Here is a 102668-nt window from a genome sequence, read left to right as displayed (position 1 = left end):
ATGTGTCCTCCACAAGGTTGGCAGCGTACCTGAACTTCACAACATTCACGTTTGAAAACTAATTCTCCCAGTTCTATTGGGTTATTGAGTGTAGATCAGAAGGTAAGCCTATGTTCTTTTTTAAGAGGACGGACCTCATATACAGTATGGTCTTATTAAGCATGATCCTGTTCAACATCAATAATAGCAATTAGAGACAAACAATCTTTGACCTTCATTAGAACGGAAATTGTACCAATTCCATGAAGACAGAAGCTCTATATGCTCTCATAATTAAACTCTAGACCCAATTTACCACTTTTCTTGACTTTTCTTTATCACATTCAAATCTTAGAACGTGTTCCTTGTTTCATTCACTCGACCAACTATTCATTGGATGAACTTATTCTTTGGACATAATTATATGCAGTCTTATTTAACTTATCACTTTAGGATCGATGATAAAAATATGATGACAACTAAACCTTTTGATCAATTTGATTTTTTTTTTCTCTAACAATCGGATATGATTTAGGACACAAACGCATAGGTTTTATTATGTGAATAGGACCCATTTTTACAAGGATCCCCTGGCTGGACTCTCAGTAGGCTATGTTTACGTGAACCCATGTGACACGATAAGATTCAAGAAAAGATTGTGAATGATATCCAAACTAAACTGACAGACATCTCATTAAATTGTCAGCTTCTTTATCAAAATACTTAAACCCAAACTAGAAACCTCCCAAGAATTGCCTATATTATGATATCTAGCCTATCACAATTCTTTATTATATTCAAATGAAAATTTTGGTATTTCTATATTTCTGGCAATAGTCATACGTATTCACATATAATTATCATCGATTACTTATTATACTGTACTCTCGCAAGAAAAATCTGTTTGCAATTTTCAAACGCTGCACGTACAATAGAAGAGAGTACACGGATGTGTTGATGGACAGGATAATTACTGTAAAATCATAAAAATTTTGAACGTTTCTACGTCTGAGGAGTCGAGAGGAGAAAGTTGCGAGGAACACGGCAATCCCAACATTTTAGATAGAGGATCGACTTCAGGTGGTAAGAGTTTATATTTTCAATACTTTTTGTTTGAGGGGTCCCCATACTGTGTGATGAGGTCACATGAACGATAGTCCACGAATAATGTTAGGAGAAACGGTAACATCAAAAAGAGGTTCCATTAAACCGCCTTCATAACACTTTCTCCTGAGTTATTTTTATGAAAGATTGCATAGAACATAGAGGTAAATGGAATAAACTAATCTAGTTTCCAAAGAGTGCAAGCAAACATATCTTTGATGAGGCCTATTTTTGGTATTTTGAAAGCTAGCAAGGAATATTACTTTCAAAAAATAAAATGTTCGGGTCGTTACTGCATTCCAGATCGGCTGTGATTGGTGATCAGACTTAATTTCCCTAGCAGATAAGAATACGTTAAAATAATGTTCGAAAACATAATCATGTGACAGAGCGTAGCAAAGCTACTGAACTTTCCACGAAGGCGATTTTTGTTTATTCTATAGCATGGTGCATACATTAGAGGGGGCTTTTTCGTACACATTTCTAATCAAAACGAAGAGTTTGCAATATTTTGGGGCCGCTGCGTATATTACAAGCATTATGTCAGAGGCTTGGGTGTATTTTAATGTCAAATTATTTGCCCAACTTTTAATACCAGATGACATCTTTGTGTCCACCAATTATATTCATATTATGCTCGTCAATATACACTGTACACACATTAACGCCTTCCTTCATCGAATATGTCTGGAGACAAATCACATCTGTTTTAGAAATTGAATAATTGCTACCTATTTTTCATTCAATTATGTAATTATCACTCATTATGTGAACAAGTTAGGCCTGTTTCCTCACCTTCCGACACAATACATGCTTCAAAGTATGGTCAGTAGTGTCAGACGTACAGTGACTCATCTTAAAATAATTTTGACACTTCTGCTTTTATTGACACCTTTTGGAAGCTCCAACAAATTGTCAAGAAAACAATATTTCATAAAAAAGGGATAAATATTCTAATTTCTTTGCATATTTGTTTAAATTAAATGGCAATCCTAATGTTGAATTTGAAAACAGTATCTGGATGGTTGATATTCATTTTAGGCTGTATGATATAATAGGACTCTGTACTCTTCTCTACAGTGGAAATATTTTTCATATAAACACTTCCAAATTCAAACATGAGACATGCACATTCCATCTGTATATATCGAAAGTCTTTTCACTGTTTCATTTGAATGGTTAGGGGTAGTAGTAGTAGTAGGAGGAGGAGGAGGAGGGGTAGGAATGAAGGGATTGATGTTGTTTTGTTATTTTCATAATCATTTATCATTAGCTTTTCTCAATTAATTCGCAACAATGTTTCCACAAAGAAATCAATGTTTGAACGGCATTCAAAAGCGTTGTCATCAAGGGCGGAAATCTCTCCCCAAAGGTAGGGGGACCAGGGACTGGAAAATTTGACAAGCAAAAAAAAGGGTGGGTATCACCCCAAATGTAAGGTCATTTAGACCAAAACGAATTTGACAAGCAAAAAAAAGAAGAAAAAAAGGTTATCACCCCAAATGTAAGATCATTTCGATCAAAATAAATTTGAAAGGAAAAAAAAAAAGAAGAAAAGGTTATCATCCAAAAAGTAAGGTAATCTCGTCCAAAATACATGTTTTATTTCGATTTTGAATGGTGTATTTCTTTCCATCATAATAGACCAAAAATAGTAGGGGGCATTTGATATTGTGCCCCCCCTACTATTTTGGGTAGGGGGACGCGTCCCCCTGTCCCCCTGGGATTTTCGCCCATGGTTGTCATTGGAAACGGAGGCTTCTAATCATAATTGGGGAAGTGATGATCAAAACTTTCTCTCAACATCAAAGATTAAACTGTTCAATATAATGCTGGTGACATTTATTTAGCACTGTAGAACCCCTTTGGAATACAAAACGTCATATATTTTGGTTGGATCAAAATACTGATTGGATAAGGAACAACGTAATATCTTAATTCTTTTCTGGATATTGAAGTTATATGATTAATATGTCTTGAAAAAAAATGATCGTAAATTATCCCTGGATCAGCATTTTCCTTTCTGATATGGCTAACATCATTTACTGATTGATTTGGCGAATTGTATTAATTGTTTACGACATTCAGTTCATGGCGAACTTCCAGAGGGCCCCTTGTGTACAATAATTGTATTCAGGAATTGATGAGTGAAGGTTGTATGTAGTTTACGACACAGAAGTACGAGCTGTTGAAAGGTATTGTAAGCAATTGTGACGCATGTTAATTAAGTAAAAAGGACAAAACGGGGAGCAGCATTCTAACATGGGAACATGGGCTGGACAGGGAGACAATGTCCCCAGAAATTCTCAAACCCCTCTTTCCCCTTTTGTCTTTATTGTCGATGAACACATTTTCTAAAACTCCACAAAAGTATGATATGCACATGATGGTAGTCTTATTCTGAAGTGAAGATAACAAACCTAGTTGCTCCTTCCCTTCACTCCCGTTCTTCATATTCACTCAAAATAGGGAATTTTCTCAACGAGACACAGAACACTTTAAAAAACACAGAAAATGTATTGTCAAATGTCCTTCACGACAATGAGCAATCAAGAAGTCTTTGTCAAAAATTGGTGAATGAAAAGAGCAGCTTTATCCTGTACTCCGAACAAACGACATATTTGCAATTTTTGTCAGCTCTGAAACTTAGGACGAACTGCTGTTTCGGTTCACCAATTTTCGACAAAGACCTCGGAGTTGTTCACTGTCATTGGACGGGCATTTTCAATACATTTGTTGCGTTCTATAGTTTTTTTTTGCGTGGCGGTGCAAAAACTTGTTTACATGGAATGTTTTACCTATCACAGAGTTGAAAAAGTCCAATAGGGCTGACGAGCTTAATGGAAGAGCCTGGCAATTTGGCACTTTTGTAATCTTCAAGTGTCCTTCTGCTGAACCCTCTAAACTCCGTAACACATTGAAAGGAATTTATATCCTTAGGAGGAGGTCAATAATTCGTTAACACCCCCAACATGCCTTTTCCAATCTTCCCTGTCAAAATCATTTATCGCTCATCAAATCTCTCTCTCTCCATGTCAGATCTCGAGGAAGCAAAGATAAAATAGATGTCTTATATTCCAAAGGAAAACCACCCCTCCCACTGCCACATACATTCAGCACACAAAGAGACATGCATACTTGAGTCATAATAGGTCAACATATCATCATTCAATCTGATTCAATTCAATTCGTTTATTCATTAAACTTTAAATAGGTTTAAAAACAGCATATCAACATTAAACTGAAAACTTTTTTCCCACATTTCCTTTAAACACAAAAATAATTTACAGCATAATGCATATAAAATCAGAATAAATAAAATATACATGTATATACAAAGGAATAAGTAAGGTACAAAAATGGCATTGTATGCAAGTGTTATGCAAAAAAAGATAATATAAAATGAAAAGAAATAAAAGAATTACCCTATTCTAGATAGCAAATTAAGGGAAGAGAAAATAAAATCTCTATGTACATGTATATGTACAATGCAAAAATTCGGAATGCATAAGATAATATACAAAATAATATCATATTATAAATTAAGAAAGCATTGCCTAGATTAGATATTATCATTGAATTAAAGAGAAATAAAAAAATGCCTTGTGAGAATAAGTTCTCAAAAGAAATTATAATATGTATTACACATGCATGTCTCTGTCATCAAAGTAACACATAATAAGACACATCAAAATAATGATAAAAGAATAGAAAGAAAAAGAAAAGAGGAAACGGGTGTTCTTTTTGTGTATATGATTACAAAATTATGTTTCATGAAATTGAAGTTGACACAGATATAAGAATTGAAGTAAATATGTAACCTTAAAATGAAAATACTGTGTACATGAATGTAGAGCAACGTATCTGAAAGTGTGACCCGACACAATTCAACGTGCGCGACTTCACAACTCTCAGAAGGGAGCGAGCGATTGGCTGTAACAGAAAAAGTTTTTGGCGCGAATTCACGGAGTGCAGTGAGACTAAAAACAAGAGGAAATATCCGTCTGATCGTCTGTACTAATCGAAGTGAAATAGTTTACTATTTCTAGGTACGTGCCTCGTCTACTCTTAATTAGTAACCAATCGAAGTTGACGGTCGATTGGCGAAGATCTTTATCATCGTTTTGAAATCATTTGGCCATGTTGCGTCTCAGGAGCTCGTGTGTGCGGATTTATGTATCGTTTGGAAATGTTCTGAAGTAACAATAACATCATTTTCCGGAAAGAAAAGAAAGAGGAAGAAAGAAGAAGAATCTCTTGAATGAAATAAATGTTTCTGATAAATAATCTTATTCCGGTGGATCATAAGCGACCAGTGAGTATTACCTCTTGATCCTTTTATGATTTTTTCGTAGGGGTGTTATTTTATATTCCCCAGGTTGAACTTCCACAATGTGTTGACGATGCAACAATAATATATATAATATATCATCGTTATTCAAATTTCGTTAGGAGATAAAAGAACATGCACTACCAATGCAAGTTTTTGGTACTTCTTTCAATTCAATCCTTATCAAAACAGCTAAATTTAAAATTTAAAATGTATAGCCTTCGTATTTGACTTCAATATTCATTACAATTTTTCACTACAGAAGACAGAATTAAGAATTAACAGAATTGATCATCTCGATGAATAAAAGCAATCTAATGTTGGAAGAAATATATGGTATTTCAACTTGGCTCATTTTAAAGACTTTGAAGCTAAACAAATATTTTGGTACATCTGAAATCTAAATGATTTTCCTGCAAACTCGCCCTTTGATTAAGAATCAAAAGGTTTAAAGAAGTTTAATTTAGATGACATACCTTGAAATGATCTGCTTGTGGGCTTGGACGTCTTTAAGTTTAAAAACGGCAAAGGAGTATTTACTGTTTTACTTAGCCAGAGGAAGAGAGTGCAGCACCCCCCCCCCCCCCCCCCCCCGTTGACCGGCGAGCACAAAAAAAAGCAACAACAAATCGAAAGTTAAATAATTGTAAAGTTTCACTGGGGAAACGTACAAAGTACAAACGACATTCCATTATTGCAGTGCCCTAGTCTATTTCTGTATATTTGATGTTCCAATATACTTAGTTTTACAGGGGGAAAACATATTTTCTTCCTCGCTTGCTACGCTCCCTCGCACATACAATCGTCTCGTCACAAGTTGCTGCAGCATGCTTCCCTAACCTTAATGTCACATTCAGTGTGCAGGAAATAAACTCCTCAAAAAAAGTTTGGAAATCTGAGTTTGGCCTTTAATTTTTCCAAAACTTCAAATTTTACACAATGCATATTTGATGATCATTTAATTCTCTTTAAGATTACACCCTACATGATATGATTATGGTTTACATGGAGGTGCAGTGCCTTGAAATGTGGGGCAAGGTCAAAATTCAAAAGTTGCAAAATTACACAATATTGAAAGTCACTTTTCTTTTTTCCGTGGTGATGAGTGAGTTTCTCAGCGGTTTCTTTTATTTTCATGCACCTTAACATCGACATTAACATGGAATCAAACACACCTCTGCACAAGCAAACAGAACAAACAAACAAACATGCATTCAAACCACGACTCAAACCATCTCACAGATCTCCATGTTAATGTTGATGTTAAGATGCATGAAAACAAACGAAACCGCTGAGAAACTCACTCGTCACCAAGAAAAAAAGAACAGTGACTTTCAATATTGTGTGATTTTGCAACTTTTGAATTTTGACCTTGCCCCACATTTCAAGGCACTGCACCTCCATAATAATCATATCATGTAGGGTATCATTTTAAAGAGAATTAAATGATCTATTCATTCGCATCAATCACACATAGATATTCACTAAAACCGACGAGGGATTATCGATCAAAGTCAGATTTCCAAACTTTTTTTTGAGGGGTTAACTATTTTACATGAATGTTGATCGTTTTACGCTTCGCTTTCTCACCTCTTGCATCCACCTCTCCTCTCTGTTAACAATTTCTGGCAACGCCGTGGATTCTCAATTTGTTTAAATCTCAGGTTCCCCGCTTGCAGTGGCTCAATAGGCAAAATATCTTGAGGGGGCCAGACATTTTTCTGTGATAGATTTTGATGTAATATTCCGAAAATAATTTATATCTCACCATTTTTGTTCCGTTTCTGTCTTTTTTTCTTGTTTCTTTCCTGGTCGTGAGAATTCTTTGGGGATTTCATGGCCGCAAGCCCCCCCCCCCAAATGTACTGTAATGCCTGCTTGCCTACTCTGTTTCCATTTTTTTCCCCGTTTTCTATTTCTATTTATTGATAAGATTGCTCTTTATGATTTAGCATTTCTTCTCATACTGCTTTCACAAACACGTCATTGGAATTAGTATTTTTTTTCCTTAAATTTGGCCTTTATAAACAGGCTTTTCATTTCATTGGGGGTCATTAGTTATGTAATTGGCTTTCACAACTTATTTAGGTACGTAATTCGAGGAAGGGCATTTGAACTTTGCTTTCATTATTTTATTCGAAATGTCTTGAATGACATGTAAAGTGTTGTGTCGAGGACGTGTTCTAACTCTTTCCTCTCAATATATATGACGTGTCGCCATCTCAAGCCTCAGAGTATTTGTCATTGACATAATGTCTTCAAATCAAATCATGGTGTTCAGTAAAGTCACTTCCTCTCTCTCTTGCCATTCAAGATGATTACGTTTGGGATTTTACATGGTCACATCAACCTGACTTCATCCAATGTTGATATCAGTGTATACCCCCCCCCCCCCTCTAGATGACTTCGTTAGCACCAATCTTTTAATTTCCTCTTCAAGATATTTTGACTGAGTGTGACAGGGTGATAATGTTGTTTCTTATTATGGTATACACGACATCGACAGTATTACAAGAAGATAACAATAGACTTCAAATGTTTATCATCAATATAGTTTTAATGCACAAATATTTGCATCTAATTTATTAATCTTACACTTGTTGAATTTTGGCTAGTTCTTCTTCCATATGTTTCTTGATTTTCTTGTTGTTATACACTTTGAGTATTTGAAATTTTGATGTCTGAATATCTAATGTGATAAGTAGATGAGGGCTTTGTTCAAGGACGGACAAACATATTATAGTCCCAATGATAACTGTTAGCCCCATATGAGCCTTATTGTCCGTTAATTTCTTTGGTTCGATTATCGTTATTTATCTCACAAGATATTACAATAACTTGATGAGTCGAATCAAGATTTGATAAATTCAGCGTTTAAAACTGAAAATAAGATTTATTGTTTTTTAATTATTGTACAGAGGGTGAATAATACACCATCATGTAATAGATGGAAAATATATCCCAGCTGTCGACTTAAATATTTCAGAACTTTGAAAAATGAAAAATCTGAAGCCAGTGTCCTCTGGTTTTTAGCTTTGTTTAAGGTATTTAGAGTGAACTTCAACAAGCTGTCATGATTGTCTTTAAACAGTGAATGAATATATAATGGAATAGACCGAATGACACTCTTTGAACCATACAGAATTGGGTCAAGATGAACGCCATTACGTCTCGGAAACTTGAAAAGCGATACTTCCAGTATAGCTGAGTGATGTACCCTAAAAATGATTCTTCTTTTTCAACATGATATCATAGTTTGTATTGGTAAACCTCTAAATTGTTGAGTTACATTTTAGCACTTTTATCCTCAAAGAAGCTACTTGAAGATGCTTCAAGTATTTGTCCTATTTAGGGAAAACAATAAGCACAATACAGCCTTTACCTCTGGCTCGTTTCGGTTTTTTTTTTTCGAACACATGCTGCTGTATGCCCAATTCATTTACTTCTTTTTAAACAGCAATCAATTTTTTTTTCAAAATATTTACGATTCATTTAAGTATTGTTTTACAATATGGCTTCCCTGCTACATATTCTTATCTTTTTTACCAACACACGTTATTTGAATTCTTGAATGTCTGTTTTATTTTGGGAAATGTATTACTCATATCAGTTTTTACGAAACTGTAATCCAAGGAGCGTATAATAATTAGTTTCGAATGATTAAAATTAAAGGACCAATGGATTCAAATGAATATCCTTAGCTCATTGATTAAGAATATGCTCCCATTTTGTAATCAAATACAGTTTTTGTATGAGCATATTGTCCATAAGATGCATGGATTCGCTCGCCGGAGATTTATTTGGTGTTGACTATGAACTTCGAAATTTCCAGGGAAGTCGCCTAAAAGCTATTTTCACCTCCTTGTCAAATGCTACCTCCCTTTAACCCTTCGATTATCTCATTTTGACGATTATTGCATCGCAGTGAAACTTATATAGTGAGGTATAAGGGGCATTGAACCTATTTAAACAAAAAATTGCTTGTTGACATTTGATAGGCCTAAGTCTTGCTCAATAGCACTGATGACAAGCTCAAAAACTTCTATCATTCTTAAATAGTTAGAGGGTATAATAATCTCAGTTACAACATATTTTAAAGTTATCAGCCATACAGAGTATGATTCAGCCATGATAATCTGATTTTTCAGGAAACGTTTCCGCTGTCTGATCCTTTAAAACCAATAACATAAAATGAGAATCAATTTGACTCTGTCTACATCACGTAATGCTTGCACGAAATTGTGTCAATAATTATAATTGAAGAATCAATGGTCAGTGAGACAGCCCCCCCCCCTTTTTTTTTTTTTTTACCGAGGTCTCGATGTTACAGAATAAAACCAAAATGAAACGATGCAGCACAAACGATATATGGAATGTATTTTTTTATTCGATCGTTGAGGTTGCATGATTCGATTAACTTGGTATTAGAGAAATGAATCTTAACATACATCATTAATTGTCTTCTCATCTAACTCAACAAGTTGCTTATGTTTGTAAAAGTATATACTAAGAATAAGAAGACTTCTAGAACCTTTAATGTATCTTCTGAACTCATACCAGATTAGTTTGCAGAAAAAAAGTTGCTTAGAGAGCAAAAGGATGCACTTGTCACATCAGATATGGTGATAAATTTGTGACACACGTCATGCTAGGTGATGCCTTAAAGGTCTTAAGTTTTTGTCCAATAATATAGATTTGCCGTGCATGCCCGGGGAATATTCATCCTATATAAACAAGTTGGTAACTGCATCATGATCAGTTAAGTGATTGCACAATTTTGAGGGAAAAAATGGCAAAGTTCATATATAATTGTTGATTGGTGCCGAAGAAAAAACGTTGTTTTAGCTATTAAGATATTTACGAAGCGATTCTAAAGATTATTCACTCTCAGAATATGAATAAAAATCATTTTCATAATTTCAAACTAAAAAAATAGGGTTAAACTTTTCAAATTAATAGATTTTTTACTGCATGATCATATTGACCCCAGTAAATAATATTTTGGTCATATTTGTTTAATACTCAGATTGTGCGGAATTTGAATCGCAGACATTTACAAAATGATATGGAATTTGAAGAAATTAATTGGTACTTAAATATCTTTGAGAAAGGCTTGTGATGACTCGTTCCTACCCAAGGAGGGTTTGATGAGGCTCATTAAAAAGAGGAATTGGGCCACACTGACGTACAGATGGGGGGCTTGTGGGACCACGACCCCCAAACAAAAAGTTCTACGACCACAGGAAAAAAAAAGGAGAAAAGGAAATGAAAAGAAACGATAAGGTTCTGTGTCGTTTTCTTAATGTCATGTCAAAATCTATCACATAATTTGATCTTCATTTTTAAAAGTTAAACAAAAAATATGCTCGCTTGCTTCACTCGCTTGGAACATGAGACCCCTTGATTTGTTTAGCCTCAATACCCTTATACGTCCACTCTCATGTACCCTCATCGCTATATATACGCATATATAAAATTAATATAGCCTATATTACCTCCCTGCGGTTTCGATCTGGGGTCGTATACCCGGTAGACCTATGCTTCGACCTTCCCAATGTGCATTTGTAACGTTATAATGTGACATTCGCCAGTAAAAAAAATGAGGAGGATATCAAACTTATTGCAGGATCTGGAAGCAATGTGACTTTAAGCAGCTGGCCACCAAATGTCATCTTTAGGTTAAAATCAGATCAGAACGAAAGAAGTGGAAATATTGACCCGTGCATCTTCCACTTTTCTCCTGGGAGGATACGGAAATGGGCCGATTATCTAGGAAGTTCACGGCAAATCTTCTCTTCTCTGTGTGAACTGAATACAATAAAAATGGCATTTCATGCATGTCATACAAAGAAAAAATAAAGGAATATAATAACAAAGCTATGAAATTCAGCTGCCCCTGAAAATGTAATAGGTTAGTCACAAATCAGATGTATTTCATACTTAAAATTTCATTTTTATTATTCTTTATTTCATATCTCTTCTGTATAATGGATTATTAATCGGTATAATTGCCATAGTAGTGTAAAATATTTCTGTAAAATATACACAATTTTTCACAAAGCTTTCTATAAAAGTCGATTAATTCTCGAAATATTAATTAGACATATTCCATGTAAATTGTTATTTGTGAATCATTACGGTATGATTTACAAATAACAATTTTGGATATGTTAGAAGGTTATAAGGACTGGTGTACAGACGGGAGGTGCTTGCATGGGACCATGGACCCAAAAACTTTCAATACTATAGGGAAAAGAAGGAGAAAGGAAAGGACGAAAATTGGAAAATGTTTTTCTGAACAATGTAAAAATCTGACACAATATTAGATTTTTTTATATTAAAAAGGTCCAAGTTTTTGCTCGCTCTTAAGAAATTTGGCCCTATACGCCATGTCTGGCCCTCTTTTTTTTTGGGGGGGGGGGGCTTATTGCGCTAATGAATATATAAGGTAACCTTATTCTTCCTTTTTCAATCCCTTTTCATTCATCATTTTGCCCCTAATTTATCAACTTTATTGACTTTATTTATCTGAGATTCATTTGACATTTCAAGGTGTGCCAAAGTCTTTTGCTGTAAATGTTTAAAAATAAATCCGATCTCTTTCACGCAATAAAAAAAAACAACTAGTAGACAAAAGAGATGATGGATAAGCAAATCTAATCTGAGCATTATCTGATAAAATCTTTGTGTGTCGATTTGCCAGGAGACAATGCAAATTTGCTTTACCTGTAGAAAATAATAATGCCTTTCACCATTCTTACATTAATAGATGAAATTTGTCATCAAGCACAAGAAATTTCTCCTCACCAATAACTTCGTCTTTTCCCAGACACGTAAAAAGTTCATCGGACATCTAAAAGATGGGAATTTCGATATAATTCAAGTCTTTGACGTCATTTTGTCGTTACATTTCAGACAGGTCCAGGGTCTATGTTAATGTTCCGATTATTAACCCTTTATATTCGCGCGTACCAAATGGGTTTGGGCTTGGGGGACTACCCCCCCCCCCCCCACAAAAAATAGATGATTAAAAATTCAGGCAAAGACTTACAAAATTCTGCATAAATATTATGTTAAAATCTGTCACAAAATTAAATTGTCATTATTACAAATATCAAATTCATTTTTCTCTCTCGAGTATACAAATATTGTCCCTCGTTCGCCATTTTCTGCCCCTGATTTTTTGTTTACTATTTACACCACTGGCTGTATCCCGTTATATGATATTGTCTCATAGATCTGCAAGATTGGAATCAGTCTACTCCAGAGAGGTGTCTCTTAGGAGAATGTTAAGGGATCGTTAACTTTGTCACATTACCTAAATATAACATACGAGTATCTAAAGGACATGTATATCTCTTCATTAATCTTCTTTTTAAGAAAAAAAATGATTTCGTTGCTGATTTTAAAAACATGTTGGTCCATGTGCGTGGTTATCATACTTTCAATGATTAACTTGAAATAGCTCTTTGGGCATACAAACTAACAGCTTTTCTGAACACGGGAAGATCAACTTTATATTTGTTTATGATGATATATAATTTTTCTCGTTTCTTTCCTTATCAAAGAGAGTAAAATAAAACAAATTATAAATAATATTCCATTCTTTCAAGTATATATATTTGACCAGGTAAGCTGTTTAAATAAATACATATAAACATCTTATCTGGTCAATAATAAGTAATGAAACTTGTCATCATGCTATGTACAAAGAATATTACCAAGGAGTGTTCATCACTTTTTATCAATCTAAAAAAAAACGACTGAATGTGAGCAGACGGATATTAAAAGGAACCTGTTTTCGTGCTGTACACAAACATAAATATATGTCCTGGTAACTCTTTTATGTGAAATTAACGTTTTCTGACCGTAAATCAACATTCTTTGAAAGAAAAGACTCGTTTTGAAACCGAATGCTAACAAGGCCATTGTTTATTGTCAACGGCGTATATACCAATATCAGTTGTGTCATTTCAATTTTATTTTCTGACAGAATTTGTATCTTATGTCACGTACTTTGTGATATTGAAGTAGGTTTGTGGTTCCTAACTATGATCTTTATTAGTTTTCAAAATGATTGATGTGGATAACTCTGGCGATCTTGATACGCCTGGATTAATGTTGAGGGAGATTTTTTTTTCAACAATTCAACAAGATTGTACTCTCGAAAATACCAATGTTTCTTGATTATGTGATCTCACAAATGTTCAATAGGAGGAAACAGAGAATGAGACGAGACATATTTCTATCACATTTTTGTCAATGAATCATTCATCGTCGTCGGTTCAGACATTCCACTTTTTTTCAATATACCTTTATTACCATCCCTCTAACTCTTCCACTTGCCACTCCCCACTCCATCCCCACACCCATCACCTCTCAAACCACCTCCCCTATCCCACTCTCACTCCCCACTCCATCCCAACACCCATCATCCCTCAAACCACCTCCCCCTATCCCACTTTCATTCCATCCCCACACCCATCACCCCTAAACCACCTCCCGTATATCCCACTCTCACTACCCACTCCATCCCCACACCCATCATCCCTCAAACCACCTCCCCCTATCCCACTCTCACTCCATCCCCACACCCATCTCCCCTCAAACCACCTCCCCTATCCCACTCTCACTCCCCACTCCATCCCCACACCCATCACCCCTCAAACCACCTCCCCCTATCCCACTCTCACTCCATCCCCACACCCATCACCCCTCAAACCACCTCCCCTATATCCCACTCTCACTCCATCCCCACACCCATCACCCCTCAAACCACCTCCCCTATCCCACTCTCACTCCCCACTCCATCCCCACACCCATCATCCCTCAAACCACCTCCCCCTATCCCACTCTCACTCCATCCCCACACCCATCACCCCTCAAACCACCTCCCCTATATCCCACTCTCACTCCATCCCCACACCCATCACCCCTCAAACCACCTCCCCCTATCCCACTCTCACTCCATCCCCACACCCATCACCCCTCAAACCACCTCCCCTATATCCCACTATCACTCCATCCCCACACCCATCACCCCTCAAACCACCTCCCCCTATCCCACTCTCACTCCATCCCCACACCCATCACCCCTCAAACCACCTCCCCTATCCCACTCTCACTCCCCACTCCATCCCCACACCCATCATCCCTCAAACCACCTCCCCCTATCCCACTCTCACTCCATCCCCACACCCATCACCCCTCAAACCACCTCCCCTATATCCCACTCTCACTCCATCCCCACACCCATCACCCCTCAAACCACCTCCCCCTATCCCACTCTCACTCCATCCCCACACCCATCACCCCTCAAACCACCTCCCCTATATCCCACTCTCACTCCATCCCCACACCCATCACCCCTCAAACCACCTCCCCCTATCCCACTCTCACTCCCCACTCCACCCCCACACCCATCACCCCTCAAACCACCTCCCCCTATCCCACTCTCACTCCCCCTCCATCCCCACACCCCTCAAACCACCTCCCCTATCCCACTCTCACTACCCACTCCATCCCCACACCCATCACCCCTCAAACCACCTCCCCCTATCCCACTCTCCATCGATCGCTTGTGTTAAGGAATCACATATACAAAATCAGATTTAGCTTATTCACATTTTATGTCTGAAAAATAGATGTGTTGTTCTATTTATGAACTATTGAACTTTCTATCCAATATAACCCATTAACCCATTCGGTTTTCTACAAGCATATTTGAAGAGCTCAGTTGCAAAAGGGGTTAGGTCCACAAAGATTTTTTGTGTAAAGAACATTTAAAAAGGTATGAAGACAGGTAGATTTCTTTTATACCCAATTTTATGTTTACATGGTAGGGTATCATGAAAATTAAATTTCGCACAAGAATATTGCAATATGGGAGAATTAAAGGACAAGTCCACCCCAACAAAAAGTTTATTTAAATAAAAAGAGAATAATTCAACAAGCATAACACTGAAAATTTCATCAAAATCGGATGTAAAATAAGAAAGTTATGACATTTTTAAATTTCGCTTAATTTCACAAAACAGTTGTATGCACATCCTGGTCAGTATGCAAATGAGGGAACTGATGACGTCACTCACTCACTATTTCTTTTGTATTTTATTATCTGAAATATGAAATATTCTAATTTTCTCCTCATTGTCCTGTGAAGAAAAGTTTTATTCCTCCCTGAATATGTGAAATTATCATTGTTTAATACTATATGATTCAGTCAAGTCGGTCCCTATGGTCAAATCTGTAAAAATTGAAATATTGTATAATTCAAACAATAAAAAACAAAAGAAATAGGGAGTGAGGAACATCATCGACTCTCACATTTGCATATCACTGAGCTGTGTATATAACCGTTTTGTGAAAAATAAGCGAAACTTTAAAATGTCATAACTTTCTTATTTTACATCCGATTTTGATGAAATTTTCAGCGTTATGTTTGTTTGATTTTTCTTTATTGATTCTAATTAACATTTTTCTGGGGTGGACTTGGCCTTAAAAAAAATGATTTTCTTGGAGTGGACCTAACCCCTTTTGCAACCAAACGCTTCTGAAGAGCTCATTTGTCATTTTCTGTCTCAAAACCTATAAATTTTTAGTCGCTCTGATAATACCAAACAAAATTTTAAATTCACATTAAAACGTGAAAAAATGGCAAAGAAAATCACTTTTTTTATCTAAAAGATATTGGATTCATTTCAGTTTGCTTGCAAAAGGGTTTAATTCCACAATGATAATTTTTGAAAAAATGTATAGAAAAAATGAAGACAGGTAGATTTCTTTTATACCCAATTTCATGTTCACATCATGACAAAATTAGTTTCTCATAAGAATATTGCAATAAGTGAGGATAAAACACACGATTTTTCTCGAAATGGTCCAAAGTGGACCTAACCCCTCTTGCAACCAAACTCTTCATTTCACAATGTGAATATGTTCGCTCTACCTTCGTCGCCTATTCCATCAGTGATTCATATATGCCACAGACAATGATATCAATTGCCTGTAAAACAATGATTAATTTTGATCAGAAAATACCTGTATTCAGGAACACGGGGGATTATTGAAGGGATGTGGTCAGACGAAGTTCAGCCCACCGAATCATCACGCTATGAGTCGAAAAACATCAAAAGTTTCATTCAAAATGATTCCTGAGACTTTTAAATTCTCATATAGAGCGTGAATTTTGTCCTGTTTTGAATACCTGTAGTCGTTTACAGATGTCCTCCCAGTGGTGTATTTTGTTTTAAAACGCTTTTACTCTTTTGCGGAAACATTGACCGAGACATTATGTATGAAACATACCTGGGGGTTTTCTATGGGATAAATAAATTATAATGATTTTACTCTGGTGACTTTCGTGATAAGTAAAGTGTCACCTTAAAACTGTTGACTTTGACAGCCAAAAAGGGTGTAACAAGGCTTCATACATCATACAGAATCGACATTTGTTAATAAATTTCTATATTTTTGGGAAAGTATCATCATCACAAGTATGCACAATTACTGATGTTTACATGTATGCCTAAGTGATGATAAAGATTCAACCGAATGGTGACTATTAATATTTGTTAATGATTATGCAATATAAATAATGACGAACGGTATATAATTTTATATATGCCTAATTGCTCATTTTGCAAACGTCTTTCTTATCGTAATCAGAGGGAGGTACTCCAGCACCTCCCAAATTAAATTTATAGAGATCCGTGTGTTATTGGGTTGCAATAGATTTAAATTGAACTCAAATTATTTGTTGCAGTTTATGTGAAAATATACCATAAGAATAGGTTTTTACTTTGAAAAAGTAAAACTTTTCGCTCGTTTGCGATTTAAAAGAAATGTTCCTATTCAAACGCATTTTGTTCTTCTCAGAATGTTTGGCTCATTTCGTCACTGCTCTGAAAAACACAAACTTAGATTAATCACAATTATATAGTGTAATTTGAATCTTTCGCAACTCTTTGTAGGAAGGGACCCAGTACATTAATTTCAATGTGTTAAAACTATAAGTCTATCAATATTAATATGATTGTGTATTTTCTTTTCAGGTATCCGATCATGGACCCGACAAGATGGAGGATGTGTTGGCTGCGTCATATCGTTATATTCTCAATCACGTGTCTTGTAACCGCAAGTAAAAATTATAATTTGGCACCATTCTTTGTTTATCTGCTGAAATTGCAGAGTTTCGAAATTGAATTCATTTTTTTTGTTGGGGGGGGGGGGTATATCAGGCATTATCCAAGGCGAGATGAATTACTATTGCGCAACATCTTCATTTGTGCGGCAACGCCAATTATTTTGTTTGAAATGAGTTTGCCAACACTCATCTTAAAGACATGAAGGTGATGATTATCCAGTGATATGAACGTGATATGTTTACCTCTATACATATTTGTCATTGCACACAGTAGACCTACATGACAAATGTAATTATGGAAATGAAGATGGCTTGCATGCATTTTAATTTTTAGACAAGCAAAGCACATGCCTTACCACTCGCAAAGAAAGGGAAAACGGAGAAAACTGAAAGAAGTTTTGAGCCTTCATAAATCGTTATCTATTGTCATGGTCTTCAATTGTTTTCATGAGATGTTGCGGCCTTGACAGCCTCATGAAATCTTTGTAATATAGAGTTTGACTTATCGACAAAGCTTTATAAGTTTGATCCCATTTTAAGCATTCTAGGTCTATCCTGACATCTGCTGTTTGCTTACAATCTTTCTTCAGGATATTCCTATTGACACTGTTATTCTGAAAACAGTTTTTGTCAACATGTCTGCCATATCTCAAGGATCATATCTTTATCCCCCTCCATTTTAGAGTTGATCCGTGCATAATCGTAGCAACCAGATAAACACCTTTTAGAGTGCAATCGTAAATTAAGTCGAAAAAAGGCGATGCCACCGATATGAAGTAAAATGTTTGAAATAGAAAGTGCATGTAATATGTCAAGAGTGACAGCATAAACTCGAAAAGAAAATACAATAAAACAGGATTATAGCTTTTTTAACTATTTTTCAAATACTATTCCAAGAACGGGGGAAGGCTAAGAGATAAAAAATTCTGGTAGCGGACTATCCTGCGTATACTGACACTGGTAATACTGTTTTCGCCTTTAATAATCAATTTAAAAATTGATTGTTTTGGAAACATTTTGAATAAAAGGGTCATTAGATTATTAAGTTAAGTAGTTAGCTTATTTAAGGTATATCGCTTCGAGAAATTCTAATATAGGCGCTATATATGAATATTGACTTTTTTTCTCAAAAATCCGAAATGCAGAAATTACTATAAAAGAGGTGTGCTATATGATGTCAGAATGATGATTTTGTTAAAGGATGCTCGATGAATTGAATGAAGACGAAGACCACCATACCTGAACTCGTGCAGGCCCAATTTGAAGGGTATTTAGACCCATGCTGCTTTCAATTGACATAGGTTAATCGTATTTGCCAGGTGTGAAGATCAAATCACATCCTCTAGTCGTCTTCTGAGATGTGATTTTTTTTTCTTAGGTAGCTCCTACTGGCACGATGAAAAATGACTTGACACCCATAAAAAATGACTTGTCTTTAAGTAGATTGTGAGGAAAAATAGGCTTCATAGAAAATTCGAGCTATGTACCTTGTGGCTCAATCAGGTGCCTTATCTACGTCTAAGCCTAACCAAAATGAATACATTTTGAGTGGTTAGTATCTCCTTTTTATAAAGGTTGAATCATCGACAAAAAAAAAAGATTTTCGAACATTCAATATCAATATGGAATGGCAGTGAAAAGGATAAGGATAAGATAATCTCAGTCCATTGATATAGGGCCGTCTTAATAAAGCAATTTACAATTTAAAAAAAAAAAGAAACCCCAGATTTAAACTGTTGAAATCAAGCACAGGAACATTCCTGTCTGTAGGTAAAGACTACAATTAATCTGACATCCAGATAGAGGATCATCCCCTTTGTGACCTGATATAACGCCCTCTGTGATAGCTCCTGACTGAAACCATGGACATACTACTATAGTAGTTCCATGCTGAAACCCTCTTCACGTATCACCCATAAAAATCATTATAAAAAAAATGGGCCAAATTTGGTATATCACAATCAAAATTCAAAATATAAAAAGCACCTGCTACTTTTCAAAGCATTTCTGCTGTTTTTCATATTTAGTCGATTATATTTTGACTGATCAATGGCATCTTAACCAAAATTAAAATTAAGCATGTGAAAAAGATTGGATTTAAAAAGAGTCAATGAACATGATGAAGACATTTCATAAATAAAAATACCGGTATAATGAGGAAGGAAATTAAACGAACACCGATTAAAGGAAATCGATATATACTTTGAAAATAAATTGTGAGAAATTGGGGGCGTGTCTCTTCACTTCCCCTGTTGTTTCAACACTTTTGATTTTCACTTCGTAAAATAGGTCAATCCATATACATTTTATATACTTGCATCTAAAAGAAAACATAAATAAGTCACTCCTTAGAGGCACATTTCAACCCCACTTTCACAACCTAAAATGATATTTTTAAAACTCGATACAAGTGGTGATGCATGGATTGCATGTTAAGGATACTAGCTGGGTATTTAACCTGTCAATGAAATAAAATATTGAATCTTTAGGGACTGTTTCGCCCCTCTAAGAAAATAACAAAATTCGATACAACGTTCCCATCTGGTGATCTCTGCATTTTGCATTTTGGACGGATTTGTTTAAATGCTGTAGGTAACACAATTCGAAGTGTTATCGACAAAATTGTAACATGAATGTTCGGATGGATGTTGATATATTACACTTTGATGTTAAAAAAATGATTTATGGGGGTCACTCGTTTAGCTTGGTTGTGATTTTCAGGATTTTTATCGCGCGCGTTTCGTTTTATCCCCCTCTAAAATGTTTACCTCTTATGCAACCGGGACAACCGGACCATAGAATATTCATTTCAAGGTTTTCAAAAATCATTCAGCTTGAACGTAATTCCTATCGAATACAAAAAAGGACAGATTGAGATCAGGGGTAAACAGTTTGCAAAATAATGAAGAATATAAATAATGTATTGTTTTACTTTGTTTCTGTTCCCAATTACATATTCTCTTCTTTCCAACTACTTTAATACTACTAATATACTATTCAACGATACTTCTTCCTCTGATGCTATTACTAGCCTACTATAGGCAGATAGGGCCTACGACTAAGTACTACTCCTACTACTACTACTACTACTACTACTACTACTACTACTACTACTACTACTACCACCACCACCACTACTACTATTACTAATACTACTACTATAATCAGGGGCGGATCCAGCCTTCCCCAATAAGGGGGGGGGCGAAATTTTTTTCAGCCACATTTTCCCGATCGGCCGCTCAAAGTTGATTTTTGTTTGTTACTTTTAAGGGGTAGTCCTTATAATCACTTCTAAGCTTTATTGTTATCAGTCAACATAAATACATGTATATCATAATCTCAAAAGCCTTATTTAGATAGTGCGAGCACGAAGCACGAGCTATTTTCTTTTTATTTCAAGTATTTTTTCCTAAAATTCCAACATTCTTAGCAATGTTTGTGATCCTAAACCAGATGTGTATCCAACTAAATAATTACTGCGCGAGCAGAAATTTTTAATATACGTTTTGATCTGATCAAAAAGGGATCTGTTAACGGCTGCTTGCAGTTAGCCATGAATACCTTACATATTTCAACAATCATATAAAATTTTGAAATTTCTACCTGAAGAATAGAAATTCTAAGCAATTTTTGTAATCGCGATAAGGATACGCATATAACTATTAAAACAATTGGTGCGAGCGCGAAGCGCGAGCGGAAAAATTCGAGATTTACAACTAAAAATGGGACACTCTATTCATGTTTTGTAAATCATGAAAATGATGAGTAATTGGAGATCTTTCTACATTAATAATGCGAGCGCAAAGCGCGAGCAGAAAACTTTTGATGTATTGGATAATGATTAAAATAGAGAACAAGCTGCGTATCTGAATAAAACATGCGCGATCTAGAATCTAGGTATTCTAAATATTCATTTTTATTATGAAAATCAATAAAGCGGGCGCGAAGCGCGACCTTAAAATATTTGATGTTCTGATCTGAAAAGGGGTCAATTTAAGCTCTGTATTTCAAGCACTTTGTAGGAAAATTGTGAGGTGGATATGGATCACAGTTAAAAAAAGAGCTTATATGTTTCAATATTATTACTTAGAGTTTTGACATAGGACAGGGACATTCTAAGAACATTATGTCATCATATGAAAATGATGACTATCTTCCTATTTCTCTTTCTAAGCGCAAGATGGAACTTGTCGATATTCCATTCTGAAAAAAGGGACAGTTTGATGATTAAATTAATATCTTATTTATTAATCTAATAAGCCTAATAAGAGCGTAAAATTTATTAATATTATTGCTTGAAAACTGGACATTTAAAGCACTATTGCAATGAATAAGATGCATGAGTTAATGTTCAACAATCAATGCAAGCCGTAATTTTTGATAAACTGTCATGAAATGGGGATTTTAAGTTGTTAATTATAGAATCAATATTGAGATATACATGTAACTCACCAATGAAAATGCGAGCTTGCAGTACTAGCTGATACATTTTGGCAATCAAACCTGAATAGGGATATTTTGAGAACTTTATCATCACAGGAAAAATAGGTACCTGACAAATCAAATTTTGCATGCGCGCAGCGCGAGCAGAAAATTTTAATATTCAGACCATAAAACAGAATTTTTAAAAATCACTTTGTAAGTGAAACAAAATAATGAAAGTTCGATTTCCGAGCTGTAATATGTTTTGTTTATTGACTTCAAAATTTGATATTTAAGCTCCATATTGAGCAAGATATGTGAATCACCTAATAGGCAATGCGAGCGCGAAGCGCGAGCGAAAATTTTATATAGTGACATGACAGATTTTTAAAATGATTTTCCAAGTCTTTCCCTCATCTTATTTTATTCAATCGTCTTCCTCCTTTAACGTTTCCCCTTCTTTTTCTCCTCTCCTTTTCCCTTCTTTTTTTTTTATTTCCTTTTTTTTTTTCTTTTTTGCTCCGCCAACTATACTACTACTACTACTACTACTACTACTACTACTACTACTACTACTACTACTACTACTACTACTACTACTACTTCTACTACTACTACTACTACTACTACTACTACTACTACCACTACTACCACTACTACCACTACTACTACTACTACTGCTTCTGACTAACTACTACTACTACTACTACTACTACTACTGCTACTACTACCACTACTACCACTGCTACTACCACTACTGCTACTACTACTATTGCTATTGATATATACGACAACAACGCATACCACCAACACAATGCATCTTCACCCATACACACTAAGAAATTTGGGGCATGGGGGGGGCACGTGCCCCCCCCCCCCCAATCGGCTGGCCAAAAAAAAAAAAAAAAAACGGGGAAGAGGAGAAAAAGAGGGAGAAAGGAAGAGAAACGTAGTGGGAATGAAGAAATTATTGTTCATTATAATGTTATATTATAATTATGTTATGTTATAATACATAAGAAACATTTTTTCATAACTTCATTTTGCTCAGGCCTAGATGTCTTCATTGTTCCCGGTACTCGCATTCGCTGTTTAACGTTTTTAAGTCAATATACACCAAATATATTTCCTCGCACTTCGACTTATTATTGTTTTATGTAGTGACATATGGTTCTTTTCATGACTACTTAAAGTGATTGCCCCATTTTAAGGTGTTAATATAAAACATTTCCTGTCCGTGCTTATGTTCGCGCTAGTAGATTGGTGAGATATGTCTGCTCTTCATGAATTCCTAAACATCAGTCCTTAAATGTCTCTTTTTCTGATCTGAATATCAAAAAATTTCAGCTCGCGCTTTGCACTCGCATTAGATGACTATGGTGAGATATGTATACTCTTATTGGATTCCTAAAATATAGTCCTTGTTTGGGGGTCAATATTTACAAAAATTTCAGCTCGCGCTTCGCGCTCGCATTGTTTGTTTAGGGAGACAGGTATGTATCATGATTACAAAAATTTGCTTATAATGTCCTTTTTTGGTCTGCATATCAAAAATTTTCAGCTCGCGCTTCGCGCTCGCATTATTTGAGCAGTGAGATACATATCCGTTTAATGGCACTGTCCTTAAAATGTCCCTATTAGGTCAGTATACCTGGCAACTGAGCGCGCTTCGCGCGCTCACTAAGTGACTCAAAAATTTTGTTGGTGCCCCCCCCCATGCCGTGACTCACGGTACGCCACTGAACAGGGGTGTACAGTGTGCACCCCTATTTGGGGTGACCATCTGCAGCTTAAGGTGTACACGTCTACCCCTTAGGGTGCATATGTACCTCCACCTAAAATAACGAAAAGATTGTCTAGATTTCCGGTCCATTAACTTTTTTGGTAACCTTAGTTGGGATTCGAACTCACCTCGTTTTATCTGGAGTCGAGATTCTTCCCACTATGCCAGCAAGAAAAGCTGAAAACCTGATGAGGTCTTTAGCGATATGATCCGATACTTTTTTGACTTGTGCTGATAGTTGTGATTCAAGAAGCTCTATTTACTGTTTCTCCAAAAGTATACGTAATCAAATGTGTTTTGAAACAATTATCATCACATAAATATTAAATATTTTAAAAATTATTTCACTTAGGTAAAGTGTGGCGTAAGTGCATTGCTATTTCGGGTATACCTCGATCACAAATCAACTTTATCTATACCATACGTCTATCAGCGAGACTGGTGGGGTGCACGAAAAGAGTACAGGGGTGTACAACAGACACGGACTCTCGCATAATAGCTAACTTGCACCTCGATGGTATTAAGGGGTGTACGTACGTATCGTACACCCCATTTGCACCGGGATTTCTTAGTGTGTATGGTGGAAGCATTTGCAGAATTAGAACAGGCCTAAAGAGGCTATGTTCTAGTTAGACCATAATTGGATCCATGTTATGTTGATTCTATAGTTGCTATGTCAAGGATGTTTTTCATCATATTTCACTGTCAGGCAAATCCATCTCCATTAATTTCCGCCAAGCGAGAAACATTTACAAGAAGATTGTCGACATGCAGTCGAAGAACCGAATAGATTATAAGGGTAATTTGAGTCTAATCATAGACACTTGATCAGATGGACCTGAATCGTCGCATGAGAAAATATACCATTAAGGATATCATCATAGGTTTATATATTATTTCTTAAAGCAAGGAAATATGTTTGTATTAGATTTCAAAATGTTTTTTCTACACAAATGACAAATGATAATCAAATTATAAATCACAGTTTGAAAAAAAATCTCTATCGTACAGACAAAAATGCACGTTTCTTCTTAATTGAATTCACCCCCATTTTAATTCCAAATTCTAAATTCCATATTCAAAATCTTCTTCGAAAACATTGTATGCTACCTTAAATACAATATTTGTTTTATTTCCTGACAGTTCTTGCAAAATCACAGGTTGAACAAGAAATCCAGTCCTCATCTACCCAAGTGCCTTTGATGTTATCAGGGACGTTTGTTATTAGTAAGGTCAGTCTTTCATGCAAACTCTGTTGATATACTATGTAAGGAAATCAGAACCATCTTTCGAAATTATTTTTTCTCACATTTCAATTCTTTTGATATCACAATCATAATTAAATATGTTTAATTGTATGTGTTTCTCTATTCATAATATACATGTGCGTGAAAAATATAGACAGTCCTAACGCATATTCATGAATTGAGCTAAATAGATTTTGCACGAGTAAAATAGCAGAGCTACAATATTTTCCTATTTATTTACATCCTTATACCAAATTGTTTAGTATTTGCTCTTTATTTGCTTTCATCCAACAGGACTTGCAGTCTTACAACCAAACAACGGTTTTTATTGCAGCCTTCGGGCAAGATTTTGTATTGGACATTCAAAAATCAAGGTATGAAAAACATTGGATTATACCCATTATTATCATTAATATTATTATCAACATTATTATTATTAATTATTATCATCATTATTATTATTATTATTGTTATTATTATTATTATCATCATTATTATTATAATTATTATTATCATTATCATTATTATTATTATTATTATTATTATTATTATAATTACTATTATCATTATTATCATTATCATCATCATCATCATTACTACCATTCTTATCATCATCATCACCATCATCATCATCATCATCACCATTATTATTATTATTATTGAAACTACACAGAATTCTATTTTTCCTATATTAAACAGAAAAAAAAATTATCTGTCTTAAAAAATCTTATTCAGTGTTGAATGATTGTCTAAAATGAAAACCAGTAGGCCCTAATACAAACAGCAACCTAGATCTATTAATCAACTTTCATTCTTAGATCCTAATCATAGATTAAAAATACATTGTATCTTGTTTCAGAACTTATTCTGTTTTGCAGTCCACAGTAGAAACTATATACAGAGCTCTTGATAAACCATTAAGGCGTCGAACTACGGTGTCTGTAAGTATTGGTACATATGTTGTTGTTTGTTGGATATTAATGGCGACCAGTCATATTTGACTATTACCGCCAACTCGTTAGGCCTACTATTATTTTCTTTCTTTTCTTCGACGTGTCCTTTAAAATCGTTCCTCTCCTTCTTTCTTTTTTTTCTTCTTAAATTTCAATTTCATTTTATTTGTATTTTGTTTTTAATAATCATTATTATATTATTATAAAGACTATCGTATCTTACAGGTTACTGCATGATCCCGTCCCTTCTTACGACACCGTCCAGACATCGTCCTGTCTCTCCGGTGTAGACAGCTAGGGGGCTCCCTTTGGGATACTCTATATAGTCTTGAAACTCGGAAAAGAAGTAGAGAAATAAACTGTTAAAGAATCTTTTCCCGTGAAAAAAGATCTCGCATGTACCATTCAAATACATGTATGTCCGTTTCGTTTTGTAAAGAAAAAATATAAAATTTGATATGGGGAGATTCGGATGATTCGAAATTTATGGGGGCATCCAAAATGAGGGCTTTAATAAATGAAATGGTGCATTGTTAAATCAAGGTTGTAAGTTAGATGCACATGGAGATGGTACGTGTTAGTAAACAAGATATATATATATATATATACACACACATATATACACACATGCATATACTTATCTTTTTTTTCCTTTGTTCCATTTCTTCATCTTTATTCTTTTTCCTTTCATTTCTTCTCCTCCTTCCTTTCCTTTTCCTTTCTTTTCCCTTTCTTTTTCTATTTTTTTTCCAAAATGGATAATAAGCTCTACTAAATACAAGGAATATAACCTAGAGAGAAGAGAGATATATCTTATTCTAAAACAGACAGAACAATTACAATCGTCTTATGTGGTCATCATACTCATATAAATGACATATACACAAATACACACATATGTATCTATATGAACAAATAAGTAATTAGATAATAATCAAATAGATATTTTTCTCTTTCCTTCACGGATAAAAAAAAATAAAAAAATAAACTCTTTCCTGCTATCGAATTATTCTTTTTGAAAGCGTTTCGTTCTCTGAACGAAACGAGACAATGCATTTTGGACACCAGGGTCCCGCGAATTCAGGAGCCTAAGGATTTCCTCAGGATCGGCGATGTCTGCCTCGACAAGAAGCATCGACCTTTCAATTATATACTTAGGGCATTTTACCATGTAGTGTTCAACTGTTTCTTTCTCCGTACATGAGTTGCAACGTCCCGTGGGATGTATTTTCATTCGCCAGAGATCTTCATTTAGTCCTATATGACCTATAATCGGAGTCGACGGAATATCTTTTGATTTTGATTCTTTAATATTCTCCTAATCCCCTCCCCCCCCCCCCACCGGTACGGTACATGTGCCAATTATAATGCACATGCGCAGAATCTTGCAGCTGATTTCTCAAAAGTTTGCTAAGTTTAAATTATAGTCAAAGGCAAAGCACTGTGGCATTTATTTACCGAGGAGGTCACCTGAGTAAAATGTGAGAATATTTGAGGTTTTCATTCAATGTTATTTATACTTTATATATTCTTCTACTTAGCCATCTAGAGTATATATTATTTAGGTGTTATAATTTCCGATATTTTTTTTAAATAGAAATTTGCGTGTTTGACTGTCATATTTTATAAAATTCTTCAGTCCCATGTGTTGCTTATTTTGTCGGCTTGCTATAATCTTTTGCAGGACGGGTGCTTTTTTCATGGAAATGTTCGTGGAAGGACAAAATCTGTCGTGTTTCTAGATGCTTGTTCGGAAAAGATATGGTAAGATTTTCCCTCTTCTAGGATAAGTGAGAAATAGATCTAGAGGTAGATCTGGAGTCTGGACGAAATGTTCTGTCGATCTTTGAAATATCTCCACTCCACTCTCCAGCGCTAGCCAGGTTAGGTTAGACAGCTGGCAGCCGTCTGTTTCGAAGAGTTTCTTAACATTTGTATTTTTTTTTTTTTCTCCTCGTACACAGACGGCTCGCGATCATGCAGCCGCCATTAAAGGGTTAACAATGCAAAATCCCCCGACGGGGCTCATTGATTTTTGTCTTTATTCCATAAAAAGAACTGGCCTGAAAATTGTGAAATGCACCAAAATTTGCCTGTCCAAAACGGGAAAAAATCAACTTAATAGGGAAAAAACAGTGACTTTCTTCAGCTGTTGCGCAATTCCCACTTCCCTGGTTTATCCAAACTTAATACATAAACATATGGCCATTGAGTCCCTGTACAGATCGAGTTAGAACTTCGGTTTCTGTAATTGGTGAGTGCATAGAGCCAATGGAGTTCAGCAGAACAACCAATATTACAGTCTACAGAGACCGAAGCTTTTCAGTCTAGCCTAGGGTAGGTAGGACAAAAAAAAAAAAGGAAACGGTATTTTTACTGAAAAGCATTACGTTAATATGTTCTTTATTAGCATTTTTATCACAGACATTGCTCAAAACTTACCACAAAATTTCCTAAATAGTGAAAAATAAGGCTTAAATACTCCATAAAATGTGCCTGGAAATGCATATTGGTCCACCCCTATAGGCTATATGGTGTGGGCAAGTGGTTAAAAATAGGCATTTTAAAGTCTTTATGCTGACCCACTCATTCAATGAACAAGGTTATATACTGACCTAGACTGTTTGAGCCTTTGTGAGGAGCAGTGGAAACATGTCACATTGATAGATAACTTGGCTGCCAGAAAATGTGAAGATGTCGCTACATTCATGAGGCAATTCCGTCATTGGAAAAGGCAAACCCCGATTACGAACCATGGAAAAACTCAATCACCCCAGGCCAAGTTATTTAAGTATCTAAACATGTGTTTCTTGACCTCGATGGGTCCGGAAAAAAAAAAAATGCAATTACATAGGCAGTGCACCGATTCAAGCAAACTCGCTCGCTATCGCATGCAGTCATTTTTATTCTCTTTAATAGTTTCCTTAATTTGGGGCCAATTATCTTCGTTCGAAACTGAAAACAGAATAACATTGGATTTCAAAATACAATATGCCTTTGAAAACTTGATTAAATATCAAATGAAATCATTTAATTCCGAAAGGCCTACTACAGGCAGAGCTGCTCTTACGTAATATCAGCTGTTGTTTATGGTCTACCCTCAGCTTGCCTGATAAGATGGATTATCGGTGATAGAGGGTTGATCGCGCTTGGAAATGAAATATGGATCCTCTTTCTGTTTTTCTCCCTATCTCCTTTTACGTTTCTGTGTTTCCTCTTACTTTTCCTTCTTTACTTTTATATTTGTTTCTTTAAATGTTAATCTTTCTTTCTTCTTTCCTTCATCGGCTCCTATTTTACTTCCTTCCTTCGGCTTCTATCTTTCTTTAATTCTTTCTCTTTCTTCCTTCCTTTCTTTATTGCTTATGCAGCATGACGATTCAATCAAACTCTGCGGCCCACCAGCACATGCAATCATTTTTGTCTCACCTGCATAGCAGAGTGAGACTATAGGCGCCGCTTTTCCGACGGCGACGGCGGCGTCAACACCAAATCTTAACCTGAGGTTATAGTTTTTGAAATGACAGCATAACTTAGAAAGTATATGGACCTAGTTCATGAAACTTGGCCATAAGGTTAATCAAGTATTACTGAACATCCTGCCTGAGTTTCATGTCACATGACCAAGGTCAAAGGTCATTTAGGGTCAATGAACTTAGACCATGTTGGGGGAATCAACATCAAAATCTAAACCTAAGGTTAAGTTTTTGAAATGTCATCATAACTTAGAAAATATATGGACCTAGTTCATGAAACTTATACATAAGGTTAATCAAGTATCACTGAACATCCTGCATGAGTTTCACATCACATGACCAAGGTCAAAGGTCATTTAGGGTCAATGAACTTTGGCCGAATTGGGGGTATCTGTTGAATTACCATCATAACTTTGAAAGTTTATGGATCTGATTCATGAAACTTGGACATAATAGTAATCAAGTATTAATGAACATCCCGTGCAAGTTTCAGGTCACATGATCAAGGTCAAAGGTCATTTAGGGTCAATGAACTTTGGCCAAATTGGGGTATTTGTTGAATTACAGCCATAAATTTGAAAGTGTGTTGGTCTAGTTCATAAAACTTGGACATAATAGTAATCAAGTATGACTGAACATCCTGTGCGAGTTTCAGGTCACATGATCAAGGTCAAAGGTCATGTAAGGTCAAAGAACTTTGGCCACGTTGGGGGTATTTGTTGAATTGCCATCATATCTCTATAAGTGTATTGGTCTAGTTCATAAAACGTGGAAATAAGAGTAACCAAGTATCACTGAACATCTTGTGCGAGTTATAGTAGTTTTCAAAATCAGCACTGCTGCTATATTGAATCGCGTGATGCAGGTGAGACGGCCAGAGGCATTCCACTTGTTGTTCTATTTATCAGTTTCCTTTTTTCGGGGCCGATTTTCTTCGTTCGAAATTGAAAACAAATTAACATTGAATTTCAAAATACAATATGCCTTTGAAAACTTGATTAAATATCAAATACAATAATTTAATTCCGAAAGTGCTACTTTAGGCAGAGCTGCTCTTATGTAATATCACAGCTGTTGTTTATGGTCTAACCCTTGGGCTTGGGCTTGCGCCTGCGGAGGAGAAACATTACATAAGAGGGATTATTGGGCGATTCAGGGTTGATAGCGCTTGGGAATGAAATATCTTGGTTCCTCCAACGAGGATTTTGTTATTGGGGTATAGGACCGTAGCAAAGTCATGAGATGGTGCGGTGAATCTGCAACGAGGGTTTGACGTATTTTGTAACTACTACATGCACTTAAAATACAGAAAGAAAATTTGAGGCCAACTCACCTATTGACTTTTTGGACACATGTCTACAGCACAAATCTAGTGCCATTGCCTACCCTAGCCAGGGACAGAGGGATTTCAAATTGCAAGCCAAGGCAAGGGCAAGATTTAAATGTAAAAACGATAAGAATTAAAAATATGATAACACAAATAGATCTATAAGGGATCTAGAGGTCTACTGTCCCTGTATCATTATAGTGATACAGGGACAGTAGACCTTCCTGGATAAGATCTTTTTGTGTCATTTAGATACTGGGCCAAATGTGTTATTGTGCCCAGCCTCCATTAAATCTGCCAGACCAGTTGAATAGGCCTAGATCCCTATTCATTATTATTATTATTATTTTTTGGTTGTTAAAATTCACTGTGTCAGGTCTAATTTGAAGGGAATAAACATTAATTTTATCAATTTTTTCAGCTATAAGTATTACAAAAGTGCAGTATAGAATATTTACTCTGACCCTTTACCCTACAAGTGTAGACCCGAGCAATTGACAGTATATTTTTTATTGTTCTAAGGCTTTGTACCTCCACTGTTAGCTGTTTATGGCAATAATACGCAAGTGTGAGTTATTCTAGATTCATGGAGATGATCATAGTTTTCTTTAAATCAACAGTGGCACAATTTATGATGGAAATAACACTTATCTCATCACTGGAGCAACAACACGAAGTCATGTATTACATCAATTCACACGACTGACATCTGTTGAAAGACCTCGTCATGAAAAAAGTGAGTTGGAAAACATATCAGTTTTTATATAAAAGCTAGTTGTATGTTTAATGACCTTTTTCTTAAGATATGTAACCATGAAATATATGATTTCCATTTGACATTTAAATAAAACTGATGAAGATTCTTGAGCAAAGGCTACTTGGGAGTATTTTACTAAAGAAAGGTACTAAAATAAATTCTTAATTGCAATCAAAACAAAAGCAAAAGGAAACAAAAAAAGAGAAAAAAATAAGGGAAAAAAAATAAAAAAAATAAAAAAGATACAGAAAAGAAACAGAGAGAAGAGAGAAGAAAAAAGTAAGAAAAGATCAAGAAAAGAAAAAAAAGCATGAAAAAATAAAAGAAAACAGAGAAAGAAAAGGGAAAAAAAAGAAAAGAGGCGGGTAGAAAAAAGAAGAAAAAGAAACGAAAAAAGACAAAGAAAAAAGAAAGATTAACAGAAAAGAAAATAAAAGGAGAAAAAAATGAGAAGGAAAAAAAGAAAGTAAAAGAGAAAAAAAAAGGATGACGGGAAAGAAGCTTTTCATCCTCTCAAAGAAGGCTCCAAATTAAAGCAGTGGCAAAAATAGTCATCTTTTTACTGGCTGCCAACACACCACAAGACAGAGAAGGAAAAGACTGATTATATGTAATTGACCCTTGTTTTCTGATGTTTTTTATATATTTTGATTTCAGATGATTTATCAGCATATATGAGGGAAAAAATCTTAAAGTCTGTTTTGATTTACTCTTGTGGGTTCAAATACCTATAATGACTGAAAATAAATTGATCATATATATATTGATCATTTTTGGTACAGTCAAGAAAAAATGCAATCAATTGAATTATGATGGAACTACTAGTAGATATAGAAATTGAAAAAGACTGACTTTTTTCAGGGCAGGATCCCCCAGGGAAGTTGTGGCATCGATTGAGAAGACAGGTCAGGCAAGTCGCCCTACCATCTGCTATTCACCTCGAACGCAAATATCTGGAGTTGTACATTGTACATGACCATCAACAGGTATTGAATTTGGTTGTCTTTGTATGAAAACAAGTATATGTTTTTAGAAATTCCTTAAACATTTACCTATTGAGGAAATGTGCAATAAGATCATCAGTCTTTGATGTTTCTGAAATTAATGCAAAATTTCAAATATTTATTTTTGCGAGAATTCTGATTAACACCATGTTAGATAAAGCATTTTTGCAATTTTAGTTTACAACACTGTTCAACAAAAGAAGTACAAACCAAAATCAGTTTTGTGTCTTAAAGTCACAAATGAAGGCATGGGAGAGAAATTTTACATAGAAGATTTATTGATTAGAATGTTTAAGATTAATCCTTTCTATATTGTACAATATATTTGAAAAAGTGAAATATACATATTTTGTTTTACATAATTCTTTACTTTTTTCTTTAGTTTATCAACAGTGAGAGGAATGTGGATATTTTGAGGAATAAGTCAAGCACACTAGCTCACCTACTGGGAAAGGTAATATTTCTATAGATTTAATCCTAGTAAAACTATAAATAGACAATTATGATATCCCAGAGAGTGTTTCAAATTTAAGGTGCTACACAAATCAAGCAAATGTTCCTTTAAATGTAAATGGAAAGCTCACTATAATTATTGTGGGCAACGGTACAGCTGATGGTACAGCAAGAGCTCATATACAGTGGAACTTGCAGCTGGTATCTGCTGCTGTTTAGGAGATTATAGGCTTCATTTGTTATATGAGCCTTGAGCGCCCAGCTGAGGCGGATACCGGCGCTATACAAGAACCCAACATCATCATCAAGACATTGTCCTGATCGGAAGATTTCCGTTTTTTTCTTTTCATTTTCTTCATATGTTATGATTATTTTATGATGATTCTTTGCAGGTGTTTGAAGATGTCAACATTACGGTATCACTTGTCGGTAGTGAGGTATGGAATGAAGGTGATGAAATAACAGTAAGCACTGACGTATACACCACTCTAGATAATTTCTTGACCTGGAGGGAAGAAGTACTTTTACCTCAACAATCACATGATTTTGCTCTTCTCATATCGTAAGTACTTGAATTCATCTAATAAATATTACACATTTTACTTTATTCTAGTAGTTTTACTTGAAGCAATGTTTTTGATAAGATACTGATAAGAGCCAATAGGTAAAAGTTTGTAAAAGGAAAACAAAATCCAACAAGGATGTTGGAAGCAGGAATTACTGGAACCGATGTTGAGGAGCTTTGAAAACGTGACAAGAAGTAAAGAGAATGGAAAATGTAATGTTTGCCTGTCATTGAAATTCTGCTTGCATTTGTATTTTGAAAAGCTCCTGAATGTTTTACACATGACTTTATATTGAACCCTTGCTTTCCCACTCGTGCTGTCAATCCTGAAGAACTTGTTTTGTCCTTTTGAAGGAAGTAACATATACATGGATGTCTTACTTTTTCACTTGAAAAGGAATCTTTTTAATGCAATACAATTCAACAATCTTTATCAATCTTTGTCATATTTGTTGTGAGGCTTTGCAAATTAATGAGCGTTTAACTCCTATGCACATTTGCATTATTCACTCTTCATGCTCGTAGATAATTTTCCTTTGAAATCCACTAAACACCAAGACTACATACACCTTGTAATTTATTTTAAAAATATTTTAGGTTCCATCAGGTTGACGTGACTGCAATTATGTCATAGCCAGAAGTTATTTGTTGTAGTACTTCAGGCATGTTTCCACCTTTCCAACATGAAATTAATACCAGATGTGTATCCTGAGAAGTTCGTTCTCCCAAAGGAGGAGTTGTCCCTTTTAATCTGACAGTTAGCCGGAGATTTCAGGAATCTCCCATGCCAAATTGATAACTAGCACCTACTCTTCAGAGATCATTGAACTCCATCTGGGAGCCAGGTTTAGCCTGGAATGGATTCTGTGAACAAATAAACACATCCATAGACAAATTCATAAATCTGTCACTTGTTCTTCCTATAGGAAATTTGAAAGGTCTATGCTTTAGACTTTATCAAATAATCTGTTTACTGGTAGTCGAAATTCTCATACTAGTACATGTGAATATCAGGGTTTAAGCCTTAAATGTAGTACATGTATGTGTAGTGAGTGGCCTAATGTCCAATGATCGGGTATGATGCTGTATTAAGTCTGCATATGGGTTATTGCAATCCTCGATAGACGTACTTCAATGAGAGGGGAGTAATTAACTGAGATGATACATCTACATTACTAATTATATAATCAAACAAAGATTCTTGCCATCTGATTGGTTGAAAGGTGTTCAATATTTGGTCCATTCTTTACTGCATACATTTTTAAATTTTCCTTTGCACGGTGACCGTGCATTTGTTATTTTTCCATTGCACAGTACGCTAGCGCTCCCTCAGTATGTACCACTAATCATGTGTGTGTCTACTTCCCTTATTGTGTGTGTGTTTGCTCGCATGAAGTTAGCGCAGATCAAATTAGACTGACTGTGCGCACTCGACTCAGATCCATGAATCAATGCGCATCACAAAAGAATTATAGCAAAGGGCTGATGAGCTGTCAATACATGGGGGAATCCGCCATAGGCCGACTAGTAATAATCAGAGAAAAAGAGTTGTTGGAAATAGGCCTACATAATCTTAATTTTATCTATTTCATTCCTTCTTTATGTGTTTTAAAAACTTTGTAACTTACTGAGTTATATAAAACAAATGAAAAAAAAATATATATAAATATTTGTGCATGGAAAGACTATTTACATTCCATGAAATTCCATGAAAATGTTCCATTCAACTCGGCTAATGCCTCGTTGAATGGAACTTTTCATCTCATGAAAATAGACATGCATTTGGCATTCGAATGAGAAGATTGAAAAATTGATATTTCACTCTGAAGAAGCCAAATTACTGCATATAGTGATGTGAGGGATATAAATGAGTACATGAGTACAATAAGTCATGGCCTATATATTACCTTGTATCACTTTTAGCATATTTCATGTTTATAAAAGTTTTGTCAGATTATAGTTCAAGTAATGTAATAAATATATATGATTTGTAATCCTCCAAATCCACTTTGCAGAGCGCTCAATGGCTGCGTTTACGCGACCTCAAGCCAGAATCATGATTTGAATCATAATTCAAAACACAAACATGAATCACAATACCACAGAATCAGGGTTTAGACAATTTTCATTCCAATGCTGTTTTTCCTCGGATTCGGATCTATCCAACTTGAAGTTGAAGCCATGACAAAAAATAACCAGAATGAAAAACAGTGGACGATGCGATGACCAACACAGAACTTGAATTGAATAGCGCTAGCCTTGAACTTGGCAAAAGTGAAACCGGAAGTAGCACGACACAGTGACATCATAGAATCATGATTCAAATCAAGATTACGTTTATACCTTTTTCGTTTGTGATTCTACAGAAACGTCTTTCAAAACGCCCCTTTTTCCGTGTTTTATGTTTGTGATTTGAAAGACATTTATTTTCACTTTTGACTAAACAAAATTGTGATACTGCACAATCATGATTTGAATCATTCAGGTCATGATTCTAGGGTAAGAAAGTGGCACTTAAATGCACCCAATGCATATACAAAAGAAATAAAGAGACAAGACTCAAGTACAAATAAAATAGAAAAAATAAGCGAGTCTTCAGGTAACGTTTGAATATGTTAACAAAAGTGCAGTTTCGTAAGTTTTGTTAATAGTGTTATTATATTTATTAGACAAATGCTACTTTTGTATTCTAGATGTCTTTTTGTGCCACATCCTATTCTCTTGATGCCTTGGCCCAGTCTGTTTAATATTATCTACTCAGTTAGGGTGTGTTTATGCTTCCATTGCGAGGACAGAATCAGCGTTTTCAAACGTCGATTCAAACGCCGATCGTAAACGTGGTTCTGGGAGTGCTATTTATGCTTAACTTTTCAGAGGCGAAATCACGATCTCCAGCTGGCTTCGCATCGTAATTTTCGTTGAGCAGGAAAGCGAGGTCAAATTGGGCGCGCCCTTTTTCGAAAGTTTTTTTTTCCGAGTGTTGTTATGGGGAAGGTACGTCGACTGTTATATAAACATCGAACAATTTCCGATATTTTAGTCATTGCATGGAGCTTATTGATATAGCCATATAATTTCTACCATGGTGAGGATAATAGTAAGAAAAAAATAAAGTATATTAAGTATACAAAATAATAAAATATATATTTGTTTATGCTACTGGGGCATCTGGCGATGTCTCCTCATAACTCATGTTCCAGTTTTTTTTTTGTGTAAATCCCTCAACGTTCATCGTGATGACAAATTGGAAGAGTATACTAGTAATAGTACTACACATGCAAAACAAGGGAGATGAGAGGTAATTCCGTGGAGGTATAACATGCGACCATGGAGCAATGCGACTGTATTTGCCCGCGGATTTTCATCTCACCGGAAGCATGTACCAAATGACGTCATTTAAACACGTTTACGATCGTGGTTCTGTTTATACTTCCCCAGAAAGCCTGATTCTGGTCAAACAACGTTTACAAACGCCCCTTTTTGTGAGTTTACGATCGGCGTTTTGAAACAGCGTTTAAATGAAAGTAAGCATGGACGCAACCGTGTTTTGGACTAATCACGTTTGGAAACGCTGATTCTGGCCTGAAAAGTGGAAGCATAAACACGGCCTAAGTCAGTCAGGCCAAGGGAAATCTGTTATAAAGGTGTTTTTTTTCCTCTTTCATAACTGACATACTGACAGACTGACAATTACCATGTTTTGAATTATTTGCAGGTCACAAAGGGATTATGTGGTCAAGTTTGTGGGGTTTATTTATCGTTGACATCTGGTAATTTAGGATCAGTTGTCAACCTTAGACATTTCCTTTATTTGGCCAAGGAAATCTAAATACCATGATTCCTACTTAGTGTAGGTGTAAGGCATTATTACAAAAAGCAGGATGTATTGGAAAAGTTGAAATAAAAGTACATATGCACTTGTTAAAAATTGTTTAAAAGTATAAATGGCCTTGAACATTTATTTTATTTGTGTGCAACTTGTTTTTATAAAATCAGGGTAATAACACACTATCCTGGCTCATTGCCACTTTGTTATATTTTTAGCAGTACATATGACAAGCTTACCAATTAAGGTTTTACAAAATAAGACAACGTATGTATGCAAGTATACTTAAAGATATTTTGTCTATATTCTTGAAATAATTATTATGAATGGACGTCATGGGTGCACGTTGCCAGAAAGCATCAGGTATGCTAGCCGTTATATTTTGGACGTATATATAGATCGAAACTAGAAATTTCACAAGTGGTTCCAGAATATTGTCTCAAGTTTCCAGAACCTGACTAAATTTCTATTGAGTTCACTTAGTTTTTCTAGGTAGAAATGTTCATAGAAATCAAATCATTTTATTTTATAGAGGAACAACATTCATGCATCATATGAAGGCTCATACATACCATGGAGAGATGTGTTCACGATCACATTCTGCTGTAATACTTGAAGTAAGTTTCGCCATTACTTACAGATTAATATTCAACTATCTGTTGGTTCTGTTAATGAGATTTATTACATGGTTTCAAATATTGCATTGTGTGGTTATTAATCATAACACAAACAGGGATATTTTTAAGAATAAATACATTGTTTATATTCCATTATCTTTTTTAAAGAAATATTTGAGAGATGTCATTTGTTGTTAAAATTGGGTTTGCAAGAACATTACAGGTATCCAATATAAATTTTTCTCTTGTAAGCAGATATTAATTTCTTTATCTGGAAATAGTTTCAAAGGTTTGACCTAAAAATATGTCCTTATTTATTTTTTACTAATGACTACCTCTAAGGCTCTATTGAAATATTTCATTTTAATTGTGATAAACTAAGTAGGAAACATGAATGCTCTCCACTAAAAATTGATTTTTGTCTCGCCTGCATAGCAGAGAGAGACTAGAGGCATCGCTTTTCCAACGGTGGCGTCAACATCAAATCTTAACCTAAGGTTAAGTTTTTGAAGTGTAATCATAACTTAGAAAGTATATGGACCTAGTTCATGAAACTTAGACATACATGTAAGGGTAATGAAGTATGGCTAAACATCCTGCTCGAGTTTCAGGTCACATGACCAAGGTCAAAGGTCATTTAAGGTCAATGAACTTCAGCCATGTTGGGAGTATTTGTTGAATTACCATCATAACTTTTAAAGTTTAAGGATCTAGGTCATAAAACTTGGACATAAGAGTAATCAAGTACATCCCTTGCGAGTTTCAAGTCACGCGACCAAGGTCATTTAAGGTCAATGAACTTTGGCCATGTTGGGGGTAATCATTGAATTGCCGTCATAACTTTGAAAGTTTATGGATATAGTTCATGTAATGTGAACATAGGGGTAATCAAATACAAGTCTTATGTCACATGATCAAGGTCAGATGTCATTTAGGGTCAATGAACGTAGTATGTTATTAGATTAATTGTGTTTTTTGTGAATAATTATTTGATAATACTAAATAGGTTCATTATTGCGGATTGAAATAATCGCTAGAGGGTATTCATTTGTCTCGCAATCTACTATGGTCAACAAGGAAATTCGTGATCACTCTCGCAAAAAGTGTTCACTGGCTTTCTAGGAAATTCGTGATCACTCTCGCAAAAAGTGTTCACTAGCTTACAAGTTCACGAGCTTTCGAGTGCCGCTGCAACTCTTTATCAAGTGACGAAAATTATCTGATAACGTACTCTATTTATACTAATCTCCAGGACCGTACGCACGAACGCGAGAACAATAGGTGGGCATTGATCCGTTGCGTCGGTATGCGGTGCGGCCGGTAATCCGTATATGCAAATAAGCCGGGGGTATATGCAAATACGCCGTGGGTCGGCGAGATGCAAATTAGACAAAATTGGCGGGCTCGCTAGTTTCCCGTGGGCGGGGGCTGACTAGCTGAGCGGTCCCTCGTTCAGGGCCGGGAACGATCGGGTCGGCGTGCACTGCCAGGCAAGGGGGTATTGTGCTGTCTGATGGTTCGCATCCAGAAGTCGGGGATGTCGATCCCGCTGTCTCTGTTGAAGTTGTTAGGACAAAGACGTATACTAATAGCCTCCTTAATCCTGCGTGTATACCAATGTCTCTCTTTGGCAATGCAATGTACACCCTCCCAATCTAGGTGGTGTTGTTTCTCCCAAGCATGTTCTGCCACCGCGGATGTGTCGGTTCGCTGTAACCGAACATCGCGCTTGTGTTCAGAAATGCGTTCAACTATCGGTCGGGCTGTTTCTCCGATGTAAGACCCGTCACATCCCTGGCAAGGAATGTTGTATACTACGCCATCACGTCTGTGATCAGGGATAGGGTCTTTGGGGTGTACAAGCTGTTTGTGTAAGGTGGTGTCCGAGCGGAAAACCGTTCGGATACCGTGACCTTCTAATCGGCGTTTAAGTTGTTGTGAGAGGCCATCTATGTATGGCAAGACTGTGCAAGTCTTGAAAACCTTCTGATCCCTTGGTGGTAGTTTTTTCTTGAAAGTGTTCTTGATAAAACGGCGTGGGTAGCCGTTGCTGTACAAGGCGCCACGTATGTGTGCTCTTTCTTTCGGGAGTTCAGGTGGGTGAGTTATGATACGTGCTGCTCTGTCGAACAGGCATTTAACAAGACCCTTCTTGACCGATTTGTCGTGATGAGAATCATATGGTATGTATTGGTCTGTATGAGTGGGCTTGCGGTAGACAGAGGTGGAGAGTTTCCCGCCCTCGTGTCTTTGGACTAGCGTGTCAAGGAATGCTAATTTCCCTCCTTGCTCAGTCTCCAGAGTGAACTGGATGGACGGTTGCTGGCTATTCATGTATGAGAGTAGGCTGTCTGTTTCGGATCTATTTACGATTATGAAAGTGTCATCGACGTATCTCTTCCACACCCGAGGGTGGCATGTGGAAGGACACTTGGGCAAAGCGTTCTGTTCAAAACCTTCCATATATAGGTTAGCCACAACCGCTGAGACTGGGCTACCCATTGCTGCTCCTTCTGTTTGCTCATAGAAAGAGCCTCTGTACAGAAAATATGTGGATCTGAGGACGAACTCCAGGAGTTCGGCTATTTGTTCGGGCATAAGTGTGGTACGTTCTGATAATGTGGGATCGGATTGCATGCGTTGCAGGGCCGTACTGCATGCGCCCTCTATCGGTACGTTAGTGAAGAGGGAGACTACATCAAAAGAGATCATGGATTCCTGTTCGTTGACTGTCTGCTCCGATGTGAATTCAGCGAATTCACTGGAGTTGAAAACCGTGTGTTCTGAGCAGTTAGTGAGAGGGGATAGTTGTCAAAGTCAGCACTGCTGCTATATTGGATTGCGTAATGCAGGCAAGACTGCCAGAAGCGCTCCACTTGTTACATTCAAGAATACAAGAATTACAGCTAATGTCACTTCAAATAATTGATAATAAAAAAACACACGTGGGTTTCCAGAGCCCAGTAATTGTAAATTGGTCAACTGTATGAATTCCTTTACTCTTCCACCCCTTTTGATTGTAGACTAGAAAATATCAATAAATAAACTGCCAATGGATTCAAATAGATAAATGGATAGTCTTATGACTTTAACTCACTAAACCACAACTCCCAGAAGATAGTTGATATGAGTGTCTGAATAAGTTTTATCATCAGGTGTTCTTTTATATTGATTATTGACAGGATTACACTGATGATATAGTTCAGATTGCTAGTGATGCAGCTCATAGTATTGGTCATAACATAGGTTTGATGCATGATACACCAGACTGTACATGTCAGGATGATACTGGATATTGTGTCATGGATGTTGTCAAAAGGTATGAGGTAGATAGAAATTGATTTGTTTTACCCAAAATTTTCTAAAACATTGAATAAAGATTTTTGAATTATGATGAATTGAAAATATCAAATATATTCCTCTCATTTCATTTCTTTACATTCTTTGTAAGTTGAAGTATCAAGGATTTTAAAACCGGGGGGGGGGGGGGGGGGTTTCAAACTATTGAAATGCCAACACGTACATGATATGAAATGTGCAATTTTATTGATCAGTATGCAGTTGTGCGCGTCCTCCAACTGGCATGATCTGACCAATGTGGTCATGCCTTTTATAACACATGCAACTAGGCCTTTAAGTGTGGCTCTAGGTCATACCTAATCTTTGTGAAACACCCCCCAGATCTTCAAATATGATTGATAGAGTCATTCTTTCTTATCCTTTTCATGAATTTCATTTTTGTTATATAAAATCAAGCATTATTTGTGCTTCTTTCACCTGGTAATAGATTGTTTGTCTTGATTGTAATAAGGTGCAAGATTGATATAAAATAAGCTGATTAGAAATTAGTCATAAAGATAGCATTTTCATTTTTCATTTTCTTAGAAAGCAGCCTCCAACCAAGTTCTCTGAGTGTTCAAAACGTCTGATATCAAACCATGTGAGAGTAGGTCGTCTGGATTGTCTCAATGATCTACCAGCCATCCCAAGGGGGCCTCTGTGTGGTAATGGATTGGTAGAAGATGGAGAGGAATGTGACTGTGGCAAACCACAGGTAATTACAAAGAGAAGTGGTTGATTAAAGCTCTTTGCTGTCAAATCACTTTGTGTTTCTTTTTTTTTTAATTCAGCCGTCAGGTACTTTCTTCATTCATTTTTAAGACAGTATGCAACTTATACTTGATTTTTATGAATCGTAATATTTAGAATCTTAATATTTACTACTTGGTATCCTGATTGAATATGTTTGCCTTTTATATTTGGAGGTGTCTAATTTTAATTTGAATGAAACATGACATGTCATCTATACTTCATCTGAATTGATAAGTTAATGATTAATATAAAATATACATCAACAACAAGGCTCTTGTATTTTACTTGTAATATGATATATTCTTTAAACAAGAAAAACTTATCATAAAATTTGAAAATTAATATTTTGTCTTCCTTATTCTATAAAAGGAATGTGATGATGTATGCTGCCTATCCCGTGAATGTGTGAGGATAGCAGACTGCTCTAGGAGATCCAGTCAGATCCTAGCAGCTGCTGAGGTAGTTACAGCTCCTCTTGATCCACCCAGAACAGGTGAAAAGGAGACTTCTCTTAACGCTGGTCTCAACTACCCTTTGGATCACCAAATCATTGATACCAGAGATCCTTTGGTAGATGAAACTGTGGAAGAACAGTTCAACACTATCAATGCTGATGGAGTAGTTGCAGCTGATGTTCATCAGCCAAGTCCTACAGAGCCTACCAAACCTACCACTCCACAGATAGTTAATATTGAAGCAACTGAAGAGACTATGGAGATTGACAATCTAGAAGAAGAATTGGACAATGGTGTGATTGCTACTAGAGAAGCTCTGACAGATGCTGCTGTTAGACGGAACATTACAGGAGATGAAGAGGAGGTAAAGGAGGATACCGTTGCTGTAGAGATGGAAGCAACAAGGGACTTAGACATTAATTACAACTCTACTATGAGAGAAACATCAAAACCTGATAATATATTTTCAGAAATTGCAGCAACATGTGGTGTGGGTCTGAATTCTGATGGAACTCAGGAAATCCTTGGAGGTCATGCCAGTGTAGAACAGATCATGGAAGAATTAGGACAGTCGGAGCTCCAAGAATCACCAGCTTTCATCCTAGAGCCAGAACCAGAGATCTATATAGTACGTGCAAGAAATCTACATCTAAATTGTGAAGCATCTGGAACATCTGTCAATGGGTAATTTTTAAATATTTATAGTTTAGAGTTAATTTATTCTCAATTTCATTGTGAACAATTCTAAACATGTGACACATATATTTTAATTCAAAGGTGATATAAGTATTAAGTATTCCATTGAATGTTTTTGTTATTCATGATATGATAGACACTGAATTTTCTGTTATGGGAATAAATTTTTTTTCAGTAGGAAAGTAATAAAAAATGAATGAAAGGATACTAGTAGATTGGGGGATGGGGTGTCTGGGCACTTAAAGATTTGAAGCCTTCTATTTGGCTTTGGATTAAACAAAAAAATATGAATTCAGTAGTTGTAATCTTCTTCAGTTTTGATCTCTATAATATTGATTATCAGTTTATACTAAAATTTGATGTACCTTTCCTTACAAAATTTGTTAAATGGCTGTTTAAAATCAATTGTCCGGACACACAACAAATGGGTATATTTTTACTGAACCTATGAAGAAATAGATGTATGTTAGTTCATTTCAGAGTAATTGATTACTTGTGGTTTACAATGATATGATTCGTTTGTCTTCTTTTTTAGCTATACTTGGTTGAAGGATGGTGAAGAGATTGATATTCAGAGTGACCCTAGAATGATTCTTAACCATGGTAACCTCACAATCCAGTTCCCAGACTCTGGTGATATTGGTATTTACCGCTGCTTGGTCTCTAATATCTATACCACTATTGTATCATCTGAGAGCTCTGTTAGGCGTGCTTGTAAGAATTCCTTTTCATCTCATTTCCAAAGATAAGCCAGTTTATGTTTGTTAAAATTTAGTTTTGATAATTGCAAATATATGACATGTATTACGAATCTTACTGATCATGGCTGGCATTTACTAAGTATATTTCTGCATTATGTACCTGGTCTTTCCTAAAATCGTTTGAGATTACTCTAAATTTTTACACAAATTTTGACTCGGGTCATTTTTAAAACTTTGTCAGCTACAGAGTTATATAAGTAAAATTTTGTTTCTTCCTCTTGAAAAATATATCGAGAGGAATAGAGTTTTGATTGTGCTTAGTAATACTTTGTAAATTAGTCACCTGTTTAAACAGAAATCCTTTTGGTCAACAAATTGTTCATATTGCTTAAGTAATACTAAAGTTGAGAAATGTGTAGTTATAGTTTACCTAATAAAATCGGTGATTTATCATCACATAAAGAAAGCAACTTAGGCAGTGTGGTCCCTAGAGATCTGACATAGGCAGAATGACCTGAAGTCTTAAATGAAGATGATCACATAATTCACTTGGCACTATTTTTATTTCCATCTCTAGACATGGGTAGCTTCTCTCCCGGTTCTGGTACGATCCATGAAGTAATAGTGGGTACATCAGTGATCCTTGTCTGCAACCCTCCTACCAGTGTACCAACACCTCTTGTCATGTGGGCTATTAACAGCTCAGCTGAACCCATACACTATAGCAGACGAGTATCCCAGGATCCTAAGGGTAACCTTGTTATAGCATCCATTGAGGAGCAGGATACAGGACTATATTATTGTATTGTTGTCAATGAAATCATGGAGAAGAGGATTGAATCACCAAGAACAAACCTCATCGTCAGAAGTAAGTCTTATTGTATACTAGATATAGTTTGATCTTGTATCAGTATTCCTTCTTCTTTAGCAGATTTTGAAGACGTTGGCAGGCCATTACATTGTATGTTTTCTTTTGACAAGTTCTATTCTGCTAATTTGTATTTAAATATCATGATAAAACTGGAATTGGTATTACTACCAGGGTTCTAGCTATGCCAAGCGGTGCTGGGCAGAGCAAGGCAAATTACACAATGCAAATTCTGCATGCATTATTTTTCTAATTGCACTCACCATCAATCTCAAGCAAAATTATTTTGTTTCAAAGCTCTGCATCGCCTCTTCATATTTTACCCAACTCTAGATTGGTTCTAGCTAGAGCCCTGATTACTTGTAGTACAGTTTTAAAAAAAGTTGGGGTGTTTCACAAAGATTTAAGTGTGACTTAAGAGTCAAACTTAAATTCCCAGTTCGGTGCAATTTAAAGGACATCACCGGATTGGTCAAATTGTGCTAAAAAGAGGATGCATGATTCTTTGTATTAATCAATAAGATTGTGCGTGACAAATCATGTTTACATCGGCACAAATATCAATATAACAAATACATTTTGTCTATTTTTCTTGTTCTTTTTGTAGAACCTGTTCAGCCCCCTGAGATGGTGTACTTTCCCAAGGCTAATGAGATAGGATTGGAAGGGGAACAACTTAGTCTCAAGTGCCTTGCTGTTGGAAGGTATGAAAGCCATTATTACTGTAGTACATGTATGTTATTTGCTGTATCATTATCTCCTCAATTTATGTCCCTCAGACCAAATGAATAATAACATCTTTGACTATATTCATTCCTCACTCTTCTTTACTCTATTTCTTTTGTTATTTCTCTTGCGTCTATATTGTCTTATTTGTTTTGCTGTGTAGGGATGATACAATATTTAATTTGAAGTTTAAATCATACCATTGATAAAGATTGTGGTATATCTGCTTCTATTATAGATCCAGAATTATGTAACATTTGTTTTTGTATTTGTTCTGGTGCAAAAGGTGATAATGATAAGATGTATTGAAAAAATATTGTCGATATGAATACCATTTAGAAGATGTTTCAATAAAAATAATATGTCAAAATTCAGCCCTGTTCCACAGATATGGTGGGAGAGAGATGATGCTGAACTGCCCCATAATCGATCTTCTCATACAAGCTTTGGTCAAGAGCTGATTATATCATCATTAAAGCTTGAAGATGCTGGTGTGTACCATTGTATTGCTGATAATGGTGCTGGAAACAGAGCAGAATCATTGGTAACTTTATCTGTCAAAGGTGTGCATTAAATTAAATATTCATATTTTCTCTACTTGCTGTTCTTCATTCAAAACTAATGTTTGTACTGAAATCAAAAGCAATTTACTGGACTCTTTTGCAATTTAACAAAGGCTATATTTTTTATATGTTGGGGCTGAATCACCATCAGTCCTATGTTTCTTTTTGCTGGTATGCGTAGATGGGAACTGAGAAATTCATATCTTATTCATTAGTAGATTCAAGAGTAGTATTATAATGATAATGCTTTATTCATGACTTAAATTATTATCAGAAAGATATATCATTTGAAGAATACATAAGGCTCGGTCATAGAATTGGACCATGGGTCCATTTCATAAAGACTTACAACTATTGTGAATTTGCTATTATTATAACTACCATAAAGACCTTGTTATAATTTGATGCTGAGCCATGTTACCATGGTAGTTGCTATAACAACAAAGTAACAATAGTTAGAACTCTTAATGAAAAGGGGACCTGGTTTGTACCTTGTTCCATGGTAATGAACTTAGCCATACACCACCTCTACTTGATTAAAGAACTGGTTTTGATTCTACTGATTTAATTTTCATTCAATTTGATGTAAAATAGATAGTAAAAAGATCCTATGATATATGTGATATATATTCTGAATGAATTTCTTGTATTGTTCAATGTAATAAACAAAGTAAGCATGTATTTGTTATCTATACAATGTAGCTGCCCCATATTGGGAGTTAGAGCCGATGAGCCTGACTGTACCCGTTGGTTCACCCGTCTCATTCACCTGTACTGCAAGAGGAGATCCTATTCCATCAATCACATGGTTAATTAATAATCAACTTGCTGAAGAAGTCAGTAAGTGACTTATACACACTTTATTTGAACTGTATTTGATGCAATATTTTTTAAAGGTACTTCAAAAATTAAAACAAAGGATAAACAATCCAACATTATCAAAGGCTTGGTAGTATTATGATGATCTCCTTTGAATCATGTTTTACATTTTTTTTTTTTTTTAGTTTTACAACCTTCTCCATAGAAATTCAGATTAAGGAATCTCCTGGGGCCCGTCATAAAAAGAACTGCATTTAAATACAGCTAAAGAAATCAAGCACAAGTTCCTAATATGTGCATTTAATTGGTTCAAAATTGAGTTGCGTTTGATTTTGGGACTTTTGTTTGATTGCAACTCTTACCGCAATGGCCCCCTTATCTTATATGTCGACTTAAAGATTATGCACTTTTGGGGGCCTTGTTTTACACAATTGACTAAAAATGGTATTAGTAAATGTTGCTTTGAGCTGTTAGTCCATTGTACTTCTTAATAGTATATTAATTTTGGGAAAACATGATACAAGTTGAAACCTTTCTTTTCTATTTCTTTGCACGTGATAGGTGATGCATTAAAACTTGACTTGGTTGCAGAGCCAGGACATGGTATGTTGAGAGTGAATAAAACCACAGATGTTGATAGTTCATCAGCAGTACAATGTATAGCAAGTAATACATATGGTACCATTATTAGCAATGCACATCTTACAGTACTAGGTAAGTCTATAATCTCTCTTATGTAAAAACGTCATGATCTTGACCTTCAAATTTGCTCTGGCATGTAATCTAGTTATACGGGCTTGGGATAAGTCGACAGTTTTTTATAGAATTGTCCATTCTGCATGATTATTCTGTATTACTTTGAAGTGGAAGATTTAATATAACTACTTGTGTGATGTATTGAAAAAATTTATAGAATAGAGATGGGAGTACATTCAATAATTTGTTCATTTATTGAGTGATATTCAGGATGTTTGCTCAAAACCAAATTAGTAACCTAATGATTCACGAATGAAAAGCATGAATATATGGCAAATTTACTTATAAACAAAGTTGGGGTGAGATTGTGTTTTATCAGGTGAAAAGCTTTTGCTTTAAGTCCCAAATCTCTAAAAGTTCGTAAAATTACTCTCATGATGACTATGAAGAAATAGGTCTTAAAATCTATGGCGGAATGTGTAATTTGCAATAAATCAATAACCAATTTAATTGAGCCTTGCTATTGCATTTGAAACCACATTTGTTGTTCAACTTCACATTTTGATTATCAAATTTAATCCATATTGAATGATTCAGTCACTAAACACACTCTTCAAAGTTATGTGAATGTTGTGGTATAAATGTATTATTGATCCAGTGATATTGATAGCAAAGAGGTGCATTAACAATGTAAGAAGCACTAGTCACCTGCTTTTTTTAACATGAATGTTAATATATGTAATGTTAGAATCTCCTATGATGTACATGCATGGTGATTGCATTACTCTGTGTGTTTGTATGTTTTCTTAGCCTTAGCACCAGTGTTCCAAGAGACTGTTTCCCCTGAGTTGGTTGTTTTAGAAGGTGATACAGTAACCTTGTCATGTAATGGTTTTGGGGCTCCTAGCCCTACAATCACGTGGTGGAATGGATTGGGTCATAAGGTAAATGATGTACAGTAGTACCAGTACATAGTTCTTTATTTCACCTGAAAATTGTGTTTTAATTTCACCTTTTCAGAGGCTAAAATTATTTTAGAATTATTTATGAATGTAAATCAACAAGTGTGATTTAATTTCAGCCTTAAAGTTAGATACTTCATGAATTTAAAAATGCAATTAAAAATTTATATTCAAATACAATTGTTTCAGAGTTACCTCTTAATGAAGACTTTTAAATGAAATTTTAAGCTACATTATTTTCTATAACAGGTCTTGTATTAGAATCATGCTTTAAAGTTAATGAATCTAAAATTGGACAGTGGTCATTATTTGCAATTTCCCAAAATATGATGACCCAAAATGCAAGCTTGCATGCACGGAGCTATGAAGATATTGTTTTTCCAGTATTCAGTATTTGCATCATGTACACCTTACAAGTGCACACTGAGCCATCCCTATCTTTAACACACACATTGAAATATATGTTACAATCTTAGCAGTGAAGGAGGCAGATTATTCCTACAGAGAATAAGAAGTTATCATGCTTTCATCTGAAGATAAAGCCATGGTGAAGAATAGTGTATCAGTTTTACTGTACTCTCAATTTCCACAAAATTATAAAGATGTCATTCTTGTTTGTGTGTGTTTTAAAAAATAGGAGAAGGTATATAGTTTCTGACCACCATACTCTCTCATTTATTCCTTTCTAGGTTGTTAGTGAAGACAGATTACAGATTAAATATGATGGATCTTTAGTGATATGCGACATTCAAACAACAGATGAACGAAATTACAAATGTCAGATAGAAAACCAGTTTGGATATGAGACAAGCAAGACAGAGCTAGTCATAAGAAGTAAGTCAATATCCATGATCTGTCTAGTAGCTCCATACATGATTTGAGTTTTAAAGAAACTACATATGATATTGCAAGAATAAATGCAGTAGAATTATTATCCAATTGTGGATTATATTTTTACTAAAATCACCTTTAAATGACTAGCATGAGCTAGCAAATCAAATAAATGATATGTATTCAGATATCTTATTGTCCACTCGCATATATTTTTGTTTGAAAAAAAATAGAAATATGAAACTTAAAGAGGAATAAGACAATATTTAGACTCGGAGAGCATTACAGAAATCAAATTTCACTTGCAACTGCTTTTAGCTCCTGAAATCTTTGCATATGATTTGCAGAGAGCAGTTCCAGTGAAAATCTATAACAAGACATTCAGCGAAAAGTCCTTCTGATATCATTCATGGATTTTTTCAAACATATATTGATTTTTGTCTCGCCTGCATAGCAGAGTGAGACTATAGTCGCTGCTTTTCCGACGGCGGCGGCGTGAACATCAAATCTTAACCTAAGGTTAAGTTTTTGAAATGACATCATAACTTAGAAGGTATATGGACCTAGTTCATGAAACTTGGACATAAGGTTAATCAAGTATTACTGAACATCCTGCCTGAGTTTTAGGTCACATGATCAAGGTCAAAGGTCATTTAGGGTCAATGAACTTAGACCATGTTGAGAGAATTATTTTCAAAATCTTAACCGAAGGTTAAGTTTTTGAAATGACATCATAACTTAGAAAGTATATGGACCTAGTTCATGAAACTTGGGCATAAGGTTAATCAAGTCAGTCAGACGGCAGGTCCCAAAAAAGTGGCTTCTTTCATCCAAGTGATATTCATGACTTGAGATGTTTTGCATATTTAATGAGCTTGATGCGGACCAAAACACCTCTTTTCATTCGGTCATTGCTGCTCTAATTGTGCACTGAATTTCATGAATTTGGTATCATTGTAAAGAAGAAGAATCATTCTTTCAGGTCATGCGTTTGGATTTATTCAAAGATTTTGTAATATAGGTTACAATTTTGATCTAAAATATGCTACAAGATAATTATTTTCACCTGACAAAAGCTGCTATTTTCACTTTATTTTTGTTTGAGCCCAAATGATTTTTAAATCATGATAAAGCTGAATATGTATGCTTTAAAATGATATAGGTTTCAAAATAAGAATTGGTTTAATCGGGTCAAGATCACACTTTTCATTTGCCAATTAAGTACATAAAGCAGCTTGAAAACAAGAATACTGCACTCTGATTGGTCAAAGAGACCACACACTGGAAAATTCCAACGGTTCCAGCGCCTGGGTTCATGGGAAGGTCACACTTCCCATGTGGTAATCTCCTCAAATACCCCGCGCCTGTTCTGTGAACCTTATCCAGCCAATCAGAACTCTGGATTTCATGCAAGTACAAAATTTCAGAAATCTCGTCTTGTACCTTGGTGGGAAAAGTGTGATCTTGACCCGATTAAAAGGTGCCGCATACCAAGAGTGGCATTGCGAGAAAGTACAGAAGTTCAGCTTTATGGTGATATAGATATCATTGAGGCTCAAAATAAAAAGTTTTGCACAATTTGCAAAAGAAAACAGAGGAAGAGAATTCAGTTTTGAGGCACATTTTCAGGCTAGAAATTTACTTATTTAACAAAATATTGTATACAAAATAAATGACCAATATGAAAGAGTAACATTAACTCTATCTGATGGTGCAATAATATTTCATTTAACTTGAGGTTAAAACAGGTAAATTCTTAGAGAAAAAATCTCACGAATCACGAGATTTTGCAAGGAGGAGGATTCAGCCACGAGATGATTTGGATGAATCTGGCCTTTTTGCTCATTAGCATAGGGACCTGCGGTCTGACTGAAGTATTAGTGAACATCCTGCTCGAGTTTCATGTCACGTGACCAAGGTCAAAGGTCATTTAGGGTCAATGAACTTTGGTCAAGTTGGGGGTATTTGTTGAATTACTATCATAACTTTGTAAATTTATGGATCTAGTTGATGAAAGTTGGACATAAGGTTAATCAAGTATGAGTGAACATCCTGCCTGAGTTTCAGGTCACATGATCAAGGTCAAAGGTCATTTAGGGTCAATGAACTTTGGCCAAGTTGGGGGTATTTATTGAATTACCATCATAACTTTGAAAGTTTATGGATAGAGTGAATGAAATGTGGACATGGGTGTAGTTGACAAGTCTTAAGTCACCGTTCAAATGTCATTTATGGTAAATGAACGTGGTATTATGTCATATGATTGGTGTTTTTGTGAATGATTATTTTATAGTAGTTTTCAAAGTTAGCACTGCTGATATATCAAATCGCGTAATGCAGGCGAGACTGCCAGAGGCGTTCCACTTGTTTACTAATATACCAATTTTAGGTAACTCTTAGTTTAATGAGAATTCATATCATAGTCAAAATGAATATTTTGGAGAATGTAAAGAACAAACGCATACCAATAAAATGTTTTTTTATATACTTCAAATGTCATGAATAAAACCCTTTTTGTCACAGGCAGAACTCAGATGATAAATCCTCCTACAGACACTCGGGTCGAGGTTGGTGACCAATTATTCCTTCCATGTAGTGTGACCTCTGATCCTGTCCATCATATAACATTCACCTGGATGACCCCTAGAGGGTTAAAGGTCATTGTAGGTCAAGGAGATGATGGATCATTGAGGATTGATACTGTATCTGAAGAGGATGAAGGATTGTATACATGTACTGCTCAATCACCTCTAGATAGTGTGTCTGCCTCTACTTCAGTTGTAGTTGAAGGTATATTTTGACTTCCCTTTGGCATCTTTTGACCCTGTGTGTTATGTCTCCTTCATCCCGATTTCACTCTTTGTCATTTCTTTTTTTGGGGGGGGTTATGAATTTAAATATTAATGTCTAGTAAAGAAATATTGCTCATAATGTAGAACATAGAAATTGTTTCATATTCAATGAACATGCCTCACCTGTTTTATCCACCTTTTTTGTGTGTATTTTTTGTGTTAGACCAAATGGATTACATTGTAATTGTATCTGATCAATGGAAACACAGTTCAGGTTTTCACACTTACTTTATATATATATATATATATATATATATATATATATCCATATTACACTGAATCTTTGCCTTTGTTCTCTCCTAAGATCACTGGTTAACCATTCTATATGATACTAATGATAGCAATGGAAGAACTTATACTTCTATGCTCCAATCAATATGATTTTTTCCTCATCCTCTCTCTTGCAAAATATCACTTTTTAATTTCTAATCTTTCTTCTCTGACATAAAAAAATGCATTGACTTTATCAACAGTAAATATCACTATGTGATATGGCAAAGCATTTTTATATGTTTCCTATCTGTTTTCTTTTCCTAGAGAGATCAATCCCTCTGTTATGTGGTAATGGTATCATCGATGGTGAGGAGGAATGTGATGGAGGTTCTTATAATACATCTAACTCTCATCCATGCTGTACCATGTTCTGCCAATGGAGAGATGATATACCATGCAGGTAAGAATGATCTTTGATGAGCAGCATTTTAAAAGTGATTTTGTGGAATTGACTGACATTAATCATTACAAAACAACCAATCATCAATAGTTTCTCTGCTATACCATAGTAATAACAATTCTCAACCGATAAAAAATAGGGGTTCTATAGTCATATTTGATGAGAGAGTTACTTTTAGTTACGTTTGTTTTGGTTTTTGTAATTAATTAGCCTAAGGGCTAGGATTTCAATTTGTCATTGGTATTTTCAGTATTCAATTTATGACAGATTTGGGAAATTTAGCTATCTGTACATTGATTCCCTCCCTTCTTTTTTTCTCTTCCTGTCACAGGGAAGACACACAGTGTTGCAAGGATTGTCAGCTCCAATATCCTGGTATACCATGTGAACTTGATCTAGAATATCCAGAATGTTATCAAAAATCCTTCTGCAATGGCCAAGACCCAGAATGCCCTGAAGTTGATTACATTCAGAATGGAATGCCTTGTAGGAATGAGTAAGTTCAGCTGATTTTTTCTCTTTTCTGGGCCTTGTTACATTAAAGATAAAATCATTTGTACACCTAAGTTTAACTGTACATCTGTGGTAAACCACATATGAAAAAATTTGTAAATACAAACTATATCTACACGTATTTATGCTACTACCCTGATCATTCAGCCAATTTTTAGACCTTTTGTACATTAAGATTTCATATTTAGCTTCCATGCAGGGAAGTACATTATACTGTCTTTAGGCAGTATGTGACAGCCCTAGTCTGTTCAATGTTATTTGAAAGTACTCACAAATATATGTCATATTGGTTTTCATTGACCAATATGATGAATGTAAAATTTCATTTGGAAAGTTGATATCATCTCAGGAATCTGTTAGATATTTGAATATTTGCCTGATAATATAGCGAGTGCGTGTTATTAGTATCTTATTGCTTTATCCATGTGTAAAATTTTTTAATTATAGTTTATATTTCAATTATTTTTCATGTTCAATACAGTGGTCAATGTTTAGATGGTGAATGTATTCCATTCTGTGAGCTAAGAGGAGGATTTGAGTTTTGTGATTGTCCATCAGGTATGTACACTCATACATTGTTAAATTCAAAAGTCTATATTTCCATAAAAAACACATTTGCAAATTATGTGACAAGCTAGAACGGAACAAGTATTTATTTAATTGATTTTTGTTTTTAAGATGAAAGATACATAGCTATGTGAAATCAATCACATGAGCAGATAACTCCTTCACAATATATATAATATTTCCTTTCCATAAAACAGATGCTAACACCTGTGTACATTGCTGTATTCAAGATGGTGTCTGTTCACCATTTATCAGTCAAGGGAATAATAGTACTGTCCCTCGACCAGACAATAATGGGGCATCATGTGGAAGAAATGGTGTTTGTAGGCAGGTAAGTACATGTAAAGAGAACTTAACCCCCCCCCCCTCTCTCTCTCTCTGTTTCCCCCCCCCCCCATCCCCCCGTTGCTCCACATTTCTATCAATTTTTGTCTTGCCTGTATAGCAGAGCGATCAAGACTATCTAGGTGCGGCTTTTCCGGTGACAGCGGCGTTATCAACATTAAAATCTTAACCAAGATTTAAGTTTTTGAAATGTCATCATAACTTTGAAAGTTTATGGATCTATGGATCTAGTTCATGAAACTTGGACATTGGGGTAATGGTGCATTAGTCTACAAATGTAGACCCACATCTGCAGTGTGTGTACCTCAGCTGATTCAACGAGTCTGCATAGCAGACTAGGTCTACTGAGGCTGAAATGGCTCGCTTCGCTCGCCCTTTCAGGCTGGTTTGCTTTGCAAACCAGCAGATCCACCTCACGGGCCATTCAGAGTCTGCATAGCAGACTAATGGTGCATCACTGAAAATCCGGCCTTAGTCTCAGGTCACATGACTAAGGTCAAAGGTCATTTAGTGTCAACAGACTTTGGTCATGTTGAGGGTATTTGTGGAATTGTCATTATAACTTAAAAATTTTATGGATCTAGTTCATGAAACTTGGACATAAGAGCAATCAAGTATCCCTGAATGTTTTGTGCGAATGTACGTGTAAAGATAACTCTCAAATCTGCATGAAAATTAAGTTTTAATGAAGTTTTGTGAAAACATAATTTCAGGGTGAGTGTGTCGGAGAGGATGCAACATCAATACCAACTCCAAGGACTACACCTACTACTACAACTACCCCAACACCAACAACTACATCAGTACCAACAACTACATCCACCACAGTAAAAACCACTACTACAATGATCAGTACAACCCAAGCAACTACAGTCGGTGAGTCACTATAAGTCATAGAATTGTTGTGCAAGTTTGTTTCTTTAGATGAAGAAATGTTTGAGTTTTGTGTTATATTGTCACCTGAGTCATATAGCCTGTGTAGTTCATGCAGTCTTAGTGTACTAGCTGAAACTGCATTATATCTTCCATATTTTATGTATGTCATGAGGAAAGGTGGTAACATGAAAACAAACATTAGCCTGTTTGTATATGTATGTAGAAATTCCTTCTTTTATAACACATAGTATACACATCATCCCACTTTCAATGTACATACTAACTTAAGAAATCATGGGGTAAGAAGATAAAATTGAAAAGGGAATTGATGACACTCAAAACTGCTTTTGAATTATTCATTTTTAGAACAGAAAAGGGGAAGTAATAACTTTCGCTCATTCTTGATAAACGCAATGCTCAGTTGAACTTAAAGGGGAAGTAATAACTTTCCGTTATTCTTGACAATCGCAATGCTCAGTAGAACTCCAGCAATGTGTGAGATGTATTATTCATTCTTTTTTACATTTATAGGAAACAGAGTGCCTAGTCCACCATCAGAGGTAATCATGACATCACTCTCATCACCTCTTGATGTCCAACTGTCTTGGTCAGTTGAAGATGATGAACACATCTCTCAATTTGATGTAGAAGCACAGACGACCTACTCTCAGGGTAGCTGGACTCTCCTTGCCAGTGTACCTTCAAACAAGACCCAAGCAAGGGTCAATCTAGCACCATACATGTCCTATAAGTTTAGGGTCACTGCAGTCAATGGGGTTGGCAGGTCAGAGCCACAGATGACTAGTGGTCAGTATTTTACTCCTCCGGACAGACCAACCAGCAATCCAAAGAATATCACCTTTACCGTAGAGAATGGACAGGTCATCATCCACTGGGAGGTATTGACTATATTTAAGGGAATTTTCAATATTTGTATTTTGTTTCTTACTTGATACATAAACATGTTTTGATTGAAGATTCTATCACAAAAAAGTGGTACTTATAGATGTTAAAGGATGAATGTTCTGTATAAGAAGAGCCTCTGTAAAATTCAACCATTTTTCACCCTCAATCCATGTTGTACAAAAATAAAAATTTCGAAAGCTTTTAGTTTGATAGACCACTTTAAATTTTTCTCTGATTCCCAGGCACTAAAACTAGAAGAGCAAGGAGCCCCTTTCTTCTCCTACAAGGTAATGTGGCGCCCTCTTGGTATGGACACTTGGCATGAAGAATCGATACAGATGTCCCAGTATACATTTACTATCCCTGGTAGCCAAGAGGTTGGTCAGTATGAAGTCGCTGTTCAAGCTGTCAATGCTGTCGGCTCTGGACCAGAACCAGAGATTATCACCTATGGATCTGTCAAGACAACAAAAGGTATTTAGAATGGTGAAGAATTTCTTCTATTTTTTTTCTCCATAATCATCTTAATCATGACTATCAGCATCCGTACAACTACAAAACTAAAACCCTTGACATATTTTATACGATAGGCTGTTGGCCATTTGATTTGATTCCTCCTGTTTAATAGGGTCAGTTTTGAAAAGCATTATCCAAAGTTGAATAATATATGATATAACTGATATCAACCAAACCTGAGTGTATGTCTCTGCTTTGTCAATGTTGCATGTCAAATGTATGGTGTTTGCCAATCAATGATTTGATGCTACTTTAGTGCTAATGTTACTTCAACCAAATCTTGCTATCTTGAAAGATGATCCCTATTAGTGATGTTTTCAGGTGAGGTAATTATCTTTGTTCTTCTGATATTCACAGCTACATTGACTACTGCTTCACCATACCTAGAATTTAGCCAAAGACCACCAAAAGAAATGAAAGTTTTAGTTGGTAGTCCTTTGACTCTACCATGTCAGGCTGAAGGTTTCCCTACACCTCGTATTGAATGGTTCTTCAATAGTCTCAAGGTATGTGCATATTACCCATTAACCTGTATTAAGCACCATATAAATGTTGTTGTTGTTATCATTATTATTATCATCATCATCATCATAATCATCATCATCATTATCATCAATCATTAGTAACCTTTAAAGCACCAATCTCTGTTGTCATGGTTGAGGTTACGTTTCCAAATAAGATTTATATCAAACTTGTACATACTATGCTGAAGTTGATTTACTGATCTCATCATAATTTATGCATAAATATTACATGTGTATACAACTTCCTTGAATTGGCAGACATCTGTTTCTTACTCGTATACTAATTCTTATATTTAATTAAATAAACTTTGTTGAAGAACCATGTGGTTCCAGTAGATGGTGTGATAAGTGGAAGAGGCTTTTTTGTGTGACTTGATTTTCAGGTTATGAAGACTGATCAAGTATTAGTGAGAAGCAATGGTGAATTAGTGATAGATCCTGTAGACCTTTCAAACACAGGTATTTACACATGTAGGATTTCCAATGATGTCTCTGGTCAAACCCAGACAGCAACCAGTGATGTCGCAGTTGTAGGTTAGTATTAGTTTAAATTTTTTCTTATTTTCGTTTGACCAAGCTTTTTTTTTTAAAACAATTTCTTTCATTGTATGACCAAGGTCAAAGGTCATTTAAGATCAATGAGCTTTGGCCATGTTAGGGGTATTTGTTGATTTGTCATCATAACTTAGAAAGTTTATGGATCTAGTTCATGAAACATAGACATAAGAGTAATCAAGTATGAATTATTGTTTTGCACACATCTTAGGTCACATGATCATAGTCAAAGGCCATTTGGGTCAATGGACATAGTTTTTTATTATCACATGAATATTTTCTTTTGTGCATAGTTATTCAATAGCTGTTTTCAAAGTCAGCACTGTATCAAATCGCGTAATTGCATTGAACTTTTTAAAAGAAATTTTGTCAACCATATGTGATTATTTTTTAGTGTTGATGTTTCAGCAGACACATACCAGTGTATTATAATATGTGATGAATTCATTTAGGGACCAATCTTGAACATTGCCATCTAAAAGACATTACCCAGGGCTTGAATTATGGATCTCTTAATAATTTTAGTTTCCACAAGTAGCTAGATTCTAGGCACATGCCACAACCTCCAGTTATGTTAGTTTGTCATGATTTCAAGCATATACTGTGTAGGATCTGTTGTATAAAGTGTGATTTGAGAGGTAATGCCAAATGTCTTTTACAGTTATATTCCTTAAAGCTGTTTCATATTGTTTGATGATCATTCTTTTTTTTTTTTTAAATTCATATATTTTTTATCACAATGTTTTGACAGCACCCATGCTAGTTTTCTTCACCAGACCACCTGCTGTAGTAGATGTTTTGGTAGGTGAGAGTATTTTGCTGCCATGTCAGGCTGGTGGATTCCCTCAGGCAACACTGGTATGGAGGTTCAATAATGAAGAAGTAAGTAAAGAATTCATGAGTGTTTAAGACTCAATTTAGTTATTAAAAAGTTGGTAAAATTGTACACCATGTCATTGCAATTAACATTTTCTGAATATTCACTTCCAACTTCCTTCCAACTTTTCAAATTTATCTGTCATCAAATTGCTAATTGTTAATCTTTAATAATTGAATCTATTCATATGCAGATGTTTTGTATATCCATGTGTTTAATCCACAAAAGTTAGTAGTGCAAATTGTTAATTATCTCTTTTTCCGCCAATATCACTCTGTCCTATAAATACTTGTTTTATTCTAATCTGGATTTATTTGTTTTAATCCTGTATTAATCTTTAATAATTGAATCTATTCATATGCAGATGTTTTGTATATCCATGTGTTTAATCCACAAAGTTAGTAGTGCAAATTGTCAATTATCTCTTTCCGCCAATATCACTCTGTCCTATAAATACTTGTTTTATTCTAATCTGGATTTATTTGTTTTAATCCTGTATTAATCTTTAATAATTGAATATATTCATATGCAGATGTTTTGTATATCCATGTGTTTAATCCACAAAGTTAGTAGTGCAAATTGTTAATTATCTCTTTCCGCCAATATCACTCTGACCTATAAATACTTGTTTTATTCTAATCTGGATTTATTTGTTTTAATCCTGTAGATTGATTATGGAGTTGACATCTACATGGCAGAGAATAATTCCATCATCATACCAGTGGCTGATAAATCTCATACTGGTCAATACCAATGCATTATATCAAATGGTCTTCATAATGTCAAAACAGTTGAAAGCCAAGTCAATATTAGAGGTATGATATTAACATCAATTAAGTTATTCTGCAACATGCACAATCTTCCTTTTAGTAGCTCATACTTATCATAGGAAATAAGGATGGAAATATAGATAACCAGAAGCTATTTTTATTGGAATTTTGAATTAATACCATATATTAAGGACGTTCCACAGTTAAAATGAAGTCCATGTCATTTTCACCAAATTTTGCAAAGAGTTACTTTGGTTTCTATGCATTATAAAAATGCAAAAAATAATATAGGTTCATGTGCTTATTGTTTTTCTACGGGTCTTCAAATTAGCCGTATTTGAATGATATGCAATCTTGCGCAATCAAGAGAATTATGCCTCTCTTAGACCTCACGAATTCACCAAATGAGTTTAAATCATCTTTACTCGGTGGATACCGCATGAAACTGCAACAAATTTTCAATATATATAACAAAGTGTAAACCAAAGTAAGAGAAAGTCTATTAATTGGTAAAACTATATCTATTTGGAGTCAGCAGGGCCCTCATTTGGCAAGAATGGTGCAAAAACTCAGAAAAAAACAAATCTTCAAAGACGTGAATCTACTCAAAAAATAAAAAAGTATTTTGTAAGCTGCACTTTTTTCAAAATCCATGTCATTTTCATCAAATTCGGCTAAATTGTAAAGGAACAAAATATGGGGTCCATGGGCTCCTTTTTTTACTATGAGTGTCCAAAGTGATGCGAGTTGGCTTGAAAATCGCCCAAAATGCGCCGAAAACGTGCATAAGTCTAATAATACCGTCTAAAATGCGAATGGTTCCGTAGTTTTGCTCCCAAACATTTAAAATCCATGTTATTTTCATCATACTCTCCAGATTTGTAGAGGAATATATTCTAAAGACGTTAGAATATTAGAAATATGGGGTCCATATGCTTGTTATCAAACTATCAGTGTCTAAAGTGTTGCGAGTTGGCTTGAAACAGCCCAAAATGCGCCGAAAACAAGCAAAAGTCTTATAATACAGTCCGAAATGTCTAAAATACAAATGATTCCTTAGTTCTTCTCCCAAACATTCAAAATTTGTGTCATTTTCATCATACTCTCTAGATTTGCAGAGGAATATATTTTAAGCTGTCAGTGTCTAAAGAGTTGCGTGTTGGCTTGAAACAGCCCAAAATGCGCCTAGTGCGAAAACAAGCAAAAATCTAAAGATACTGTGACTGTCTAATATACGAATGGTTCCGTAGTTCTGCTCCAAAGCATTCAAAACTCCATGTCATTTTCCTCATACTCTCTAGATTTGCAGAGGAATATATTCTAAAGATGTTAAGATATTAAAAATATGGAGTCCATGTGCTCGTTTTTAAACTATCAGTGTCTAAACTGTTGCGAAATGGCTTGAAACAGCCAAAAATGCGCTGAAAACAGGCAAAAGTCTAATACCGTCCAAAATGTCTAAAATGCGAATGGTTCCTTAGTCCTGCTCCCAAACATTCAAAATCCATGTCCTTTTCATCATACTCCCTAGATCAGGGTTGCCAGATCGTCGCTAGTCTTCAAGACCAAACTCAACAGATTTTGCGGCCAAATTCGGCCAAACAATTTTTTTTCCCGGCCAAATTTTATCTACCTTGGAAAAGAATAAGACATACCCCTATACTCAAATTCATGATGCTATGTGCTTCCCTAATAGAGCCTGCATACTTGAAAAAAGTTAGATCTCATGTAAACCGTGCGGAATGGGTGCTGGAGCGGAGAATAGTTCGCCGGAGCCACATGTCGTATAGCGGACGCTGCACGATCCGCGCACGCTGTGCACATTCCCACTCACTCCAGTGTTGTGATCGGCGATAATTATCCCAATTCCTCCATGTCTCCCGTCGATCACGTTTGTATGAACTTAACATAAATAGTTTGACATGATATTTAGCGACGCCACAAGATGCGAGTTTCTGGATTTGAGTCTAAAAATTGGGAGCGTCAATTAAGCTCGATGATCATGGATCCGGACCCTACCATGTGTTAAGAGTATAGAACCAATGATCTGCCCTTTTCATAATTCCGATAATTTTAAATGTTTAAATATGCAGTGCTTTTACAAAATAATAAAACAGATTTGAAATATTATTCGTTTGGAAAGTTATACTCACCAATTTCACACACATGTCCGGATAAACAGGAAGAGGGGATACCAAGTCACAAAAATATTTATTTTGTTTATATTAACTGAAATACTAAAATGGAAATAATGTTGCTTCCATGTCCACTAGCTTATATCACTTTAATATTTTGTCTCATCACAGTCACAACTCTCTAAACCTTTAGTATAACTCCAAAGTCTTCAAACCAAATTCGCCAAATCGTTCTTGAAAGTTTTATTTTGAAATTTGTTATGCTTTATTTTCGTGATCGATATGCATAACTTTAAGTCAGTCAGACGGCGCACTAGTGCAAAAAGTGGAGCTCTTCAACACCCTCATCTGATCCCTCCCCCTCGATGTTGTCTCCATCTTCCATGCGTCCATACATGTTCTCTGATGTGAAGCGCTCTAGCATTTGTGCGGAAGCCTTAAAGTCAGTGCAGCACTTCCCTTGGAACTGAACGTGCATGCGGATCCTAATGATGGCGTCCAACATTTTGGATTGTAGTCGATTCCGAATTTTTGTCTTCACATTTGTCACTGTTGAAAAGATTCTTTCTACAACCGCGTTACTTGTTGGTGTTGCCAGGCAAGAAAGGGCATACATTGCCAACTCCTTAAACGGCTTCTGGCCTGACTTGCTTTGGTACCGAAATACTCCTGACCAGAAACTGACAGTTTCACTTGGAACCTGCCCATCAAATACCGACTCGTCAGCCCATGGAACGTACAGGATCCTTCTATACTGTTGCTCTATCGATTGTCCGTTTTCTGTCCGTAGATGAGGCATTGGTAGATCCTGAAATGGAACCCTTGATGTCTGGCTCAGAACATTCCCAGGAGCTAATTTTTTTAAGTCTTTACAGATTTCCACCGATGCTGGGAGTCTCTTCTCCACTTGACTGAGAGCTTCGTTGAGGAGAGCAACACATCTACTTCGGATCTCGTTTGCCTTTTCGACCATCTCAGGTACATGGTTGTGTACCCTTAGGAATGAAGACAGTTCTTGATTGAACTTGGCTCCATAGTCCACTCGATCAAGTGAGAGTGGATTGCCCTGTGCATCTAATACCCGGCTCTTCAAACTCTTGTGATGCATATGTAGTTCACGGAACATCTCCTCGGGATCAGCATCTGTCGCCTGAAAGAAGGAGTTAACTCTCTCAAACTCTGTCACTACAGGTGATACAAATTCGAAGTACAAGAGGTTCACGGGGTCAGAAAACATTCCATACAGCTCTCTAGCTCTGTAACGACATGATGCATCAGCTGTTGGGATTACTGCAGAAAAGTAAGCCTTCAGTTCATGCCAGTTTGCAAGAAGATTGTAGATCACCTTTCCACGCACTAACCAGCGTGTTGCTGACATCTTCTTAAATGGCTTTGGAGTCCCTCTCCGTTCGTCGTCTGGATCCATCACCTTGGATTATGTTAATTAAAAAGGGCAACGAAATAAAATTCAAATTACCAAATATAAACATATATATTCATGCACAAATTCACTCATAATACTCCTATAATTTTCATCAATTACTAAAACGCACACACATAAATTTCTTTGTGTACTTTTATAATCTTCCATACTTGATTTCTGTAGCCTACAATACAAGGCTACAATTAAAGTTGTATATCCAGGTTTGCGCCATTCATGAGCATGCAATTTTTAGATTTATTTTATACACATTTCTCTGGAAAAAGTAGTTTACTTTATTATTACAGTTATTTAACTTATGAAGCCGCTACCCTTGTCAAGCATCGCTTATGCCATATGGTAGCGGTCTCCTGCATAATTTTCTTTCCATATATAAGGTTTTTCACATTTTTTTTTCTTGTTTGTTAATTTATTTATGTATATAATTCTGTATTTATAATTACATTGCTTGTAAACAAAAGTATATATTTATACCTAGATGATATATTCTTATATTGTATTGTTAAAATTAATTTTATATATGATTTGGAAAAATATCAAACCTGGAACAGGTTGTTGAAAGCCTCTCTACGAAGCACGCTCTTGCTAAACCACTTTAAAACTTCTGATAAGAGGTAGCCCAGGTTAGAAGGCAACTTGTCAAAAGCCCGCTCCATGCACAAAGCCAATGAATGGCAAATGCATCTGTTCAACTGGCAGTTTGGAGACATCGTACGAACACGAGACCATACGGAATTGTACTCTCCAACCATAGCTGAAGCTCCATCGCTGCCAAATCCTATGCAGTCGGCCATATTGATCTGAAGCCTATCCAGTGCATTCTTGAGAGTTTCAAAGAGTTCTCTACCTGTCGCCCCGATGACAGGTTCCAGGCCTACAAATTCAGTTACGATCTTCTCCCTGGACTCATTAAAGTACCTGATGACTATACAAAGATGTTTGTCTGTTGCAATATCGGTTGCCTCATCTATGAGTATGGCGTACTTTTTGCCTCGAACATCGAGTTCTTGTTCCTCCTCGAGAGATGGAGATATTACTTCAGATATAATCTTGCTACACTTTGTACGATGAACTCTGATTTTTTCAAGAGTACTTCCTTTACCATGAGACTGCATAAATTCTCCAACGTGGTCAACTGTTGATGTAGGAGTGTGACATGCAATCGTTGCAGCTAACTCAATTTCAGTTTTCTTTATAATGTCAGAATCTTTGCTCACTTTGAAAAAGGTACCTAGTGGTTTACATCTGCCAGTCGCCAGCGCTCGACTTGTGTGGCCTTTGGTTTTTTCATGATCTACAAGTCTGGACAATTTGGGAGCAATTAAAACATTGCAAAGTTTACAGAATGCATTCTCACTGCCATCACTGCCCTTGGACAGCCATGGATACGTGTCTTCCCACGACTTATTGTATTTTCGACCGCTATCATACTTTCCTTTCCACTTTCCCGCCATGATCGCGTGCCGTCTTCCGTAGATGTTAACTTAGTGTAACACGTGCGTACAGTCAGACATGCAACTAATCGCGCGTTTTGAGAATGCATGCTGTGATTGCGGTCATGCGTAGACCGACATGGAATGCATGTATGCACCACAGACAATACTAAGTTAGTGGGTAAATCTATGCCGTAGCATTAGCTAGACCAGGGCTTATAATCCATGCAAAGCACATGCCGTGGCACATGCGTGCGTGTTAGACCTGACTGCAATTGTACATACATAGACCTATTTAAAGTGATTTTCTGATCAAATTTCCTATCTGATTATAAAAAAGGCCAGAAATGAAAACTCACGGCCAAGATTTCTGTTTTACGGCCAGAATACGGCCAAATTTCTTTGGCCGTGAATTTTTTTTTTTTCACGGCCAGATTTCTGGAATCTGGCCGGAAAAAAGGCCAAATGGCAACCCTGCCCTAGATTTGTAGAGGAATATATTCTGAAGAAGTTAAGACATTTAAACTATGGGGTCCATGTGCTCATTTTCAAATCATCAGTGTCCAAAGTATTGCGAGTTGGCTTGAAACAGCCCAAAATGCACCGAAAACAAGCAAAAGTCTGTTAATACCATCTAAAATGTGAATGGTTCCATATTTCTGCTCCCAAACATTCAAAATCCATGTAATTTTCATCATACTCTCTAGATTTGCAGAGGAATATATTTTAAGCTGTCAGTGTCTAAAGAGTTGCGTGTTGGCTTGAAACAGCCCAAAATGCGCCTAGTGCAAAAACAAGCAAAAATCTAAAGATACTGTGACTGTCTAATATACGAATGGTTCCGTAGTTCTGCTCCAAAGCATTCAAAACTCCATGTCATTTTCCTCATACTCTCTAGATTTGCAGAGGAATATATTCTTAAGATGTTAAGATATTAAAAATATGGAGTCCATGTGCTCGTTTTTAAACTATCAGTGTCTAAACTGTTGCGAAATGGCTTGAAACAGCCAAAATGCGCCAAAAACAGGCAAAAGTCTAATACCGTCCAAAATGTCTAAAATGCGAATGGTTCCTTAGTCCTGCTCCCAAACATTCAAAATCCATGTCCTTTTCATCATACTCCCTAGATTTGTAGAGGAATATATTCTGAAGAAGTTAAGATATTTAAACTATGGGGTCCATGTGCTCGTTTTCAAATCATCAGTGTCCGAAGTATTGCGAGTTGGCTTGAAACAGCCCAAAATGCACCGAAAACAAGCAAAAGTCTGTTAATACCGCCTAAAATGTGAATGGTTCCATAGTTCTGCTCCCAAACATTCAAAATCCATGTCATTGTCATCATACTCTCTAGATTTTGTAGAGGAATATATTCTAAAGACGTTAGACTATCAAAAATATGGGGTCCATGTGCTTGTTATCAAACTATCAGTGTCTAAATTGTTACAAGTTGGCTTGAAACAGTCTATGCGCCTAAAATGGGCAAAAGTCTAATACCGTCCAAAATGTCTAAAATGCGAATGGTTCCTTAGTCCTGCTCCCAAACATTCAAAATCCCTGTCATTTTGATCATACTCTCTAGATTTGTAGAGGAATATATTCTGAAGAAGTTAAGACATTTAGACTATGGGGTCCATGTGCTCGTTTTCTAATTATCAGTGTCCAAGGTATTGCGAGTTGGCTTGAAACAGCCCAAAATGCGCCGAAAACAAGCAAAAGTCTGTTAATACCATCTAAAATGCGAATGGTTCCGTATTCTTGCTCCCAAACATTAAAATCCATGTCATTTTCATCATACTTCGCACCTAGATACTTTATCACCTGAATATTACAAATATGCCAAAATTAACATGGGTACATGTGCTTGATTTTTTTCTATAGAGCTTCAAAGTTAACCCAAACATGCCAAATGGATGTTCTTGAGAATTGCGCATTCAAAAGAATTTGGCATTTTTAGACCTCACGAGATCACAACAATGAGTTTAAAGCTCTATTACTCAGTCAAAATCCATGAAAATTCATCAAATTTTGCAATATGATTAATAATTGTATCCTTAAGATTGATAATCTATTTATATTGCTTTCAATTTTTTGCTCATTTAAGTCTAACAGCACTCTCAGTTCTTAGAAATTGCGAGAAACATAACAAATACTCAACCTCAAAAATTTCAATAACAAACTTGAGAAGTAAAAGAAATGCTGCACTTTATTCAAAACCCATGTCATTTTCACCAAACTTTGCAAAGTTGTAGAGGAAGGTATACATAAGAGGTGCAAAAACATAAAAAAATATGGGTTAATGTGCTTGTTTTCAAACTATCGGCACTCTTATTATAGCAAATGAGCTTCTTAAAACACCCCCAAAACGCCCCAAAAGCTTTGTATCTATGTGAGGAAAAATTCCGAACCACTCTACCATTTTCAAACTCGGGGTCATATTCATCATACTTTGCAGCACTACAGAGAAAAGTATTTTGAAATTGTAGAGGAATAAGAAAAAGAGTCCATGGAATAATTCCAGTTTATTAGCTTCATAAAATAACACATCGGATCTGCAGTTAGTGCAGATAAGGAGAAAAGTCAGCTTACAATACCTACAGCTGATTAATCACCAGTTCATCCATTGTGACGTCAGCGCGCAGAGTGTAAAATATGCGCAGATCATGATGCGCACAAACATAACTGTGGAACATCCTTAAAAGGCTGTTACACTCAGGGGTATACGAGCAGTCAACTACTAAAATTGGCAAAGTTGCACCAAGTAATTCATCACAGTTTATCTAATGGTTTGAACAAGACTTTCCATCTAACAAATGGGTTTTATATGTCTAATACTACAGAGTGAATCATAAACTCATTGCTTAACCATCGTTTTATCATGGGACAAAATATTGTTTTAATTTTAAATGAGGTACAAATAGCAGCATGTTATGTTGTCATATTAATATTTCTGGGATGCATGAAATTTTATTTAAATAGGCAAGGTTGTTACATTTGTTACATTCGATAGATATTATACATTAAGTATACAAATATATAAAGTCTTTTGAATATCTAGCAAAATACATGGGTAATGAAGTGATATAAAAATAGTAAATTTTTTCCTAGGGCAATTTTCTATTAATTCATTTTACCCGAGGCTTGCCAATGGTACAGTAAATTTGATAGAAAGTTGCCCTAAGGGAAAAAACATTACTATTTTATATCTTTATTGCCCATTTGCTGGATCCAAGAAAGGCATAGTGTATTTGTTTTATACCCCTTCTATAAGTTAGAACATTCGATCAAGTTTACCTATGTACATGTATTTATGTATAATCATTCTAAATCAATTCAAATCAGGCCTAGCTAGCGGTCACTAGCTAGACCTAGGTCCTAGCTCCTAAGCTAATGCTAGCCAGTGCTATAGTTCCTGTGTAGGCTGCATGCGGCATCTACCCGTCTCCAGTTACTGAGAGAGGTCCGCTAGCGATGGGATTGCGCTGCTGCAGTTTGGAAAATTACTATATCATGACAATAGTCATTTTTCTCCCCCTCTCAGATTTTGTTGTGGAAACTTTACTTTTATGAAGTGCTATAGAAGTCCAATGCAACAAACTTAATGTAAGGGATATAATAATAGCCAATGTTGTTTATATTGCTTTCTTCTGCAGAGCCACTTGAAGTTAACATAGAGCCAGTTGGTATCTTGACTATCATTGGATCATCAATCACCATCCCATGTACAGTCATCCATGATCATTCTCTACAGACAGTATACTGGACTCGTAATGATGAACAGATTTATATTAACTATATCAATCAGACTCTACAAGACTATTCTCTTGTCATAGACTCAGTATTGTGGAGTGACCGAGGGCTGTATAGGTGCATTGCGGAAACAGCCCTTGATTCAAACAGTGATTCGGTCGAAGTGGTTATTCAAAGTAAGTATCTTCTCTATTTTCTCTATTGTCATGATATAAGCCTTAACAATTAATTAGTCATTTATATAAAGTTAATGCAAAGCTTTTCTTCAAATCAGTTTGGCATGCTATTCAAAATGCCTTTTAGAAGATGTTATCACTAGAAGTGCAGTATTATGTTGTGAAAAGATGTGTCAGAAAGACTCTTTAGAGATCGTCATGGTATAAAACTGAGAATATTAATAGTTGAATTATTAATTTTCATCAGCTGTCATGGGAAATTCAATACTTTACTGGTGTTTATCCATTTAGGGAGAGAAGACTTTATCATAAAAAATGTTATATAATGTATTGGATATTTTACACATATCCTCATATACGGTACATGAATATTCAATTAATTTTCTCACTTTTCAAGACTACATGACGGAACATTGTTGTGATACTGAGGTGATCAATGTCGTTTGCTTGGAAAACAAGTTCCTGACTCCATTTATGTACTAATGAAATCAGCTGTAACCTAGTTATATGACTCCACTTACGTACTATTGAAATCAGCTGTAACCTAGTTTTTTTATTAGCCAATTATGATTCTCTCCCCACGAAAACTGAAGACAATGTCTTTTAAATTCATTCCAACATTTCCATTATTGTAATCTTGTAGTTGTACAATTTATTGTCTTCATGTTGATCTCACAAGGAGAAATTGCTATTTCTAATGAGTCCTATTACCATACAAATACCTAACAATATGTACTTTTGTTTGTTTTGGATAATAAACTCATTCACTCATTTTTATGTTTCCTCCACAGCTCTACCAGATGTCCCAACTAATATAATGACCAATACTAGTCAAGATGGGTCAGAAGTGACTGTTTTCTTTGATGCTCCATTTGATGGTAACTCTCCCATCTCATCTTATGTAATTGAATACAGCAGTCCAGAGGCTGAAGTACCGTGGCAAGAATTAAAAACTATCGCTCCTGGTAACCTAAGTCAGGTTGTTACCACGGTAATGATACCTCCATTTTACAGTTACTATGTGAGGGCCAAAGCAGAGAATGAGTTTGGAATGTCTGCACCAAGTGAAGCATCAAATCCTATCTATGTGAGACCAACAGCACCTACCCGCAACCCATCTGGGGTCATGACTGAAGTATTGGATGGAGGCAGTAAGATAAATATTACTTGGGAGGTGAGATTATATAAATATATATGATTATATATAGATATAATATATTAATATACATGAATTAACATACAAATGGTCTGTTTAATGGGCTAATAAATATTTGTAGGTGGAAAAAATATAATTTCCTAATTTCAATACTTTGTCAATTTCAATGGAAAACTTTTCTGAACTTTATACTGCTTCTAGATATCATTAGCTTACAAAGTAAGATCCCAAGTGTAATTCAGTCATTTGTAAGTGGATTGAAAAAAAACAGTGAATTTATAAATGTCTACCATAAAATTCACATTCTCTGGAATTGCATCTATGTTTTGTTGAATTCTTATCCACCAGCCTCTAAAGAAATCTGAATTGAATGGTCCAGGATTCTATTACCTGATTGATTTACGTGGAGCTAATCAGCGATTTGGATTTATGGTGACCATTGAATTCTTTCATCAATCTAACATTGTAGTAGATGTAGATCCTTCTCTCATGCCATATGAAATCATGATTCAATCTAGTAATGAGATTGGATTGGGTCCTATACCGGAGATTTACACTGCTGGTATTGAGGAAATGGGTAAGATCTCATCTTTATTCCACTACTCTTTTAAAGTTTTGATTTGTTGCATGTGAAGTGGTTATTGGTTCATTTTCTGCATATTTGAATGAGTATTGGATAGATATGTAAAAATTTTGTATTTTAAGCTTGGTATTTCTGTTTAAGAAAGAAAATGGTATTTGATACTATGACACAGACTGCTGACTCATTGTCATCTACACATCATGTTTCATTTAATAGGTTTATACTAAATGAACTAAATAAAAAATTCAAAAATGGCTAAACCCACTTGGTCTACTGTCAATTTGGTCCACCCATCACTTGTTCTAACTGTCATGCCCAGTTTGTCAAATTTTGCACTTTTTACACTTATTATTATGCATTTTTTTCAAATTAAAATGTATATAGTTCATGAACAGATCATTTAATCCTATAGACTAAGTTGTTAGACCAAGTGGACATTAGACAAAACGAGTATAGCCTAACCGGAACTAAGACAAACTTGTAAATTTATTGATTAATAACAGTAAGACAAATGGGTAGTAAACAAACTAGTTGTTGACAAATCAGGTTTATACCAAGTGACAATTTACCCATCATCATTATAGGTTTAGCTGTTCCTGATGCTCCTACCAATGTGATGTTGAGAATGACCACACCCACTTCTATCAATGTATCATGGGATCCTTTACCTCCTAGACCATCTTATGGAGAAGTCTTTGGCTACAGGGTGAGTAGGTCAACTAAGTTACCAGCAAGAAATCTAAACACTTGACAAATATAAAGATATCATGTTGGTAAAATCTTAGAATTTTGCTATTTTGTTTTTCCTGGTCCCCAAATTTCTCTTTTATATCCCAGTTTTCTCTGTTGTGAGGATGTTCATAAATTAATCTTTGTTGAACAAAAATAAATTGGATACATTTTTTTATAATCATTTATAACCAGATGAAACCACTTCCCTTCAAACTATTTAATCATAATGTGTTTTTCTTATCTTTTCTTTATGTCATCCTGTTTATCATCCCCATTCTTACCCTTTTCTCTTACCCCTCCCCCTCTCTCTGTCTCCATCTCAGGTTGTAGTGGAGGCAACTGAAGCCTTGTTTGGTGCTAGACCAGAGAGCTGCTTGTCAACTACATCAGATTGTGAGATTGCAGGTCTACATCAAGGCAAAACATACAGAGTGATTGTAATAGCTAATGGAGCTGGTGGTGAAGGCTTCAGCTCTATGCCTGTAACTATAACCATACCTGAAGATTGTGAGTTGAAAGATTGGTCATCATTTCCTTTATTGCTCTATCATTTTGTTGGAAGTAAAGTTGATGTTTGTTTGGTGTAGGAGAGTGTTATGGTGCAGACTAAGAGAAGACACATCCAATGAATGGGAATTCTCATGAAATAATGTATCTGCCAAGGAATGTATTCAAATGAATTTGTAAAGAATTTGCTCTGTTTTACAACTTCAAGACAGGTATGATAAAATTCTTAAATTAATATGAGTGATATATTATTGTTAGGCAATATTTTGTACTTGTCTCATATTGAATTTCCAAATATATGTATTCATAATTCAAGATTGTAACTTAGTATTATTCATTATAATTGATGTACTTGATTTTCCATTCATTGTCTATGTACTTGTATACCTGTACCTATTTAAAAAGGAATATATGATTTTATTGCAAATCATTAGAGTAAGTGACAATAAAACAATGTTTACAACTTGTTTTTTTTATCTATTTGATGACAGTACCATCTAAAGTTCGCAAGCTGAAGGTGAGAGCATGGGCTAGGACAATGCTGATTAAATGGGAACCACCAGAAAGTGGAGAAGTACAGGGATATGTTGTCATCTATAGAACAAGTGAGTAGAATCTAAATTTGTTATGACTTATCTCTTATTTCCCAGTCCTCTTTCATTCCTTTCTCTGGTAATATCAAAGGTCAGATGCAATACCGTGAAGTGATTCTTTCCCCAAAACTTATTATTCATTCCTCTCTTGACATATGTTCTCAACATAATTTGCCATTGCGCTGTCCTAACTTGTCCTTAATTGATATACTCTAATTAGTCTGTACATGTTAGAAGTTTCTCATGTTTTGGTATCATTTATTCATTTATACATCATTAATGTGTTGGGAATGTCATGGTACTGCAACTAATGTATCATTCATAATAAATGTTATGATGAGGATGACAATTATGAAGATAGTGATGGTTGTGATGTTGATTATTATGTCAACAATGTCATTAATGTCAACAGATGATGGTGGTGATGATGCCATTGATGATTTTGTTGTTAGTGATGGTGGGCTTGATATATCACTGACAAAAAGGACTATGATTATGTCATTTATATCATTGATGATTAAGTTGACCACTCCGCTATATCTTCATTTTATGATTGCCAGGATGCCATTAAGGATGAAATCTGCAGGCTTATTCTTTGAGCTCATCCTATTAATAATGATAGATATATGATCTTTCCTTCTACTACATGCTCTCTTTCAGTTGCTAATGATGCCATATCTGTTGAGGAGATCTTGGATAATCCCATAGAGAATAGTCTTAAACTTGGAGGATTGACCCCAGGCACGGGTTATCATGTTACAGTAGCTGCTTACAACGAATGGGGTAGAGGAGAACCAATATCAATGGAAATCAATTCTAAACCAAGCAGTGAGTATTAACTTTCTATCCACAGCTGATAATACCAAAAACATATCTCAACAGTGCTAAGGATTCCGTCACATACTGTCATATGTTGATACTGTTGATTATACTGTTTGCATTTGTCTTTTTAGCTATGGCCCTATTATGGATGAGCATTTGTTGTTTCTTTGATAAATTCATCGTGATTCTTAGTGTCTTTATCATTGTTGCTTAAAAAACATTCCATACATGTTTCTTTGGTTTGATCTCAGGTCCGCCGCCAATTAACTGAGACATAATAAAAATAGAGATTTTTAAATGTTTATATTCATGTGTAGATAATCAGTTGAAATTAAACCATGGACAAATGATGTGCAGTTGTAATTTATAATCAGAAGTTATCCTCTCAGTTTCTTTTTGAAAATCTTCTTTCAATAAATTGGGATTTAGAACACTCTTTTTGAAATGGGGCTCATGAAAATCATCTAAGTAAGGTTATATTCATTTATGAAACTTAAAAATCAGAAATAATGTATTTCATAAACCTTAATTGTGTTTTTTTTTTTTTTTTGTCTTCCCCATTTCCTAGTGGATTTATTTCCGAAATGCTCTCACAAAGCACACAATCTAAACAAATCTTGAGGAGTAACTGCTCCTTCGTCATTAAAAAAAAAGAAGCAACTTATGTAGCCTTTATTGTTATAACAGTTGAAAATTTCATTAAGAATCACAGCATTAGTAGAGTGTATCTCAATAATCATATGCATTTGTTCCCAATGGATGGCAGTATGAGGCATGGCCTTTTTGTACAATATGAGTTGTCAGTTGTAATGTTTAATAGTTGTAACTGTATGTTAAATTAATTCCCCACATCTTTTCATAGAGAAAGCAATAATTGGTTTGATGTTGGTTCTTTACAATTTCAATGAAAGAAATATGGCTAAAATTAGATCTTGAATGTCAACATCTCAGTGCAATGAAGTGTTCAGGTAGCAGTGAAATTGTCATTACTTTCTGCTTTTTCACTAATTCCTGTGTGCACAATAAAGAATTATTTTCTCGTTTTCAGAATCAAAGCGATCTCATGGACAATGAGTCAGCTAACAACATTGTGCAAGCATGAGGATAGAATGACTCTGCTTTATGTATCTATTTATCATCACTGCCTTCAGACATTGTATATAACATTCAGTTTATACGCTTCTGACTACCTTGAAATACCCATCCTCCACTCTAAGGAACTTCCTCAAGCTGAGTGGCATTTCAACAGTTGTTTTGAGATCATTGGAGAGAAGTTTGCAAGAAATCTAATTTCAGTGAATGCTTCATCATTTTCACTAAAGATGGACCCTTCCACTTTTCTTGATCTAGACTGTTTTAATGAAACATTTGAATCAAAACAAACAAAAATATTCCTTTTGTTTCAATTAAATCAGTAAATAATTTAAATTTGGACATGATCACTTGATCTTAAAGGTAATTCATTTTTTTTATCTGAATGTATGGAATGATATTCTGTTTTTGTATTTTTTCCTGATGATGAATTGACCTTGATAGTACATGAGTAGTATTTCTTGGAAGCTACATTAGGATTTTGTGTGTCACTCATTTCACACCTGTGACAGGATATAAATATTTCCGATAGATATATTTTCAAAAAGCAGTGCTCTCTATCAATCATAAAGAGATGAAATGTAATGTTCAATTGTTACTAGTACCTGATTAGCCATAAAACTCAAGCAATTCGGTGGATTCACAATATGGTGCACCATCTATCAGTTGGCAGCGGACAGGTCAATTTCTAATTTTTTGGGTCGACATCACGCACAGGCTAGGCGCAGCCAGCGCATAGTGTGTTGGTGTAAAGATGCTTCAAAAATGAAAATCGTATGATAAGCGGAGGAAGAATTCACCAAAAACGGTCTAAATTTCAAAAGAAAAGCTGCAGCAAAATTTCTCATATCCTAGACCCGGGTAAACAGCATAATTTTATGCAGACCATTAGAGCCGTGTCGGCCAGCACAGCATAATGCACTAGTGCACTCAGCAGATGTTGACTTTTTCCCATGGGGCATTGCAAATTTTGGCCTGTCCGCTGCAACCGATAGGTGGTGAGCCGTATTGTGAATCCACCGAATTGCAGGCTTATTATCATCCAAATGAACGTGAGCATTGATCATGCCTATTCAACTTTGGTCCTTTGTGATGATTCAGATTGTATCTACACATGGCACATGTTGTTTATCCAAATTTTTTTTTTTTTATATACGTGTATTAATCTATAAAAAAATGCAAGTTTTATGTTGACTGGTTTAATTCATCTCAGTTCTGATTATTTTAGGTTTGTCATTTGTTTCATGGAGACTTAAGTTCTAGGAAATTTTCAGTTGCACAATACTTGTCCTTTGTCCACACACATGTAATACTTGCCTGTATATACATGAACAATAATTCTACTCTGGTATATAGTACGATAATTAGATAATTAGCCTCGAGATTAATGTATCTTTCCCTTGTTACAGCAGTCATAAATTGAAGTCTTGGTAACAGCAAATTTATTTTATTATTGATACAAAATTCCATGTACAACAGGAATTCAGCAAATACATGCTGTCAGAATTTATCATATTTGAAATTATATTTCATGGCAGAAGACATGAAAATCTGGACCATCATGAAATTTGCAATCTCAAATGTAACAATTTTTGGCTTTCAAACATATTCTGGGGGGGGGGGAGTAATGCTCTTAAGATCTGGACCTTTAAAATAAAAATCAAGATGTGTTTATGCTATTTGAGAATATGCCAAATATTGATGCCTTGATGTAGCAACCAACTTGCTTTGCCCCAGTTATAAAGATGAAGCAGAAAGGATACTTTGTAAATATACTTCGTCATCACTAATTTAGATTGTCATGTCAGTCTTTTCGGATTAAGCTTTATTTAATGCAAGATATTTTTGTGTCATTGTATAAAATTATGTGACATGAAGAGCTCATACATGTAAGTTCTTGTGATAGTGTTTGTAAAATCCAATTTATTATTTCTAAACTTGGTGTAAATAAAGATTGCTTAATATTGATTTACAGCAAAGTTGATACTGCAATGAAATATTTTTTTATCTCACAAATTTGCCTACTCTTTGTTTAATTTGGTAAATAGAAAATCCACCTTGGATGCCCATATTCATTGACTTTACTGCTACTTATATCGTAGCTGGGGCATCAAGACATTGTTTTCCAAAATTTAGAGAAAATCACTGCAAATGACAGGATGATTTAACAAAAAACATCTTTCTTGTCTACATCTTGCAAAGGAAAATCAATCCTATTGCTCCAGTGTTTGTTTTGTTTTGTTTTTGAACTCTTGTGAAAATTGATACAACGTTTTGTAGCCCCAGCAATGATACAAATATATTTTGGATCACACAAAGTAATAAATCCATTCATGACACTTAGAAATGAATTACTATTAAGTTTTATATATTTAAGCTTCAATCAACATATATATTCATGTCTAAATGAGTTTTTACTTACTGTACATAAAACATTGTATAACCTTGTGTTATTGTTCACAATCTTATAGATTATGTAGAACAATAAAATGTATATTTTTGAAATTCATCTTTAACTCAACAGAATCTTGTTTTTTTTGTGTGTGTTTTTAGTACTATATTTTGCAATAAATTATCTTGATTCATTTGTGTCCATAATCAGATCAGTCATTGATCTGAAAATATAATACAGAAATAAGAAGCAAAATTGCACAATTAAACTCTCCTTAAAAATAAAACAATCCCATGATACAAATGTAATAAATCACATATATTATATACTGAGTAACCTCCTTTTTTGCTCAGATTCGTTAATGGAATAGACACACACAATGTGTTATAAAAGATTTTCAAACCATTTTTAGTTTTGAAGCTTTTGTCCTGGTTAAGCAAAATATTGCAACAATTTGAAGATTATTAGAAAGTTCTGATTCCTGGATTTACCATTCCATTAATTTGGGAGAAAAGAGTAATCAAATACTTAAATGTCAATCACAAAAATATTTATCTCTACATATATTTGTACAAGAACAGACACTCTTATTACATGAAACATTGAGGATTTCCACTGGTCATTACACTTTACATGTATACACTGTTATATGCAGTATGGGAAAATATTAACAATACAAAGATGTACCTTTGTAAAATAGAAGCAACATGCATAAAATATATGTATATACATAACAGGATTTCTGGCAAAATGTATAGGTCTAAGGAGTTGGCAACTTGATGTCTTCACATAAAATATATAATAATTGCAGCATGATGTAGCTCTACCACTATGAAAAGACTGCTACTTGTCTATAAATGACATTTATATACAGTATGGCAATGAAGTCTCAAGGGATAGCAGCACATGAAAGGAAATTATCCAATCCTCAACTACACTTGACATATTTGTACAAATTGTAGTAGAACTCACATCGTTTTTTTTGGGGGGGGATGAACATAGCCATGGGAAATGGTTTCAAGTTATTTAAGATTTTAGAACATAAGCACATGAATTGGTCTTGAAAATGTAATAATGGACATGCGACAACCTTGCATTTACATGTTAACTCTACAATTGAACAAACAAGACTTTAATACATGCATGTACATATATATTCTTATCTTTAAGAATCAAGCAGTTTTCCTTCAGTGGGATGTCAAAACATGAAAAACCAATCAGTGTACACTGGCCTGTCATACATTTGTTCTGGCATTCCAATACACAATATTTGTTACTTTTAATAATATACTGTAATATTATATTTTTTTTAAATATCAAAGGATAAAATACTTGTAATACTTTCTTGAAGTTACCAGTAAATATATATCAAAATTTTATAATATATAAAATGTAAAGCCCTGATCAAAGTATTGTATTGTTAAGGGGTTTTCATAACTTAAAATATAAAAAATTTGCTAAGATATTTTCAGTTTTATCATCCCAAGGGCCTTGCTGAACTGTGTTTTCACTTTTTAAACAATTAAAATTCACAAAAATATTAATGAAATAAACTCTTTTAATTCCCACTGATCTTAAACAATCCTCCTGTTAAAGAGTGTGTATGCTTAAGTCTGCACTAGTATGACTCAAGGTCACTGGTGCAGAGGATTTGCATCACATCTAACAATGTAAGTATAGCATACTGGTACAATCACATACATCACAGTAGAATGAATCACTCATCCTCACTAATTGATTGCCAAAAATGAACCTTTGTAGTACAATCTACCACATACAATGTATGCGCTTTTCTTTTTATGTTTAATGACCCCTTAGCCACTCTAGGACTGCAACAATAGTTCCATAAGTTGTGGATTCGAGATTTATATCATGAAATCCTTAAATAAACTTAATTACAATGTACTTGAATGGAGGTAAATTACAGTGGCGTACGCAGGATTTCATTTTTTAAAGGGGGGGTTTCAAGCTGATTGAAATGTTGACAACCCGCCCCCCCCAAAAAAAAAAGTCTTTACCATCAATTTTACATCGTTTACTACCCCATAACAAATTTAGAAGGAAAAAAAAGGTCTTCACCGCAAATTTTAGGTCGTTTCGTGGACCAGAAAAAAAAAGATAATCAAAACAATTTTAGGGGGGTTGGGTATCAACAAAATTTAAGGGGTTGGTTTGAACCTCTTCAACCCCCCCCCCCCCCCCCCTGCGTACGCCACTGATAAATTATATTGTATTCTGCAATATTAAACCCACCCCACTCTGTAAACAGCAATTTGATTTTGGTAATAAACCCAGAAAGCATTAGATTACCCCTTTTGTACTGTCAAATCTCAATTTATGTTTTAAAACAATATTCTAAATATAAATTTGTGAAAAGTTGATCCTTCATCCTGAACAGACGCCAAATTGAATTCAAATCACATGACTGCTTTGATGTTGTTACAATTTAGAACCAATATATTGCCTTTCATATAAGGTGGTATACAAGAAATGATGAATGATGCCCAATTCCAATTCAATCTATTAAGGATGATTCAAAACCTACATGTACAAAAAAAAAACATATTTCTCTGTGAATAGTTGAAATCACACCATAGCAGGTTATACAGTGTGAGGCAGTCTATTAAAATTTTCATGATAGCTCTGTTAATAGAGTAGGAAAACTGAATATATACATATCATGTTAAGCATTGTGGCCCAGTGGATTGGTCTTCTGACTTTGCAACAGAGGGGTTCGAATCCCAGTCATGGCATAATTTCATTTGGCAAAAAATTCTCCACATTTTCCTCGCTCAACCTAGGTGAGGTAAACCAGTATTTACTCCTGAAAAGCTTCCGCGCTGTAAAAGGAAGCAAGGCTACAGCCAGGGTAACAATATCCAAGTCCTTTGGAAGAGCTTAGGGACATTCATGTGATATGCGGTAATACAAGAACTGCATTATCATTATTGCTATCGTCAGACCTGTGATATAATTAATCTAATGTGTAAGTGCATTCCACACTAACCTTACAGTAGGGTTCTGCTCACCAATCTTATTGTGTCTTATGAGTTTGCAAATCATACCCTCTTAGAACACCAATGAAAAATTGGATGAATTAATTTGGTAATAAAAATAATAACTAAACACAGTTTTAAGACATTGCAATTTCCCATAAACTGCAAAGCAATATGATGTACAGAGCATGGGACACCTGCTTCACGATTCTCAATTCATTTCATGGTCAAAAGGTCTTGAATGTCTTGTAGAACCTGGTCAGCGGTACATGTCCTTTTGAAGTTTGACCCAATCCATTGCTTTCTGAAGACTGGACTTCTCCCTGGTCAGTACCCCAGCTGCTTGCATGATTCTCAATTCGTTGATGGACGCAAAGTCTAAAGCTTCCTGCTGAAGCTGGTCAAGCTTTTCTGGACGATTCTCATCAAGAAGAAAGTCTTCAGACATTAGAGGGTTAAAGCGAAAGTAGGATCCAGCTGGGAGCAAGTCTTGGAGGGTTGTGTGCACAGCTATGAGATAAAAGAAAAACCTTTAAATGAAACCAAGATACTAGTACATATTAATGAATTTCTTCATCATACATCAACAATAGAATTGTTAAACACTACCAGTAGGTGGCATTAGGAATCCCAGTATGTATCATTTATGAATTCAAAATATTTTCTCCCTTCATAGAGATAGCTTGGGTGGAGCAGTTTTCCTTAAAGGGTAACACAAACAATATATACCTGGTACACAAAGTTCACCTTGCATACCTGGGGCCCGTCTTACAAAGAGTTGCTATTGTAATGATCAATCGCAACTATGGACGGCCAGCAACGTCAACATCAAGTATGTATGTTTGTTCCAAAAAAAATTCTATATGAATGTATATTCAGAATTTCATTGATTTCTTTACATTTTGGTGTGTTCTTCTTTGTTTACACAGGACATTTTGTAAATTTCCTGTAGAAAAAAATATGACACTGATGGATTTCCATAGAGTTACGATTGATTGGATCAATCGGAACTCTTTGTAAGACGGGGCCCTGAACTGACCTCACATATGTTTAATGTATTGATAAAACCCATCACTATGATTTTATTTCTTCATGTTCTAATTTTTTTGTGTAGTATTGTTGGGGCCAGGTGTGACAAGTTTGATTGTACAGTTAATGGAAATCTACTTTCTTGAAATGATACATTTAGTAGTTTGACCTATTAAAAAAACACAAAATAAATCAATACAAATATCAGAATTCATCTTTGTATAAGCTCAATAAAACAGATGTAACTATATCTAGTCTTGAACTCACATTCTGTGTCTGTAGCACTGATCATGATCTGGTAAAGCTTCTTTTTTAGACTGCTATACTCTGGTGACTCTAGTCCTTCTTCCATAGGGTCATAGCGTCCTGTACCAAGTGACACCACACATTGAATGGGTGTGTCTGGCCATAGAAGCTTGCTCTCATGTAAGCCTAGAGCACTGGGATTGTTTGTTAGTACACCACCATCCTGTGTATAAGGGTCAAATCAAAATCTTTTATTAGAACTTGAGAAATATGATTAGAATAGGTATATGATTAGAATATGGATATGTCAACTCTACCAGCAGATTGCAAGTTATGTCTCCAAGGTTTCCAAAAAATATTCAACATATCTGCTCTCCAGACTAGAGTATATTCATTATTTCTGTTTTGAAATTTACACCATTAATGAATGTATACAGTTTTATATGCAGAAAATATATAGCATGACTGGCTCCTTGTGTGACCTTGAACATTGTTGATTAATATGCATTATCATAAGCTTAAAAATAGATTCAGCATTTGCAACAAATATCCATTGACAATGCATCTATTAGTAGGGAATACATTTTGATACTGTCCAAAAAGAGTTCACTCCAACTCACAGAAATTAGTTATCATAGGCTAAGTGCTTTGCAGAAGAGCAACTGTACTGAGTTTCCACTTGTAACCATTTCATATACAATGAATGATTTTTAAAACCCCAAATCGCCACCACAATATTTCCATGAACCCATTCAATAGATTTTTGTTTTGAATTGTTTTCTTAATATCCTACAAATTTTTTACAAGTTTGAAAATCAGTTTGAAAACTTTATTTGTAGACTCTGTCAATTTTCTCCAGACTGATCTGAATGAATTTCTTACCTGAAAGACATGATCATTGAGTTTGTATTCTTCAAAGTAACCAGGAGCAGCTGATGATGCCCTAAGACCCTCACATAGTTGATACTTTGATGAACCTTGGTAGAAGGATGTAGTATTAGGAGGTGGGTTGTAGTTACGGAAGAGGTAGTTCTTGATAGGTCCTGCATTCATTAGTGTAGCTAAAGCAGCAACCTAATAGAAAACAGAACATAATTACATACCATTGGTAGAATGGGAAAAAATGCATGTAATCTCTCTTTTCATACAATTTTTTTATCGACAGTATATCATCCACTGTGTAACTGAAGTAAATATATCAGAACTTTATACTGTGTACATGTCTTCTTTATCTAGCTATTGGATTAATTCTATCTGTCCATTCACATATTTGACCATTATCTTTATTTCCTAGTACTTGGAAAGAATTTCATATATGATATTCTTCTTCCATCTTATCAGTTCATTAGCAATACTTAAGAACTTAACAAAATGAAAGCCTACATGCAAGTATATAAAAAAATGTATCGAAATTGTATATTGAACTCTACCTTTGGACAATTTGGATCCTGTGACATTTCTATAGCTGGGATTTGTCCGAGACCATGCATGTGACTCCTGATCAGAGAGACGAAAGAAACGGAAAATAATAGAAAGGTTAAAGATTTTTGATTAAAATTCATTGTGATTTTAAACAGCAACTACAAGATTACATTCAAAGTATAAATAAATTGAACTCGAACTTGAAGTATCTTGAATTTGATAAGGTTTTATATAAATGGTACTCAATGAAGAAGGAATTGATCTTCATCAAACCATAGAAATCATAACACAACATCATAGAACACCTCAACACTTCAACATCAGCATTGCTGCAAAACTACAAATGCTCATAGAAATATAAACTTAATGAATTGTAGAGAAAAAGAACTATTAATGTGAAAATTTTTCATTCACTGCCCATGCCATTTCATTTATATACAATTAACTTTTTTTTTATTGATGTAAAAAGATTTTGGGAATCTTAACACTTATAAAATCATCTTTTTTTTCTTACTTTTATACTGGGTTTTGAGATAAAATGTTACCTTAATATCCTCATCCAAGCATCTGTATCATAGAATGCATGACTGAAGAAGAGTTTGCTGGTACCTAGTAGTGTATTCCTATTGAAGACTTCTACACTAAGCTCCTTGAAGAGTTGTTCACATACATCAAGAGATGCCTTGGCATATGCTAATAGGTAGACTAATACAGCACCTGAACTGACACCAATGATGTAATCAAACATCTCATGGACTGGCTTGCCAGATTGTTTCTCAAGCTCTCTCAGAATCTCAATGGCAATGATACCCCTGAGAAAACATAAGGAAAGATTTGGTGATCCATTAACATGCACATATCTCCGATATTCCAATCAAATAACTTGCATTTTATATAGAAGCATCAGTTTGTAATTGATGGGTAAAGCATGTACAAATTTTCTGACTGTAAATATAAATTTAAACATTATTGGTATATAGGCCTACACTATTACAATGTTGATGAGTTATCCTTGTTTTGAGAAGAGAGGGAACCAATAAAATTTCATAGAATGTATCCTCTGCCAACACATCAACCAAAAACAAACAAATCAACATCACAGACATGCCAATACACCATTCTTTCAACTTGATTGAGTGATGTCCTATTGGTCATGGTGTCTACTATGGTACCTACTATGGTAAATTAAAGTTGATTTGATTGCATGTAGGCATTCCCTTACCTTGAACCTCCACCATCAACAGAGAGAATCCTGATACCTCTGTTATGGACTGGAGAGGCATAACCCAACTGAGCAAGTAGTTGATGAACCTGAGCAAGGATAGCAGTATCTTTATTCTTCTGTTTTACCTTCAGGAGTGTTGGTATAAGCCTTTCCTGAATGGCAGCTTGTCTCGACTCTGGGTACTGAATGAGGTGATTGCACAGACGTTCAATCTTCATTCGACAGGAGGCATTAGAGGTTGCAGAGGTGATTCCTTGAGCTAGAGACTTGGTCCTGGCATCTACATTGGCCTTTGAGATGACCTAAAGAAAACATGGTATACATAATGAGATGATAAGTCATTACAAAATAGTTCTACAAGCTCATTGGTCTTTAATTAAAGCAATCAAGAAATTGAATAGTATTAATTGTCTTTCAATGTTAACAAATCAATATTTCAAAATCACATTATTAATTTAATGACAAAGATGAACTGCATAAAAGTCCTTGTTCCAATTCTTAGTTGTTCAGGTTCAGAACAATACAGGCTTGCACAGTATTCACATTTCCTAAAATTTAGCATTGATTTTTCTTAATAATTAAAAACAGTCTCCAACTGCCATGATTTCAGCCAAGACAAATCATGAATTGATTTAGTAGGTCCCTTTAGATGATCTCACATTGATTTTATATGGCATTGCTAATCAATAAACATTAAATGACATTATGACATACATGCTAACAGCCAAACTTACTGGTCTTACTATCTTTCTTGAAGGCTTGTCTGCTTCAGCTGCCTTCATCTTTGCATTTTCCTCCTTGATCTTGTCTGCAACAGCAGCATATCTCTTGCTCTTATCAACCACAACTGATGGTGTGCTTCCTGTATTACCAACAACTCCTGATGCATCCTTGCTATTCAGAGCTTCAGTCATGTCCAATAATGGAATATCTGAATCAAAATACGCAGTGCTTTCTTCACTTGCAGGCAGAGTAACAACAGGTTTCTGCTTTTTCTTAATTGTTAAGATTGAGTTTGGTGACCTGAAAAGATTTACCTGAATGTACTTGAGGTTGTAATTGTTATAAATGTAAGAGACTGTGCCCTGTTCCTTGCCTGAATCATCAGATTCCTCTGACAGCACTCTTGACGCTGATGCACTCTGTCTTGCAGAATCCTCATATTTCACTGCTGTTCTGGAATTCTCAGGATTACTAGGCATAGTCACTTTATGAGTTGCCATATCTTTATCTGAATCACTACTTATTGATGATGAACTAACAGCTGCAGATGATGATGTGAAACCAAACTTTTTAAAGATATTATAAACACTACTTGAAGATGGGTGGGCAACTTCAGCTGCAGACTTTACATTGTCCTGAACATAAGAGGTAGAGCTCGCATTATTATCTTGATAAGTATTTTCATTTAACTGCTTGGGATCTTTATTGTCTGTTACACATTCTGATGAGTTAATGGGTTGTGATTCAGATTGATAATGTTCTGAATCAAACTGGCTCTTCATCAAAGGTTTATTCTCTGCATGATTCTCTGATGCTACGGCATCTGCAAATCTCTTTCGATGAAGCACACGTGTTGCTGAGAGGCCCATTTCAGATGCATACTTCTTCAGGGATGGCAACTCAACCCAGTAAGCTGCAGCCTTTTTCTTTGAATCAGGCATGTCAAACTTTACAGCTTTGCTTTCATTTAGTCTTTCCCCTACAATTGGAGGATTAGTAATTTGAGGTATTTTGTGGTTTTCAACATTTGGCACCCTTTTTTCATCTATCTTCTCATTCTGAAGTTGAAGATTCTGTCGCTCTTGGTCAACCCTCTTTTGGCTTAACACTTTGTGATCTCTGATAGAGAGTTTTGGTAACAGCTGATAACTGTACAAGATGACAGGAGTGAATACTCCATCCACAATCTTCCTTTGTACAGAGTTGCTCACAGACCCAGCTGCATGATAAAGGGTTGCCAAAGACATACCATTCTCCTTCCTACTATTACCTTTAGAAGACTGGAATCTGGCGCTCAAATATGCCAATTGCTTGTGTCCTTGATGGAGACTACTGTTGCTGATAATATTCATGTATGCAGTACTTGTAAGCATGACAGCCTTGCCTGACCTATACTTAGCCTTGCAGCACCTATGGAATTTCTTTCTGTGCCAGTTGTAAGTTTCAAGTTGCCTTCCAATGAGAAGTCTTCCCATGAGAACAGGTTTCTGTATATCCATTGCTGTCAACGGAGTTTTACTGTACTTCTGGACCACAGTTATAATGATTTTTGTCTTTGAAGGCTTTCACTCTCTATTCTTCATTACAGCAGGATGTCCCAATATTACACAGTGTTGGTTACTTGAAGTACTGAAAGAGACAAATTATGTAAATAAAATAAACATCATTTAAATTGCAATTAATAACTGAATTCTGCAAGTTGTAAATCAAAAAGTTCAAAATATAAAGATATTTCTAGAAACTATATCTGTATTTCAGCACCATTTTCTTTGATATAGTTGAATTAATGTGTATTATTTGGGTTCCACATAAAGACTAAACTTATCCAAAAATATCTAAATTTGTACAAGTTATGAAAATATTGATATTGAGAAGTGTAGTTTTAAACGTCTCGGTGTTACCACTGGTATTCAGATGGGGGTCTTGGAGGTCATGCCCCCCTCCCCCACAAAAAAATTTCCATGTTGAATTTAAAAAAATTTAAAAAAAAGGGAGAGGAAAAGGGTAAGATATGATGTTATTTTCTGAATATTTCATGTACACTGTAGGCCTATGTCAAAATCTAAGGTCAAAAATTTTCCTTGCTTGCTTCGCTCACTCAGGACTTTTAAGAATTTTTCACACACGCCATTTTGTGCCTCCTCAAATTTTTTGCTTATTTCATTACCAATTGTACCTAGGCTGATCAACTTAGATAAAAGTGATCTCTATGTCACATGCTCTTAACTTGAACCTCTTTGCTCTTTTTTTTCTTTTTTTCTAATTCTTAATTGGTTTTGATGTATTCATTTGTAACATAAAATGCTATAAGATAAATCCTGAAAGATTTATCATAAATTCTTTAATATGCATTTTAGACTATTCATGTATCATAGTCATTCATTTTATCTAAATCAACTTTTTTTTAATGGGCTACACTGATAAAATATGAATAAGTAATAGTAAATAAAAAAGAAGAAATTATTGCTATTAAAAGCTCTAAAATGATTTGTATTGATCGACAAAATCATGCCAGAGCTTAGCAATATCAGCAAATAGGCCTAATATAAAACTTAACATTTGTAAAATCCAATAAAAAATACAGAAGAAGTGGAGTTATAAAGCCTTTTAGAAGACTCAATTCTGTAGCCAATTGCTTGTGGTCTAGTGGTGGTTAAAGTATATCTGACCAACACCTTACTCTGCTCTGAAGTAATGGGTTCGAATCCTACTCTTGTTGGCTAATAATGTTTTCAGTTTAAAAATTGACCTTAAAATGGTGGATTTCAACAATACAAACAAGAAACTTCAATAAATATAAATTGGTCTTGCGGATTAAGTGGTGAATGGACAAAATAACAGATTCGGCCCAGAGTTCTAACGTACATTTAGCTCGAAAACACTTGCAGAACCTTTTTTCCAGTTCATGGTTCAAGCAATAACCTAAATTACCTAATCATTTGCCCATTAGAGTCTAGTTAGTCATTATCCTGATTGTAAAGCATGGACTTGGTATTGAAATACAATTTGCTCTGTACAGACACGGCCCGGTGCGGTCTTTAAAGGCTAGGCCTAGGGCCTTATGCCAACGCAGTACACACTACAAAGTAAGGCAACAAATCATTATCTTGCCCCGGGGGGGTCACTCTCCACATGGACTGCTACCCACCCGTGTCCGACACCCTCAGAAATGCACCCTAAACTGCGTAACTACATTAACTAAATTTGCAACCCTAAATGGCGTAACCCATGAGAAAAGGCACCCTAAGTGGCGTTAACAGAGAAAAGCCCCTAATTCAATACCCTAAGTGGCGTAAACATATCGAAATCGATTAATTTGATACCATACTGATTACTGATGTGAAATTGATGTTACATACAACAGTTATTAAATTTCTGGCATTTTTAAAAAGTTATTGCAAGTAAGGCCAGCATAATTTACTTTCAATGACACTACTCTTAGCCACTTTGAATACAGAATAGCCATCTTTTAGCCTAAATTAATGAATGCTAGTGAAAAATGTTGCTTGACTTGACTGACTGATGCATCACTTACCATTCATTTTACCAATTTCATCAAAACTTGAAAAAATTGAATCCATACCAGTTAATGTGTTGGAAAATACATACATTGATTAAACCTGTATCTTCTTTTTTTGTTTTAATTGATAATAAAAAAAATCAATGTAGGGATCCCTGGTATGAATAAAACAAAATGGAATAGACTATAGACCTAAACCCTAGCCTAGGCATGCTGCCTGGTATAGAGCCGGGTCTAAGATATACTGTACGGGGGTATTCTCTCATAAGTGATGCGCTGGCGCCGGCGTGTGCGAGGATTATTTTGTATCCCTTAAAATCACGCCCTTCATGGTGTTTTTCTTATGGCTTAGGTCTGCTCCCGAATCTTCTCAAATTTGCAACCCTAAATGGCGTAGATCTATTCAAATTTACACCCCTCAATGGCGCGTCATCTTCATAACCAAATTAGCAACCCTAAATGGCGTGAAGAGAGAGAAAAGGCTACCCTAAAAGGCGATTTACCAGCGAATGGTGCTGAAATGCAACCCTTTTTGCCAAAGACGTCGACGTCGCCTGAGCGCCTGAAACGGGACCCTTTTCGACGCTTTTTCTGGACGCGGGTGCGCGTAGCAGGCCATGTGGAGAGTGACCCCCCGGGTATCTTGCCTGGTAAAAGTCTGTGCAGTGCCCCTTGTCTTTGCGAATCTAGTTAAACTTAAAAGAAGATATGCAATGGCAATACATGGAAAATATTCATTAAAAAATCTAACTAAAAATGGTAGAAAAATAATGAATTTCGGGCATTTCATGTGGTGGCTTCAAAATGCAGCCTTTCTTAATCTTATCAAATATCCCCGAAACGTGGGTGCGCAGACAAGGGGGTAGGTCTAGTGGATTCTACATTACAATTTCTTTGTTCAATCTGAAAATTGACTGGCCATGCTCAAGGACAAGGTTTTTTCCAAGCAAGACAGAGCAAGATTCCAATGCCTTTTGAGTTTGACTTTGTTTTGCAAAAGACCAAGAAAATCATATTATTTGTTTTAATTTTTATGAGATTTTTGGCACACTTTCTCTTAAGAATATAAGGAACATTATCAACTGAAATTTTGTGGAATAAAAATAAATTCATGTTGAATCTTAACTTACATGTAAATAGTTAGGGCTCCGGTCCCCCTTCGTACGTCTCTGGTCCACCCACACTAACACCATGCACGTGACTGTGAGTGGACCAGAGCCAGCCCAGAGAGACCGACTTTGTCGACCAGTTGACTGAGTTTGACTTAATTGAGACAGCGTTCGCGTGTGGAGTCTAAAAAAGTGACAAGCTACATCAAATTCTACTTACCCTCCTTAATTATACATGCCCTTCATTCTTCAAGCAAAAGTTTCTCTTCCTCAGTCTGTTCAACTTCAGATGTGTAACTACAGCTACAGTACGGTACGTTCCGCAGGAAAAAATTTATATTGTTATTGTATTAAATCATCACAAAGCTCATACGATGGGTGTTGTCAAAATACCGAAAGCTGATTGGTGCAATTGAACCTTTGACCCTGAGAGCTGATCATGAATATAAACAAATTACACGTCATACACGTTTTGAGGGGACACACGTCGTTTGTTATTGTTTGGATAGCCAAGGGGGCAGAAGGCATGGACTTCATTATTCCATGTCCGATTTTGATCAAATTTTCTGTGATTTGTATAATCTTTCCTTATCTTTTCAAATCATTTCATTTTCATCCTGGAGTAAAAAAGGAGGGCCCTGTCTGTAACTGTATCTGAATTTTCATACAATTACAAGTAGGTCTAGCTACAATAAAGTACAAAGGATTAATCCCGGCAAGGAATTAAAAAATTGGAAAACATTTACTGTATACAGCAAAGTGAATGCATTCAATTCAATAATACTCAATTCAATAATGTTTTGAGATTCTAATTCTAATTTAGAATGGATCACGGTTCGTTACTTCGTTTATGTCTTCTTTCGCAACATTTGTACATAACATTAAAATAATAACAACATTATCTTGCCTCTATCTATACCGCCAGCCCTTTTTCCCCCATTCTTCTTCTTTAAATTTCCTATAAATATCATCCATGGTTATGAGTGCGCCCTTTTCCCTCCCTTTGAGTATTATTATTTTTTTTTAAATAAAGATTACAAAATGATTGACTAAACGTTCCTTTCCTTCCTTCTACATTTAAGGAAATGGGAAAATCGAAATTAAATGGATATATGGGGAGAGTGAGGCAGAGGTATGTATAGAGCGAGAGACAAAACCACATGCGATACCCCCCCCCCCCCACAAAAAAATAAACAAAAACACATACTTGTTTCTATTTTTTTTCTTGCAGAAAAAAAGCATGAATGGGGAATTGGTGTCCCTTCCATGTAGAGTAGGCATAAAGGGGAGGGTGCTCTACCTGGGGAGAGGGGGGGGGGGGGGGTTGAGAACATCACTGTTTTTTATATAATTGTTATTTTTTCTCTCTTGTCATTTAACACATCTTTTTAACATTTCATTTAGTAATAGTTGAAATGCATAATTCTCAGTATTAATTTCCGGTATCTTTGAAGTTTGATGTATATTTTGTATAATTATATTGGATATGAATTTATTGTATGATGATGTTTCAATTAAATTGAACAACTTAATTGTTTATGAAATGTGAATGTGTATTTTGATTTGAGAGAACACAATAAAAACATCCTAAAAATAATAAAATCTGCGGGAGGATGATGATGAGATTAAGTTCAAATTTATAGGCCTACAGGAGGAGACCTTATAAAGAAGCTGAGCTTGTCAAAGCATTAGGCCTATAGCCGGGGCGGATCCAGGAATTTTCGAAAGGGGGGGAGCACATTTCCCCGAGGAAAAATTTGACAAGCAAAAAAAAAGAAAGGTTTCAACCAAAAATTAAGGGGATTTCGTCCACGAAAAATTTGACAAGCAAAAAAAGGGGGGTTCAACCTAAGATTAAGGGGATTTCGTCCACGAAAAAAATTGACAAGCAAAAAAAGTATTCACTTTCGATAGGGGGGCGCCAGTCTTATTAAAGCAAAGAAAGATAATTTACCAGACGGAGTAAGGGTTGTGAGTTTTATTTACAACACGGCCAAGAGGCCGGATACCGGTTATCCGCGCAGCTTACATGTAGCGACAATACAAAGCAAAGTATCAATAACAAACACCATGGCGGGGCTCATTTCTGTTTAAACGGCATTTACATTACTTTTTAATTGTGCCTCCGGAGGCCCCCCCCCCCCCCTGGATCCGCCAGTGGCCTATAGGTCCCCCAAAGAGAATATGCCTGCATGGCAAGTAAATTTTTTTAGAGAGATCAAAAGTAAAAACTACCGAGAAAAGAAAGCATAACATATGTATGAGGGATTTATGCAAAAGGAAAGGTACTAGGAAAAAATGTTACTAATTGATGGAGCGGGGTGGCGCAAAATAAAGGGTACTGAACAGTCTAAGCAAAAATACACTAACTATAAAAACACATTAACTAGACTTATTCGTTTAGAAAGAGAAATTATGTTGTTGCTCGTTTAAAAAGCTCGTTTCAAAAATGATACGCAAAATACCTGGAAAGTATAATTAAGCAAGCAATGAACCAAGTAAATAATAATTGTGATGATACTAAAATAAACCATGAAATTAAGATAACAGAAGACCCCAAAGAAATTGCAAAAAATTTTAATGATTATTTTTCTTCAATTGGAAATAATCTTGCTAATACTGTTCCACCAACAAATATAAATTTTAAAGATTTTCTAGGTAATCAAAATCCCAATGCCGTTTTCATTTTACCAACAAATAAACAAGAAATAATAAAAATCGTTTCGGATTTGAAGAATAAAAACAGTTCAGGATATGATGAAATCAACAATGTTATATTTAAATCCATTATACCGTTTATCGTCAACCCTTTGGTCCATATTTTCATATCGTGTGGTCAATTTCCCAATGCAATGAAAACTGCGAAGGTCATTCCACTTTAAAAAAAAAAGGTGATAAGCTTGATGTTGGAAACTATAGACCTATCTCTTTATTATCTTAGTTTCCTAAGTTATTGGAAAAGATTATATATACTCGTGTAATTTCGTTTTTTAAGAAGTTTGATATATAGATTTTCTCACTTTCAGTTTGGCTTCCGTAAGAAGCACAGATACCGTACACGCTTTATTGTCTTTTGTTGAAAAAGTCTCTCACTCAATTGATTTATCGTCCCACACTATAGGTATATTCCTGGACTTCTCCAAGGCCTTCGACACCATTAACCATGACATTTTACTTTATAAACTGTCGCACTATAGTGTGCGTGGGAAGGCCTTGGAGTGGATCAGGACTTATTTACTGAATAGGAAACAATAATATCTTTAAACGAATATGAATCTGAACTATACGAAACACCAGTTGCGGTGTACTACAAGGAAGTTTACTTGGCCCTCTTATTTTTGTTTTGTACATAAACGACTTCTATAGATCATCAAACTCCTTATCATTTATATTATTTGCTGATGATACCGATATTTTCTTTTCACATAAAGATCCAAATATTTTAGTTGATACAGTTAATACTGAGTTATTAAATATATCGCAATGGATACATGCGAACAGACTTTCACTTAATTTACAAAAGACAAATTACATGCTATTTAGCAACTCTTTAGATTTATTATACCTTCAGATATAATTCTAAACAACACACCATTAAAACAAATTTCTCATACTAAATTTTTGGGGGTCATAGTTGATAACCATCTTACATGGAATATGCATATTAACAATGTATGTAAAACTATATCAAGAAATATTGGTGTTATCAATAGAATGTAATTTCTTTTACCACAATCCTCATTATTATTCGTCATTGATTTTGCCATACCTGAATTACGGTCTCTTGATTTGGGGTAATACCCATCAAACATTGATAGAAAAGATTTTTCTATATACTGCGAAAGAAGGTTATCCGGATTATTTGCAATGCTTCAATATATACGCTCTCATACACTGACTAATTCTTTATTTTTTTTAAACAAGATTTTTAAAAATAAGGATTTATATTCATTTCAACTAGGTCAGTTTCTGTATGATTTAACAATTGTTTTTCATGACATGTTTCATAAAAAATGAGAGCATTCATAAATACCCAACTATAGGCAATCAGATGAATTCCATTTACCGCTTTTCAGGACGTTCAAAGCCAAAAATACTTTCATTTATGAAGGCCCAAAATTTTGGAATTCCCTTCATAACGACTTAAAAAATTCCCCCTCTCTGCACACTTTTAAAAGAAAGTTAAATTCTTTCTTACTGAAATCCTATAATCACGTCTAAAAAATACATCATCAGAGATTTTTATCTTTATTCACTGTTAATTCCTTTTCACTCATGCGCTACTTTGCTTCTGTTTGTCTATACACTCCTCTCTCTGTAGTTCATATGCAGTTCTCACATTCATTCCTCACCCACACCCTTCCTCCTTCTCTCTCTCTCATTCATCCGCTTTCTTTTTGATACTGTTTCTCATTCATAAGATTTTTGCGTAATTTTCGTATATTTTGGTTATTTAATATTTTCTTTTAATGATGTCTCCTGTTGGTAATCATAGTTTATATTTTGATTTGTATATATAAAATTTATTTCTCGCTTGTCATATTTTGAGGAGCCCACAATATACAAGCTTTGCTTTTTAGTGGGATCCTCCATTTTCACAAATTATAAATCACAAATCCTTTACACATGATTATTTTGTATGTAACTTTCTTATAACATGTCTTTTTAAAGTTGATTTTATGACCTTGGTATATTTTTTATGATGTTGACTTGTTATGATTGTATTTATTTGATTTATATTTTGTTGTAAATGAAATAAATGAAATGAAATGAAAATGAAAATGCCTGAGACAAAAAAGACCCCAAACAAATGAAATAAAAAGAAAATTGACAAGTTTAGGACCGGGGGCACTTTCATTGACGAGTGGATACCATCACGCGTGACCATGGGGTTTCGAAAAGCACCCTAAACAAATATTTTCCATATGTTCTGAAAATGTACCCCTTAACAATCAAGTATTGGTGTGTGAAACCCTATCCTTACAGGTTAAGTCCACTATAGCATAACGTTGAAAATGGAAAATTTCATCAAAATTTGATGTAAAATAAGAAAGTTATGACATTTTAAAGTTTCGCTTATTTTTCACAAAATAGTGATATACACAATTCAGTGACATGCAAATGAGACAGTCGATGATGTCCTTCACTCACTGTTTCTTTCTTTTTTTATTGTTCGAATTATACAATACTTAATTTTTACATATTTGAATAACCAACTTGACTGCACTATTAATATTGAAAAATGGTAATTCTACATGTTCAAGGGAGAATTATTCGTTGTTCCACTCGGTTTCACTCAAGTTGACTATATTGAGGAGAACATTTTATGTGGCAAAATTAAAAAGAAAAAGTGAGGGATACCTAACGTCATCAGTCTCCTTGTTTGCATACCCACATAATGCATATAAATTTTTTGTGAAATTAAGCACAACTTTAAAATGTCATAACTTTCTTATTTTATATCCGATTTTGATGAAATTTTCAGGGGCGCTCTATCCGATACCTCGTAGAACCTCAATTGGAATTCCGCAAGTGAGTTTATGTGAACATATGAATTTGTTGTGTTCACTTAACGCGCACCGTGGCAAATCCCCTATTCCGGCGTCAAAAACTTGACAAAATAGACCCATTTTCGGCTCTTTTAACTCATATCTCAAAAACCGCTCGAGATTTTTCACGGGTTCAAACGGTTTCTTAATCTTAGACTTGTTCTACATCTCATGATAACTGTCATTTTATATTCTGATTAAAAAAACAACCGTGTTTTTTTTTACTGAAAATACACAGTTTCTCGTGTTTTTGTGTGAGAGAAGCACTTTTTGCACTGTTTTGGGCTCGATCTTCTCTTACAGCGTCTGACTTTCGTATCAAAATGTCTCAGTTCAACGACTATCAGATAGACAGGTTGTAACTCTTTCTTGTGATATAAGGTTCAACCTAATTGGTTGAAAAAAACCGCCGTGTTTTTTAGGTCAAACTTTACAATCCAATGAACTTTTTTTGTATTTATCACGCATAATCTACGTTAATTGATTAGTCGCACTGCGCACGATTGTCTATTTTAGTATGCCTATCAACTCTTATACTCTTTCCTCTCCTATCAAAAATTGAAAGGGGGTACAATATCCTCGTCCTAGATATAAGAAGAAGAAGAGAACATTTCCTTTTCATTACATGTAAAATCATGCCCATTCTTGAAAAAAAAAATCGTCACTTCTATAGGTTAAACTTTACAATGCAATTAACTTTTTTGTTCTTATCATGCACAATATCCATTAATTGGTCGCACTGTGCTCGATTTGAATTTGGTATACGATGTTCAACCTGGCAGCAGCGCGTTTTGCGTTAGATTGGGAAATCCTCGTTCCCAGACAGGGATTTGTAACATGTAAGCTTTTCATACATATAAAATTCATATTGATTGATTAATATTTAGCTCCGTCAATTTTCACGTTAAATCATGCTTGTCTCATTTTAAGAAGCCAAATCCAGGGATGAATAATGTGTGCATACCGGTGCATATACGTATACGTGCAGCACATGAACGGTGTATACACCACACAATACGCCGAATACCTTTCTATGCAATAATCACGTACACACACAATGCGCGCAGTAGTAAACAACGCGTCGCTAAGACAACTGAACCTGAACTCGGGAGTACATCGAGGGAAGGAGTACAGAATCAGAGAAAATTATTCTCACTTTTTGGTCAGAAGAAAACATTTCCTTATATGTCTATATCTTAACATAAACAGAAGCTGCTCCGTTATCCTTATGTCGTACCACAGTCAATATCATAAACAAATTACAGTGATTCTATTTTGTCACAATTAATAAACTTAATTAGGGCAATTTATGCACCCCCAAGAAGTAGTGTTTACGGCCCGGCCTATCTCTACCACACAGACCACACAGACTTCGCACAGTTCGGTCAAGGCGGTACGCGTATCATTAACTGCCAAATACAGCCGACCCAAGCTGAATAAAACCTTCATATTAGGTGAACAAAATAGGGGGTAACAAATTCATATGTAATAAACAATAACAATTACTTCTTATTGAGCGCTTTTTCAAAAGTTACAAATCAGATTAATATTAACATTAAAAAAAATTGTTTACAGTAGAGTAAATACCGGTACTGACATTCGAGGGCCATATGATAAAGTGAAAGTGACAAGAAAGGTAGTAGTGCACAGGGGCCGCGGCGGAACGGGTTTCAAAGTGGGGGGGGGGGGGGCTGACCATGCAAAAAATCACAATCATATGGTCATTTTTACGTTTTTGTACACAGTTTTGGAAAAAAGCACCCCCCCCCCCGCATCCGCGGCCCCTGGTGCAGCCCAGAGGCCAGGGCCCATAGAGATACGCATATATAGAGATCTCTATGTCAGGGCCCCACTCACAAGCTCTGCTTTTTAGGGGTCCTCGAAAACCTCTCATATAATTATGTTATCTATCCTTTTGTATTATCGGTATCTGTTCATTGATTTGTACTTATACATGTATGTTTAGTTTTTGAATAAATTAAACTTGAAACTTGAACTTGAACTTGGCAGCCATAGAGTTAAATACGTACTAAATAACTCTATGTTGGCAGCCCACTGTTTATTTCAGCAGCGAGCTATAAGCGGCGCGCGTACGATGTTAGTGGAGAGATCAGGGGCCGATTGCACGAAAGGGTCTTTGCAAGGACCGTCTTTCGTGTAGCCCATTTTTTATGATGCGCCATGTGAAACGCATTTCAAATAAATTATCTGCAAACATATTTTATTAGTCCGTTAAAATAAACAAAATATTTGTTTATAAAATGATGTATAACTCATGAAATTGTATAAAATTTGATTTAAAAGCAAGCTTACGAATTTTATTTGTTTATCATAAATTTCAGGAACACCCCGCTTATAGCGCATCATAAAAGATGGGCGACTAGTCTAGATTCTAGACGTCGGTGTACTTGTTATTTCTCTCCCCTTGCTTTATTCTCCCCTGCGCGCCATCGCCAGTGATCGCGCTATCCCTGCCCTATGAGGGTAGGAAATCGTGTGGCTGTTTTCATTTCGGGCGTAGAGGTCGAGGATTGTGTTATTGATCAACTGAAAAGTAGAACAGTCCCGGCAAAGGACTAATGGGCGACACGAAAGACGGTCCTTTGAAAGACCCTTTCGTGCAATCGGCCCCAGTGCATTATACGCACCACCACGGATCGGACGTAGTCTGCTGGGCAAACCCTTCACTCGAGTTAAGGGTCTGAATGTGCAGCCTACTCATGCCTTGTGTACTGAAGGCTCTCTAGCTATTGGAACAGCAAGTTTTGTATGTGCTAGTCTTTGCGTGGAGGCACACTTATTGATCAAAGTTCCAATCAGGGTCTGTGCCTGCAGACTAGATCGGACGTACCGGTACGTACGTACGGAAAACAGCGGTGCACGTGTGAATTTGATATGCATGCTGTTGACGAGAGGTAACTATTTTTTTTGGAATAAATTTCTGCATTCTCTATCATTTTTAGAATTGTATTTACTTACGTGAAAAGATACTGAGTACCGGTACATAGAGCGCTATGATTTAGATATTAAGATTCTTTTAAAAATTTCAGTGATCTGATCAAGTGAAAAATTACTGGGGAAATTCCTGAGCCTGTAATTAGAGTTACCAAAAGGTCGGCCGATCCACTGAGCAAAATTGCTATGGGCAAATGAAAAGCCAATTGCAAGTGCGTAAACAGTGTGCATTGCCACCATCGTCTGTTCTCGACGGCAAAAATGAGCATTGAAATGCTTTTCCTCAGCAAATTAGTTCATCTTAGTGAAAAAAATTAGGCCCTGTCTTTTCTACATTTAAATTGACTTATGTGGGATGAAGTGTCTTACCTTCATGTGGTATCGAAAGTGACGTTTGGAGGTTAAATCCACGAGAAATCCACAGAGTTTCGTCGCGTGTATTCGCTATGGAGAAAAATGCGTGCGATCGCATGCGTTATTGCAAGCTCGAGACGGCGCTGTTGAACTTGGTCTGGAAATTCATAAAAATAAACAAAAATCCTTTGAGTAGGCTCACAATAAAATCATAAAAAATATGCTTTATGGCTAAAACGGTAGTTCTCTTGCCCACACAAATCATACTTGTTGTTGCGTAAGAAATCCTTTTATCATGATAAAAATATAGCAATAAATGTTTAAAAAATTATGTTTTCCACATGGAATATGTTTGAAACATCTATATTAGAAGAAAAATGTTTTTTTTTAATGAATTCAAACTAAAATGATGTTTATACATGCCTGTACTTTTTCATACTACTCAAAAAACTAAATGGGCCGTCAATCAACGTTGGTTACCTCGGCAAGTAGGCGTGGTCTATCGTGAAGTTCGTTGGTGACTTGTCTCTCTCGCTAGACTTTACTCAGCCGCCGAATTTAATTCATTCTCCGCGCACGTGCAACTGCAACTTGTGCACTTATCATCACTTCTGGTGTTTGCCGCATTGAGGACAGATGAAACAATTCTGATATAGTCGCGCGTGTCCAATGAGTGGAAAAGCGCGATCGTTTCATGATCGAATGAAACAGTGTGCCTGTCGAGATAAAATTCATCTGCCATGTTTTTTCTATCATGTTTTATGCAACTGCAAGTTGATTTTTTATTTTATTTTCTTTGATATTTTTCTGTATGAATTTTATTTGAAGTGAATGAATTATGCTGGTGTCCTTGCCATTGAGGACAGATGAAGATGAAACAATACTGATAGAGTTGTGCGTGTACAAGGAGTGAAACAGCGCGATTGTTTTATGATCGAATGAACAGTGTGCCTATCGACATAAAATTTATCTGTCATGTTATTTTCTATGATGTTTTATACAACTGCAATTAATTTGTTACATTATTTTCTGTGATATTTTCCTGTTTATGTATGAATTTTATTTGAAGTGAATTAATAATATTACAAAGATTAATCCAAAACAAAGCAAATAATTGTCGGCTTCATTGTATTCGTGATGAACAAGTTAAGGTATCAAAAAATGATGCTTATTTTTTTATTTGAATGACTGAGTAAATTTGGAATTGAAAAGAACATTTAGTGTTTCCTGTTCAGTGCATTTTTTTTTCATTTCACATTCTCGGGATGCGAACCTCCACTATATAATTAATGAATACCATTATAAACAAAAATATTAAAAAAATAAAGACTCGCAAAATGTTTAGTACTAGTGCAACGGTGATTTGTTGATTTTGTTGTTTCATTTACTGGGAGGCATAGGCGGCGGAAGTGGGGGGACAGGTCCCCCCTAAATTTGCGGTGGGGGGGGGGGGACGCCCCCCCCCTAAAATTGAGGTTGATAACCTTTTTTTTTTTTTTGCTTGTCAAATTATTTTTTACCTGTGTCCATCACAAAATTTCAGGTAGACCCCCCCCCCCCCCCCTTGGCTTCCGCCGCCAATGCTGGGTGGTACGACAGACAAATACCCGGTGTAGATCAATTTTTTTTCCAATGGGGGGGGGGGGGGGACAACAATTTTTTTCCCCGATCGGCGCCGTTAAAAGCCGATTTTTTTTCTTTAACAAAACGGCACGATCTAACTTTTCTTTTTAATTTTCGCACCGCCAGTAAGAGGGGGTGCCGCCGCCCATAATTGGGTCCGGCACCTGGATCTGCCTATGGAATGGATGAGGAATAAGGAAAGGGGAGAAAGATAAAGGTGTCCCCTCCCGTAATATATCAAATATTTGTTAGTGGATTTTGTCGTTCATTCTCAGATGAGGACTTATTTTTCAACTTTTCCCAGGAATTTTGTGTATGGAATGATTTTTTTCCTAGCAAAATTTCTAGTATACTAGGTCTTGTTTATTTTTTGTATTGAATGCCCCACTTTGGAAAATCCTGGATCAGCCCCTGTCGAAGGTGTATATAGATTAAACTAAACTAAACTTGAATAGGGCTCCACATTGATGATTTTCAAAATTTAGCCATTTCCTATTTTCCCAGTTTAACACTGTGAGGTGAATAATTCAAATGCTTTCACCATCGCTACCATAGAAGGATCCAGAGGGGCCGGTCACCCCCCCCCCCCCCTCTGTTGGCGGATTAAAGACAAAAAAATGGAGAAGGAAGAAGAAACAGAAGGAAAAGAGAGGGGAAAAGGAAGAGGGGGGAAGGGAGGGAGAAAAGTGAATAAAACTAGGGAGGGGAGACTTTGATGATTAAAAAAAAAAACATCACATTGCTCATTTTCGATGAGCTATACATATTGCTCAATAGGCTGATATATATGAGCTTGACATTTCAAGCTTTGCAGTCAAAATACAAAACATATACTGTACGGTCAGCTAGGATATTTCATTATTCTTTTTTATTAATACCTCGGTCACATTTGCTCTACGGCGGCCGTACGGAGAGTCGAAAACAGCCGTTTTATTCATTTTTATTCAAACCACCTATATTAAGCTGGTACAAAAAAAATGTTAAAACGACTGTTTTCGACTCGCCGTACGGCCGCCGTAGAAAAAATGTGACTGAGGTATAACGAATCAATAAAAAAGTGCTTTGTAAAATATTTGTTTTATGATCCGAGTATCAACATTTTTAGCTCACGCTGTGCCCTATAGCATTATTTGATTTGTGGAGTACCTCCTCTTCGTGTAGGCCCTATTCCATAAATTTCTCAAAATATAACTTTTAAGGTCTGATTGTCATATCTTATCAGCTATATTGCGCGCACGTGCTAGAATTGGTGAGTCATGTATACCTAATATATATAAATCAAAGTACTCACATTCCCCTTTTCATTACAGTTTTTTTAGTTAATAATAAGTTTATTAAATTAAAAATTTGCTCGCAATTGCCGTTCGCATTAATTTCGTTAAGTACGTTAATTAATGCATCCTATTCATAATGACAAAAGTGCTTATAATCTCCGAGTTTAACACTTTAAAATCAACAAATTTAGCGCTCTCATTAGGCTTATTAGATTAGTAAATAAGATATTGATAACATTTCATTAATTCCTAATACCGTAATTAAGTTGTCACTTTTTTCAGAATGGAAGATCGACATGTTTCTTTTTGCGCTTGGGAAGAGGAATCGGAAGACAGTCATTCATAATGATGAAAAAATGTCCTTAGAATGTCCCGGTCCTACGGTCCAGAATAACTTCAGCTCGACATGCTTTGCATTCGCCTCATTTTTAAGAGCAATCCATGTCCACTTCATGATTATTTTCCTACACAGTGCAGTGCTTAATTTGACCTTTTCACATCGGAATATCCAATATTTTCAGTTCGCGCTTCGCGCTCGCATTATTGATTTCCGTGATAAAAAGTGTATTAAGAATGCGCAAATTCTAGAACATGCATGTTTATTGAGACGGGCTGCTTATCCTGTATTGAAAACAGCATGCTTAAATTATCTCGCTTCAGATTAGAATATCAAAAATTTTCTTCTCGCGCTTGCATTATACAAGTAAAGGTGTAACCAAGTACCCATCCTTTTCACGATTTAGAAAACATGAATATAAAATAGTGTTCCTTTTTTAGGTCTATATATCTCAATTTTTATCCGCTCACGCTTCGTGCTCCCACTTTGTACCTAAAATATTACTTAGGCCCTATTCTGTTCTGTTCATACACAAAGTGCTTGGAATGTCCATTTTTATGGTCAGAATTTCAAACATTTTTAGCTCGCTTTGCGCTCGCATTATTTTGATTGAACTGTAAACCGCCATTAGCAAGTCCCTTTTCGATCAGACCAGAATGTATATTTCTCCCTTTTCTTTCTTTTTTTGCTCCTCCTTCGCGCTCGCAGAAATTTTATTAAAATACGCATATTGTTCAAGTTCACAAACATTGCCCAGAATGTTCAATTTTGAGGATAAAAAACATGAAATTTCAAAGATATTTTAGCTCGCGCTTCTCACTCGCACTATAGGGGCTATGAGATTATTATATATTGTGTTTTGTGTATGCTGTTTAATGAGAATAAAGAAGTGACTGTTAGGACTACCCCTATTAACTTTGAGCAGAGCAAATATTTTTCGGCCCCTTCCCCGGTTTATTTCTAATTTGTTTAATTGCCAACTCGTCTACTATCGTTTGGTCCATCAGTTCGTCAACTCACCACATAGTCTTTTTTTTTCATTTAGTATAATGCCATTTCGTCTAATGACCAGTGGACCCAAAAGCCATTTGGTCCATATACCATTTCATCTAATTGGACTATAAATGTTATGAAAATAAAATGGCTATTAGACCAACCGGTTATGTGACTAAATGGTCATAGACGAGATGGTTATTAGAAGAAGTGATGATTGGACCAAATGGTTAATGGACCAATGGCTGTTAGACGAAATGTTGATGGACAGATTGGCATTAGACTTAATGAAAATAGACCATGTAGTGAGTGGACGAGTTTGCCGTAGACGAATTGGCACCCCCCCCCCCCCCCTATTGGCGATACCGCCCATGCACTACTACTTCTTTCTTATCTCATCCTTTTCATGATATATAAAACATGAATAGAGTGTCCCATTTTTAGGTCTAAATCTCGATTTTTTTTTCCGCTCGCTCTTCGCGCTCGCATTAATTGTTTTATAGCGACGATCCTGTTCATGGTTACAATTGATTTAAATTTTCCATTCTTTATGTAGAAGTGTCCCCCCAAAAAAAATCGGCTCGCGCTTGCATGATTTTATTGTTGAAATATGTAACGTCTCCCCATGGCTAAGTGAAATAAGCAGTCCTTAACAGGTACCTTTTTGATCAGTTGAAAACGTAAACAAAAATCTTATGCTCGCGCTTTAACAAAGATCGGAAATTTGATATCCTTTCCATGCATGATTTAAAATACATGAATAGACATGTCTTGTTTTTAGGTCTAAATCTTCCAATTTTGTGCTCGCGCTTCGCATCAATTGCTAAGTTATATACCTATCCTGTTTAAGTTACAAAAAGTGCCTATTATTTCAATTCTGCTCGCGCTTCGCGTTCTTAGTAATTATTTAGTTGCATACACATCTTTTTCATGATAAACATTGCCCAGAAATTTCAAACTTTGGGGAAAAAACACATATTTTTTAATGATAAATTAGCTCGCGCTTTGCGCTCGCATTATATAAAAAAGAGTTATGATATTATATATTTATGTTGATTTATAAGACAAAAGCTAAGAAGTGACATTTTATTCAAAGAAACAAACATAAATCATCTTCGCGCGGCCGATTGGGG

General features: G+C 35.5%; 2 protein-coding genes across 4 annotated transcripts; one reads left to right on the top strand and one right to left on the bottom strand.

Moving 5' to 3' along the window:
* Positions 1 to 17472: 17472 nt before the first annotated feature.
* LOC129256838 (hemicentin-1-like) lies at positions 17473 to 76297 on the top strand. Of its 2 annotated transcripts, XM_054895031.2 has the most exons (41): positions 17473 to 17552; positions 24907 to 24995; positions 25305 to 25384; positions 25870 to 25951; positions 27648 to 27727; positions 31387 to 31502; positions 32385 to 32509; positions 32910 to 32981; positions 33373 to 33542; positions 37904 to 37988; positions 41171 to 41307; positions 41874 to 42042; positions 42450 to 43219; positions 43767 to 43945; positions 44510 to 44800; positions 45408 to 45504; positions 45902 to 46089; positions 46792 to 46929; positions 47470 to 47622; positions 48415 to 48548; positions 49256 to 49400; positions 51921 to 52187; positions 52787 to 52922; positions 53254 to 53418; positions 53917 to 53993; positions 54200 to 54333; positions 55061 to 55223; positions 55755 to 56122; positions 56372 to 56603; positions 57003 to 57151; positions 57553 to 57703; positions 58476 to 58606; positions 59269 to 59416; positions 68031 to 68303; positions 69095 to 69477; positions 69808 to 70036; positions 70627 to 70748; positions 71098 to 71281; positions 71773 to 71886; positions 72535 to 72702; positions 73745 to 76297. In XM_054895031.2, the coding sequence occupies exons 1-41, from the start codon at positions 17477 to 17479 to the stop codon at positions 73768 to 73770; spliced, it is 6996 nt and encodes a 2331-aa protein (XP_054751006.2). In that variant the 5' UTR covers positions 17473 to 17476; the 3' UTR covers positions 73771 to 76297. The 2 variants fall into 2 exon arrangements, with proteins under 2 accessions (XP_054751006.2, XP_054751007.2); XM_054895032.2 differs by lacking the exons at positions 17473 to 17552; positions 24907 to 24995; positions 25305 to 25384; positions 25870 to 25951; positions 27648 to 27727 and having other exon boundaries at positions 31413 to 31502; positions 32390 to 32509.
* On the bottom strand, positions 76136 to 88845 carry LOC129256839 (calcium-independent phospholipase A2-gamma-like). Of its 2 annotated transcripts, none has more exons than XM_054895033.2 (8): positions 88671 to 88845; positions 83833 to 85450; positions 83096 to 83400; positions 82419 to 82685; positions 81882 to 81948; positions 81334 to 81525; positions 80473 to 80674; positions 76136 to 79686 (listed from the first exon to the last, which is right to left on the bottom strand). In XM_054895033.2, exons 2-8 carry the CDS (start codon positions 85318 to 85320, stop codon positions 79436 to 79438), a joined length of 2772 nt encoding a protein of 923 aa, XP_054751008.2. In that variant the 5' UTR covers positions 85321 to 85450; positions 88671 to 88845; the 3' UTR covers positions 76136 to 79435. The 2 variants fall into 2 exon arrangements, with proteins under 2 accessions (XP_054751008.2, XP_063953604.1); XM_064097534.1 differs by lacking the exon at positions 88671 to 88845 and adding an exon at positions 88472 to 88550.
* Between the last annotated feature and the right edge of the window lie 13823 nt (positions 88846 to 102668).

This window comes from Lytechinus pictus, chromosome 3 (genome assembly GCF_037042905.1).
Source record: "Lytechinus pictus isolate F3 Inbred chromosome 3, Lp3.0, whole genome shotgun sequence".
NCBI classification, from domain to species: Eukaryota; Metazoa; Echinodermata; class Echinoidea; order Temnopleuroida; family Toxopneustidae; genus Lytechinus; species Lytechinus pictus.
The sequence above is the reverse complement of the archived record's forward strand: the minus strand, read 5'-3'. Positions and strand labels throughout refer to the sequence as shown.

Coding starts and splice junctions, on each gene's coding strand:
- LOC129256838 (XM_054895031.2), top strand. CDS start 17,477: ATGGACCCGACAAGATGGAGGATGTGTTGGCTGCGTCATATCGTTATA. Junction 55,224..55,754: donor AACCCAAGCAACTACAGTCG/GTGAGTCACTAT, acceptor TTACATTTATAG/GAAACAGAGTGCCTAGTCCA. Junction 71,887..72,534: donor TGTTGTCATCTATAGAACAA/GTGAGTAGAATC, acceptor GCTCTCTTTCAG/TTGCTAATGATGCCATATCT.
- LOC129256839 (XM_054895033.2), bottom strand. CDS start 85,320: ATGGATATACAGAAACCTGTTCTCATGGGAAGACTTCTCATTGGAAGG. Junction 82,686..83,095: donor GTTGATGGTGGAGGTTCAAG/GTAAGGGAATGC, acceptor ATGTTTTCTCAG/GGGTATCATTGCCATTGAGA. Junction 79,687..80,472: donor CAGTGCTACAGACACAGAAT/GTGAGTTCAAGA, acceptor TTTATCTCATAG/CTGTGCACACAACCCTCCAA.